This window comes from Anomaloglossus baeobatrachus, chromosome 4 (genome assembly GCF_048569485.1).
Source record: "Anomaloglossus baeobatrachus isolate aAnoBae1 chromosome 4, aAnoBae1.hap1, whole genome shotgun sequence".
Taxonomy (NCBI): domain Eukaryota; kingdom Metazoa; phylum Chordata; class Amphibia; order Anura; family Aromobatidae; genus Anomaloglossus; species Anomaloglossus baeobatrachus.
The window spans coordinates 500,478,882-500,623,060 of NC_134356.1; the positions used below are offsets into that span (position 1 = coordinate 500,478,882).

The window sequence follows — 144,179 nt, forward strand, 5'->3', positions numbered from 1 at the left end:
ACACATGTCATGTGCAGGACCACTGGAATTTGCAATATGCATTTAGTATACTTACTGGGTGGACCAGACTAATCACTGTTATTTATTTTGCAGTGGTTTAATTCCCTGCATGTGATATGTGTATCGCCTGCACCAGTGATCTACATATTTATATTATATTCGTAGTACACTGTCATGTCATTGTGAAATCATTAATCCTGTTGCTATATACAGTCATCCTGATATAGGACGGCTGCAGGTAACCTGCACACAATCCTTTGCCTCGGTGTGTTACTGCAGCTGTAACGGGGGCAGGGGGCGCCTCAGGGGGTGTAGTCGCGGTCTCCCGCCCAGGGGGCAGCAGGCTGACCCCCGGCCCGGCCATCACTGTTAAAGCAGAGGTGTTGTTTGTGGGGCAGAGTGTAGGTGGCAGGAACACTTCCATGTGGGCAATTTGCTTCTCGGTGACACCTTTTTCTCTCAGCTCACAGGCCTCTTCACCACTCCCAGTAAAGAGCCACAGACAGGCAGTTGGTGAACTAAGAAACATTTTATTGAACACAGCTTCCACTCTTCTTTACACCTTTCAGCATCAAGTCACTTTGGTTTACAGGTTAAACTTCTTGCTGACGGTTTCCTCTTTCCCTCGCCTGCAGGGGACATGCGTTAACCCCCTAGTAGCTGCACACTGAACCCTGTTTCACTGTAGGGCAGATCTAGCACACTCTAACGGCTCCGGATAAGTTCTCACCTCTCCACTTCTTTGCCGGGGAACTACTTCACTTGTTTTCTACGGGCGTTCCCATTTACCTTCACTTCTTTGTCAGGGCACTACCCTTCGCCTGCAGGGGCCACTTGTTATCCCCCTGATAGCTGCACTGCACTGTAGTACACACTACCGGCTTTGGGACTAGTCTTGACTCTTCCACTTCTTCTGCCACTGCAGCACTACTTCCACACTCTGCCCCGTCACCTCAGACTTCTTTCTCCAGTCACATCTCACTGCACATTGGACTCTGCATTCAGAACCCTTCCTTCCCCACCTAGGTTGCCCCGCCCCTTCTTCCCTGCCACTGTTACCAGGGGAACCACTGCTCTACACTGGCACCTAGTGGGGAAACAGTTTATGACAGGTAACATTTTACCATCAACATTTACAATTTGCCACCATACTACTGTGGCGTCTTCAGGGGGGGAAAAACCGCTCCTTCACTACCAGGGGTCCGACTACCCCTTACATTCCTCCCCTCTTTAACCTCAGCCTCCTGGCGAGGTTCGTACCTGCAAAACAACACATGTAGGAAAACACAATACTTAAAACACACAGACTGGCACACAAGTTTGGTGCCCGTAGTCCCTCCAGGGAAGCTCCCGGTCTTAGTCGCACATCTGCCTGGAGGCCCTCCTCGGGCGCTCCCGGTCTTAGCTGACCTTCTGCCCGGAGGCTATTTCTAAGCGCTCCCGGTCTTTGGGTGGGCAGAAAACAACAGGACAACAAGATTCCTTCTTAACAGTCACGGAAGGAGTCCACGCACAGTTCTGCATTAAGCTCCTCCCGGGTTCAGTACTTTTAACATTACTGTAACTGGAAACATTCACCGGCTTTCAACAGTACCGGCTTTCAACGGCAAACAAATCACTCTCTTCCGGACGATTACCTCCTCACTGCGGGGCCCGGCCATCATTTCTCTGGCTACCGTCTCAGGCAGGTGTCTCTCCTGCATTGGATCTGCTTCGGGCGGTGGGGACTGTCTTTTTAGTCGGGGGCGCCGGCTTCATGGGTTGCCAGACGAACCCCAACTCATCTACCTCTGGTTCTGGGATATCTTTCCAGTACAGGGCCTTAACTGCTGAAGGGGGCGGAGGGCCTACCTTAACAGACACGGGCGCCTCCGGAATCTGTACAGATGCTCCTGGTGGCCCGCTCCCCAAAGTCAGCCGGGACTTGTAGGTGGCCCGTACTTCCATCGTCGTTTCCCGGGTATCGGCATCCCATGAGATAAACCACGTGACCTTCGCTGGTTTCTCCGAGACTCCAGTCACGGCCGGTATCATGCTTGCTGGCAACGTGATGGTGGGTAACTCTCCCACCGAGCTCTCCATCGGACGTTCTCTTCTGCGTCCTACGGGCACCAGCGCGCCCGCTACGGCTTGCTTGTCTGCCCTGGCCTCCATTCTGTTTAGCGCAGGTAACTGGAACTGTTGCTTCTGCTGCTGGGATTGCAATGGCGCCGGGGAGGGTGGAGGCGGTTCTTCTTTTCCCGCTTTTGCACACACTCCGCCCCCGGCTTCACCCACCAGGTCTGCATAGCGTTGGCGACGCCTTTTCTTTCTTGCGGCGCCGCCCACGTCTCTAGACCTCTGCAGCTTCTTGGGGCAGGTACCTCCCCTCTTTGGGCGGTGCACTCCGGGCTTCTTCCTCCCAGGCCAGCCCAGCGCTTTTCGTTTGGTGCCAACTTTTTGCGCCTCTGCTGAGTCCATGAGGACGGCCGCCATCTTGCCGCCATCTTGTGGCCTGTTCAGCACGTCAGGCACCACTTGATCTTCCTCACAATCTCTGGTCGGGGTTTCTTGCATGCAGGCTTCATCCTGCCGACTACGCCAGTTTGTAACGGGGGCAGGGGGCGCCTCAGGGGGTGTAGTCGCGGTCTCCCGCCCAGGGGGGCAGCAGGCTGACCCCCGGCCCGGCCATCCCTGTTAAAACAGAGGTGTTGCTTGTGGGGCAGAGTGTAGGTGGCAGGGACACTTCCATGTGGGCAATTTGCTTCTCGGTGACACCTTTTTCTCTCAGCTCACAGGCCTCTTCACCACTCCCAGTAAAGAGCCACAGACAGGCAGTTGGTGAACTAAGAAACATTTTATTGAACACCGCTTCCACTCTTCTTTACACCTTTCAGCATCAAGTCACTTTGGTTTACAGGTTAAACTTCTTGCTGACGGTTTCCTCTTTCCCTCGCCTGCAGGGGACATGCGTTAACCCCCTAGTAGCTGCACACTGAACCCTGTTTCACTGTAGGGCAGATCTAGCACACTCTACCGGCTCCGGATAAGTTCTCACCTCTCCACTTCTTTGCCAGGGAACTACTTCACTTGTTTTCTACGGGCGTTCCCATGTACCTTCACTTCTTTGTCTGGGCACTACCCTTCGCCTGCAGGGGTCACTTGTTATCCCCCTGATAGCTGCACTGCACTGTAGTACACACTACCGGCTTTGGGACTAGTCTTGACTCTTCCACTTCTTCTGCCACTGCAGCACCACTTCCACACTCTGCCCCGTCACCTCAGACTTCTTTCTCCAGTCACATCTCACTGCACACTGGACTCTGCATTCAGAACCCTTCCTTCCCCACCTAGGCCGCCCTGCCCCTTCTTCACCTGCCACTGTTACCAGGGGAACCACTGCTCTACACTGGCACCTAGTGGGGAAACAGTTTATGACAGGTAACATTTTACCATCAACATTTACAATTTGCCACCATACTACTGTGGCGTCTTCAGGGGGGGAAAAACTGCTCCTTCACTACCAGGGGTCTGACTACCCCTTACACAGCATTATCTGTAATTTCTATATTCATTCATGCTGGCCAGGTACTCTTATTTATGTGTGAATGTGACGTTCACTTTGCGGATACGCATATGCCCCGTGCAGGAGCAACTGAACCCCTATTGTGCACATAGCATATATATTAGGTGGACTTGATTAACCATTGTGTCTTCCACCTTGTAGAGGTCTTGCTCTTATTGCATGGAATCTATGCGTTGTCTGCATTGGTGACCTACACATTTACACTTTATCATCAGCACGTAGCCTTGTGGAAGTAATTTCTCCATCCATTGTACTATCTGATTGTGTGATTTCCACAACTGTTCGATTCTCTGCACTTCGCACTCCATAAATTGCTTTTAACTGTTTGTGTCTTGCATATATGTTAAATAAAGAATTTTTGATATATTTACAAATGTGGATATATGGCTCCATTTTTGTATTGGTAAACAACTTTGTTTTTAAGTTGCGTTTTTGAGTTTAAAAAAAAAAAAAAAAAAAAAAAAAGGACATGTCAATTCTTTCCTGTGTTTTCCCCCCATGCAATGCATTGCAAAAAACACAGAGATCAAAAACGCAGCAAAACGCGGTAAAAACTCATGCGTTTTTACCAGTGCGTTTTTTGCGTGTTTTTGCCGCAGGTGCGTTTTTAGCGGCCAAAAATGCACAAAACCGCAGCGCCAAAAAAGGCAGCGTGCGCACATAGCCTAAATGGTTGGCTATGCCATGATGCACAAGCGCCTGTACTGAGTCACTTTAACATCTGTGTTTTCATGAGTACCAGTCTTCAATGGGTCTTCTATGGCTTTCTCATATTTCAGGATTGCCTGCTGGGTTCTTGAAGTGATCTTAAAGGGACTCTTTCAGCACTCAATGACTGTTCAAATTAAGTACAGGCGCCTGGTGCCTCATTGCGGGGCTAATCGTTTAAATGCACCTTCTCACCTGGTTGTTTACCAACTATCTTCACCTTCTCTAAGGCTGCTTTCACATCAGAGTCTTTTTTTAACTGCGGCAAGAATGGATTTTTTGCTGCAAAACCGGATCCTTTACAAATGCGTTGTCATTTCAATGCATTTGCAATGGAATTGCGGCAAGATGCGGTCACTTGCGGTTGCGTGCGACATACACTGGATCCGGTGTTTTGCGGTATTTTATCTTTATTCAAAACCGCACAAAATACTGCATGTCACTGGATTCATCATATTGCGGCGCTAGCTGCAATGCATTTCAATGCGTGCCGGATCCTGCTCTACCGGAAGTCACTGAATTCTGATAGGCAGGATCATGTTGTCTGTACTGAGCATGCCTAACAGGTAGTTTTTCCTCCCCCCGTGTTTTCTGATATAGTAGAACTGCATCGGTTGAAGAAGACAGAAGACCAGGATCCTGGAGGGGTTACAGGGAGTAATAAAGATGGAGTCCCTAAGTGTGTCTGTGTATTTATTTCTAATAAAGTATTTTTTCTCTGTGTGATGGTTTTTTTTTTTTAACCCTTTATTGGAGATTCTTAATGGCAGGGTCAAACTTTTTCTGACATTAAGAATCTCGGGCTTTATACCAGCTGGTAATACACAGCTAGTATTAACCCCATATTACCCAGCATGCCACCCGGCACCAGGGCTGCTGGAACAGTTGAATACAGTGCCAGAAGATGGCGCTTCTATGAAAGCTTCATTTTCTGGGGCAGCTGCGGACTACAATTCGCAGCTGGAGGGTGCCCAGAAAGCTTGGGCCACCCTGCGCTGAGGATTCCAATCCCCAGCTGCCTAGTTGTACTTGGCTGGACACAAAAATTCGGCGAAGCCCACGTTGTTTTTTTTTTAATTATTTAATGAAATTCATGAAATAATTAAAGGGGCTTCCCCATATTTTTGGTTCCCAGCCAGGTACAAATAGGCAGCTGGAAGCATACAAAAATATGTCGAAGCATTTTGGGCAAAAAAACTTAAAAAAAAAAAACGTGCTGCTCTGGATTTTTCATTGTAAGTGAAAGTAACATCAAGCAGTGGGGGTTAGCAGCCAGTAGCTGCTTGGGTTACCTTTAGCAATAGAAAATGCAGCCCACACATTTTTTTTTAACCCTAATCCTAGGATTAGGGTTATTTGTTTGGGGTTTTTGTTTTTTATTTTTTAATGAATTTAAAAAAAAAAAAAAAAATCGACATGGGCTTCACCCATCTAGCACCCGAGCATTATACTGCTCACTCATCCCTACTCCTGACCACACAGCCAGCAGAACAAGTAATCAGATCAGCTGTCTCCAGTACCAACCAATTACTTGTTCTGTGTCCCCCGGCATCCATTGTAGCATGTGCGGGCTGTGAGGTCAGCTGAGTTCGTCCGGCACTGGAGTCCGCTGATCTGAACTCAGTTGAACTCCAGTCTGCACACTCTGCGATGGACGCAGCGGGATACAGAACAATTAATCGTCTGACACTGGAGTAAGCTGATCTCATTACTTCTTCTGCTGGCCATGAGGTCAGGAGTTCAGCTGAGTTCAGATCAACTGACTCCAGTGCCAGTCGAACACAGCTGAATTCCATAGCCTGCACACACTGCAATGGATGCAGGGGGACACAGAACAAGTAATAGGCTGACACTGGAGGCAGCTGATCTGAACTCCTGACCTCACAGCCCACACACGGTCACACGTGAACGGCAACAGGCAGTGACGGCTGTTAACCTGCATCCATTGCAGCGTGTGCGAGCTGTGAGATCAGGCGATCAGCTGACTCCAGTGCCAGCTGATTAAATTCTGTGTCCCGCTGCATCCATTGCAGCAGCCATAAAAAGTAGAAGGATGCGGTAAAATAACGTACCGGTGGATTATGGTTGCATGCATTGCACTTTGAATGCACATGATCCAGTTAAATGCAGTTTGTGGGTTTTTTTGACGCAGTTAAAAAACGCTGATGTGAACGTAGCCTGACTGATAACATCCTGCCCAGAACCTTCATACAGAAAGACACCCTGGCCTTAAAGAGGAAGAGGTTGCCTAGTGGAAGCCTGACCTGATCTACTCACAAGTAAAGGTCATATCAAAGAAGTCCATACTCTGGGACGGCATGAGACATGATTTCTGTTAGTTAAGATAGAATTCCTAGACTAGCATCCGATCACTGTTGTTACTAGTTGGACTGTCTCTGTCATCTAATATGTCCTCTATGCCTAGGTTAAGGATTTCTAATGCATTCTGGCTGCAGATGATTTATGGACATTTAATAGAACAGCCTATAAAAGATTATTATTTATTTTTTTTATAACAAAGGTTCTGTGTCCTAGGATACCAAGTATGATGCTTCAAAGGCAAGTCTCAGGGGTGCTCTTCTTCAAGCAGTTTATAGTCAATTTGAAAAATAGACAGTTTGGAAACTCTTAGAATGGGAATGCAGAATGCTGAAAACGCTTCTGCTCAAAGTGGAGACGAGGCAGATTTACTGCTGCTGCAGGTAGAACAAGATGCTTGTAACACTCATGTACTGAAATTGGCTAATCTTAAGTACACTAATAGCGAAAGCACAGTAGGGATTTTCATATATTGCCATACTGAGGGATGAGGATGGGGACGTTATATGAAATTTTGCAGATATTAAAACAATTTAAATTCTTTTATGAATCCCTTTACAAATCTAGACTTGGTAAGACAAAGCCACAAATACAGGAATATATACAAGTGGTTGAGCTTCCTAGAATTTCAGATGAGTATAGGATGCTTTTAGATAGTCCTATTACACTGGAGGATTTGCATGAAGCTGTAGTAGACAAGGCAAATTAAAAATCTCTGGGCCATTTTGACTTTCAATTGAATCATACAAGAAATATGGAGATATTTTACTACCTAACGTCTTAAATGTTTCAGATGGTATGAAGGCCCATTTACTACTAATATCTAATAGTGGTGATAGAGAATTTGTCAGATTTAGCAATGTCCAAACTCATACAGGCCCATCTCTCTTCTAAACTCTGATGTGAAAATTATAGCCAGAGTATTGGTTAATAGATTTAGGCCAGGGCCACACGGGAACTAATGCGATCCTAGCATGAGACTCTGCTCACGCTGGCAGCACAACAGGAGCCGAGTGTCATGTGAGTGTCACTGCGACTGAGGTCCAATCATGCGATCGGACCTCAGCTGCGGGGGACGGGCCGGCTCTGAGGAGGGGCGGGAGGGATTTTTCTCCCTCTCTCCTCCGTAGCCAGCTATTGCCATTCTCGCACCGTACTCGCGGTACAACGGTGTACCGCAATTTTTCTCTCGCCCCATATACTTGAATGGGTGCGAGAGAAAGAGTTTTGCATTACACTCGCACCATGCTGCAACTGTTTTCTTGGTCCGATTGGGGCCGAGAAAATAATCGCTCATGGGTGCAGGCACATAGGCTAATATTGGTCCGAGTGGAATGCGATGTTTTTTCGCATTCCACTCATGCCGTGTTTTAGTCCTTACAAGTCATCTCTTCTATTGTGCATTATAACCAGTCGTGTTATACCAGGAAGATCGATGCCAACCAATGTACACCATTTATTCTTAAATCTACAATTGCCAACTGACTACCAGGGAGATCGAATGTTTTATTGGTTAAACGCAGCGAAAGCCTTTCGACTGTGTGGCATGGAAATTTATTTGGATAGTTCATAAGGAATTTGGGTACAAATTTTATATTGTAATCTTTTAATCAGGATTACGGTGAATGGTTTCTTATCAGTCATTTGAGTTGGAAGAGGTATAAGACAGGGGAGTCTCCTTGTTGCCTTTACTTTTTGCATTGGTAACACAGGTCTGTAAGGGTAAAATTGTTTACAAAATAAGAAGTGATTTTTATACTTCGATCGCTGAACTTAGTAAAAATTTCCACATAGTTTTTTCACAAGCACTAACTCCCAAAGCCCAACGAGCCACAGCTTTTTTTTTTTTTCACAGCTCAAATTAAAAAGAATCTGTCAGCAGTTTTAAAACCTAATCTGAGAGCAGCATAACATGGCGACAGAGACCCTTATTCCAATGGTGTTTCACTGTTTAATCCCTTCACGACCAAGGACATACTTGGTACATCCTTGGCTGGGTTTGTCCCATTACTGCAGACTCCCACTGCGAGCGTGCGGTAATCCCCACTCGTCTGCTGATTCCAACATGTGAGGCTAACAGGCGAGGGTGGGTCACAGATCCACCCGTGCCTTTTAACCCCTTAGATCACTGTCAAATTCTGATAGTGCAATCTAATATGCTCCGGTGAGGATTGCGCCGTTCCCTCCGCCATCGGCGGCCTTGTGGTTTTATCACGGGACGCCATGGTGTTATCCTGACAGCACTGAGTCAAATGATGACCTTTGTTGCTGTTCTGACTCACTTCCTGCGAATGCTAGCAAAGCAGCGGCACTCACAGCTGATCAGCAGAAGCGATTAGACTGTGCAGTGATAAAGTCCCCTTGGGACGCTAGTAAAATCAGTGTAAAAAGTGGAAAAAAAAGCAAAAAAAACCCTAAAAAGTTCAAATCACCCCCCTTTGGCACCATTGGAAATAAGACAATAGTAATAGAAAAATACAAATATTTGGTATCGCCAACTTCAGAAATGACCGATCAAAATCACCAGGGCAAATCGGGAAGAGCCGGGTACAGTCCCAGAACTGTTGCATATAATGTATGCGGCAATTCTGGGCGGCTGCTGACTGATATTGTTAGGCTGGGGGGCTCCCCATAACGTGGAGCTCCCCATCCTGAGAATACCAGCCTTCAGCCGTATGGCTTTATCTGGCTGGTATTAAAATTGGGGGGGACCGCATGCCGGTTTTTTTAATTATTTAATTATTTATTTCACTGCACAGTATAGACCCGCCCACCGGCTGCTGTGATTGGGTGCAGTGAGACACCTGTCACTCAGCGTGGGGGCGTGCCTCACTGCAACCAATCATAGGTGCCTGTGGGCGGGGAAAGTAGGAAATACGAAATTGTTTAATGAGCGGCCGGCTTTTTCAAAATAGTAAAAGCCACCGCAGCAGTGTGAATGCCGTGCAGTGCCGCGCCGGGGATCAGGGATCGGTGAGTATGAGAGAGGAGGGGAAAATGACCGACAGACTGTGAGATAGGGACAGAGAGAGAATAGAGACCGAGAGGGAGAGACCGACTGACAGAGAATAGTGATTGACAGATATTGTGACACATCACTCGTTTCCAGTGTTTTAAATCCCCTTTACACACTGAGACTTTGCTGCACAGCGGGAAACAAAGGACCAAAGAATGGTCCTGAACGATTTGTAGCGATCAGCAACTTCACAGCAGGGGCCAGGTCGCTGATGTGTTTCACACACTGCAATGTCGCTGGGGAGGTCGCTATTACGTCACAAAACCGGTGACGTTACAGCGATGTCGTTTGCGATGTTGCAGTGTGTAAAGCCACCTTTAGTCTGTGTGTCTCTGTCGCTCTGTTTGTCTCTGTCTCTGTGCGTATCTCATTGTGTGTGTCTCTGTGTGTGTCTCTCTGTCTGTCTCTGTGTCCATAATTCTGTCTGTGTGTATCTGTGTGTGTGTGTGTGTCTCCGAGTGTGTGCCACTGTGTATCTCTGTCTGTGCCAGTCTCTGTGTCTGTACGTCTCTATCAATCTCTGTGTGTCTGTCTGTCTCACTCTGTTTCTCTGTGTCTGTCTGTGTCTGTCTCTCTCTGTCTCAGTATGTTTCTGTGTGTGTATGCCTCTGTCTCTGTGGCTGTGTGTGTGGGTCTCTTTCTCTACCGATATCATATTACCGCACACATAAGCTTCTTATACTAAGAATGTCTTTCGTTGACTATAGCAACCAATCACAGCTCCTATTGACCTGTAGCTCCCAGCTCCATTGACTTTAATGTAAGCAGGTTTTTTAGTGAATAACTAAAGCACGGGGTTAAAATTTCCTCTCAAAATGTAATCTACGACGTTCCCCGAGTCAAATTGTGTGGCTGTGCAAAATTTCGTGATTGTAAATGCGACGGTGCGTATTCCTTTAGAGGACATACACACAGTTTTATATATTACCTCACACAAGCTTTGTTATACTGAGAATTTCCTTTGTTGCCTATAATAACCAATCAGAGCTCAGATTAATTAACTGTAGCAAAATAGAAGCTGAGCTGTGATTGGTTGCTATTGGCAGCCTGAAAAATCCCCAGGCAACAGAAAGCCCTCCCCCAGACAGTATATATTAGCTCACACATACACTTAATAGACAGGTCATGTGACTGACAGCTACCGTATTTCCTATATGGTACATTTGTTGTTCTTGTAGTTTGGCTGCTTATTAATCAGATTTTTTACTTTTGAAGGATAATACCAGACTTGTGTGTGTTTTAGGGCGATTATGTGGCGAGGTTGGTGTATGTGTGGTGAAATGTGTGCTGAGGGTGGTATATGTGTTCAAGCACATGGTAGTGTGTGGCGCATTTTATGTGCGTGTGTGTTCATATCCCCTAATGTGGTGAGTATCCCATGTCGGGGCCCCACCTTACCCTGTACGGTATATACTCTTTGACGCCATCGCTCTCATTCTTTACATCCCCCTTGTTCACATCTGGCAGCTGTCAATTTGCCTCCAACACTTTTCGTTTCACTTTTTTCCCCATTATGTAGATAGGGGCAAAATTGATTGGTAAATTGGAACGTGCAGGGTTAAAATTTCGTCTCACAACATAGCCTATGACGCTCTCGGGGTCCAGAAGTGAGTGTGCAAAATTTTGTGGCTGTAGCTCCGACAGTGCAGATGCCAATCACATACATACATACATATTTATATATTAGATTTTTTTTTTTTTTTTTTAAATCAAACTTCTGATTTTTTTTTCTTCATTACTTAAAGGTAAAACTATATAAATGTTTGGTATCCATGAACTCGTACTGGGTAATCATGTCTGGTCAGTTTTTTTTAAAAAAAAAAAACAAAAAAAAAAACTTTCGTGCAATTGCACTTTTTTTTTCAATTTCACCGCACCCATCAGTTTCCCATTTTACAGTACAATATGGAGCTGAATGAATGGAGTCGTTCAAAAGTACAACTCGTCCCGCAAAAAACAAGCTCTAATATGGCTATATTGACAGAAAAATAAAGTTATACTCTTGGTTTTGGAAATTTTGTTGGAAAAATGAGTGCTGATAAACTTTGAAAAATTTCACTGGTGTAAAGCAGATATGTGGGAAATATTTAACTATTTTGTGTGCTAAATTTTCATCAAGCTTATGAATCAATATTTCACAAATAAACGCAAAAAAATATTCTCCTAAATTTACCACTATCATAAAGTCCAATACGTCAAACATAGTCTCAGAATCACCAGGATTCGTTCCAGAGTTGTAACCTGTTCTTTTTGGCACTGTTGTACTTATAAGTTTTTGAAATTTATTTTAATGTTGTTGGTGATTTGTGTTTCAGTAGCTTAATTTTGCTTGCTCTATTAATGTTTACTTTTCCTATTGAGATAGTTACTCGTATAGTCCTGAAAATGTCATTTCTGAATTCTCAGCCTTTCAGATTTTAAATGCACTTTGTTTTTGTCTTATTATACTATTTTACAGTCTAAGGCTGCTTTCACACTACGTTTTTTTAACATGCGTCCTGAACGTTTTTTTAACGCAAAAACGGATACAGTGCAAATGTGTTTTCATTTCAATGCATTTGCAATGGACTCGCGTCAACTTGCGTTTGCATGCGTTATAGTGAGGATCCAGCGACTTGCAGTTTTTTAACATTTTTCAAAAACGCTACTTGTAGCGTTTTTGAGCTGCGTCCAAATACTGCAAATTGCTGGATCCTGACCATACTGCATGCAAACGTATGTGAACACTGGCATGCTGATAGACAGGATCCTGCTTGCTCTACTGAGCATGCCCAGAAACCAGCCTCGCGTGATCAGTCCCTCTCCCCCCTCTCCCTCTCCTCTCTCCCCCTCCCTCTCCTCTCTCTCTCCCCTGCCTGAGAGCTGTGGACACTCGTAACCAACGTAAATATCGGGTAACCAAGCAAAGTGCTTTGCTTACTTACCTGATGTTTACGTTGGTTGCGTGTGCAGACACTCGTAACCAAGGTAAATATCGGGTATCCAAGCAAGTTACCCGATGTTTACCTTGGTTACGAGCCTCCGCAGCTGTCAGATGCCGGCTCCCAGTCTATCACGTTCAGTTCCACTGACTCCCGATCACATGACTCCAGTGCCCGCCCATAAACATCCAGTGACAGGATCCTGCAAAATAACACATGCGTTTGCATGCGTTTTTTTGCTGTAAAAGCAGGATCCACTTTTACAGCAAAAAAAAACGTTCATGACGCATGTTAAAAAAACGTAGTGTGAAAGCAGCCTTATTTATCCATTGTGGTTTCTTTTTCTTCCTGGTCATTTTATTACCAGAGGGTATTTTCTACAGGATTCTCTTAATATCTTCTTAAGCTTGCCCCATTTATGTTCGGTATCCCCAGTAACATGACATGGTCCCAAGCTACACGGTTAAGGACTTCCCTTCATTTGTTAAAATTAGTTTTCTTAAAGTTCCAGGTTATTGCATCTCTCCTTTAAAGTGTCCTACTGAATACTACATTGAAAAGTTACCATATTATGGTTAATACTGCCCACGTGCTAGCAAACATTGGGAGAGAAAAAAAAAAACCTTGAGCGACGCAGCTACAGATGTGTACTAGAGAACCTGTGTGTTAATTATGTGACCTATCACAGGATCTACCGAAGGGGGTCATTTCACATATCATATGATACATCTTAATAGGTTTATTAATCCTTTAGATGATTCACAGGAATTAAAGCAATGTGGAAATAAAAACTATCCACATTTTACTTTTCTCCACAAAAATGTTGCTTTAGCCCGAAATTGTGCATTTTCCCAAAAGGATAATAGGAGAAAATGGACCCCAAACATTTGTTGTTTGACTTGAGTACGCCCCTATGTGGTGAAAAGAAGGGAATTTTGTTACTTACCGTAAATTCCTTTTCTTCTAGCTCTTATTGGGAGACCCAGACGATTGGGGTATAGCTACTGCCCTCCGGAGGCCACACAAAGCACTACACTAAAAAGTGCAAGGCCCCTCCCCTTCTGGCTATACCCCCCCGTGGTATCACGGGTACTCCAGTTTTAGTGCCAAAGCAAGAAGGAGGAAGCCAATAACTGGTTTAAACAAATTAACTCCGAGAAACATCGGAGAACTGAAAAAACCGTTCAACATGAACAACATGTGTACCCGCAAACAACAAAAAAATCCCGAAGGACAACAGGGCGGGTGCTGGGTCTCCCAATAAGAGCTAGAAGAAAAGGAATTTACGGTAAGTAACAAAATTCCCTTCTTCTTCAGCGCTCTATTGGGAGACCCAGACGATTGGGACGTCCAAAAGCTGTCCCTGGGTGGGTAAAGAAATACCTCATGTTAGAGCTGCAAAAAACAGCCCTCCCCTACGGGGATGTCACTGCCGCCTGCAGGACTCTTCTACCTAAGCTGGCATCCGCCGAAGCATAGGTATGCACCTGATAATGCTTGGTGAAAGTGTGCAGACTGGACCAGGTTGCTGCCTGGCACACCTGTTGAGCCGAAGCCTGGTGTCGTAATGCCCAGGACGCACCCACGGCTCTGGTTGAGTGGGCTTTTAGCCCTGAAGGAACCGGAAGCCCCGCAGAGCGGTAGGCCTCTAGAATTGGTTCTTTGATCCATCGAGCCAGGGTGGCTTTAGAAGCCTGCAATCCCTTGCGCGGACCAGCGACAAGGACAAAAAGTGCATCGGAACGGCGTATGGGCGCCGTTCGGGAGATGTAGATTCTGAGTGCTCTCACCAGATCTAGCAAACGTAAGTCCTTTTCATACCGGTGAACCGGATGAGGGTAAAAGGAAGGCAAGGATATATCCTGATTAAGATGAAACGAGGAGACGACCTTAGGGAGAAACTCCGGAATGGGGCGCAGCACTACCTTGTCCTGGTGGAACACCAGGAAAGGAGCCTTGGATGACAAAGCTGCCAGCTCAGACACTCGCCGAAGCGATGTGATCGCGACAAGAAACGCCACTTTCTGTGACAGTCGAGAAAAGGAAACGTCCTTTAGAGGCTCGAAGGGCGGCTTTTGCAGAGCAACAAGTACTCTGTTCAGATCCCATGGATCTAACGGCCGCTTGTACGGGGGCACAATATGACAGACCCCCTGTAGGAACGTGCGCACCTTAGGAAGACGTGCTAGACGCTTCTGAAAAAACACAGACAGTGCCGAGACTTGCCCTTTAAGGGAACTGAGCGACAAGCCCTTTTCCAACCCCGATTGCAGGAAGGAAAGAAAGGTGGGCAATGCAAATGGCCAAGGGGATACTCTCTGTGCAGAGCACCAAGATAAGAAAATCTTCCACGTCCTGTGGTAGATCTTAGCAGACGTTGACTTCCTAGCCTGTCTCATTGTGGCTACGACTCCTTGAGATAATCCTGCAGACGCTAGGATCCAGGACTCAATGGCCACACAGTCAGGTTCAGGGCCGCAGAATTCTGATGGAAAAACGGCCCTTGGGACAGTAAGTCTGGTCGGTCTGGCAGTGACCACGGTCGACCGACCGTGAGATGCCACAGATCCGGATACCACGATCTCCTCGGCCAGTCTGGGGCGACGAGTATGACGCGGCTGCAATCGGATCTGATCTTGCGTAACACTCTGGGCAAGAGTGCCAGAGGTGGGAAGACGTATGGGAGCCGGAACTGCGACCAATCTTGAACTAATGCGTCTGCCGCCAGAGCTCTTTGATCGCGCGACCTCGCCATGAATGCCGGGACCTTGTTGTTGTGCCGGGACGCCATTAGGTCGACGTCCGGCACTCCCCATCGGCGACAGATTTCCTGAAACACGTCCGGGTGAAGGGACCATTCCCCTGCGTCCATGCCCTGGCGACTGAGGAAGTCTGCTTCCCAGTTTTCTACGCCGGGGATGTGAACTGCGGATATGGTGGAGGCCGTGGCTTCCACCCACATCAGAATCCGCCGGACTTCCTGGAAGGCTTGCCGACTGCGTGTCCCCCCTTGGTGGTTGATGTATGCCACCGCTGTGGAGTTGTCCGACTGAATTCGGATCTGCCTTCCTTCCAGCCACTGCTGGAAGGCTAGTAGGGCAAGATACACTGCTCTGATTTCCAGAACATTGATCTGAAGGGTGGACTCCTGCGGAGTCCACGTCCCCTGAGCCCTGTGGTGGAGAAACACTGCTCCCCACCCTGACAGACTCGCATCTGTCGTGACCACTGCCCAGGATGGGGGCAGGAAGGATCTTCCCTGAGACAATGAGGTGGGAAGGAGCCACCATTGTAGAGAGTCCTTGGCCGTCTGGGAAAGAGAGACTTTCCTGTCCAGGGACGTTGACTTCCCGTCCCATTGGCGGAGAATGTCCCATTGAAGTGGGCGCAGATGAAACTGCGCAAAGGGAACTGCTTCCATGGCTGCCACCATCTTCCCGAGGAAGTGCATGAGGCGCCGTAAGGGGTGCGACTGGCCCTGAAGGAGGGATTGCACCCCTGTCTGTAGTGACCGCTGCTTGTTCAGCGGAAGCTTCACTCTCGCTGCTCGAGTATGGAACTCCATGCCAAGATACGTTAGTGACTGTGTCGGAGACAGATTCGACTTTGGAAAGTTGATGATCCATCCAAACGTCTGTAGAGTCTCCAGTGTAGCATGTAGACTGAGTTGGCATGCCTCTTGAGAGGGTGCCTTGACAAGTAGATCGTCTAGGTAAGGGATCACCGAGTGTCCCTGAGAGTGTGAGAGTGTAAGACTGCTACCACTGCCGCCATGACCTTGGTGAAAACCCGTGGGGCTGTCGCCAGACCGAATGGCAGAGCTACGAACTGAAGATGTTCGTTTCCTATCACAAAACGTAGAAAACGTTGATGTTCTGTAGCAATTGGCACGTGAAGATAAGCATCTTTGATGTCTATTGAGGCAAGGAAGTCTCCTTGAGACATTGAGGCCACGACAGAGCGGAGGGTTTCCATCCGGAACCGCCTGGCGTGCACATGTTTGTTGAGCAGCTTTAGATCCAGAACAGGACGGAACGAGCCGTCCTTTTTTGGAACCACAAAGAGATTGGAGTAAAACCCTCGCCCTTGTTCCTGAGGCGGTACAGGAACCACTACTCCTTCCGCTCTTAGGGAGTCCACCGCCTGCAGCAGGGCATCTGCTCGGTCTGGATGTGGGGAGGTTCTGAAGAACCGAGCTGGAGGACGAGAACTGAACTCGATTCTGTACCCGCGCGACAAAATGTCTGTCACCCACCGGTCTTTGACCTGTGACATCCAAATGACGGAAAAGCGGGAGAGCCTGCCCCCGACCGGAGATGCGGAGGGGGGGAGCTGGAAGTCATGAGGTGGCCGCTTTGGAAGCGGTTCCTCCATTTGCTTTCTTGGGGCGCGCGTGAGCCCGCCAGGAATCTGAGCTTCTTTGCGTCCTCTGAGTCCCTTTGGACGAGGAGAATTGTGTCTTGCCCGAACCTCGAAAGGACTGAAACCTCTGCTGCCACTTTTTCTGCTGAGGTTTGCTTGTTCTGGGCTGGGGTAAAGAAGAGTCTTTACCCTTGGACTGTTTAATGATGTCAGCCAATGGTTCGCCAAACAGTCTATCTCTAGATAAAGGCAGGCTGGTTAAACATTTTTTGGAACCAGCATCTGCTTTCCAGTCCTTTAACCACAAGGCTCTGCGCAAAACTACCGAATTGGCGGACGCCATTGAGGTGCGGCTGGTAGATTCTAGGACCGCATTGATAGCGTAAGACGCGAACGCGGACATCTGCGAGGTAAGGGACGCCACTTGCGGCACCGCTGGATGTAAGATAGCATCCACTTTTGCTAAACCAGCTGAAATAGCTTGGAGTGCCCATACGGCTGCGAATGCTGGAGCAAACGACGCGCCGATAGCTTCATAGACAGATTTTAACCAAAGGTCCATCTGTCTGTCATTGGCATCCTTAAGTGAAGCGCCATCCTCCACTGCAACTATGGATCTAGCTGCAAGTTTGGAAATCGGGGGGTCAACTTTTGGACACTGGGTCCAGCGCTTGACCACATCAGGGGCAAAAGGAAAACGTGTATCCTTAGAACGTTTAGAGAAACGCCTTTCTGGATGAGCGTCGTGTTTCTGGATTGACTCTCTGAAGTCAGAGTGATCCAAGAAAGCACTTAATTTACGCTTGGGATAGAGGAAACGAAACTTCTCCTGCTCTGCAGCTGCCTCCTCTGCTGAAGGGGCTGGGGGAGAAATATCTAACAGTCTATTGATGGCTGAGATAATATCGTTTACCATGGCGTCCCCATCCGGGGTATCCAGATTGAGAGGGGTTCCAGGATAAGACTCCTGATCACTCTCATCAGACGCATCACAGGGAGACTGATTGCGCTGAGACCCTGAGCAGTGTGATGACGTTGAGGGTCTTTCCCAGCGAGCTCGCTTAGGGTGGCTGGGGCTATCATCTGAGTCATAATACTCAGCCTGTGAAGCCGGGGACCCCCTTGCAGTCTGGATTAAATCCAACTGAGGGGGATTAGAGGACAGAGACCTCGCCGTGTCCATAGACTGAGCCCCAGGCATGGATTGCAAAGTTTCAAGGATTTTTGCCATAGTCACAGACATATTATCCGCAAAAACTGCAAAGTCTGTCCCTGACACCGGGGCAGGACTTACAGGCGTCTCAGCCTGGGTCACTATCTCTCCTGACTCCGGCTGGCGAAGCAGCACCGGATCTGAGCATTGCACACAATGGGGGTCCTTGGAGCCTGCTGGTAGAGCAGCCCCACATGCAGCACACGCAGTGTACACAGCCCTAGCCTTGGCAGCCTTGCGTTTTGCGGCTGACATGTTGCTGCCTCCTCAGAGCGATCTGGGTATACAGCCAGGAAGCGACCTTACAGTGCAAGCAATAAGGAAATATATATATGTCCAGTGACACAGTACACTAATATACACTGAGGCACTAGAGGGGCCAGCTGAAAAGCCGCTTACCGCCCGCTTAAGAGCGGGTGTGTGATCTCCAAAGCCCCCTAGTCCAGGTCTCCCAGAGCCTTGCGTCCTTCCTCCAGCCAGACATGCATGTAATGGCTGCCGGCGTCCTGAGAGAGGAGGGGGGGCGGGCCCTGGGCGTTCCTGGCTAAGAGCGGGAAGCCTGCTTCCCTCTGTGCCTAGTGAGAGGGCTGGAGCATGTAAATCAGGCTCCAGCCCTCGTCGCTGCCGTGAAACAGCGTCTCTCCCCTACCCTGATTGACAGGGTGGGGGCGGGAACGAATCGGAGCTGCCGGCGTCCTAGGCCGCAAAAGCCGGGGACTAGATTTATAAACGCCACCGCCGTAAAAGCGCGGTCGGCGTGTCCCCGGCGAACTAAAAGTCACAGCAGCGCCGCCGGTCCAGCGGGGGTCGGCGCTGCGTTCCCACACACAGAAAAAAGTCCCCCAGTTAAACTGTAGGAACACTAGCTCTAGCGTTACGGTCCCCGGCGCACTACAACACCCAGCCAGCCCGGAGTGTGTCTGTGCCTGCCGGGGACACAGAGTACCTGTACGATGCAGGGCCATGTCCCTGATGGTACTCCTGCTCGGCATCCACCAGGTTCTATGGGTCTGTGGATGGAGCCCGGCGTCAGAGCTTTGAGGCCGGCAGGATCCCACTTCCACAGAGCCCTACAAGGGGATGTGGAAGGAAAACAGCATGTGGGGCTCCAGCCTCTGTACCAGCAATAGGTACCTCAACCTTACAACACCATCAACGGGTGAGAAGGGAGCATGCTGGGGGCCCTATATGGGCCCTCTTTTCTTCCATCCGACATAGTCAGCAGCTACTGCTGACTAAAATCTGTGGAGCTATGCGTGGATGTCTGACCTCCTTCGCACAAAGCTTGAAAACTGGAGTACCCGTGATACCACGGGGGGGTATAGCCAGAAGGGGAGGGGCCTTGCACTTTTTAGTGTAGTGCTTTGTGTGGCCTCCGGAGGGCAGTAGCTATACCCCAATCGTCTGGGTCTCCCAATAGAGCGCTGAAGAAACTACTGTTTGGGTGCACGGCCCGACTCTGAAAGAAAGGCGTATTTGACTCTTGGAACAGAATATTGGCTAGAATCGATAGACGTCACGTTTGCAGAGCCACTGATGTGCCTAAACAGTGGCAACCACCCACAAGTGACCCCATTTTTTTGAAACCAGACCCCTCATGGAATTTTCTAGATGCGTGTCAAGCACTTCAAGGAATTTAATTTGTGGTGAACACCATGAACCCACAGATGCTTCCCAGATTATAACAAAGCTATTATTAGCTCCCTATTTAAAGGGAACCTGTCACCTGAACTTTCGCTATTAAACTAAAAGAATCCCCTTCTGCAGCTCCTGGGCTGCATCCTATAAAGGTTCATCTTGCTACTGGCCCCCCTTTCAGACCTAAATAAACACTTTATAAAATCTTACCTTTTGGTATGCTAATGAGGTTTTCTGTTGATTGACAGATGACACCGCTGCTTTCCTGTTACTCAGTGCTCCTGAAGTCTCACGCATGCCCAGTGGTATGCTAAAGTGTTTATTTAGGTCTGAAAGGGGGGCCAGTAGCAAGATGAACCTTTCTAGAATGCAGCACAGGAGCAGCAGAAGGGGATTCTTTTAGTTTAATAGCGAAATTTCAGGTGACAGGTTCCCTTTAATTTTCACAAGAGTAACAGGAGAAAATGGACTAGACTATATAATTTGTTGTGAAATGTCTCCCGAGTACGGCAATACCTCATACGTGGTGAAAAACTACTGTTTGGGTGCACGGCTGGACTCCGATGGGAAGAGGCAGCATTTGACTTCTGGAACGCAAAATTGGCTGGAATCTACAGCGGACGCCATATAACGTTTGCAGAGGACCTGATGTGCCTAAACAGTGGAAAGCCCCCACAAGTGACCCCATTTTGGAAACCAGACCTCTCATGGAATCTACAGTCATGGCCAAAAGTTTTGAGAATGACACCAAAATTATATTTTCACATGATCTGTTGCCCTCTGGTTTTTAATTGTGTTTGTCTAATGTTTACATCACATACAGAAATATAATTGCAATCATATTAGGAGTACCAAAAGGTTATATTGACAGTTAAAATGAGTTAATGCAGCAAGTCAATATTTGCAGTGTTGACCCTTCTTCTTCAGGACCTCTGCAATTCTCCCTGGCATGCTCTCAATCAACTTCTGGACCAAATCCTGACTGATAGCTGTCCATTCTTGCATAAGCAATGCTTGCATTTTGCCAGAATTTGTTGTTTTTTGTTTGTCCACCCGTTTCTTGATGATTGCCCACAAGTTCTCAATGGGATTAAGATCTGGGGAGTTTCCAGGCCATGGACCCAAAATCTCTGTTTTGTTCCATGAACCATTTAGTGATCACCTTTGCTTTATGGCAAGGTGCTCCACCTCCATCATGCTGGAAAAGGCATTGTTGGGCGCCAAACTGCTCTTGGACAGTTGGGAGAAGTTGCTCTTGGAGGACATTCTGAGGCTGAGAAGCAACCCCACACATGAATCGTTTCAGGATGCTTAACAGTTGGCATGAGACAAACTGGTGGTAGCGCTCACCTCTTCTCCTAATAAGCTGTTTTCCAGATGTCCCAAACAATCGAAAAGGGAATTCATCTGAGAAACTGACTTTGCCCCAGTCCTCTCCCTGTACCTTTTGCAGAATATCAGTCGGTCCCTGATGTTTTTTCAGGAGAGAAGTGGCTTCTTTGCTGCCCTCCTTGAAACCAGGCCTTGCTCAAGCAATCTCCGCCTCACAGTGCGTGCAGAAGCACTCACACGAGCCTGCTGCCATTGCTGAGCTAGCTCGGCACTGCTGGTAGTCCAATCCCGCAGCTGAAAGAGTTTTAAGATACGGTCCTGGCGTTTGCTGGTCCTTCTTGGGCGCCCAGGAGCCTTTTTGGCAACAATGGAAGCTCTCTCCTTGAAGTTCTTGATGATGCGATAGATTGTTGACTGAGGTGCAATCTTTGTAGCTGCGATACTCTTCCCTGTTAGGCCATTTTTGTGCAGAGCAATGATGGCTGCACGTGTTTCTTTAGAGATAACCATAGTTAAAGGGAAGGTATAGCGTTTTTTTATTTTTGTATTAAAAATAGTGATTATGAAATCAAGTATTTCTAATACAAAATGAAAATTGCAGCTTATTTAGTTTTTATGTAATTCTTATTTTACTGGAGACACTGGGGGCTGCCATGCTGGATTTGCCGTGTGTGTAACGACAGTAACTCCTTCCTTTATGGCAGCCCCTATGCATAGACTCTGATAGTCGGGCTCCGACCCCATGAAGTACGTTACAGTGGGAGTCTGCTGTGACCTGGACGCGCCCCCTGGGCTGTCCAGAACACAACAGAGGGAGGAGACCAGCGCCATTATTGTGGAGCTCACAGCGTGTGCTGTTTGCTCCACTTTACCCCGGTCAACCGCCGGGATGTGTGAGTACGGGCCGCCTCCCCTCCCCTCGTTACTGTCTCAGATGACATCCCATCCCTCCGTTCTCCCCAGTCCCTGCTCTGCCCCAGCTACTGCCACCGCCCCTCCCCCCGCCTTTACCGTCTCCAATGACACCCCCCTCCCTCCGTTCTCCCAAGTCCCCGCTCTGCCCGCTGCCGCAGCTCCTCCAGCTCTGTCCGCTGCTGCTGTGTGTGTGTGTCACTAGGTCCCCATCAGGGGTGATTGTGAGTGTGTGTCGGCACTTGCGATGCTGTGCAGTGAGCTTCCAGGACCTGCGAGAGGATCACATGGGAAGCATGTGATATCTTCGGATGTTGTGTGTGCGCGCGATTGTACAGGTATATGCGATATCGTGAGTGTGTGTGAGTGTATGCGATCGGATGTGTGAGTGTATGCGATCGGATGTGTGAGTGTAAGCGATCGGATGTGTGAAATGTCGGCCGGACGCAGGGGAGGATGGCATGCAGCACATCTGCCTGGAGCGCCCACCGGAGGTCACAGGGAGGAATGATGTGAAAGGTGTGTGTGTGTGTGTGTGTGTAGGTCCCCATCAGGGGTGATTGTGTGTGTGTATGGCACAAGGTCCCCATCAGGGGTGATTGTGTGTGTGTGTGTGTGTGTGTGTGTGGCACAAGGTCCCCATCAGGGGTGATTGTGTGGCACAAGGTCCCCATCAGGGGTGATTGTGTGTGTGTGTGTGTGTGGCACAAGGTCCCCATCAGGGGTGATTGTGTGTGTGTGTATATGCGCGCGCCACTGCATGTGAGTAGCTGTGTGTGTACCGGTGATACTGTCTGTAGGGTTGTGTATCTAATCCTATCCTGTGTGATATTGTCTGCAGAGCCGTGTATCCAATCCTATCGTGTCATACTGTCTGCTGAGCAGTGTATCTAATCCTCTCCTGTCTGATACTGTCTGCTGAGCCGTGTATCCAATCCTATCCTGTGATACTGTCTTCTGAGCTGTGTATCAAATCCTATCCTGTGTGATACTGTCTGCTGAGCCGTGTATCTAATCCTGTCCTGTGTGATACTGTCTGCAGGGCTGTGTATCTAATCCTATCGTGTAATACTGTCTGCTGAGCTATGTATCTAATCCTATCCTGTGTGATACTGTCTGCTGAGCCGTGTATCTAATCCTATCCTCTGTGATGTCTGCAAAGCTGTGTATCTTATCCTCTGCTGTGTGATATGGTCTGCACGGCTGTGTATCTAATCCTATCCTGTGTGATACTGTCTGCAGAGCTGTGTATCCAATCCTATCGTGTCATACTGTCTGCTGAGCCGTGTATCTAACCCTCTCCTGTGTGATACTGTCTGCTGAGCTGTGTATCCAATCCTATCCTGTGATACTGTCTTCTGAGCTGTGTATCAAATCCTATCCTGTGTGATACTGTCTGCAGAGCCATGTATCCAATCCTATCGTGTCATACTGTCTGCTGAGCTGTGTATCTAATCATGTCCGGTGTGATACTGTCTGCTTAGCCGTGTATCTAATACTCCTGTATGATACTATCTGCTGAGCCGTGTATCTAATCCTATCCTGTGATACAGTCTGCACAGCTGTGTATCTAATCCTCTCCTGTGTGATACTGTCTGCACAGCTGTGTATCTAATCCTATCCTGTGATACTGTCTGCACAGCTGTGTATCTAATCCTATCCTGTGTGATACTGTCTGCAGAGCCGTGTATCTAATCCTGTCCTGTGTGATACTGTCTGCTGAGCCGTGTATCTAATCCTCTCCTGTGTGATACTGTCTGCAGGGCTGTCTATCTAATCCTATCCTGTGTGATACTGTCTGCTGAGCTGTGTATCTAATAGTATCCTTTGTGATTCTGTCTACTGAGCCGTGTATCTAATCCTGTCCTGTGTGATGCTGTCTGCTGAGCCATGTATCTAATCCTGTCCTGTGTGATGCTGTCTGCTGAGCCGTGTATCTAATCCTCTCCTGTGTGATACTGTCTGCTGAGCTGTGTATCTAATCCTCTCCTGTGTGATACTGTGTGCTGAGCTGTGTCTCTAATCCTCTCCTGTGTGATACTGTCTGCTGAGCTGTGTATCTAATCCAATCCTGTGTGATACTGTCTGCTGAGCCGTGTATCTAATCCTATCCTGTGTGATACTGTCTGCTGAGCCGTGTATCTAATCCTATCCTGTGTGATACTGTCTGCTGAGCTGTGTATCTAATCCTATCCTGTGTGATACTCCTGCTATCCTTGGTGACACTTTAGACATTTCTGGTTACCAGAAAAATGGCTGTGCATTGTGTCCCTACATGTCATTCTCTGTTATCTGTTGTAAACACTCAGATTAGGAGGGGGGAGGCGAGCCATCACACACAGGAGAGCAGACTCCGCCCACTTTACAGCAGGCTGTAATCTGAGCTTTTTATACAGTGGAAATTTAGTAGGAGTTCAGAAGCTGCTCCCCCTAGTGTTTAACAGTGGAAAATATCAAACTTTTTAATTTTTTTTTATATTTTGCACAATTAAAAAAAAAATATGTAAACAAAACATTTAAACATTATTACTTTACATTTTTTCAGTTATTATTTTTTTTTTGTTTGACGATACCTTCCCTTTAACTGAAGAGAAACAATGATACCAAGCACCAGCCTCCTTTTAAAGTGTCCAGTGGTGTCATTCTTACTTAATCATGACTGATTGTTTGCCCTGTCCTCATCAACACCCACACCTGTGCTAATGGAACAATCACTAAAACAATGTTTGCATTCCTGCCTTAAAAGGAGCAGCTATGATGTTGAAATGTGTTTTGGGGGTTGAAGTTCATTTTCTTAGGAAAATATTGACTTTGCAAGTAATTGCTGTTAAGCTGATCACTCTTTATGACATTCTGGAGTATATGCAAATTGCCATTAGAAAAACTTAAGCAGTAGACTTTGTGAAAATTAATATTTGTAGCATTCTCAAAACTTTTGGCCATGACTGTATATGTATGTCAAGCACCTTGAACCCCTGCTGCTTCACAGAATTTTATAATGTTGATCCATGAAAAGACAGAAAAAAAACCCAAACATTTTTCCACCATATTGTTTTACTTTCACAAGAGTAACCGGACAAAAAAAAAAGAAAAAAAAAAGTTATGCAATTTCTCCTGAGTACGTCAATAGCCAATGTGGTGGAAATAACGGATTTTTGTGTACTCACCGTAAAATCGTTTTCTCTTTTCTTCATTTTGGGGCACAGGACCATGGGTGTTATGCTGCGTATCCATAGGAGGACACTAAGTAGATGCAAAAGCATAGCTCCTCCTCTGCAGTATACACCACCTGGCCGGGCCAGGCAGTCTGTTTTAGTACACAAGCAGTAGGAGAAAAAAGCAGTAAAAAAACTTCTCAACAGAGGAACATAAGAAAAGAAGAGTCAAAACCAAATAAGGTACTGAGAGAACCAAGGCCCCGCAGGGCAACAGGATGGGTGCTGTGTCCCCCAATGATGGCTAAGAGAAAACGATTTTACGGTGAGTACACAAAGAAGGGAATTTTGTTTACTTACCGTAAATTCCTTTTCTTCTAGCTCCAATTGGGAGACCCAGACAATTGGGTGTATAGCTACTGCCTCTGGAGGCCGCACAAAGTACTACACTTAAAAGTGTAAGGCCCCTCCCCTTCTGGCTATACACCCCCCCGTGGGATCACGGGTTCCTCAGTTTTAGTGCAAAAGCAAGAAGGAGGAAAGCCAATAACTGTTTCAAAAACAAATTCAATCCGATAAACAACATCGGAGAACTGAACTTATTAACATGAACAACATGTGCACCCGAAAAACAAAATCCCTAAGAAAAAACAGGGCGGGTGCTGGGTCTCCCAATTGGAGCTAGAAGAAAAGGAATTTACGGTAAGTAAACAAAATTCCCTTCTTCTTTGTCGCTCCTAATTGGGAGACCCAGACAATTGGGACGTCCAAAAGCAGTCCCTGGGTGGGTAAAAGAATACCTCGTGATAGGGCTGTCAAGCAGACCTTTCCTACAGGTGGGCCACCGCCGCCTGAAGGACTTGTCTACCTAGGCCGGCATCCGCCGAAGCGAAGGTATGCACCTGATAATGTTTGGTAAAAGTGTGCAGACTCGACCAGGTAGCCGCCTGGCACACCTGCTGAGCCGTAGCCTGATGCCGTAATGCCCAGGACGCACCCACGGCTCTGGTAGAATGGGCCTTCAGTCCAGATGGAATCGGAAGCCCAGCAGAACGGTAGGTGTGAAGAATTGGTTCCTTGATCCACCGCGCAAGGGTGGATTTGGAAGCTTGCGACCCTTTACGCTGACCAGCGACCAGGATAAAGAGTGCATCCGAGCGGCGCAGGGGCGCCGTGCGGGAAATGTAGATCCTGAGTGCTCTCACCAGGTCCAACAAATGCAAACCCTTTTCGAATTGGTGAACTGGATGCGGACACAAAGACGGTAAAGTGATATCCTGATTGAGATGAAAGGAAGATACCACCTTGGGAAGAAACTCTGGAATTGGACGCAGAACTACCTTGTCCTGGTGAAACACCAGGAAGGGAGATTTGCAAGATAACGCCGCCAGCTCGGACACTCTCCGAAGAGACGTGACCGCCACTAGAAAAGCCACTTTCTGTGAAAGCCGAGAAAAGGAAATCTCCTTCATAGGCTCGAAAGGCGGCTTCTGGAGAGCAATTAGAACCTTGTTCAGATCCCAGGGCTCCAACGGCCGCTTGTAAGGAGGGACGATATGACAGACTCCTTGCAGGAACGTGCGTACCTTAGGAAGTCGCGCTAGGCGTTTCTGAAAAAATACGGATAGCGCGGAGACTTGACCTTTAAGGGAGCTAAGCGACAAACCTTTTTCCAACCCAGACTGCAGGAAGGAAAGAAAAATAGGCAATGCAAATGGCCAGGGAGAAACTCCCTGGGCAGAGCACCAAGATAGGAATATCTTCCACGTCCTGTGGTAGATCTTGGCAGAGGATGGTTTCCTAGCCTGTCTCATGGTGGCAACCACCTCATGAGATAAACCTGAGGCCCCTAGGATCCAGGACTCAATGGCCACACAGTCAGGTTCAGGGCCGCAGAATTCAGATGGAAAAACGGCCCTTGAGACAGCAAGTCTGGACGGTCTGGTAGCGCCCACGGTTGGCCTACCGTGAGGTGCCACAGATCCGGGTACCACGACCTCCTTGGCCAGTCTGGAGCGACGAGAATGGCGCGGCGGCAGTCGGACCTGATCTTTCGGAGCACTCTGGGCAACAGTGCCAGAGGTGGGAACACATAAGGTAGCCGGAACTGTGACCAATCTTGAACTAAGGCGTCTGCCGCCCAAGCTCGGTGATCGTGAGATCGTGCCATGAAAACCGGGACCTTGTTGTTGTGTCGTGACGCCATCAGGTCGACGTCCGGCATCCCCCAGCGGCGACAGATCTCCTGAAACACGTCCGGGTGAAGGGACCATTCCCCTGCGTCCATGCCCTGGCGACTGAGAAAATCTGCTTCCCAGTTTTCCACGCCTGGGATGTGAACTGCGGATATGGTGGATGCTGTGTCTTCCACCCACGACAGAATCCGCCGGACTTCTTGAAAGGCTTGCCGACTGCGTGTTCCCCCTTGGTGGTTGATGTACGCCACCGCCGTGGAATTGTCCGACTGAATTCGGATCTGCTTGCCTTCCAGCCACTGTTGGAAGGCTTGCAGGGCAAGATAGACTGCTCTGATTTCCAGAACATTGATCTGAAGGGTGGACTCTTTCCGAGTCCACGTACCCTGAGCCCTGTGGTGAAGAAACACTGCTCCCCACCCTGATAGGCTCGCATCTGTCGTGACTACCGCCCAGGATGGGGGTAGGAACGACCTTCCTTTTGACAAAGAGGTGGGAAGAAGCCACCACCGGAGAGAATCCTTGGCTGTCTGAGAGAGGGAAACATCCCTGTCGAGGGACGTCGACTTCCCGTCCCATTGGCGGAGAATGTCCCATTGTAGAGGGCGCAGATGAAACTGCGCGAAAGGGACTGCTTCCATTGCTGCCACCATTTTCCCTAGGAAATGCATGAGGCGCCTCAAGGTGTGCGACTGGCCCTGAAGGAGAGATTGCACCCCTGTCTGCAGCGAGCACTGCTTGTCCAGTGGAAGTTTCACTATCGCTGAGAGAGTATGAAACTCCATGCCAAGATATGTTAGTGATTGGGTCGGGGTTAGATTTGACTTTGCAAAGTTGACAATCCACCCGAAACTCTGGAGAGTCTTCAGTGCCACGTTCAAACTGTGTTGGCATGCCTCTTGAGAGGGTGCCTTGATAAGTAGATCGTCCAAATACGGAATCACAGAGTGACCCTGCGAGTGCAGGACTGCTACTACTGCAGCCATGACCTTGGTGAAGACCCGAGGGGCTGTCGCCAGCCCGAAAGGTAGCGCTACGAACTGCAGGTGTTCGCTTCCTATAACGAAGCGTAGAAAACGCTGATGCTCTGGCGCAATCGGCACGTGGAGATAAGCATCCTTGATGTCTATTGATGCTAGGAAATCTCCTTGAGACATTGAGGCGATGACGGAGCGGAGAGATTCCATCCGGAACCTCCTGGTTTTTACGTGTTTGTTGAGCAACTTTAGATCCAGGACGGGACGAAACGACCCGTCCTTCTTTGGCACCACAAACAAATTGGAGTAAAAACCGTGACCTTGTTCCTGAAGAGGAACGGAAGTCACCACTCCTTCCGCCTTTAGAGCGGCCACCGCCTGCAGCAGAGCATCGGCCCGGTCGGGCGGTGGAGAAGTTCTGAAGAAACGAGTTGGAGGACGAGAGCTGAACTCTATCCTGTACCCGTGAGACAGAATGTCTCTCACCCAACGGTCTTTGACCTGTGACAGCCAAATGTCGCCAAAGCGGGAGAGCCTGCCACCGACCGAGGATGCGGAAAGAGCAGACTGAGAGTCATGAGGAAGCCGTCTTGGTGACGGTTCTTCCTGCTGTCTTTTTTGGGCGTGATTGAGTCCGCCAAGAATCTGAGCCTCTCTGATCCTTTTGAGTCCTCTTAGACGAGGAGAATTGGGACCTGCCTGAGCCTCGAAAGGACCGAAAACCAGACTGACCCCTCCTTTGTTGGGGTTTGTTTTGTCTGTGTTGAGGTAAGGATGAATCCTTACCCTTGGAGTGTTTAATGATTTCATCCAAACGCTCACCAAACAATCGGTCACGAGAAAAAGGCAAACTGGTTAAGCACTTCTTGGAAGCAGAATCTGCCTTCCATTCCCTCAACCACAAGGCTCTGCTCAGGAGGAGCTGGCGGAGAAATATCTAACATCTTATTGATGGACGCTATAAGATCATTCACTATGGCGTCACCATCCGGTGTATCCAGATTGAGAGCGGTCCCAGGATCAGAATCCTGATCAGTTACATCCGCCTCATCACCCATAGATTCATCCCGCTGGGATCCTGACCAGTGAGACGAAGTTGAGGGCCCCTCATAGCGAGCCCGCTTAGGCTGTCTGGGACTGTCGTCCGAGTCAGAGTCGTCACCCTGGGGTGCATGTGACACCCCCGGAGCCCGGAAGTGTTCCAGTTGAGGGGGACCAGGGAGCAATGATTCAACAGTGTCCGTGGTCTGAGTTACTGGTCTAGACTGCAATGTTTCAAGAATCTTAGACATTGTCATAGACAATCTATCAGCAAAAGCTGCAAACTCCGTTCCTGTCACCTGGACAGCATTCACAGGTGGTACACCCTGGGTCACGTCTAGCAGAGGCCCCGGCTGAGCAAGTGCTGCAGGGGCCGAGCACTGCACACAATGGGGGTCAGTGGAACCTGCCGGTAGAGTAGCCCCACATGCGGTACAGGCAGCATATAAAGTCTGTGCCTTGGCACCCTTGCGTTTAACGGACGACATGCTGTTGCCTCCTTGCAATCTAGGAGGGTATATAGCCGAGAATCACCAGCGACCGTACAGTGAAAAGTATTTGCAAACACAAAATACCAAGTACACAACGGCACAAGTGGGGGTGAGCCCTTGAGGGCTGCTTACCGCCCGCTGAAAAGCGGGTATGAGGTCGTAGAATCCCGTGTCTGGGTCTCCCAGGCTCCCCTCTCCAGCTCAGCGTGCAGACAGGAATGGCTGCCGGCGTCCTGTGAAGAGGGGCGGACCGTGGGCGTGCCACAAACAAAGTGCGGGAAACTGCGTCCTACTGTGCCTGGTGTGAGGGCTGGAGTATGTAAAACAGACTCCAGCCCTCAGCGCTGATGCTCTGTACGGCGTCCCGCCCTCCTCCTGACTGGCAGGTGCAGAGGCGGGAACGAGACGAACTAGGCCGCAAAAGCCGGGGACTGTAGTAATAAGCGCGGCCGTGATATATGCACGGCCAGCGCGGAAGTCCCCGGCGCACCACAAGTCCCAGCCGCGTCGCAGTGTGACTGACCCCAGCGGCCGGCGCGACCGTTCGCCCTAAGTCTACCCACTCAGCCAAGCTGTAGTGAGGAAATGGCACAAGCGCAGCAGCGCTGATGTCCCCAGCGCACTAACACACCCAGCCATGCTGCGGTGTGCGCGCGGTATGCACGGGGACACAGAGTACCTTGACGGAGCAGGGTCTGTCCCTGACGATACTCAGCTCCATATCCAGCGGCTTCTCCAGGGGCTGCGGATGGAGCACGGTCTCAGTGCCTGGAGACCGGTAAAGTCCCACTTCACCCGGAACCCTAATGGGGATGGGGAAGGAATCAGCATGTGGGCTCCAGCCTCCGTACCCGCAATGGGTACCTCAACCTTAACAAACACCGCCGACAGAAAGTGGGGTGAGAAGGGAGCATGCTGGGGGCCCTGTATGGGCCCTCTTTTCTTCCATCCGACATAGTCAGCAGCTGCTGCTGACTAAACAGTGGAGCTATGCGTGTGCGTCTGACCTCCTTCGCACAAAGCAAAAAACTGAGGAACCCGTGATCCCACGGGGGGGTGTATAGCCAGAAGGGGAGGGGCCTTACACTTTTAAGTGTAGTACTTTGTGCGGCCTCCGGAGGCAGTAGCTATACACCCAATTGTCTGGGTCTCCCAATTAGGAGCGACAAAGAAAATCCGTTTTTCTCTGGCGCCTCATTGGGGGACACAGGACCATGGGACGTCCTAAAGCAGTTCATGGGTGGGAAACATAAAAGAAGACAACACAACCCAAGGACTAGGAACCAGTCCCAGACAGCCTGGAGCGCCTACTGAGAGGTGCTCTACTGCCGTTTGCAGAATTTTCCTACCCAGATTTGCCTCAGTTGAAACCTGGGTATGGACTCTGTTATGCTTTGAAAAAGTATGTAGGCTAGACCAGGTCGCAGCCTTACACACCTGTTCCACTGAAGCCTGATGCCGAATGGCCCACGAAGCGCCAACTGCTCGCGTGGAATGAGCCCGCAGCCCACTAGGAATGGGCTTGAGTTGCAGGCGGTAGACTTCCTGGATCGCAGAGCGAATCCAGCGAGTCAGAGTCGCCTTTGAAGCTCCCTGCCCCTTCTTAGGCCCCTCAGGAATGACGAACAAAAAGTCCGGTTTCCTAAAGGGGGCTGTCCTGGATATGTAATATCTGAGAGCTCTGACGAGGTCTAACTAATGCAGAGACTTTTCCACCCTATGAACTGGGTGTGGACAAAATGAAGGCAGAACAATGTCCTCGTTCAAATGAAACTGGGTAAGAACATTTGGAAGGAAATCCGGAAGGGGGCGCAGAACCACCTTGTCCTGGTGAAAGATCAGGAAAGGCTCGCGGCAAGAGAGTGCTGCTAGCTTTGAAACCCGTCTGATGGACGTAAATGCCACCAGGAATGTTACCTTCCAGGACAGAAGAGCAAGGGAGGATTCCTTGAGGGGTTCAAAGGGAGACCTCTGGAGACCGTCCAGAACGAGGTTGAGGTCCCATGGGTCCAGCGGCCGTTTGTACGGGGGAACTAGATGGGAAACGCCCTGGAGAAAGGTCTTGACTTGCGTTTTTTGAGCCAGGCAGCTTTTTTTTTCACCTTGTTTTTTTTCTAGTCTTGAGGCTGCAATTCACATGCTTGTAATGTTGCATGTTTATTGAACAATTGTCACAGCTCAGTTGTTTTGGTGTTTTTTGTCTGTTATCTTGCTTTAATGCAAGTTGGGGGTGCAGCCCTCCTGATCCTGAGGCTGAACAATTACCTGCTTCTCACTTTTTGCTGTGTATTTAATCTGGGACCCAGCTAACCACTTTACCATCCATATTGAAGTTTTGACATGACACAAGTCAGGTACAGAATATGTTTTTAACTTTAGTAGGTTAGGGACTGTCTCAGATGGGTACACAGTGACGAGGTGAGACAGCTTCTTACCTTTTTGCAAAAATGTATATACTAAGTACCCTGTTTATTAAGCACTTGCAATTTATTTATTTATAGTCAGGGTATTTTTTCTACAATTTTCTCCTTGTTTTTTTTTCTAGCATTGGTAGAAGATTGAGAGCGCTGAGACCTGCCCTTTAAGGGAACTGAGAGCCAACCCCGCTTGCAAGCCAGACTGTAGAAAGTCGAGAATTCTGGGGATGGCCAGAGGCATAGGCTGGACGTTAGTTTCTCGGCACCATGAAAGGAAGATTTTCCACGTACGGTGGTAAATGCGGGATGAAGCAGGCTTTCGGGCGCTGATCATGGTGGAAATAACCGCGGGGGAGAATCCCGCTCTTGTTAATACCCAGGTCTCAATGGCCATGCCGTCAGCTTCAGGGCTCTGGAGTTCTGATGGGAAATGGGCCCTTGGGTCAGCAAGTCTAGGATGTCTGGAAGGCGCCACGGTGCGTCTGTGAGCATTTGTACCAATTCGGCGTACCAGGCGCGCCTGGGCCAGTCCGGTGCTATCAGTATCACCGGGACTCCCTCTGCCTTGATCTTCCTGATCACCCACGGCAGCAGGGGTAGAGGTGGAAATATGTAAGGCAGGCGGAAGTGGTGCCAGGAGCAGACTAGAGCATCCGCGCCGATGGACTGCGGGTTGCGTGACCTGGCTATGAACTCTGGTACCTTTGCATTCAACCCTGAGGCCATTAGGTCCACGTCTGGTGTGCCCCAGCGAGTGCAGATGTGTAGAAACACATCTGGGTGGGGAGACCATTCTCCGGCGGCCAGGCCTTGGCAACTTAGAAAGTCTGTTGCCCAGTTCTCTACCCCCGGTATGTGTACCACTGATATCACTGATCCCGTCGATTCAGCCCAGCTGAGGATCTTGTGGGCCTCGAGATAAGCCACTTTGCTGCGGGTGCCCCCCTGCCGATTGATATAGGCTACAGCTGTCGCATTGTCCGATTGGACTCGAATCTGACGACCCGCTAGCAGAGGGCAGAACGCTCTGAGCGCGAGGAAGACCGCGCGGAGTTCCAGGGTGTTTATGGGTACGGAAGACTCCTGGGGCGTCCAACGTCCTTGAGCAGTGTGGTGCCGGTACACTGCTCCCCAGGCTAGGAGGCTGGCGTCCGTGGTCAGGACCAGCCAGTTCACTGGGAGAAAGGATCTCCCCTTCGATAGGGATGAGGACCGAAGCCACCAGCGGAGTGCGAACCTGACTGAAGGCGTCAGGTGAAGATGTCTGTCCAGGGAGAAGGGGCTCTTGTCCCAGGCCGCTAGAAGGGCTAGCTGCAGTGGGCGAAGGTGCAGTTGAGCAAAGCGTACTGCTTCCATAGCCGCCACCATCCTGCCGAGGACTTTCATGCTGAATCGAATGGAGCGAGACGGAGGACGTAGAAGGCAGCGTACCGCTCGTTGAAGAGCGATCGCCTTGTCCTGAGGGAGAAGGATCAAGCCCCGACGGGTGTCCAGGGACATGCCCAGCAAGGTGATGGATCGTGATGGGACCGGGGATGATTTGTCCAGATTCACTAGCCACCCTAAGCGGGATAGGGTGTCCACAGTGATCTGTACGCTGGTTGAGCAGTCGCGGAAGGAGGGGGCCTTGATGAGGAGGTCGTCCAAGTAAGGGAGAACGACCACTCCCCTGGCGTGAAGGACGCTCATGGCGGCCACCATGACTTTGGTGAAGACCCTTGGTGCAGTGGCAAGGCCGAAGTGTAGAGCTACGAATTGAAAGTGGAAGTCCTGAATTGCAAAGCGGAGGAACTTTTGGTGATCTGGGGCGATGGGTATGTGCAGGTATGCGTCCGTGAGGTCTATGGATGCGAGGAATTCCCCTTCGACCATGGATGTAATAATGGACCTTAGGGACTCCATTCTGAATCTCCGTACATGCACATACTTGTTTAGGTGTTTGAGGTCCAGGATGGGTCGAACTGACCCATCCTTTTTGTGGACCACAAAGAGGTTGGAATAAAACCCCCCGAACTTCTCGTCGTCTGGCAAAGGTATTATCACTCCTGCTGTTAGAATTTCGGACCAGACCCCCGAGTCTGTTCTATGTGGTAACCGGAAGACACAAGGTCTCGCACCCATTTGTCGTCTGAGGCGGCATCCCAGATGTGTTGGAAGAGCCGCAGTCGACCTCCTACAATGAGTATCTTCCGGGGCGCCGAAGGAGTCATGAGGGGGGAAAACGTCGTAGCCGAGTCTCCCTAGTCCTAGACTGTTTCAGTCTAGGCTGCCATGACGAAGTAGGTTTCGGGGAGAGCTGAGGTCGGTCCCTGCGTAGTCCGCGGCTGGTGGCGTGGACAGCACGGGGTGTCGACCAACCAAATAAGTTCCGAAAAGAGCGGAACGAGGACTGTGGACGTCTGGTGAAGGACGTCCTGGACTTCAGCTGGGGGAGGGAGGTACTCTGACAGTTTTTTCCATGGATTTGGACAGAAACTGTGCCCATTCCGGTGGGCTGGGAGCCCTAGGCGCTGGGCTGACGGTTGCGGCGGTGGTGGCAGGGGGGGGGGGTATTGGGGGGCTATAGGGGCACAGGACTCACACAGAGAGAAGAGGTGTGTTTTCGTGGTAGCTCAACATGGCAGGCAGTGCAGGCTGAATAATAGACTGAGCCTTAGCCCTCTTAGTGCCTTTTGAATTCTGCATGTTCCTGATATGAGCATGCTAGGAGGGGGAGCAATTCTCAGCAGAGCTACAGTGAGCAGCACCTTACCAGAATCAGCCGATGGCTGGAGATCTTCCCACGCTTTCCTGGGAGGGGGGGTGGGGCTTAGCGCTAAAAGAGCACAAAGAAGTAGTCAGTGTGCCCCCCCCGCTGTGGGTAGTAAAAACGGCGGGAAAGGAGCTTCTTCTAGTTTTCCTCCCTCTCCCTCTAGTCAGCACACAGTGTGTCACTGGTGGTTATCAGCCAGCTTTTCTGCTAGATCAAGTAAACAGAGCAGATAATAAAACAGCTGAGTCCCTAAGCTCTGTGATTCTCTAACCACCCCCTGCCACCAGGAAATTATCTATGCAGGAGTTTGCAAACAGGAGAGACTTCCCTCCTCCTCCTCCAGCCAGCAAGCTAGGGAAAAGTTAACACTGTGTTCAGGATTCCTGGGGCTCTCTTCCTTGCATTAGTCAGGGACTTTCTCATAATAAATACTGTATATTCAGCCCTGGGAGCCTTTCCTCCACAGCAGGGTTTCTCAACTCCAGTCCTCAAGACCCACCAACAGATCATGAGGACTGGAGTTAAGAAACACTGCTCCACAGCCTTTTCTCCCTTTGTCTGGGAAACCAGTTAGGCGGGATCTCACCTTAAACACTGCTTCAATCCAGGCAGTGACAATAGCAGAGTCAGTTTGCTGTATCCGGTCACAACAGTGCCATATTCAACTCAGAGCCTGCAAAGAGGGGCTGAGGAATTGTGCCTCTGCCCTGGGCTTAGGAAAATCGGTGTCTATGGAACCAGTCGTCCAGCCCAGAATCCAGCATCGCGGGAAGGGGTACGTGTAGGCAACACTTCACGTTCCCGCCCGTTGATGGTAGTGGGAGATCGGTCCCAAAAGGAAACAGTCACCCTCAAAAAATAACAAGCCTTGAAAGAAAGTGCCTCCTACAAACACTAAGCTAAAACTGAGACTGCCTGGCCCGGCCAGGGGGTGTATACTGCAGAGGAGGAGCTATGCTTTTGCATCTACTTAGTGTCCTCCTATGGATAGGCAGCATAACACACCCATGGTCCTGTGTCCCCCAATGAGGCGTCAGAGAAATTACTGTCTGAACATAACTCACCAGGAAAATGTAGCCCCAAGTACTGTACAGATACCATCAGTTCCAGGAATACTGGGGCCTCCTCTTGACTTTAAAATGTTCCTACCTTTATCACTACCTCCTGGAACTGAAGTGTGCACATCGTGACAGCATGCGTTATACATTTGCACCTGTACAATGTGCACAGCCACATTTTTGTACACCTTCGCTTACTGCATGTCACTGTAGTGCTGGAAGGCTTATTCAGAGAGATCAACTCCCCCCTCCCACGTTATTGTACACTAAGACTCAGTCTGGTTTGGGGACCTGTGTAGCGATACCTCAATACAGCAGTGGGAGGGCTGCCATTACCACATATTATGGTCAAGAAAAGGATATCGCTCTGGTTCTTGCACTTCACCAGCATATTGACACTAGATTTGGTTGTTCCCCCCCCCCCTTTTCTGATGTCCCTTTGGGGATTGTATACCTAAGCAAATTTGTTACTGAAGTGATTAAAGAACAAATTCATTTTGAAAAGTCAGTTGTCTGTCAGTTGGGGTCATCTAGGGTTGAACACTGTACATTATTGAAATGAAAAAAAATCTGTGACTGGCCTCAAAGCATTTAGGTCATAGCAGAAAACTGGAGTGTTATATAAAACAGCAACACTCCAAATATTGCTGAACTTATGGCTTCTTCACTATCCTCCTGTCCACAAGGCTCCAAATCTTAATTTCTACTACATCTATAAAAAAGTCCAGTTAGCAAATGATGAAGTGGGGTTTTGGGTCAAATTGTTGTTGGGCATGTAAATTTCTCTCATCCACCATGGGATTAAAAAAAAAACAAACTAAAAAGGTGATTTCTAAGAGGCTAGCAGTGTCAAGTTGGATTCCTGATTGAGGCACAGATTCATGATTTTGTGGACGAATCTTTTGGGAATGAGGTCCTTAGGCAGATCGGTGTCTGGCTCATAGATCTTAACAGCTCATTTACAGATAAAATATGGATTTCTCTGCAGACATTGATCACAGATAAAGGTATCACAGTCCACGTCCTATGACATATGCCAATATATACAGCTTAAAAATGGTTGATCCTAATGATGGATTGCCATTAAGCCACTTTTTTACGGTTTTATTGCACCAGTTTTAGTTTGGCGTACATGAACGTTTAATTTATTGTATTTTTCAACAGAGGTTCCTACTACTAGATGATAAAGTTAATGTCAGTGTATAAGGAAAAACGTAGTCAAAAGTTATATACCCAGTCTGCGTACTTTATTAAAAGCAAATCTAGGTAGAAAACAAAAAAAAATCCTCTAAATATAATCTAGTGTGTAGAATAATATCTAACACTGAACTGAATTACCATGCTTGAAAAGTATGATGGCACAATTTATGCCAAAAGGTGCAACATGTTTAAATATTAAGTAACTGGAGTATACAAGATAAATGTGATCTTATATTGTAGCACAGAACATTGCAGGACAAAGGAAGTCTCACTATGCATATACTTGCTCAGCTGGGGGACAGAACCAAAGAGTCAATTTATGCAAGTGCCCCATTTATTGATAGCTAATGAGTGGTTAGAGATGTATGGAGAACACAAATTTTAATACAACTTATCACCCACTCAAACTATTTAAAATCAGCAATAGTAGAGTTAGAATAGAAACATATTGTATGTGCTTTTCTATTGTGAAAATCCAATCTATATTTTTCTATATGCTTTTCTATAACTAACCTTTCTTTTCTATATGAGAAACAAGATTCTGTAAAGCTTGTGTACAACAAGGTCAGCAGCTGATGTTGTGAGACAAGGGAACAAAATGAAGAACAATGACTGACTATCAGTGCAAGTCCAAATTTATGACCAAGTTATGTGACAGACTTTGCAAGTTATGGAGTCAGAAAACAGGAGGGGCTGGAGAGTAAGTCACAAAAAAACAAAAAAAAAATGGATAAACGTCACAGGCTTTCTGCAAATGCTTTTAATATAGCCAATGGCTTAGGAATTTTACTAAACGTTTAACCCATTATTGCTCTATAAAAATGCTTCTAAAAATATAGCACGTCACATGTGTGCACCTTACTGAGAAAGGAAATTATACCAGCTATGTTGTGTGGTCTGAATTTCTCCACCGGCTCTCAGTGACTTTCAATCTGAGATTACAGCAGACATTCAATGTTAAGAAGGAAATTTCCTGAAAAATCTGGATTTCTCCTTAACAGTAGGATGACTGATAAAAGTATGAAGTTATCTTCTTGAACCAGACAATTTCCAGCTAGTTGGGAGAAGGGCAAAAGGGTATTGTAATTAAAGCAAAGTTACATTTTCCAAAATTCTGGAAGTGATTGACGGTTTAACTAGAACACTAAATTTGAACTGTCCATAAATGGGTGTTGGGGGGTTGAAGGTAATATCGTTCTAGATTTATTTGCTGACAATAAGGGCTCTTCTCCACTTGCGATTTTCATGTGCGAGTGCGATCCGTTAAAAAAAAAAAAAAAAAAAAAAACAAACAACAACAAACCAAAAATCGGGTCGCACTCGCACCAATGTTAAGCTATGAGGCATTGTCCGCTAGCTTAATTTTATACGATACGACTCGTGCTCTTGGTGAAAATCGCAGCATGCTGCGATTTGCACCGAGTCTCAGCTCTCACACCCCCATGCAAGCCTATGGGAGAGAGAAAAAAAATAAATAAAAATAAAGACTACGGGTGGCATGCGCATTTCATACAGATGGCATATGCATGTCACATGGGTCCTTGACACTTGCATACAGCGTCGGACTGGCTACCGGAGGATCTCTAGTAATACCAGTCCTGGCCGCAGTTACATGCACTGAACTCTGGAGCCGTCACCTGAGCTCCAGAGTGCAGCCTGGACTGAACAGTGAGCGCCAAGTGATCGATTCCCCAGCGATTGCTGTTCAGTTCAACACAGCTGCAAAAAGACCGGGCTGAACTCTGGAGCCCAGGTGACAGCTCCAGAGTTCAGTGCAGGTAACCGCAGCCAGGACTGCTATTACTGGAGACTCCTCCAGTAGCCAGTCCGACACTGCTTGCATAAACACTCACACAGCACTCACATGACGCTCGCATGTCATACAGATGCTATGTGTTTTTGTCCCCCCCCCCCCCCCTCAAACAAACACCGTACGCAGACCACACCACTCACATTTGTAGCAGAGTATCGCTGTGTTGTTTTTTTTTTTTTTAACGCAAGTGGAGAAGAGCCCTTACTTTGTTATCTGGAAGAATTATTATTCCCATTATGGTTCGATAGGTTTGGGATGTATCAAATCTGAACATTTCCTTGAAGTGCTAAAGTATCTAGTGGCCATGTTAACTTTGGTGCATCAGTGAAACATTTGTTCCATGCAAATCCATATATACTTCTAAGAAAACCACTGGACATGCCAACATTTACCAGTTCCACTCAATCATTTCAACAAATTTTATTTTGTCAATAAGATCTGGACTGTGCTGGAGAAGACAAAAACAAAATACAGGATTGGAATCCCACAATGTAGACTGTGAGAAATTGGCTTTATTAAAAACAGTACGTCAATTCATATAAACTGAATGACTAGAGACATGGTGTTTAAAAATCAAAATATATAACAAAAAGTACATTTAACACCACACTAGCACAGGCTTGCACTAAAAGTAATTTCTGCTCTAACATTTACTAAAATGTATTTACCAAAAAAGACTGAACAAATGTGGGAATGCCACTGGATAAAATAAGGAATTATGCATTGCGATCAATGCGGACATCAATTTCTCTACCATTGATCTTTATTCCATTCATTAGTCTGCATGCCTTCTCTGCAGTTTCAGGGGAATCATATCTTACAGTTCCGCAGCCTTTGGATTTGCCATTCTCCATTTTTATCTCTGCAAATATAACACGACCTACAAAAAGTAGTTAGGAATTTATTATTACCATGTTTAAAAGAAAGAACCAGATAACTTACAAATAAAAAACCCACAAACTTACCACATTGGTTGAACTTCTCTTTCAGTTTTTGCCAGGTCAAGTCAAATGGGAGCTAAAAATTAAAAGGAAGAACAAAAAAAATGTAAGTAAAAACCATAGCATAAGAGACAGAGCAAATTAATAATCAGCTGGCGACCCCTTACATTTCTAACAAATATTTGACTTCCTTTATTTCCCCGTTCTCTTAAACTTCCTCCTCCTAGAGGTGCGGAGCCAAACCCTCCGAATCCGCGATCCATATCCATGGTTCTGTCCAAGCCACCTCCAATACGATCGAAACTAGAGCTCATCCTGTCCATGCCAAGCCCCATACTCATGCTATTCACTGCACTCATTCCAGAGCCTAAGAAAAAATGAACACAAAAACATTGTTTAAGATGAGCTTCCCCAATATGCACGTATCGGGGCAGTCAGTGTTATGATGTATTAAACCTTTCTTAAACCTGTCAATTTATGTGTCCTCTTCCCCCCCCCCCCCCCTCACACACACCCACCTCCCCCCCCTCACCCACACCTACCCCCCTCTGGTTGGTTCAAGAGCCTTTGTTTTTTTGTTTTTTTAAATAGTCCATCCACATAGTGGAGTCACGAGCACTTTTCTTTTGTGGGAAAAGTTGTAGTTTTAAAATTTGTACTAAATAATGTAATGGGGAAAAACAAAAATTCCAAGTGGTGTCAAATGCCATTATTGTGCAAAATTTGTTTTTGCACAGGTCTCAAACGGAGCTTAGTTTTTTTTAATTGATCGCTTTTTATTGCATTTTTTGGAGCAATAGAAAACTGCAATGGTAGTGTTTACATTTTTTTTCTAGTTAACAGAGAGCAAAAGAGAAGGGTGTTTGATACTGCGCCAAAGGATCACAGGAACAGATGTTTAGATTAATGCATCTTTATTTCATCCAGGTCTACGCGTTTCCGGAGCCACTGCCCCCTTCCTCAGGACCGTCAGGAAAGACAAAACATCAACCAAAATCATAGGTTGGGCTACATTTAAGAATAGGATGGCAGCCATGTCAGCCTTCAGACTGACTCTGGCTGTCACAATAACCCACTGGGGGAGTTTTGTTGCGATGGGAGAGAGTATATACATAATATAGAATCATAGAAATAACATGTTTCAGATAAATAACTTACTCATGCCAGATCCTAAAGGACCAAGGGACGAAGATCCCATCCCACCAAAGCTTCCAACCATAGCACTACCTACAGAGAGAATTAGATCACTCAACCCATCAGAACACCAAGAAAGCCCCTCAATACGTCAAACAGTGTTTATGCACAAAAAGGATAGGATAAAGTGGTTGACTGGAGTAGGTATTAAAAAAAAAAAAAAAAATAGCAAGTGCATATAATTTTTTAGGTCAGTGATTAAAGTGCCAGCCACAGTCAGCATGTGATCGCATTGGATCAGCATATTATTTCCCTGAAGGCCAACAGTAACTTTACTTTTAAACATTTAGTCCTAAATTCATCAAGACCAGCAATGTTCACATTAAGTCTTGATGAAGGGACTTGCTGGAATCAGAAACGCCTGATTCATTAAGTACAAGCATCTTAATGAATAACGAGCATTGGACAAGTTTTGTGCGCCTCGCTTGCCAGAAATCTTACAGACGGACACTGCAGTGAGATTTCTGGTGTAAGGACATCATATTAAATTGTGAATTAGATGAGCTGTGTTGGCATGCCTCCACTTCAACACTTTTGGGAAAGATGTGCAAAACAGACTAGGGCTATGTCCACACGCTGTAGTGTTCACCACAAAAACTGCATCTTCTGGCAAAAAAAAAAAAAAAAAAAAAAAAAAAAAAAACACACGCAAAAAGAATTTACATTGTTGTCACCACAAAACTGCAGCCGAAAAAAAACCCCCAAACTCTCAGACTTGCTGGGGAAGGAGAAGCATGCAGTTTAGTCAACACAAACTGCATCGTGCGCATGGGACCTTGACATTTTGATGCCAGTGTTGACAACTTCACATTGTGCAAACATATTTAACTTTTAAAGCCACTTATGCCAGAATTTATGGTGCTAACCACTTTGATGAGCCGGGCCTATTTCTTGAAGACGACCAGGCAAGAGAAAAATATTCCTAATTGAAGTCTTGCAAATATAACTACAGTTTCCTTCTGCAAGATGATAGTCCGGGAAGGAACCCAAGAAATAGCAAAAATCCCCACATAAAAGACGATGGACCCAATTGCTTGCAACTGTAGAAACCAAGTAGCATACTAACACATTTTTGCATGGAATTCTAACCAAAGTAATAGTGTTTGTATAATTCACAGCTCATTGGCTTTCATCCATTATAGTCATCTGCGTCTTGTGACCCCTTGGCTGTCTTACAGTCTAGTAGAGGTTGTCCTGGGTAGACTGGTCACCAACATACTGTATTTCCCACCATCAGCTGACGTTAGAAGGTTTTATTTATTTTTTTTAATTAGGAATACAATAGTAGAGTTGATAAATTTGCTACAATTCCAAAACTTGCTTGAATCACTGTCCATTCATTTTTTTTGTAAACTGTAGAATATGGCCGCTACTTCTCTCCCCTCCCCGCTGCTTACAAAAGCGGAGAGAATCCCATCACAAGGAGACCAGCTGAAGTCAGGAACGCAGCTCTAGCTCTCAGCCCCATCACTGTGCCCTTAGATAGGTCTTGTACAATGTGACAATCTGCTCGATGCCACTGTAAAAAAACAGGTATAATGACAACTTACTCATTCCTCCAAAAGAATCTCCAAAGCCACGGCTCAATCCAAGATCACTTCGACTGAATTCTCTGTCCATGCTGCTTCCCATGCCTCCTCTGTACATGTCTAAATTAAATGGTTGTTTGATTTATTAACTGAAAACTTTGTACATTCATGTAGTTCTCTGTATATGTGATCTCCTTACCTCCCATGCTGCTTGCCATGCTTCCCATTCCTGCCATGCTACTTGACATGCTGCCACTCATGCCAGATCCTAAACTGCCCCTGAAGTCATCAACAGCGCCCATTCCTAGATCAAATTTAAAAAACAAAATCCAGCAAAAGTAACAAGAAAACACATCTCATTAAAAGGAATCCATCACCAGGTGTCCCCCAAATCTGAGCAAAGACCCTGATTTCAGTGATGTGTCACTAACTGGGCTGCTTGCTATAGATTTGATAAAATCAGGGTTTTATCACTAGAGGACTGAAACCGGCTGCAATGTAGTCTTCCATATTCATGAGCCTTCTATAATCCTGCCGCCGTCATTGATTGACAGCTGAGTACACTAAATGGGCAGAAAGTTATGAGTGATGTGGGCAGGGTTATACAGACCTCAGTATTCAGAGGACTGATACAAATGCAGCAGATAAAATACAGAAATACTCCGTATTTTTCGGACCATAAGACGCACTTTTTTTCCCCCAAATGTTGGGGGAAAGTGGGGGGTGCGTCTTATGGTCTGAATGTGGCTGCGGTGAATGTGGGTGCTGCGGTGGAGCGGGTCATCGGGGGCACGAGCAGGCTGTAGCAGCCTGCCGTGACCACGTGGACCCGCTCATTTAATATGCACGCCCATCGCCCCCCCATCATCCCTCAGCGCTGAAGCCGCGCTGACATGTGGGCGGGATGATGGGCGGGGGATAAACAGCCGGCTCGCATGATCACCCCTGGCAACTACGGCCTGGAGTGATCATGTGCGGCTGTATTCACTGCTCCCTGCGCATCATCATCAGCGCGGGGAGCAGTGAATCAGTGAGTGTACAGTACTCACTGTTCCCTGCAGCATCGCTCGTCCTTTCGTCTGTGTCAGCGGCAGCGCCGCTGATTGGAGCTGTCCCCATTACCCTGCTGGATCGCGATCATCTCCTGTGTTTGTGCCGGCAGCTGAGTGGAGACTAGCGGCCGCACAGCGATGACGTCATCGCTGTGCGCACGTGTCCACACGCAGCGGCCGGGACACTGGCACAGACACAGGAGATCGATCGCGATCCAGCAGGGTAATGGGGACGGCTCCAATCAGCGGCGCTGCCGCTGACACAGACGGAAGGACGAGCGATGCTGCAGGGAGTGAGGTAAAGTGAGGTGAGTATGAACGTTTATTTTTTTTATGTGCCACAGGATGCGGCCATACACCCGGATGGGGGGCATATTATGAGCAGGATGGGGGCATATGTCGAGCAGGATGGGGGCATATGATGAGCCGGATGGGGGCATATGATGAGCCGGATGGGGGCATATGATGAGCCAGATGGGGGCATATGATGAGCCAGATGGGGGCATATGATGAGCCAGATGGGGGCATATGATGAGCCAGATGGGCGCATATGATGAGCCGGATGGGGGCATATTATGAGCCGGATGGGGGCATATTATGAGCCGGATGGGGGCATATTATGAGCCGGATGGGGGCATATTATGAGCAGGATGGGGGGCATATTATGAGCAGGATGGGGGCATATTATGAGCAGGATGGGGGCATATTATGAGCAGGATGGGGGCATATTATGAGCAGGATGGGGGCATATTATGAGCCGGATGGGGCCATATGCCATGATGGGTTATATAGCAGGATGCGGCCACATGCCAGTATATAGCAGGATGCGGCCATATGGGCAGGATTACGGTGTATAGCGGATGAGGGATATATACTGTATATACCAGGCAGGGAGGATCATTACCAGGATGCGGCACCTTAGTAGAGAATTTGGGGACATTACCCCCATAACAGTGTGAGCAGCAGATCCTCGCCCCATCACTGTGTCATGACCACATTTTTTGCTTAAAATTTTATTTTCCTATTTTCCTCCTCTAAAACCAGGGTGCGTCTTATAGTCCGAAAAATACGGTAACAAAATTGCAGGAAGCAGCCCAGTAAGTGATACATTGCTGGAATCAGTCTTCACCATTGTCATGCAGATCAAGTTGGTTTACTATATTCCTGACGGCAAGTTACATTTAACTAGAGGCAGCTGCAGGTTTAAAAAAAGGAAACCCGTCAGCAGGTTTAGACCCTACACCAACGTATTTATAAATCAAGCTTTATGGCATCTTTAGAGAAATATTATTCATTCAAATAGATCTTACCTGTGAATTGAGCTATTTTAGTACAGATTTCCCCCCCCCCAAATGTAAGATATATGACTAGTTTATGCTCAGACCTCTCCAGTCAAAGCAGGATAATGTCACTCTGCCTCTAGCTCGTCCTCTTAAAAAGGGATTTTCCCTTGAACAAAGTTATTTTCAATCAATAGATCTTGGAATAACAATTTACACAATAGACAATAGGATGCATTTTAAAAAAAAAAAAAAAAACAAAAAAAAAAAAAAAAACACCCTGACTGCACATGGACCATCCTAGTGACTTTAGTTTTTTGGATACAATCTTATCATGAAGCAGAGAACATTGCAAATGATCATGTAAATCACTAATAGCTGCTGAGAAGAAAAAAAAAAAAAAAAAAAAAACAAAAAAAAAAAACAAAAAAACAGATTGCCGACGGATAAGTGAGGAAAAAAAATAAATAAAAATCGCCCTACTCTCCTGGAGGAGTGGGACAGTTTTTCATCCGTTCGCGCGAGTACAGCCTAAAGCACAGAATCACAGGATTATTTCTGTTAAGTAAAACATTTCCCTGCCCATTTTTTTTTATCTCACAGAATGAATAATTAAGGATCCCATGCTGTAATGTCTGTATGCTTTCTTTTGCGTCCTCCCTGGCCCAGGAGATGTGGTTTAATCAGACCATGTCCTGTACGGCCAGACACAGCCATTACACAGTACATAACAGGGGCACAAAAGATTCTCAGTACAGGAACATTTTTTAAATACATTTTATTTTGTTCGTGGGAAAACACTTAAATCTCAAAAGAATCTTTAGGCACCAACTGTGCTCTCTCATCTCAGAAATAGGAGGGGGAAATGGTCTTCAGTGGAGTCATTCATGCAATGTAAAAGCAGCAAAAACTTCTTAGATAAGACATTTTAAAGTTTCTTATTTTCTACTATTGATTTATTGCATATGAAAAAGGTTACTTCAACTATAGTGGTGGTTTTAGGTTGATTTCATGATTCAAAGAAACTGGTTGCAAAAAAGTGAAAATACAAGCTTTCAGTTCAGTTTAGAATGTTTCCCCAATGTTTTAAAGAAATGTACAGTGGAACTTCGGTTTACGAGTAACTGTGTGAGCATTTCGCTATACGAGCAAAGTTTGCTGTAAATTTGTAACTCCGTTTACGAGCAAAAACTGCACACACTTCCAGTACCGTACTTTCACCGCGCTCCGACCCGCTCTTGCAACACACACACACACACACCTTACCTTCCGTTCCATCGTCAGCCTCATGGTTCTTGTAGTTTGCCAATACAGGATGTGTATCAGGTAACCATCGCGACCGATGGAGGAACTTCTGCTGTCAGCTGCTTCTCAAAGGCAGCGCGCCGGCCAGAGGCAAGCAGCTCCTGCCTTTGACGTCAGCGCGCTGGCAGCAGAAAAAAAAAAAAAAAAAAAAAGATGCCAGCGAGGGAATGGAGGGTAAGATGGAGACTTCCAAGATATGTAGAACAAGCTCAAGATGGATCCAGCAAGGCAGAATGACTCCAAAGGGCAACAAAAGTTTTTTTTGTTTGGTTTTTTTTTTCTGACTATATTATCTAAGAATAAAAAATTCCAGAGCTCTTGACAAGTTGTTAAGCGCAAGGTATATGCAGTATGGAGTACGCGTTTTGGCGGACGCAGCCGCCTTCTTCACAGTCCCAAGACAAAACAGTTTTGTCTTGGGACCGTGAAGAAGGCGGCTTCGTCCGCCGAAACGCGTAGTCCATACTGCATATACCTTGCGCTTAACTTGTCAAGAGCTCTGGAATTTTTTATTCTTAGAAAATATAGTCAGAAAAAAAAAAACAAAAAAAAAAAAACTTTTGTTGCCCTTTGGAGTCAGTCATTCTGCCTTGCTGGATCCATCTTCAGCTTGTTATACACACACACATATACACACACATACAATAGGGGACCAGGCTGGGTCATTGAACAAGTTGTGGAAGGAAGTGCCTGAGCTTGTATTTCCTATGGGATATCTAGCTTTGCTAGACGAGTAACTTTGTTTACTCCCAGAACGGATTTTTCTCGTAAACCAAGGTTCCACTGTAAGTGGACATAAGCAGAGCTCATTATGCTGCTTGTGCCTACCTTGATGATTTTTTTTTTTTTCCTCCTTCTAAAAAGGAAATCAGTCAGCTGCCCTAGAGTTCCTGCAGTCTAACAAGTTCCCTTTTGCTGCTTAGCGCTTGCTGAATCAAATATAAAATACAGTGGAACCTTGCTTAACGAGAACAATCCGTTTTGGGACTGTGCTTGTTAACCAAGTTACTCGTTCAGCAAAGCAAGATTTCCCATAGGAAATCATTGCAATGCAGAAGATTTGTTCCACAACGTGTTAAATGTCCAATCCTGGTCCCCTATTCTGTCATTTTTGATGATTTGATTTGAACTTTTAGTTTTGTATTTTTTTAAAACTAACTTTATTGAATTTTACTAGGTCCCCCTAAGGGACTATAAGGATCAGCAGTCTGATTGCTCTTACATTTCTCCAGATCACAGCTGAGATCTGCAGAAAAGCTGCTTTACTCTCACATGGCGCTCTGCCGGCAGTGAGAGAAAGTGACTCATGATAGCTACAAGAGTCATCACATGACCCTGTGCTACCATCGGACGTCACATGATCACGTCACATGACTTCTGACGGCGCTAGGCAAGTTAATTCTTACCGTGGCGAAATTACACCTCGCCAGATTTTGACAGCGAGATGTAAGGGGTTAATAGGCATGGGGTAACGCTATGCCACTCGCGCCTGGCAAGCACATATGTCAGCTGTTGAAATCAGCTGCCATGTGTGGGGATTATAGTTACACGATCCATGACGTACCCAGTACGTCAAGTGTCGTGAAGAGGTTAAAGTACCACTGCAGCGGTGCTTTAAGAAGGGAATTTTGTTTACTTACCGTAAATTCCTTTTCTTCTAGCTCCTATTGGGAGACCCAGACAATTGGGTGTATAGCTTCTGCCTCCGGAGGCCACACAAAGTATTACACTTTAAAAAGTGTAACCCCTCCCCTCTGCCTATACACCCTCCCGTGCATCACGGGCCCATCAGTTTTGGTGCCAAAGCAGGAAGGAGGAAACTTATAAATTGGTCTAAGGTAAATTCAATCCGAAGGATGTTCGGAGAACTGAAACCATGAACCAAAAGAACAATTCAACATGAACAACATGTGTACACAAAAGAACAACAGCCCGAAGGGAACAGGGGCGGGTGCTGGGTCTCCCAATAGGAGCTAGAAGAAAAGGAATTTACGGTAAGTAAAACAAAATTCCCTTCTTTGTCGCTCCATAGGGAGACCTAGACAATTGGGATGTCCAAAAGCAGTCCCTGGGTGGGTAAAAGAATACCTCGATAAAAAGAGCCGAAAAACGGCCCCCTCTTACAGGTGGGCAATCACCGCCTGAAGGACTCTCCTACCTAGGCTGGCATCTGCCGAAGCATAGGCATGCACCTGATAGTGTTTCGTGAACGTGTGCAGACTCGACCAGGTAGCCGCCTGACACACCTGCTGAGCCGTAGCCTGGTGCCGCAATGCCCAGGATGCACCTACGGCTCTGGTAGAATGGGCTTTCAGCCCTGAAGGAATCGGAAGCCCAGAAGAACGGTAGGCTTCAAGAATCGGTTCCTTGATCCACCGAGCCAAGGTTGACTTGGAAGCCTGCAACCCCTTACGCTGGCCAGCGACAAGGACAAAGAGCGCATCAGAACGGCGCAGGGGCGCCGTGCGAGAAATGTAGAGCCTGAGTGCTCTCACGAGAGCTAACAAGTGCAAATCCTTTTCACATTGGTGAACTGGATGAGGGCAAAAAGAAGGTAAGGAGATATCCTGATTGAGATGAAAAGGGGGTACCACCTTATGGAGAAATTCCGGGACCGGACGCAGAACCACCTTATCCTGGTGAAACACCAGGAAGGGGGCTTTGCATGACAGCGCTGCTAGCTCAGACACTCTCCGAAGTGATGTGACTGCCACTAGGAAGGCCACCTTCTGCGAAAGGCGTGATAGAGATAACCCTGAGGACGCTAGGAGCCAGGACTCAATGGCCACACAGTCAGGTTGAGGGCCGCAGAATTCAGATGGAAAAATGGCCCTTGAGACAGCAAGTCTGGTCGGTCTGGGAGTGCCCACGGTTGACCCACCGTGAGGTGCCACAGAGCCGGGTACCACGACCTCCTCGGCCAGTCTGGAGCGACGAGGATGGCACGGCGGCAGTCGGACCTGATCTTGCGTAACACTCTGGGCAGCAGTGCCAGAGGAGGAAATACATAAGGCAGTCGAAACTGCGACCAGTCTTGAACTAATGCGTCCGCCGCCAGAGCTCTGTGATCTTGAGACCGTGCCATGAATGCCGGGACCTTGTTGTTGTGCAGAGACGCCATTAGGTCGACGTCCGGCGTTCCCCAGCGGCAACAGATCTCTTGAAACACGTCCGGGTGAAGAGACCATTCCCCTGCGTCCATGCCCTGGCGGCTGAGAAAATCTGCTTCCCAGTTTTCTACGCCCGGGATGTGAACTGCGGAGATGGTGGAGGCTGTGGCTTCCGCCCACAGCAGAATCCTCCGAACTTCTTGGAAGGCTTGACGACTGCGTGTGCCGCCCTGGTGGTTGATGTACGCGACCGCCGTGGCGTTGTCCGACTGTATGCGGATCTGCCTGCCCTCCAGCCACCGATGGAACGCCTTTAGGGCTAGATACACTGCCCTTATCTCCAGAACATTGATCTGAAGGGAGGACTCTGTCGGAGTCCAGGTTCCCTGAGCCCTGTGGTGGAGAAAGACCGCTCCCCACCCTGACAGACTCGCGTCCGTCGTGACCACAGCCCAGGATGGGGGCAGGAAGGATTTTCCCTTCGACAAAGAAGTGGGAAGAAGCCACCACTGAAGAGAGGTTTTGGCTGCTAGTGAAAGAGAGACGTTCCTGTCTAGGGACGTCGGCCTCCTGTCCCATTTGTGGAGAATGTCCCATTGAAGTGGACGCAGATGAAACTGCGCAAAGGGAACTGCCTCCATTGCTGCCACCATCTTCCCTAGGAAGTGCATGAGGCGCCCTCAAGGGGTGTGACTGGGCCCGAAGGAGAGAGTGCACCCCTGTCTGTAGCGACCGCTGTTTGTCCAGCGGAAGCTTCACTATCGCTGAGAGAGTATGAAACTCCATCCCGAGGTACGTCAGTGATTGGGTCGGTGTCAATTTTGACTTTGGGAAATTGATGATCCACCCGAACCTCTGGAGAGTCTCCAGAGCAATGGTCAAGCTGTGTTGACATGCCACCCGGGAGGGTGCCTTGACTAGGAGATCGTCTAAGTAAGGGATCACCGAGTGGCCCTGAGAGTGTAGGACCGCCACCACTGCTGCCATGACCTTGGTGAAGACCCGTGGGGCTGTCGCCAGGCCAAAGGGCAGTGCCACGAACTGAAGGTGTTCGTCCCCGATGGCGAAACGCAGGAAACGTTGATGCTCTGGTGCAATCGGCACATGGAGATAAGCATCCCTGATGTCGATTGATGCTAGGAGTCTCCTTGGGACATCGAGGCGATGACAGAGCGGAGAGATTCCATCCGGATCCGTCTGGTTCTCACGTGTCTGTTGAGCAGTTTGAGGTCCAGAACAGGACGGAATGATCCGTCCTTTTTTGGCATCACGAACAAGTTGGAGTAAAAACCGCGATCAGGTTCTTGAAGGGGAACGGGGATCACAACTCCTTCTGCCTTCAGAGTGTTCACCACCTGAAAAAGTGCATCGGCTCGCTCGGGGGGCGGAGATGTTCTGAAGAAACGAGTCGGAGGACGAGAACTGAGCTCTATCCTGTAACCGTGAGACAGAATGTCTCTCACCCATCGGTCTTGGACATGTGGCCACCAGGCGTCGCAAAAGCGGGAGAGCCTGCCACCGACCGAGGATGCGGTTTGGGGAGGCCGAAAGTCATGAGGAGGCCGCCTTGGAGGCGGTTCCTCCGGCGGTCTTTTTAGGACGTGACTTAGACCGCCATGCAGAAGAGTTCCTCTGACCCTTCTCTGACCTTGTTGGACGTGGAGGACTGGGACCTTGCTGAGGGCCGAAAGGACCGAAACCTCGGTTGTATCTTTCGTTGCTGAGGTCGGTTTGGTTTGGACTGGGGTAAGGAGGAGTCCTTTCCCTTGGATTGTTTAATAATTTCGTCCAATTGCTCGCCAAACAAACGGTCGCCAGAAAATGGCAAACCGGTTAAGAACTTCTTGGAAGCAGAGTCTGCCTTCCATTCGCGTAGCCACATGGCCCTGCGGACTGCCACCGAATTGGCTGATGCTACCGCTGTACGGCTCACAGAGTCCAGGACGGCGTTCATGGCGTAGGACGAAAAGGCCGACGCCTGAGAAGTCAAAGACACAACCTGCGGAGCAGAGGTACGTGTGACCGCATTAATCTCAGACACACAAGCTGAGATAGCTTGGAGTGCCCACACGGCTGTGAAGGCCGGAGCAAAAGACGTTAATGCAAGTTGGGGGTGCAGCCCTCCTGATACTGAGGCTGAACAATTACCTGCGTCTCACTTTTTGCTGTGTATTTAATCTGGGACCCAGCTGACCACTTTACCATTCATATTGAAGTTTTGGACATGACACAAGTCAGGTACAGAATATGTTTTTAACTTTAGTAGGTTAGGGACTGTCTCAGATGGGTACACCGTGACGAGGTGAGACAGCTTCTTACCTTTTTGCAAAAATGTATATACTAAGTACCCTGTTATTAAGCACTTGCAATTTATTTATTTATAGTCAGGGTATTTTTCCTACAATTTTTCTCCTTGGTTTTTTCTTTTTTCGGAGCAAAAGACGCGCCTATGGCTTCATAGATGGATTTCATCATGAGCTCTATTTGCCTGTCAGTGGCATCCTTGAGCGATGAACCATCTGCCACTGATACTACGGATCTAGCCGCCAGTCTGGAGACTGGAGGATCCACCTTAGGACACTGAGCCCAACCCTTAACTACGTCAGGGGGGAAAGGGTAACGTGTGTCATTAAGACGCTTAGTAAAGCGCTTGTCCGGAAATGCTCTGTGCTTCTGGACAGCATCTCTGAAGTTAGAGTGATCGAAAAACGCACTCAGTGTACGTTTGGGAAACCTAAACTGGTGTTTCTCCTGCTGCGAAGCCGACTCCTCTATAGGTGGAGTTGGGGGAGAAAGGTCTAGCACCTGGTTGATGGACGTTATAAGGTCATTTACTATGGCGTCCCCTTCAGGTGTATCAAGATTGAGAGCAACGTCAGGATCAGAGCCCTGAGCTGCGACCTCCGCTTCATCCTCCAGAGAGTCCTCATGCTGAGACCCCGAACAGCGTGATGAAGTCGGGGAAGGTTCCCAGCGAGCCCGCTTAGCCGGTCTGGGGCTGCGGTCCGTGTCGGAGTCCTCACCGTGGGACCTGGGTGCCACCCCAGGAGCACTTTGCTGTGCCGACCGAGAGGGGCCTGGGGGCGATGAACTCACAGTGCCCTGGCCCTGTGTTACCGGTCTGGACTGCAAAGCTTCTAGTATCTTAGCAGACCATCTGTCCATAGACTGAGCCATGGAATGTGAAAGCGACTCAGTTTCTCAGCCAAAATTGCAAACTCTGTCCCTGCCATCTGGACAGTGGAAGTCGGCGGTTCTACCTGAGCCGAGGGTCCCACCAGTGCCGGAGGCTCCGGCTGAGTGAGTGCCACAGGGGCCGAGCTTTGCACACAATGAGGGTAGGTGGAACCTGCAGGTAACATAGCCGCACAAGAGGTACAGGTTGCAAAATAAGCCTGTGCCTTGGCACCCTTGCTCTTTGCGGACGACATGCTGTTGTCTCCTCTTAGAGTGATCAGTGAGGGTATATAGCCAAAAGCAAATAATGCTGCCGAACAGAGAAAATGTATACAACATATACATATACACACACTTCGGCACCCAAGGGGGGCCAGCACCTGGTAACCGGTGTGGCTTACCGACCGCCCAAAGCGGTTATGTGTCCACCAGATTCCCTGCCTGGGCCTCCCAGAGCTGCAGAGCTCGTTCTGAAATCCTCCACCGGCAGAAGTGATTATAACAATGGCTGCCAGCGTTCTGAGGGGAGGAGGGAGCTGTGGGCGTGCCTAATGCGGGAATCTGGTGCCCCACAGTGCTCAGTGAGGGGGGAGGAGGATACCAAAGTATGCTCCAGCCCTCACTGCCGACGTCCAGTCGGCCGTCCCGCCCTTACCCCTGACTGGCAGGCCCGGGGGCGGGAGTATATAGTACTAGGCCGCAAAAGCCGGGGACTAAAGTTAATAACGCGGCCGGCGCGGTAGTCCCGGTCTCACAAACCACACAGCAGCCGCTGCAGCGTCTGTAACACAGGCGCTGCATGCACCGTCCCCAAGGGGACACAGAGTACCTTATAGATGCAGGGCCCTGTCCCTGATACCCAGTCTCCTGTCCGTCAGATTCCCCCAGGGGCTGCGGATGGAGCCCGGTCCCAGTGAATGGCGACCGGTTAGGATCCCACTTCTCCCAGAGCCTCTAAGGGATGGGGAAGGAAAACGGCATGTGGGCTCCAGCCTTTGTACCCGCAATGGGTACCTCAACCTTAACAGCACCGCCGACTCAGTGGGGTGAGAAGGGAGCATGCCGGGGGCCCTGTGGGGGGCCCTCTTTTCTTCCATCCGATACAATCAGCAGCTGCTGCTGACTAAAATGTGGAGCTTGCGTGAATGTGTGCCTCCTTCAACACAAAGCATAAAAACGGATGGGCCCGTGATGCACGGGAGGGTGTATAGGCAGAGGGGAGGGGTTACACTTTTTAAAGTGTAATACTTTGTGTGGCCTCCGGAGGCAGAAGCTATACACCCAATTGTCTGGGTCTCCCAATGGAGCGACAAAAGAAATCAAGTTTAAAGTCCCCCATCAGTGCCGCTCTCGTCAACCTCCTGTGATTTGTGATCGGTCGGCTGCTCCAGTGTTTCATGGAGCACACCGGAGATCACAAATCAATACATCTCTACGGGCGCTCATACTGGCTCTAAGACTTGCATTGAGTGCTTGTTACACAACTGCTGACTTCTGGATAGTCAGAAGTTAAATCTAAGACGACCAAAACTGTGCTAAAAAAAAAGAATGAAAATGCCAGGAGTGTATGAGACAAGGGCATTTTCTATTTAAAAGCTCAAAGCGCTGAAGGGGAAAAACAAAAAAACAAAAGAAAAAAAAACCACCACTGGGTGTTGAAGAAACAGGACTTTACTTAAAATCTGTAATTTTTCTTTGGCAAAATAGTTTCTCTGACTCATGAAATCAAAAAAAGAATTTTGTTACTTACCGTAAATGCTTTTTCTTATAGTTCCGTATTGGGAGACCCAGACCATGGGTGTTTAGCTTCTGCCTCCGGAGGACACACAAAGTACTACACTAAAAAGTGTAGCTCCTCCCTCTGAGCTTATACACCCCCTGGTAGCCAGTCCTAGCCAGTTTAGTGCAAAAGCTGAAGGAGAATAGCCACCCACAAGTAGAACCGAGTAAGAACCGGAACAACCGGAGACTATCCACGACAACAGCCGGTGATAACACACGGAACAAGAAAATTGCCAACAGGCAACAGGGAGGGAGCTGGGTCTCCCAATACGGAACTATAAGAAAAAGAATTTACGGTAAGTAACAAAAGTCTTTTTCTTTATCGTTCCTTTGGGAGACCCAGACCATGGGACGTTCCAAAGCTGTCCCTGGGTGGGAATAAACAGAAAAAACTAAGAAGTAGGCGGAGCCCAACTTCACAAGTGGGCGACAGCCGCCTGAAGGATGCGTCTGCCCAAGCTCACATCTGCCGAAGCATGAGCATGCACTTGGTAGGGCTTCGAAAAGGTATGCAGGCTAGTCCAAGTGGCAGCCTGACAGACTTGTTGAGCCGTAGCCTGGTGCCTAAAAGCCCAAGAGGCACCGACAGCTCTGGTCGAGTGTGCTTTGATCCCCGGCGGGGGAGGCACCTGAGTACTCTGGTAGGCGGCCGAAATGGTCGATCTAATCCAACGGGCCAAGGTCGGCTTAGAAGCAGAGAGACCCTTGCGCCGCCCTGTGGTTAGCACAAAAAGAGAGGTGCACCGCCTAAGTGCAGCGGTGCGAGACACATAAATCCGGAGAGCACGCACCAGATCTAGAGTATGCAGCACTTTCTCAAAGCGATGAACAGGGGCCGGACAGAAGGAAGGCAAGGAAATATCCTGGTTAAGGTGGAAGGGAGAGACCACCTTAGGAAGAAAGTCCGGGGTCGGACGGAGAACTACCTTGTCTTGGTGAAAAACCAAAAAAGGTGACTCCGAGGAGAGCGCAGCCAAATCAGAGACTCTCCTGAGAAGTTATGGCAACTAGAAAGGCCACCTTTTGAGAAAGACGATACAAAGAAACCTCCCTAAGGGGCTCGAAAGGGGGTTTCTGCAATACCGTGAGGACCAAGTTAAGGTCCCAGGGATCCAAGGGCCGCCGATAAGGCGGAATGATGTGAGACGCACCTTGCATGAAGGTGCGGACCTGAGCCAGCCGGGCGAGACGCCGCTGGAACAGCACTGATAGAGCTGAGACTTGTCCCTTGAGAGAGTTGAGGGACAGTCCTAGCTGCAGACCGGACTGTAAAAAAGACAGAAGGGTCGGCAACGAGAATGGCCAAGGAGAATGGCCGGAAGAGCGACACCAGGACAGGAAAATTTTCCAAGCCCTGTGATAGATCTTGACGGAGGAAGACTTACGGGCCCGAGTCATAGTGGAGAGGACTTCAGGAGGAATACCAGAAGCCGTCAAAATCCAGGACTCAAGAGCCACACCGTCAATTTGAGTGCCACAGAATTCGGGCGGAAAAACGGACCTTGCGAGAGCAGGTCTGGACAGTCCGGAAGATGCCACGGCATCTCCACGGACAGTTGGAGCAGGTCCGGATACCAAGCTCACCTGGGCCAGTCCGGTGAAATGAGGATGACTCGACGGCCCTCCATTCTGATCTTGCGCAGGACTCTGGGCAAGAGAGCTAGAGGGGGAAACACGTAGGACAGACGAAACTGGGACCAGAGCGTCCGCGGCGAAGGCCTGAGGATCGTGGGAGCGAGCCACGTAAACCGGAACCTTGTTGTTGTGACGGGATGCCATTAAGTCCACGTCCGGAGTGCCCCACTTGCGGCAGATTGACTGAAACACTGCCAGGTGCAGGGACCATTCGCCACCGTCCACGGATTGACGGCTGAGATAATCTGCCTCCCAGTTTTCTACGCCAGGGATGTGGACTGCGGATATGGTGGACTTGGAGTCCTCCGCCCATTGAAGAATGAGTTGGACCTCCAACATTGCCAGGCGGCTGCGTGTCCCGCCTTGGTGATTGATGTAGGCAACCGCTGTCGCGTTGTCTGACTGGACTCGAATGTGCTTGCCCGCCAACAGGTGGTGAAAGGCTAGGAGAGCTAGAAGCACAGCTCTGGTTTCCAGCATTGATTGAAAGGGCTGACTCGGACGGAGTCCAAGTGCCCTGTGCTCTGTGGTGGAGATGTACTGCTCCCCAGCCGGATAGGCTGGCATCCGTGCTGAGAATCACCCAGGGCGGAGTCAGGAAGGAGCGCCCTTGGGACAGGGAGAGGGGTCGAAGCCACCACTGAAGAGAGCTCCTGGTCCGTGGCCACTAACCTCTGTAAGGAGGAAGGCCGCTTGTCCCAACAGCAGAGAATGTCCAGCTGCAGAGGACGCAGATGGAACTGGGCAAAGGGAACCGCCTCCATGGAGGCCACCATTTGACCCAGCACCTGCATCAGGCGCCTGAGGGAATAACGGCGGGGCCTCAGGAGAGAGTGCACCGCTAGCCGGAGAGACTGCTGTTTGATTAAGGGCAACTTCACAAGTGCCGGCAAAGTCTCGAACTGCATCCCTAGGTACGTGAGACTCTGGGTCGGAGTCAGAGTGGATCTGGGAAGATTGACAATCCACCCGAATTGGGCTAGGGTGGCGACAGTGAGCGAAACACTCCGCTGACAGTCTGCGCTGGATGGACTCTTGACCAGAAGGTCGTCCAGATAAGGAAGCACTGCTAACCCCTGGAGGTGCAGGACCGCAATCACTGCCATGACCTTGGTGAATACCCGAGGGGCCGTGGCTAACCCGAAGGGGAGAGCCACGAATTGGAAATTATCCTCTCCTATCGCAAAACGTAACCAACGCTGAAGTGACACTGCGATTGGCACATGTAGATAGGCATCTCTGATGTCGATGGACGCCAGGAACTCCCCTTGGGTCATAGAGGCAATGACTGATCGCAGAGACTCCATGCGAAAATGCCGCACCCGGACATGCTTGTTGAGAAGCTTGAGATCCAGGATGGGCCGGAAGGTACCGTCCTTTTTTGGAACTAGGAAGAGATTTGAGTAAAAACCTCTGAACCGTTCCTGAGCGGAAACTGGGACAATCACTCCGTTTGCCTGCAATGACGCCACGGCCTGCGAGAAGGCGGCGGCCTTGGAGCAGGGGGGAGTTGAGAGAAAAAAATCTGTTTGGAGGGCTGGAAGAGAATTCTATCCTGTAGCCGTGAGATATGATGTCTCTCACCCACTGATCGGAGACTTGCTTTAACCAAGCGTCGCCAAAGTGGGAGAGCCTGCCACCGACTAAGGACGTGGCTGGAGCGGGCCGAGAGTCATGAGGAAGCTGCCTTAGTGGCAGAACCTCCTGCGGACGCGCTTTTGGGCGCCAGTTGGATTTCTGATCCTTGGCTGAGTTAGCGGACGAGGCGGAAGGCTTAAGAGGATGACCAGTTGGAGGAACGAAAGCTCGATTGATTCCTACCCTGGGCGGGTTTCCTGGTCTTGGTTTGTGGCATGGAAGTACTCTTCCCGCCAGTAGCTTCTTTAATGATTTCATCCAGCTGTTCACCAAACAGCCATGAACCAGGAAAAGGGAGCCCAGCAAGAAACTTCTTGGAAGAAGCATCTGCCTTCCACTCTCGAAGCCACAAAATCCTGCGGATAACAAGAGAATTAGCTGAAGCCACCGCAGTGCGGTGAGCAGCCTCTAGCATGGCAGACATGGCACAAGATGAAAAAGCTGAAGCCTGAGAAGTTAAGGTAACCATCTCAGGCATAGATTCCTTGGTGAGGGAATGCATCTCCTCTAGAGAAGCAGAGATGGCTTTGAGAGCCCACACTGCTGCAAAAGTCGGGGAAAACGCGGCCCCCGCAGCTTTATACAGATTTGGCCAGAAGGTCAATCTGACGGTCAGTGGAATCCTTAAGTGAGGTGCCGTCAGCCACCGACACAACGGTCCAGGCTGAGAGCCTAGACACCGGAGGGTCTACCTTTGGGGAGTGAGACCACTCCTTGACCACCTCAGGTGGAAATGGAAACCGGTCATCAGAACCACGCTTTGGAAAGCGTTTGTCAGGGCAGGTCCTGGGTTTGGTCACAGCTGTCTGAAAACTGGAGTGGTTAAAGAACACACTCTTCACTCTCTTAGGCGAGGTAAACTGATGTTTTTCTGCCAAAGAGTTGCTCCTCTGACACTGGCGGATTGAGATCCAGCACAGAATTAATAGAAGCAATCAAATCACTAAGATCTGAGTCACCCTCAGAGAAATCGAAGGGATACATAGCCTCCGAGCCCCCAGTGAGGGCATCCTCCTCATCTTGAGAGTCAGCTCTTGAGACAGAGCCGTGGGACGGGGAGGGGGATGAAACCCTGCGCCTTCTCTTAGAAGGACGGGGTCTGGGATCAGATGATGAATCCTCCGTGAGCTCCGATGGACGGAGGCCAGAGGATAGGAATCCTCTGTCAAGAGTATTAGAGGCACCCTGTGAGGGGGGCTGATGCATATTCATCAAAGTCCTGGACAAAAGTCCCATGGACTCAGCAAATGACTGGGATATGGACCTAGAAAAGGACTCTACCCAGGCTGGGGGTTCAGTCACAGGTGCAGCAGCAGCCTGAGAGACCACTGGGGGTGAGACTCCAGGCTATGTAACCGCCAAGTTAAAGCAACCATCAGACTGTGGATAGGTGCTCGGCTCAGGCAGCAGGAGCTTACATGCAGTGCATGCAGAATAAAGCTTTGGAGCCTTGCTCCTTGTGTGAGACATACTGCTGGAGTGGGGGCTTTGCAGAGAATGAACCTCAGGGAGAATATACAGAGGTCCACAACCGGAGACCGGCTGTGGCTTACCAGACCGCTGAACGCGGTGTTGTGTGCCCTCCATATCCCGAAGCCCGGTCCCCCAGTCGCAGCACCTCAGCAGAGATGCAGAATGCAGGATGTCCCAGAGCAGAGTGAACTCTGCCTGAGAAATGGCTGCCGGAGCGAAGAGAGGGGGCGGGACTAGGGGGCGTTCCTATAAAAGAGCGGGAACTGGAGGGCTATAGAGACCTGCAGGGAAGGAGGGACGCCCCAGCAGTGGGGAGTGTCCCTCCCCTGTGTAGAACGGCCGCCGGGAGGAGCCGAACCTGTCCCCCTGCATGAGTGACATGCGAGGGCAGGAAAATGAAACTAGACCTCCGGCGAAGCCGGGGCCTAAATTTAAGCGGCGAGGCCGACAAGCAGGCACCATCGGCGCGGTTCTCAGGCAAAAGCTAGAGAACCCGCCGGAAAAGTTAAAACAATCACATACAGCATACTCTCCCCTTACAATAAAGAACCGGGACCCCCAACATAAACGTCTCAGGTACTTAGCTGCCGAGACGCAGGGCCATGTCCCTGGGGATGAGTGCTCCGGTCCAACAGAATCTTCAAGGGGCTGTGGATGGAGACCGGACTCCTGCCAGGCATGGAGACCGTGCTGGCTCCCACTTCAAGCCAGAGCCCAGAAGGGATGGTGAAGGAGCGCGGCATGTAAGGCTGCAGCCTTGTAAATCAACCTTAACAACACCGTCGACACAGTGGGGTGAGAAGGGACATGCCGGGAGTCCAGACATGGACCCGCTTTTCTTCAAACTCTTTCCAAAAGTCAAACAAATCAGATGAGAATGCATGTGTGGATGTATGCCTCCTGACACAAAGCGATAAACTGGCTAGGACTGGCTACCAGGGGGTGTATAAGCTCAGAGGGAGGAGCTACACTTAAGTGTAGTACTTTGTGTGTCCTCCGGAGGCAGAAGCTAAACACCCATGGTCTCATGGTCTGGGTCTCCCAAAGGAACGATAAAGAAAGAAACTATAGTTAAAGGGAATCACCAGGTTTTTGCTACCTCATCTGAGAGCAGCATAGTGTAGAGAGCTTAATTCCAGCGATGTGTCAGTTACTGAGGTGTTTGCTGTCATTTTGATAAAATCAATGTTTTTTTTTTTCTTTGCTGCAGATCTAGCCGTTATACAGAGCTCATGAATATGCTGGACTACCTGGCAGCACAACAAATAGTCCTCTAATGATAAAATTACTGCTTAATCAGAAGAGGATCAAAAGTACACTGAGAATCCAAGTAAGTGACATCGCTGGCATCAGGTTTCTGCCCCTACATTATGTAGCAAAAAGCGGGTGACTGATCCCCTTTAAAACCAACCATTGGTTTAATTTGTATTTCATGAATAAGTAATACAGGAGAGGACAGTTTGTCTAACAATAGTAAGTAATGAGTGTAAAATGAAACCTGGTATTTCCACAATACAGCTGTGCCATATTACATCTACTTAAAAAAAGGGCTTATCAAGAGCTTCTTCATTATTTTAATTTTTAGGCCCATAATAAGTTAAAAACAGGCAGGTGGTTACTACCTTCCTACTCTACCCAGCTCAAAGCGGTCACCAACGACTCCTACTGGCAATGCAGCTGCTCCGTGTATTTATAAAAAAAAAAAAAACAAAAAAAAACAAACAGCACTTACTCTTCCGCTCTGTTGACAAGGCGTGACTGCCGAAATAGACTGCGTGAGGTCTGCAGTCAAACTGGGGAGCCGTCTGTCCTTTAACATGACATCGGCAGCCAGTCTCCGTCAGTAGAATGTAGGAAGCTGTCATCACTGAGACATCAGCAGAAGCCGCTGAATTGTTGGCAGCAGTGTTCTATGTCCGCTCTGTGCCGGCAGATATCGGCAACGGGCATAACAGGCAGATGGTTAGCAACTACCAACTTGTCAGTTCTTAAGCACATAGTTAAAGGGAACCGGTCAGGTAATTTGTGTTCTAACCTAGTAGGGTGATGTGTGGCCTAATAACCCCTTCCTACCCATGCCTGTGTTGTAATAGTGTGTAATGTACAAAAATATCTTTTATTACATGTGTACCCTATGTAAATGAGCAGGGTCTCTAGCCCCATGGGCGTCAAATCGTCCCTTGGGCGTTTGCATGTTTTCCATGGTATCACGCCCCTGTGGATGTGATACCATGGATTTACATGAGCGTCGTACAGTCGCTCCATGAGATCCCGCGCATGCGCACTTATTCCCACAGCCTTCTTGGTCAGCCAGTGTTTGCTTCTAGTCTTCAGACGCGCACTGCGCATGACCGCAACTGCAGGAGTCTTCTGAGCATGCACAGGGTGCACCTAAAGACGAGAAAGCAAGCACCCGGCTAAGAAGGCTGTGGGAATGGTAAGTGCGCACGCGCGGGAACTCAAGGAGCGACAGGATATCGCTCATGTAAATCCATGGTAACACGCCAACAGAAATCATGGAAACGCCCACAGTGCAATTTGACGCCCAGGGGACTAGAGCCCCATATCATTTACATAGGGTACACAAGTAATAAAAGATTTTTATACATGCACATTACACACCATTACAACACAGGGAGGGGTAGGAAGGGGTTACTAGGCCACACATCACACATCCTTTATAAATTTTTTTTTTTTTTTATTGTCCCGGACTACCACTTTAATAAAATCTATAGGCATGAGAAACTACAAGCCTTAAGGGTCAAGCTGTATTCATACCACTTTTTTCTTCAGAGCATAAAACTGCAGACACAGCATATGGCATCTGATGTGAAAGCAATGGATGCGATATGCTAATGACCCCCGGCTCAGGCTCTGCTGCCAGCGTGAGCCGAGTGTCATGTGACTGACCCGATCATGCAAATCGAGTCACAGCTGTGAAGCTGCGGGCGCTGCGAAGGAGAGGGAGGGGTTAAATCACCCCATCTCCTCCATCCATCGTCAGCCTGTGCGTATATCGCACTGCACCAACATCCGAGAGCAGGCCGATGTTTCTCTAGCACCCATTCACTTGAATGGGCGCGAGTGATATGGCTCACAGAAATTTCCTCAATCCGTTTAGAAAATAAGAAAAAAAAAAAAAAAATAGCTGATCTGAGCTGCAGCATTGTCTAACATGGGGCCGAGTGCAATGCAAGATTTTCTGTCTGATTTATACGCTCGTGTGAGGGTTCCCTAAAAAGGAACAAACTGTATAGACCACATACCTGTCATTCGGTTCACTCCACTAAATCCTGACATGTTACTCATGCCATCCATGCCGCCAAATCCACTAGCACCTGTAAGTGTGGATTAAAAAAAACAAATACCCCATCACCCACACATGACACTACTGAAAAATGTGAAATAGATTTTGAAGTAGCCAACACTTACCTCCCATTCTGTTCATTCCACCAAAACCAGGGCCGTCCATGCCTTAAATAAAAACCAGTGTTAAATAATGCATCCTAATTTGTAAACCCTTTGGATATGTGTTGTACATAGTGCTGTACACTTACCTGATGGACCCATGTTTCCCATTCCACCACCCATTCCAATTTGTGTTGCACTTATTGGCTGTCCACCAGGTCCAAGTCCCATTCCTATACCTCCTAGGCCACCTAGAGGAAAGAAGAAAAAACAAAATTATGCAAAAATACATGCAACATGAGAGATACTCAATATGTGATATTACACGAGTACCACAAATTATAGACGAGGTTTTACGTGGTGGAGTGGACTTTGAGCGGCGCTGTGGGAGGGGCCGGAAGGGTGTGATGACTAAACAGGGAGAGAGAGGCAGACTGGTATGGAAATATGATGTGGAGCGACACGGCTGATGGAGGAGACCTTTCTATTAGACTGAGGTATTATTGCATAATTTAACTTTTGTTTATCTGTGGAGCCATGTTTGTAGGCTCATTTTATATAATTGTGATCCAAGAATCCTTTTTTTCTTATACAGAGGAAGAACCTGATTTATAGACAACATGTTTCTTTATCGCTTCATTGGGGGACACAGAGACCATGGGTTGTATGCTGCTGCCACTAGGAGGCGACACTAAGCAAAAAACAAGAAAACTCCTCCTATGCAGTATACACCCACCAACTGGCAATTGTACCTCAGTTTAAGCTTAGTGTCCATAGGAGGTGGACACACTTGGGGCTGCTCCCAGCCCCTCAGGTTTGTATTTTTAATCTTTTCCCTTTTTCGTTTCAGACACAGCTCGTCGGGCGACAGGGTGTAATTGCTCACCCTGCTCTCCCCCCTAGAGGCCGGTCGCACAGAAGTGGGGTCCGTCCGCCACTTCCGTTGACTTCCGTGCCTGTCTGGCAGGACCCTACCCCCCTAACACTCTCGACTGTTTGGGGGGCATCCGCACAGAGGGACAGGCGGATGGTCCTTGCCCCCCTCCCCCTGCACGCCCGCCCTCCACAGACGGCCTGATCAGGGAGGGGAGACGAAAAATCATTGGAAGATCCGTCTCCCTATGTCCTTCCCACAGGATCAAGCCAAAGAGGACTATCAGCCACCGGGACAGGTACCCATCCCTTGTCCCGGGTCATGGGGGGGGCTCAGTTTTATAAAAAAAAAAAAAAAAAAGTCTCTTTAAATGATTATCTTTCAAGCTTAGCTCCCTTACCCCAGGTCCCCTCCAGGCAGTAAGCTCGGCTCCCCCACAAGGGGGGGGGGGGGGGGGGACGGACCCCGACCCCGTCCTCGGCCCCCCCTGCGGCCTCACCTCAAAATTTAGTCCCCGGCGTCCCTCCGGCCTAGCTCCCGTCCGGCCACGCCCCCTCCCGGCCAGCCTATCGCGTGAGCCCTCACTTCTAGCAGGCCCGCCCGCTCCAGCAGCCAGTCAGGGGAGGCCTCTGCGCGCCCTTTCCCAGCCAACCACGGGCCTCCTCTCTCTCTCTCAGCCGATACCTGCAATCTGTGCGCCGTTTTTTCGCGCTCTTTTTCTGCTCCTCCTCCGGCCTGGGCTCTCAGCAGCAATCTCTGCCCTGCGATCTCCCGTGCGGCAGACACGCTCCACGTGCAGCCACCGGCTTCACGTCCCTGCAACTCCTCGGAGCCCCCACCTCTGCTCCCTCAGCCTGCATAGCTGAACAGGACACAGCGCCTGCATACAGACAGCTCAAACACAGGACGCCAGAATCTGGATAAGCTCTGCCACTGGGAGGCAGCTCCTTCCCAGTACCTCATCCACCTGGCATCCTCCTGTCTCTCTTCCCTTGCCTCATTTCCTCTCTTCTGTCCCATGTCCAGCACAAGAGCGACCCGCTCTCAACCACAGGCCATAGTGCTTCACTTCGCCTGCTCCTCTTGCCTAAAGAAGTTTCTCTCAGGGCAGTCGTCCCCCATCTGCGTAGCCTGTAGCACCCCTAACATGACTACTACGGAGCCCCCCACCGCCCGTAACGAGGACTCGGCCCCCATGCCTGGGTGGGCCTCAGCTCTCTCCCAGTCTGGACAAGCTAACTGACATGTCTCAATCCTTAGCCTCGGCCATAAACAGTCTGTCCGCCTCCTCCTCTGGAGTCCCCCCGGCAACCCAGAGCGAGTCTGAGCCCGCAGCGCCTCCAGCCCGGCAAGGCAGAACCCACAGGAGGTCTAGGAAGCGGTCCCTCTCTGGGTCTTCCTCCAGCTCCCCTAGCCCTGCTATGGCCGCCAGAGCATCACGCACGCTGTCTCCTGTCTCTTCTGCGGCAGCTCCAGATTTGGACCAGGACTCTGCTTCTGACTCCGATCTGGACTCTGAACATATATCCAAGCTGACCGGTATGATGGACAGTCTGGTCATTGCTGTCAATCAGACCCTAGAGGTACAGGATATTGATCCGGCACCTACCTGTCAATCAGTCCCTTTCAAAAGAGCCAAGAAGCTGCCAAAAAGCTTTGGCAACCACAGGGAATTTGAGGATATTTTTTCCAGACAGTGGGAACATCCCGACAAGCGTTTCCAGAAGCGCAAGCGGGCTCAGGTCCTTTATCCCTTCCCGCCGGAACTTCTTCAGAAGTGGTCAGTGGCCCCTGCAGTGGATCCTCCGATCTCCCGACTCTCGTCAAGCACCACCCTGCCGCTGTCCGATGGAGCCTCCCTGAAGGATCCCTCGGACAGGACCATAGAATCCTTTGCCAGGTCGGCCTTTGAGGCCTCCGGCTCGGCCATCACTCCAGCCTTTGCGACCACCTGGGTTTCCAAGGCTGTCTCCGCCTGGGCAAAGCTCCTTCGCCGTGGTATCCTGGCTGACGCTCCCAGACCAGAGCTGGCAGATCTGGCAGATCAGATCACTCATGCCGGAAAATATCTAGTCGCTGCGTCCCTCGACTCTGCTGCTTCCGCTGCCCTGGCAGCCGGCAACATTACTGCAATCCGCAGAGCCCTGTGGCTTAAGGCGTGGAACGCGGACTCCGCATCCAAAAAGTCTCTCACTAGCCTCCCCTTTGTCGGTGCCAGACTCTTCGGAGAAAAGCTGGACAAGATCATCTCTGAGGCTACGGGAGGCAAGAGTACCTTCCTCCCCCAACAGAGGACCCCTCGTGCTCCTCCAAAGCGGCGGCTTTTTCCCTTTCGTCAATTCTCCACCAACACCAACTCACGTCGGGAGTGGTCCCCGGCGCGTCAGGAGAGACGGAAGCCCTCCTTTAAGGCAGCACCCCACTGGCGTTCCCGTAGCCAGCAGTCCAAGTCCTCCAGGTCCAGATCCCACAGATTTTCCTCCGCATGACTGGGCTCCCGTCACCGGGTCCCCATCCAGGGTCGGCGGTAGTCTCCGCAGGTTCAGAAGCACGTGGCTTTCCGTGATAGACGACGCCTGGGTTCGAGACGTCGTCTCTCACGGCTACAAGATAGTTTTCTTCGCTCACGCTTCGTCCAGTCCAAGCCCCCCAAGGATCCCTCCCTCACAAAGGGCTTCTTCGCAGCCATTCAAGCCATGCGAGACTCTGGGGTCATCATCTCCGTACCCCCTCAAGACAGATTCCGGGGTTTTTAATTCAAACCTCTTCGTGGTACCGAAGAAGAATGGCACAGTCCGCCCCATCCTGGATCTCAAGTGCCTCAACAGGCGGGTCCGCCTCCGGCAATTCCGCATGGAGTCTCTGCGCTCAGTGATAGCGTCCATGGAACCAGGGGAGTTCCTTTGCTCGGTGGACATCCAAGACGCCTATCTCCACATCCCGATCTTTCCAGCTCATCAGAGATTCCTACGCTTCATGGTTCAGGGGCAACACTTCCAGTTCACTGCCCTCCCATTCGGGCTCTCGACAGCTCCCAGAGTCTTCACCAAGGTGATGGCTACTGTCATGGCTATTCTTCGGACCCGGGGAATTCTAGCCATCCCGTATCTGGACGACATTTTGATCAAGGCTCCCTCGGCGGCGGAGTGCAGCGACAGTCTCAACATCACTCTGGATAACCTATCCCGTCTCGGCTGGTTGATCAACAGACCAAAGTCATCTCTGATCCCGACTCAACGCATCTCATTCCTCGGCATGATCTTAGATACCACGCAAGCGAAGGTTCTTCTGCCCAAGGACAAACTCACAGCTATCCTCAGGGGGATTTGGAAGCTCCAACGCGCACCTCGCTGCTCCCTTCGATACTGCATGAGCATTCTCGGGAAGATGGTGGCGTCAATGGAAGCGGTGCCCTACAGTCAATTCCACACTCGCCCCCTTCAAGGTCTCCTCCTCGCAGCATGGGACAAGTCCCCTCACTCCCTGGATCGACCAATTGCGATCCCTCCTCGAGTCAGAGAGTCATTGGAATGGTGGAGATGCTCTCCCCTCACCCTCCAAGGGAGATCATTTCTTCCCCTTCGATGGAGGGTCGTCACGACAGACGCCAGCCTGATAGGATGGGGGGCCACTTTCCAGGACCTCACAGTTCAGGGTCGCTGGACCGAGCCGGAAACCAAACTTCCCATCAACATCTTGGAACTCAGATCAGTTCGCCTAGCTCTCTTTCATTGGGAGGCTCTGCTTCGCGGACACCCAGTTCGGGTGCAGTCCGACAATGCAACCACTGTAGCCTACATAAACCATCAAGGCGGAACACGCAGCCGAGCGGCAATGAGAGTGGTATCTCAAATCCTCGACTGGGCCGAACAGAACATCCCAGCGATTTCGGCGGTCCACATCCCGGGCATGGACAATTGGGCCGTCGACTTCCTCAGCCGAGAGGGCCTCGACGCCGGAGAGTGGTCCCTCAATCCCAGAATCTTCCAGCAGATCTGTTCCAGGTGGGGGACCCCCGACGTGGATCTCCTGGCCCCCAGGTGGAATCACAAGGTTCCCCAGTTCGTATCCAGGGCAAGAGACCCACTAGCGCTCGCAACGGACGCCCTAGCGATCCCCTGGTCGCAGTTCTCTCTGCCGTTCCTCTTCCCTCCACTTCCGCTTATACCCAAGCTAGTCAAGAAGATCAAGGCGGAGGGAGTTCCGGTGATTCTCGTGGCCCCAGATTGGCCTCGTCGCCCGTGGTACGCAGAGCTCGTGCACCTTCTCGCCGACGTTCCGTGGAGACTTCCAGACGTCCAGGACCTTCTCACTCAAGGGCCTTTTCTTCACCAGAATCACAGTCGCTCAATTTAACGGCATGGCTGTTGAAGCCGCAGTACTAACTCCCGCGGGATTCTCAGAAGAGGTCGTCCAGACAATGATCAAAGCTCGGAAGCCTTCCTCTTCCCGCATTTACCACCGGATGTGGAAGGCCTATTTCCGCTGGTGTGAAGCTAACCAGGTCACAGCCATGACCTTCTCCTTGCCAGTTCTGTTGTCATTCCTACAATCTGGTCTGGATACTGGATTAGCACTCAGCTCCCTCAAGGGTCAAGTGTCTGCTCTCTCCATTCTCTTTCAAAGGAGGATTGCCTCTCGATCACAGGTTCGCACATTCATTCAGGGGGCCGCGCATGCGGCGCCCCCCCGTTACACCTCCGGTGGAGCCCTGGGACCTTAACCTGGTTCTGTCTGTTCTCCAGCATTCCCCCTTCGAACCTATGCAGGAGACGTCCCTCACGTTCCTCTCTTGGAAGGTCGCCTTCTTAGTTGCCATCACGTCAATCAGGCGGTTATCTGAATTAGCGGCGCTTTCCTGCCGCTCTCCATATCTTGTCTTCCACCAGGATAAGGTAGTCCTCCGTCCGGTTCCTTCCTTTCTGCCCATTGTGGTTTCCTCTTTCCATCTTAACGAGGACATTGTTCTCCCCTCCTTTTGTCCGAATCCTTCGCACCCTCGTGAGATTCTTCTCCACAAGCTGGACTTGGTCAGAGCTCTCCGTTTGTACATTTCCAGGACCTCTCAATTCAGACGGTCGGATTCCCTTTTTGTACTTCCGTCTGGCCCGCACAGAGGTCTACCTGCCTCCAAGTCCTCCATTTCGCGATGGATTCGCTCTGCCGTACTGGAAGCCTACCGGGTAAGAGGGAGAACGCGCCCACTCAGGATTACGGCCCATTCCACCAGGGCGGTGGGAGCCTCGTGGGCGGTCCGTCACCACGCTCCAGCGTCGCAGCTTTGCAAAGCGGCCACCTGGTCTTCGCTCCACACTTTCACTAAGTTCTACAGGGTCCACACTTTCGCATCCTCCGATGCGAGCCTTGGTAGACGAGTTCTGCAGGCTGCAGTGGACCGAGGTCAGCCCTGAGAGTAACATTAGACCCACCCGCGGGACTGCTTTAGGACGTCCCATGGTCTCTGTGTCCCCCAATGAAGCGATAAAGAAAAGTAGATTTTGGGTACTCACCGTAAAATCTTTCTTGGAGCCTTCATTGGGGGACACAGCACCCGCCCTTGTGTTGGACATATGTTACTGTTCAATGTTTCTGTTGACTGTTGAGTTTAATGTCCACTTCTGTACGATTGTGCGTTTTGTTCTACTATTGTCTCCTATTGCTTTCTCACTAACTGAGGTACAATTGCCAGTTGGTGGGTGTATACTGCATAGGAGGAGTTTCCTTGTTTTTTGCTTAGTGTCGCCTCCTAGTGGCAGCAGCATACAACCCATGGTCTTTGTGTCCCCCAATGAAGGCTCCAAGAAATAGATTTTACGGTGAGTACCCAAAATCTACTTTTTTTCAATGTAAGCCTTTGTTATATAAGATGCAATATATTTTCTCTGTATTGACTACTAGTTGTTTAATAAAAAATGATCTGATTTAAACAAATTATAGACAAGGAATATTAAACAGTGCCACATCTACATTGAAGACACCTGCCTTGTGACCAATCCTCTAGATAGATCCTTTTCTCGCCATGTAGAGTTGGAACTTACAGTCACAATGCACCAAACTTAAGTAGATCAGCCAATGTAAGAAATGAAAAGCAATTTGCTAGTCACTACTTCTAAAAGACATTAGTAAAACTTACAAGCTGCAGATTATTGCAAATCAGCAGAAACAAGTCAGTCAGCAGATGAACATCACTGTACATCTCCTAGAGAAAGATCCTAACCTCCTGACCTCAGCAGGCCAGTGTCCAGCCCTGCATGATTATAGCACATCTTTGCCTCGACCTTTACATAGGGATTTAATGTCCCGTTTTACAGTACGTCCTCATGAAAGCAGGAATGCCCATTTCTACTTACGAGGTAACTGAGGTGCTTTTTCCATAGCGTGGAAGTCATCTGGAGGAAAAGATTTGTCGTCCTAATCAAAAACAAAGCATTATCACTATATAGCTGACTAGGTGACTATAAAAGAAGAAATACTGTACATTCGGTTTTAACATACCATTTTAACGTGCATAGGACGATCAAACAAGAACTGTCCATTGAACATAGCTGTGAGAAACCAGTTAAGGGATAGCTACAACACAATGACTAATGGTTTAATTGCCCCTGTACAACACATTCAGGAGCTGGCCTGTACCAGTTTATCTAAATTTCCAAGCTTGCAATTTACTGTATGATCTGGGGAAAAGAAATGTTGAAATAAAGTAGTAAATCTTCCAACAACATAATCCGACTACTTGAATATAACTATAAAAACTGGGGTACACCCAAGATTTCAGCAGGAATCATTACAACTATTGCTTGTGTTGTGATATTGGGGTAACGTACTTGTAATGGCAGCCCCTGGTGTTCGATTAGCTCATGTGCCTAGTGTCCGTGGTCACACATGATGGGCATTTTAGGTTGTATTCCAATCAATGTGAATCCATGCACTAGTAGCCGGTTTTCACAAGAGCACAGGACACTTTACATTTGTCCAGGAAGAGATTAAAAAGTATCAGTGGATATAAAAAAAAAAAAAAAAAAAAAAAAAAAAAGTCTGATTTTAACAATTGTCAAGTAATATCTGGACACACACTTTAAATTATCCCTAAGGCTGCTTTCACACATCCGTTTTTTTTGCAGTGCGGCTCAAAAACCTATGCAACGGATGCGGCGAAAAAAACCCGGATCCGTTGCATAAGCTTTTCCATGCGGCCCGTCCGTTTTGATGGATGCGGCTTGATACTGAGCATGCGCAGTTCAAAAAACGCATCCGGCGGCCGGATGCGGTTTTTGCCGCAGGATGCCGCATCCATAGGCTTGCATTGTAAATCGTGCTGCATTGCGCCGGATCCGGCGCGATGCGTTTTCGCCGCCCAAAATAACGTACCAGGCAACATGCCATCCGGCCGGCAAAAACCGGACGCAACGCAAGGCCATGCGGCACAATACGGTGCTAATGCAAGTCTATGCGGAAAAACCGCATCCGGCGGCAAAAAAAAACAAAAAAACCTTGCGTTTTTTCTGCAAAGTGCCGTATTGTGCCGCTCAGCAAAAACCGGGTGTGTGAAAGCAGCCTAAGATTCGCAAAAACGAAGGAGCACCCAACACCACTGCCCAGGTATAACACAAACATACATAAAAGGATACAGATAGCTTGCACTGCTTCAATCGCTTGCTCAAAGGTAACTGTTCCCATTCCTCTGCTTTTGCCATCCTTATCCTCCTTAATATCCGCCCTCTTCACATTTCCAGCAATGCTGAAAACTTCTTTTAATTTCTTCCAACCAACTTTAAAATCAAGCTGTGAAAAATAGAGAGAAACCTAAAGTAAGCTTGTTTGAATCCGCAAACTGAAGAGTTCATCAATCACTAATTACATAAAGAAGTTTACATCCAGGATTACCCCATGTCACTGGTTAGATGTCCCATGATGTACATTTTCGTTACAGGGAATTATAGTGTGAAGTCAGGTCTCGTGCAAAGATGGCTTCATACAGGCATATGCGGTGTTATATGGCCGGCATCTGCAGAGACTGAAGCTCGAACCAATCTCGCTAGTTTAACCAGACCTCTGACAGCACATTTATGTGTCCTCCACGATCTGATGGCTGAGCCATGTTATACCTGCAGTGATTCTCAGCCACAGGCTGTGCTTCATAGGAGAACTGTAATTTTGCTATGTAATGCTGTGGTTTGCAGTATATAGTATAGTACAACAAATCATAACTTCAAGTGTCCTACGGGGACAAAACTATACATTTTTACTGTTTAAATCCCCTCTCCCTTCTATTCAGCTCTTGGGGGTGGGGCAGGACTCTTTCTAGTAACATGTCCAAAAAAATTATTAAAATTATAAGATTAACTGTATATTTAAACAAGAAAAAACAAAACATCAGAATTGCCGTTCTTTGGTCCAAATACCTCGATACACTTTAGTGAAACTACAAGGCAAACCTAAGGCAGAAGCCGCAGAATACTAGCATGTATGCGGAGTTCTGTATATTACGCATATCCCCAGAGCACATCAGCATTTCACTATGTACTGAAAACAGTGACACGAGCTAGAAACACCAATTGTATAGATTAATAGCAGCCAGGTAACATACATTTGCAACAAAAACCGTTGGGCCGAGTCTTCCAGCTCTTAATGCACTGATTATTTCTGGTGGGATGTTAGGGTTGTTAACAATTGAAGGCGGTAGGTTCATCATGCCAGGACCCATGTCAGCGTTATGTACCCCAGGAAACGGACCTCCACCACGCTGCAGAACCCTGCGTGCATGTTCTCCATCTGGATCCTACAAACAGAATTTTATAAGTTTAATACAACACTGTCTCAACTCAGAAAAGTTTGGTAATTGTAACTGGTCGTCCTAAGCATAGACAAAAAGTAACCTTTCTAGGCAATTTCAAGTCTCAGTTAAGAGGATTATTCCCACCTTGAATATTCGGTGGATATGTCAAATGCCGACAGGACAATCCCTTTAAAAGGGAACCTGTCAACAGGTTTTCCCCCTTATAAACTGGCACCAGCAGTGACCTTAGACCCCTCTATAACACGTAAAAAACCCTTTCATAATACTCACCTAGGGAGCGGTCTGATCCGATGGATGTCGCTGCTCTCAGGTCCAGCGCCTCCTCTATCTTGTGTGATCATGCTCACCCTTTCTAGCCACGTCTGCATTTCGCACCCTCAGTCTTTCACACAGGCCTCCATTGCACGCCTGCGCACTTTGATCTGCCCTACTGGGGGCAGATCAAAGTACTGTAATGTGTAGGCACGAGGAAAGGTCAAAGATCACCAGCGCATGTGCACTACAGTATTTTGATCTGCCCTCAGCCGGGCAGATCAAACTGTGTATGCACAGGAACCCAATGGAGGCCTCTGTGTGAATGACGCAGGACGCGTCATGCACACGATGCTGGAAAGGAGGAACTCTGATCGCACAAGATAGAGGAGGCGCTGGACCGGAGAGCAGCACCACCAATCAGACCGGACCGCCCCCTAGGCGAGTATTATAAAAAGGTGGGGGTTTTTTACATTCTACAGAGCAGCCTGGCCTCTTATGTACAGTATTCTGGAATGCTGTATATAAGAGCTCACTGGTGGTGGCCGCAGCTTATAAGGCAATAACCTGATGACACACTCCCTTTAAGATGGACACACACTGAGCCCCGTACTGTAATCTGTCTCCTTTCACGGAAGGCAGAAGAGTCTTAATGGAGATAAACCATTATGAAACATTTTTAGGCTCAAGTATACAGGACATTGTATATAAACAGTTATATGCCAAAGCATCCAAATCCAAGAAAAAAAACAAAAAAAAAACAAAAAAAAAAAACAAAAAACAGAAAACAACATCTTACTGCTTTGATATTAAGGGGTCGTCCATTCAGATCGTGTTTATTCATGACTTCAATGGCCTTCGTTACAAATTCCATGTCCTTGAACTCAACCACACTAAAAGGAGAGAAAACAACAAGTTTGAAGCTCATAAAACATAATACAAAAATTAACTGCACAAAGTGGAAAAAAAAGCAGAAACTTACCCACAGCCCTAAATCCAAAACGTCACATGAAAAAAAAATAAAATAAAAAAAACAAAGAGGACAATTAGTAAATCAGAAGTACATGAGCGACTGTCAAGCAATGAACAGTTGCAGGTCACTAGAAATGAACTTTGCTGCATATTTGGGGGTAGGGTAATTAAAATGGGCCTTTTGTCATTTACAAAAATATGAGACATTTTGTCTTAAATAAATTTAAACTTTAAACAATTGTTGCATGAAAATTCAATTTACATAATCAAAATGTGAACAACTTTTAGCAGTAATGTGTAAAATTTTGAAATTCCAAAACTAAAAGTGATCCCGGGATACAGAGCAGTCTCCTACACCCTCCATACCCAACGTGCCTCCTCAGAAATGGAGGCCTTGACCAGTTTATTCAGTTTCCATTTAAGAGTCTAGCTGAATGACTCGAAACGTTTACAGCGCTGACAGTTGCGCAGCCCCACAAGCCACAACAGGCCTTTCATATAATTCTAGACCAGCTCAGTACAATCCCGATAACGGTCAGATTTGCCAGTTGATTTTTAGCAAAGAACAAAGTTTAAAGGACCAGTATACAGAACCGTCCATACGTCTGCATTGAGCTTTTGGCAGCAAACCAGAATTGTGCAAGAAAATGCTTGGAAACAATGGAAATGCAACCTCATGTAATTTGGATGGAGGCTGTGAGCCTTGGAACATTCATACTGCAATACAGTATTGGAAAATGAAACTTACTTTCCAAATAAAAACTTGAACAGTGAAAACTGATGAGGGACTTTCCACCTCAAACAGCTTGGTTGCCCACGGCACTTACCCTTGATTTTCCTTCAGCATCCTTAAAGAGCTCCACGTATGTAACCTCACCAACTACATAAGACATACAAAGGAAAAATACCAAGAAACAAAGCATTTAACACCAGTATCTTTCTTTACTGTGCCCTGTGCACAGCTCTACAGAACAGATAACCTATTATTCACCAACACTCAGACACAGAACCAACATACCAATGGCTATTGTCATTTAGCTACTTGTCAGGATTGCAAAGCAGCCACATTGTCGAGAGCAATCCAATCTACCAGATTTTACACCACATTACTAGATGTAGGGTTATTTGGTATGATATAGTTGGTGAACAAGTTCAAATATGAATAGGCCCTATACAACTTGTTAACATAAATGGTAAAATGTTGAAGTTTTTCTTCCGACTCACAACAACTGTTTTAAGGTGACTTTCTACCTGAATGTCTTCAATGGTAAAGATTGTCTTAAGATCCAAATTAAACAAAATCAATGTGTTTCACAGCAAGCTACAAGCAAAGAAATACAGTGAATAAAACCAATCAAATAGTCATGTCACCTTACAACAGACACCAGAGACAATTACAAATATTACAAGGTTGAACACGCTGCCGTGAAACCAGGGGTTACATTTTGGCTTTTAGCCATTTCCATTAAGAAAAGAATCTGGTATGTCAATTAATTCCCACCCAACCCAAATTTGGCAGAAATTAAGTCAATTTCACAACTGCAACAGGCACTGAACAAGAACTGCACAACGACAGCCTTGCCTTAGAAACCATGTCACCAAAATTGCCCCTTACGATAGGTCACTACATGACACACAGCAATCACTGCTTTTACGTTTAGCAGAACATTTTACAATAGTGGCCTGTTCCCTCATAGTAAATGCCGGACATTAAGTGCCAACGTCATGTAAGCCAACGCTTCAGTTAGCAGGTAACTTGATTACTGTATAAAGTTACTTTACCTGGGTTACCTGCTGAATCAAGACTTAGGGAACAGTTAAAAATACAGTTATGGCTGGGAATGCGCAGTCATTTCAGACCCAACGTTTACCTTTATCCCTCATGAGATCCTTGATAGCTTGCCACTTCATGTCATAGGGAATATTGCTGATGAAAACCCGATTCCGACTAATACCCTTCTTGTCACCACCGCCTGTTCTCTCTTTTCCATATGGGTGGAACCGGTTTCCCTTTCTATTCCCAGATTTTTCCTTTAGTGGCTTATCTTCTTTATTGAGGTCTTCATCCCTAGTTTATAGGAAACAGGCAGATTAACATAATCGATAGTCAGCGCATATGACAAGATATATTGCTATATACTCTAAAAGAATACGGAGAAAAGAAAGGAGGAGCTTGAGGCAGAGCTCCGCCCCTCCGCCCTCTATAGATTCTCATCAGTAACAGCCATCTCCTATCTCAGTAATGGGAAAGTCCCTCACTGATTACAGATTTTATCCCAGAATTGAGAATTTTGATAATGACTGATCAATTCTACCAGAGAAAGAAGCAAATCTGTGTAATAAGATATTACAAATCCATTTATGAACTAAAAATTAACAACGGTTACACTTTAACCCCTTCACCCCAGAGCGATTTTTTGTTGTTTCCTCCCTTGCTTCCAAGGGCCATAACTTTATTATTCTGTTAATATAGCCATACGAGAGCTTGTTTTTTTACAGAACAAGTTGTACTTTTGAACGACCCCATTCATTCTGCTGCATATTGTATAGACAGCGGGAAGAGAAAAAAAAAAACCCGCACAATTGTTTTTTTGGGGGGGTTTTGTTACTGTGTTCACAATTTTGTAAGACTGACTGGCAATATAATTCACCAGGTCAGTACGAGTTCCTAGATAGATAAAAATAAAACTACATGTTTGCTAAGTGGTGGAAAAAAAAAAAAAAAAAAAAAAAAAAAAACTTTAGTCATCATTTTTCCAAGACCCTTAGGCTATCTGCGCACGCTGCGTTTTTGCAAGTTTTTCGGGTGCGTTTTTGGTCTTAAAACTGCATGAATCTCCTTCCCCAGCAAAGTCTATGAGTTTTCATTTTTGCTGTCCGCACTGTGCAGTTTTGTTTTAGGTGCGTTTTTGTGGTGACCACAAAGATGCAACATGTCAATTCTTTCTGCGTTTATGCCAGAGTTTTTCACCCATGCAATACATTGGAACATAAGCAACAAAAACGCCTGCGCATTTTTAGATTTTTTTTACCGTGGGTGCATTTTTTCGGTTGAAATTGCACAAAGATGTTGCATCTTTGTGGTCACAAAAAAGGCAACATGCACACAGCCTTAGCGGTCGTACTTTTTTTATTATGGTTTTAATTTCAATGGGGCAAAAACTGGGCGACTGGAAATTTTACGGTTTCATGCCCCCCATAATTAAACAAACTTCTTCATTCTACTAGTCCTCCTAAGGAACTTTATTTCAACACACCGACTGCTTCTCCTGATCAGAGCAATGCTTCAGAAATGCTGTTCTGCTGCAAGTGCTGGCGCTCTGTCGGCATTCACAGGAACCACATGGCAGTGATGGGTCATTATCAAACCCCATGCTGTCATTGTAACCCATTAATGCCGAGTGATGTGATGATATCACAGGGCCGCTGATGGCAGCAGGTTACAGTGCGATCCAAAAGTGAGTGTTTGACGTTATCTAAGGGGTTAACAGGCACAGGTGGACCTCTGATCTACCCACGCCTGTTACCTGCACGTCTGTTGATTGGCTCAGTAGACATATGAGGGGAATAATGCAGGCTTGCAGCGCAAGCCCTCATTAAAAAGGGACAGACAGTCAAGGATGTTAGGTCCCCTATGCCCTCTAACCTGGCAGCAGGCACATTTGTGGGCCAAAATTCCCTGCCTAAATCAGCAATGTACAATGCTATTGTCAAAGATTTATTTTTTTGGAGGTGTTTAGCACAGAACAGGCAGACCTCCACATATTTGCATGACCAGTCTGACATGCCTTATCTTGCAGAGCTGTAATCACAATGCAGGCTTTACAATCCTATATATTATAGAGCTTGCTGCTATATACATAGTGGGTGAAGTAATCAGACTGCAAAGTAATCATTGTACCACCTTATAGGAACACTTATAAATTGCCTTACATTGACAACGCTCTCCCTGTGACTGCAAAAGGCTGAATAAAGAGGTACAGCGAGAGTATCAATATTAATCAGTATTACAGCAATATTTAAAGGGAACCTGTCAGCAGAAATTTCCCCTAAAACCTAAAAGATTCCCCCTTTGCAGCTCCTGGGCTGCATTCTAGAAAGGTCCTTGTTATTATTGTGCCCCCTTTCTGACCAAAATACAGAGTTTATAAAGTGGTACCTTTTTGGATTTGGGTTCTGTAAATGTGACACGGGGGCGGGCTGCCTGGCGTCCGTTAGTCTGCCTCCTGCCGCATTAGGCCGTCCCCCATCACTCCTTTCCATAGCTGTGGATGCCGCCCAGTGCTCCACAGGTCCCCGCACATGCCCAGTGCTCATCTCTCGTGGATGAGCACTGTGCCCAGTGTCACCGCTGGTGACGTGCGCGCAGGTTTTAGATTATGGGCGGTGCTGTGATGTTTATTACCTAGCAACCGCCCATAATCGCGGGACTGCGCTTTCCCCCTCTGCGTCCTTCGTTCTGCGCAAGCGCGGTGCTGCTGACCCCACGTCACCTCCTTCCCATCTATTTCCTGCCTCAGGGCAAGATGGGAAGGAGGTGACGTGGGGTCAGCAGCACCGCGCTTGCGCAGAACGAAGGACGCCGAGGGTGAAAGCACGGTCCCGCGATTATGGGCGGTTGCTTGGTAATAAACATCACAGCACCGCCCATAATCTAAAGCCTGCGCGCACGTCACCAGCGGTGACACTGGGCACAGTGCTCATCCACGAGAGATGAGCACTGGGCATGCGCGGGGACCTGTGGAGCACTGGGCGGCATCCACAGCTATGGAAAGGAGTGATGGGGGACGGCCTAAAGCGGCAGGAGGCAGAATAACGGGCGCCAGGCAGCCCGCCCCCGTGTCACATTTACAGAATCCAAATCTAAAAAAGGTACCACTTTATAAACTCTGTATTTTGGTCAGAAAGGGGGCACAGTAATAACAAGGACCTTTCTAGAATGCAGCCCAGGAGCTGCAGAGGGGGAATCTTTTAGGTTTTAGGGGAAATTTCTGCTGACAGGTTCCCTTTAACCACTTCACCCCTGATCCTGTTTTTTACCTTCATGACCAAGTTATTTTTCTCCAGTTCTGACCAGTGTCATTGTATGCTTCAATGGATCCCAGTGTTGGAGACTTTTTTCATGACATTGTATTTCGTAATAGTGGTAAATTTAGGATATTTTTTGCGTTTGTGATTCAAATGTTTATGGATGACAGAACTGTTATTCAAGTGTAAAAAGAACTGATCCCTGTATGAAAATTGTGTTTATTTGTGAAAATTTGGAAAATTTAGTGAAAATTCCTCATATTTTTAAACTTTGACTTTGTATGCCTTTAAACCAGATGCATGTCACACAAAATAGTTAATAAATAACATTTCCCATGTCTGCTTTACGTCAGCACAATTGTCGAAACTTTTTTTTGGTAGGAAGTTAAAAGGGTTCAAAGTTCATCAGCAATATCTCATTTTTCCAACAAATTTACTAAACCATTTTTTTTTTCTTTATATGAACAGCTCCACATTTGAAGTGACAGAGGCCTAAGTGTCAGAAAATCCCCAAAAGAAGGGAATTTTGTTTACTTACCGTAAATTCCTTTTCTTCTAGCTCCAATTGGGAGACCCAGACAATTGGGTGTATAGCTATTGCCTCCGGAGGCCACACAAAGTATTACACTTAAAAGTGTAAGGCCCCTCCCCTTCTGGCTATACACCCCCAGTGGGATCACTGGCTCACCAGTTTTAGTGCCAAAGCAAGAAGGAGGAAAGCCAATAACTGGTTTAAAGACCAATTCAATCCGAGGAAACATCGGAGAACTGAACCATACCACATGAACAACATGTGTACCCGAAAAAACAGAAAAAACCCCGAGAAAACAGGGCGGGTGCTGGGTCTCCCAATTGGAGCTAGAAGAAAAGGAATTTACGGTAAGTAAACAAAATTCCCTTCTTCTTTTTCGCTCCTAATTGGGAGACCCAGACAATTGGGACGTCCAAAAGCAGTCCCTGGGTGGGTAAAAGAATACCTCGTGATAGGGCCGTCAAACAGCCCTTCCCTACAGGTGGGCAATCGCCGCCTGAAGGACTTATCTACCTAGGCTGGCGTCTGCCGAAGCGTAGGTATGCACCTGAAAATGCTTGGTAAGAGTATGCAGATTCAATCAGGTAGGTGCCTGACACACCTGCTGAGCCGCAGCCTGGTGCCGTAATGCCCAGGATGCACCCACGGCTCTGGTAGAATGGGCCTTCAGCCTTGAGAGAACCAGAAGCCCAGTAGAACTGTAGGTTTCAAGAATTGGTTCCTCGATCCCCCGAGCCAGGGTGGATTCAGAAGCTTGCGACTGTTTACGCCGACTAGCAACAAGGACAAAGAGTGCATCCGGGTGGCGCAGGAGCGCCATGCGGGAAGTAGAACCTGAGTGCTCTCACCAGAACCAACAGATGCAAATCCTTCTGAAATTGATGGACTGGACGAGGACACAAAGAAGGTGAGGTGATATCCTGATTGATATGAAAGTGGGATACCACCTTAGGGAGAAATTCCGGAATCGGACGCAGAACTACCCTGTCCTGGTGAAGGACCAGGAAGGGAGATTTGTATGAGAGCGTTGCTAGCTCGGAAAGTCTCCTAAGAGACGAGACCGTTACTAGAAGGCCACTTCCCGAGAAAAGCGGGAAGGGAGACCTCTTTCAAGGCTCGAAAGGCGGCATCTGGAGAGCAATTAGAACCTTGTTCAGATCCCAGGGCTCTAACGGCCGCCTGTACGGAGTGCTGAGAAGACAAACTCCCCGTAGGAACGTGCGTACCTGAGGAAGTCGTTTCTGAAAAAATACAGATAGCGCTGAGACTTGTCCCTAAAGGGAACTGAGCGACAACCCTCTTTCCAACCTAGATTGCAGGAAGGAAGGAAACATAGACGATGCAACCGGCCAGGGAGAAACACCCTGCGCCGAGCACCGAGATAAGAATATCCTCCACGTCCTGTGGTGAATCTTGGCGGACGTTGGTATGCTAGCCTGTCTCATGGTGGCAACCACGTCCTGAGGTAATCCTGACGACACTAGGTTCCAGGACTCAAAGCCACACCATCAGGTTGAGGGCCGTAGAATTCAAATGGAAGAATGGCCCTTGAGACAGCCAGTCTGATTGGTCTGGTAGTGCCCCCGGTTAGCCTACCGTGAGGCACCACAGAACCGGGAACCACAACATCCTCGGCCAATCTGTAGCGACGAGGATGGCGCGGCCGCAGTCGGACCTGATCTAACGCAGCACTCTGGGCAACAATGCCAGAGGTGGCACATAAGGTAGCTGGAACTGCGACCAATGCTGAACTAAGGCGTCTGCCGCCAGAGCTCGATGATTGTGAAACTGTGCCATGAAGCTGGCACATTGTTGTTGTGCCGTGACGCCATTAGATCGACGTCCGGCCTCTGTCAGCGGCGCCAGATCTCCTGAAACCCGTCCGGGTGAAGAGACCATACCCTTTCGGCCACACCCCGGCGACTTAGGAAGTCAGCTTCCTAGTTTTCCACGCCTGGGATGTGAACTGTGGATACGGTGGATGCCGTGTCTTCCACCCACATCAGAACTTGCCGGACTTCCTGGAAGGCTTGCCGGTTGCGCGTTCTTCCTTGGTGGTTGATGTATGCCACCGCTGTGGAGCTGTCCGACTGAAGTCGGAATTGCTTGCTGTCCAGCTGGTGTTGGAAGGCTTGTAGGGCAAGATACACTGCTCTGTGTTCAAGAACATTGATCTGAAGGGTGGACTCTTGCTGAGTCCACGTACCCTGAGCGCTGTGGTGGAGAAAAACTGCTCCCCACTCTGATAGACTCGCGTCTGTCGTAACTATCGCCCAGGATGGGGATAGGAAGGACCTTCTTTTTTAACCATAAGGTGGGAAGAAGCCACCACCGTAGAGATTCTTGGCCGCCTGAGAAAGAAAGACGACTCTGTTGAGGGAGGTCGACTCCCCGTCCCATTGGCGGAGAATGTCACATTGTAGTGGACGCAGATGAAACTGCGCGAAAAGAACTGCCTCCATTGCTACCATCTTACGTAGGAAGTGCATGAGGCGTCTCAATGTATGCGACTGGTTCTTAAAGAAGAGATTGCAGCCCGTAGTGAATGCTGTTTGTCTAGCGGAAGCTTCACTATCGCTGAGAGAGTATGAAACTCCATGCCTAGATATGTTAGTGATAGGGTCGGGGTCGGATCTGACTTCAAAAAGTTGATGATCCACCCAAAACTCTAGAGAGTCTCCAGCGCAACGTTCGGGCAGTGTCGGCATGTTTCCTAAGAGAGTGCCTTGACAAGTAGATCGTCTAAATATGGGATCACAGAGTGACCCTGAGAGTGCAGGACTGTGACTACTGCTGCCCTGACCCTGGCGAAGACCAGTGGGACTGTCGCTAGCCGGAAGGTAGAGCTACGAACAGAAGGTGTTCGTCTCCTATAACGAAGCGTAGAAACGCTAGTGCTCTGGATCAATCGGCACGTGTGGACAAGCATCCTAGATGCCTAATGATGCTAGGAAATCTCCTTGGGACATTGAGGCGATGACATGGCGGAGGGATTCCATCCGGAACCGCCTGGTGTCCACGAGCTTGCTGAGCAGTTTAAGATCCAGAAGGGACGGAACGGCCTGTTCTTAAAGGCCCCGCAAATAATTTGGGGTAAAAACCGTGACCTTGTTCCTGAAGAGGAACGGGGGTCATCACTCTTTCTGCCTATAGAGTGTACCCTGTTTGCAGAAGAGCAGCGGCTCGGCCGGGAGGTGGAGAAGTTCTGAAGAATCGAGTTGGAGGACGAGAAGTGAGCTCTATCCTGTACCCGTGAGACAGAATGTCTCACACCCAACGGTCATTGACCTATGGCAGCTAAATATCGCCAAGGCGGGTGAGCCTGCTACCGACCGAGGATGCGGAGAGAGGAGGCCGCAAGTCATGAGGAAGCCGCCTTGGAAGCGGGTTTTCAGACTGTCTCTTTTTTGGGCGCGACTGAGCCCGCCAAGAATCTGAGCTCCTCTGATCCTGCTGAGACCACATTGGACGAGGAAAAAAGGGACCTGCCCGAGCCTCGAAAAGACCGAAACCACGACTGCCTCCTGCTCTGTTGAGGTTTGTTGTGTCCGGGCTGAGGAAAGGAAGAATCCTTACCCCTGGACTGTTTTATGGTTACATCCAAACGCTCACCAAACAGTCGGTCAGCAGAAAAAGGCCACTGGTTAAGCAACCTTTTTTGGAAGCAGAATCTGCCTTCCATTCACTTAACGAGCAGACCAGGCTCTGATTAAAAACACGGAGTAGCGGAGGCTACTGCCGTACGGTTCGCAGAGTCTAGGGCAACCTGAATCGCGTAAGAAACAAATGCAGACATTTGAGAGGTTAAGGATGCCACCTGCGGCACAGATGTACGTGTAACCGTGTCAATCTGTGTAAGACAAGCTGAAATAGCTTGGAGTGCCCCAAGGGTGAGAATGCTGGAGCCAACGTGCGCCGACAGTCTCATAGATGGATTTAGACCAGAGATCCATCTGTCTGTCAGTGGCATCTTTAAGTGCAGCTCTATCTCCCGCTGCAACTATGGATCTAGCTACAAGCCTGGAGATTGGAGGATGCCGCTTGGGACACTGGGTCCAGTCCTTGACCACGTCAGGGGGCAGGGATAACGTGTATCCTAAGCCGTTTGGAGAAGCGCATATCTGGATAAGTGTGGTGTTCCTGGACTGCCTCACTAAAGGCAGAGTGGTCCAGAAAAATACGTGAAGCTGACTCCTCCACTGGAGGGGCTGTGAGACATAACCAACATTCTATTGATGGACGCTATAAGATTATTCACTATGGCGTCACCATTAGGTGTATCCAGATTGAGAGCGGTCTCAGGATCAGAATCCTGAGCCGCTACTGCCGCCACATTACACAGAGAGTCCTTCTGCTAGGACCCTGATGAAACCGAGGGCCGCTCATAGTGAGCCCGCTTAGGCCGTCTGGGACTGACGTCTGTGCAGAGCCGTGACTCTGGGATGCGTGTGACATTCCTGGAGCTGTTAGATGTTCACACTGAGGGGGGCCATGGATCAATGATTCACCAGTGCCCATGTTGTGAGAGACATGTCCGGACTGCTAGGCTTCTAGTATCATAGCCATAGTCCTAGAAAATCTGTCAGTAAATACTGCAGACACAGTCCTCATCCTCTGGCCATTAGCAGAGACTCCGGCTGAGTTGGATATAATGGGGGTCTATGTAACCTGCCGGCCGTATAGCCGTACATGCTGTACCGGCTGCATAGAAAAAACATGTGGTTCTGCACCTTTGTTTTACACAGAGAATATGCTGATAACTCCTCCGCACAATCCAGGAGGGTATATACAACGTGCGACCAAACAGTGCAATGTATATAGTACAAGCATCTCTATAAGTGCACTTCTGCACTAGTGGGGTTAGCACCCCAGGTGCTGCTTAACGCCTGTTGCAGCGATTGTGTGACTATCAGAATGCCAGGGTCTTCCACACTTGTCTCTGTATCGTACAGAAACTGACACTAATGGCTGCCGGCGTCCTTGTAGAGAAGGAAGCCGTGGGCGTGCCTGAGAAAGTGCGGGAATCCGGTTTCACAGTGCACACAGTGAGAGGGGTGGAGTATGCAAAACATACTCCAGCTCTCAGCGCTGCTGTGCTATGCAGCGTCACGCCCCTACCCTGACTGTCAGGCCTGTGGGCGGTAACGAAGGGAGACTAGGCCCAGAAGCCGGGGACTCGAGTTAATAAGCGCGGCCGGCATATCAGTGCTAGCCGGCGCGGAAGTCCCCGGCACACCACAAATCCCAGCGGCGCCTTAAATAAAAGTGGCAGCGGCGGTTAGCGCAGTAGTCTCCCAATACACTAACACACCCAGCAACGCTGTGGTGTGCGATGGCACTAGTGCGGACAGCGCCGCTGTCCCTGGCGCACTAACACACCCAGCAGTGCTGCCGTGTGTCTGCGCGGTCCCCACAGGGACACCGAGTACCTCCATGTAGCAGGGCCATGTCCCTGAAGATACTCCGCTCCATGTCCAGCAGATACCAGGGGCTGTGGATGGAGCACGGTCTCAGTGCCTGGAGACCGATAGAATCCCACTTCACCCAGAGCCCTGTAAAAAGGGATGGGGAAGGAAGCAGCATGTGGGCTCCAGCCTCCGTACCCGCAATGGGTACCTCAACCTTAACAAACACCTCCGACATGAAGTGGGGTGAGAAGGGAGCATGCTGGGAGCCCGTATGGGCTCACTTTTCTTCCATCCGACATAGTCAGCAGCTGCTGCTGACTAAACAGTGGAGCTATGCGTGGATGTGTTGCCTCCTTCGCACAAAGCACAAAACTGGTGAGCCAGTGATCCCACTGGGGGTGTATAGCCAGAAGGGGAGGGGCCTTACACTTTTAAGTGTAATACTTTGTGTGGCCTCCGGAGGCAATAGCTATACACCCAATTGTCTGGGTCTCCCAATTAGGAGCGAAAAAGAAAGTGACATTCTAAACTGCATCCCTCACACCTCACACTGCTCAAAATCACACCCAAGACCGGTAAATCTTTTCTTATTTTTATATAGCGCTAACATATTCCGCAGCGCATTACATACATTGGCAACACTGTCCCCATTGGTGCTCACAATCTAAATTCCCTATCTGTATGTCTTTGGAGTGTGGGAGAAAACAAGAGTACCTGGAGGAAACCCACGCAAACACGGGGAGAACATACAAACTCCTTGCAGATGGTGTCCTTGGTGGGATTCGAACCTAGGACCCCACTGAGCCACAGAGATGCCCATTATTACATTACAGGTATTAACCTTGTAGGTGCTTCACATGAACTAAAGCAATGTGGAAGGAAAAAAAAAAATGAAAAATTCTTTTCCCCAAAAAATTACTACTTTAGCCCTAAATTTTGCATCTTCACTAGGGTAATGAGAAAATCCACCATACAATTTATCCTGAGTACATTGATAACCCACATGTGGGCAAAAACTACTTTTGAGGCACAGTGCAAAATGAAAGGGAAGGAGTGCCAAATTTGAGACCAGATTTAGTTGGCATGGTTTGTGGGTGCCATGTCACATTGGCAGAGCCCCTTAAAAGGGAACCAAACATAAGTATTTTGGTATATAAAAGGTAGTGACAGTATAGCACTGGCTTTATCAGGCACATTGTGTACATACCATTAGTGGGCAGCTCGGATGTTTAGGCTGTAAAATCCAAGTTTATAAAGTTTGAAAATGCATGCACTTTTTGATTGACTTGTGCACTTCTCCAGATAATATCCGGGCGGGTTATGCACATGATTCCCGCCCCCCGCCTGTTCCTCCCTCTCTCTGGCTGTATGCAAATTTCTTTATTCAGTTACACGGCGTCGGAGTTGGCACCTGCGCATAGCGCTTATCTCCGGCGCCGTGTTTCTGAAGCCCGCATTACCCAGTTTTGTGTCTGAGAGGGCGGCGCATGCGCCCTCGCTTCTTCAGATCTCATTGGGAGCGCGTGCGGTCACAACAGGACTGGAGAACAGCTGATCTTACCCCGATTAGCTGCAGCAGACGTCTGCTACGATATCGTCTGCTGCAGCTAATCGGTAAGATTAAAGCTTAAACTTTTTCACGCTGATTGAGCTGTATGGCAGCTTGTTTTTTTGCAAGACGATGATGTTTTTAGCGGTACCAATTTTAGTATTATATGGCTATCACCAATTAGTCTACTTTTTTGTCAGCTGTATGATGAAAAGCCAGATATTGCTGAGATTTTATTTATTTATTTTTTTTACTATGATCACTGACAGGGTTACCTAGTGTGATCAGGTTGTCACGGACACATCAATACCAAATGTTTACTTTTGTTGCTCATTTTTCTTTAAATAATTTAATGGAATATTTTTTGTTCTTTAGTGTTTTTTTTCTTACTTAGGCTACTTTCACACATCCGGATTTTTGCTCTGCGGCACAATACGGCGTTCTGCAGAAAAACCGCAACCGGCTTTTGTAACGCCGGTTGCGGGTTTTTTTGCATAGACTTACATTAGTGCCGTATTGTGCCGTAGGGGCTTGCGTTCGGTCCGGTTTTTGCCGCATGCGGCAGATTTAGCCGATGCCGCGGCCGGATCGAACGTTCCCTGCAACGTTTTTTGCTCCGGCAAAAGAAGGGAATTTTGTTACTTACCGTAAATTCCTTTTCTTCTAGCTCTTATTGGGAGACCCAGACGATTGGGTGTATAGCACTGCCTCCGGAGGCCACACAAAGCAATTACACTAAAAAGTGTAAGGCCCCTCCCCTTCTGGCTATACACCCCCAGTGGGATCACTGGCTCACCAGTTTTAGTGCAAAAGCAAGAAGGAGGAAAGCCAATAACTGGTTTAAACAAATTCTCTCCGAGTAACATCGGAGAACTGAAAACCGTTCAACATGAACAACATGTGTACCCGCAAACAAACCAACAATCCCGAAGGACAACAGGGCGGGTGCTGGGTCTCCCAATAAGAGCTAGAAGAAAAGGAATTTACGGTAAGTAACAAAATTCCCTTCTTCAGCGCTCTATTGGGAGACCCAGACGATTGGGACGTCCAAAAGCTGTCCCTGGGTGGGTAAAGAAATACCTCATGTTAGAGCTGCAAGACAGCCCTCCCCTACGGGGAGGCAACTGCCGCCTGCAGGACTCTTCTACCTAGGCTGGCGTCCGCCGAAGCATAGGTATGCACCTGATAATGTTTGGTGAAAGTGTGCAGACTCGACCAGGTAGCTGCCTGGCACACCTGTTGAGCCGTAGCCTGGTGTCGTAATGCCCAGGATGCACCCACGGCTCTGGTAGAATGGGCCTTCAGCCCTGATGGAACCGGAAGCCCAGCAGAACGGTAGGCTTCAAGAATTGGTTCTTTGATCCATCGAGCCAGGGTAGCCTTAGAAGCCTGCGACCCTTTGCGCTTACCAGCGACAAGGACAAAGAGTGCATCCGAACGGCGCAAGGGCGCCGTGCGGGAAATGTAGATTCTGAGTGCTCACCAGATCTAACAAATGTAAATCCTTCTCATACCGATGAACTGCATGAGGACAAAACGAAGGCAAAGAGATATCCTGATTAAGATGAAAAGAGGATACCACCTTCGGGAGAAACTCCTGAATAGGGCGCAGCACAACCTTGTCCTGGTGGAAGACCAGGAAGGGAGCCTTGGATGATAGTGCTGCCAGCTCAGACACTCTCCGAAGAGACGTGGCCGCTACCAGAAAAGCCACTTTCTGTGATAGTCTAGAAAGTGAAACCTCCTTCAGAGGCTCGAAGGGCGGCTTCTGGAGGGCAACTAGTACCCTGTTCAGATCCCATGGATCTAACGGCCGCTTGTACGGGGGTACGATATGGCAAACCCCCTGTAGGAACGTGCGCACCTTAGGAAGGCGTGCCAAACGCCTCTGAAAAAAGACGGATAGCGCCGAGACCTGACCTTTAAGGGAGCCGAGCGACAAACCTTTTTCTAACCCAGATTGCAGGAAAGAAAGAAAGGTAGGCAATGCAAATGGCCAGGGAGACACTCCCTGAGCAGAGCACCAGGATAAAAATATCCTCCACGTTCTGTGGTAGATCTTAGCGGACGTGGGCTTCCTAGCCTGTCTCATGGTGGCAACGACCCCTTGGGACAATCCTGAAGACGTTAGGATCCAGGACTCAATGGCCACACAGTCAGGTTCAGGGCCGCAGAATTCCGATGGAAAAACGGCCCTTGGGACAGTAAGTCTGGTCGGTCTGGGAGTGACCACGGTTGGCCGACCGTGAGCTGCCACAGATCCGGATACCACGCCCTCCTCGGCCAGTCTGGGGCGACAAGTATGACGCGGCTGCAATCGGATCTGATCTTGCGTAGCACTCTGGGCAAGAGTGCCAGAGGTGGAAACACATAAGGGAGCCGGAACTGCGACCAATCTTGCACTAGGGCGTCTGCCGCCAGCGCTCTTTGATCGCGAGACCGTGCCATGAAGGTTGGGACCTTGTTGTTGTGCCGTGACGCCATTAGGTCGACGTCCGGCACCCCCCAGCGGCGACAGATTTCCTGAAACACGTCTGGGTGAAGGGACCATTCCCCTGCGTCCATGCCCTGGCGACTGAGGAAGTCTGCTTCCCAGTTTTCTACGCCGGGGATGTGAACTGCGGATATGGTGGAGGCTGTGGCTTCCACCCACATCAGAATCCGCCGGACTTCCTGGAAGGCTTGCCGACTGCGTGTCCCCCCTTGGTGGTTGATGTATGCCACCGCTGTGGAGTTGTCCGACTGAATTCGGATCTGCCTTCCTTCCAGCCACTGCTGGAAGGCTAGAAGGGCAAGATACACTGCTCTGATTTCCAGAACATTGATCTGAAGGGTGGACTCCTGCTGAGACCACGTACCCTGAGCCCTGTGGTGGAGAAAGACTGCTCCCCACCCTGACAGACTCGCGTCTGTCGTGACCACCGCCCAAGACGGTGGTAGGAAGGATCTTCCCTGTGATAATGAGGTGGGAAGAAGCCACCACTGCAGAGAGTCTTTGGCCGTCTGGGAAAGGGAGACTTTCCTGTCCAGGGATGTTGACTTCCCGTCCCATTGGCGGAGAATGTCCCATTGAAGTGGACGCAGATGAAACTGCGCAAACGGAACCGCCTCTATTGCCGCCACCATCTTCCCGAGGAAGTGCATGAGGCGTCTTAAGGAGTGCGGCTGACCTTGAAGGAGAGCCTGCACCCCAGTCTGTAGAGACCTCTGCTTGTCCAGCGGAAGCTTCACTATCGCTGAGAGAGTATGAAACTCCATGCCAAGATACGTTAGTGATTGGGTCGGTGACAGATTTGACTTTGGGAAGTTGATGATCCACCCGAACGCCTGGAGAGTCTCCAGTGCAACATTCAGGCTGAGTTGGCATGCCTCTTGAGAGGGTGCCTTGACCAGTAGATCGTCCAAGTAAGGGATCACAGAGTGTCCGTGAGAGTGCAAGACTGCTACCACTGCCGCCATGATCTTGGTGAACACCCGAGGGGCTGTCGCCAGACCAAATGGCAGAGCTACGAACTGAAGATGGTCGTCTCCTATCACGAAGCGTAGAAAGCGTTGGTGCTCTGTAGCAATCGGCACGTGGAGATAAGCATCTTTGATGTCTATTGATGCTAGGAAATCTCCTTGAGACATTGAGGCAATGACTGAGCGGAGGGATTCCATCCGGAACCGCCTGGCGTTCACATGCTTGTTGAGCAGTTTTAGGTCCAGAACAGGACGGAAGGAGCCGTCCTTTTTTGGAACCACAAAGAGATTGGAGTAAAATCCTCGCCCCCGTTCCTGAGGGGGGACAGGGATCACGACTCCTTCTGCTCTTAGAGAGTCCACCGCCTGCAGCAGGGCATCTGCTCGGTTGGGGTGTGAGGAGGTTCTGAAGAACCGAAGTGGAGGCCGAGAACTGAACTCGATTCTGTACCCGCGAGACAGAGTGTCTGTTACCCACCGGTCTTTGACCTGTGACAGCCAAATGTCGCAAAAGCGGGAGAGCCTGCCACCGACCGAGGATGCGGAGGGAGGAGGCCGAAAGTCATGAGGTAGCCGCTTTGGAAGCGGTTCCTCCATTTGCTTTCCTGGGGCGTGAGTGAGCCCGCCAGGAATCTGAGCTCCCTTGTTCTTTGAGTCCTTTTGGACGAGGAGAATTGGGCCTTGCCCGAGCCTCGAAAGGACCGAAACCTCGACTGCCACTTTTTCTGTTGAGGTTTACTTGCTCTGGGCTGTGGTAAGGAAGAGTCCTTACCCTTGGACTGTTTTATGATTTCAGCCAATGGCTCACCAAACAGTCTGTCTCTAGATAATGGCAAGCTGGTTAAGCATTTTTTGGAACCAGCATCTGCTTTCCAGTCCTTTAACCACAAGGCTCTGCGCAAAACCACAGAATTGGCGGACGCCATAGCGGTACGGCTCGTAGATTCTAGGACAGCATTGATAGCATAGGTCGCAAACGCAGACATTTGCGAAGTTAGGGACGCCACTTGCGGCACTGCTGGATGTATGAAAGCATCCACCTGTGCTAAACCAGCTGAAATAGCTTGGAGTGCCCACACGGCCGCGAATGCTGGAGCAAACGACGCGCCGATAGATTCATAGACAGATTTCAACCAAAGGTCCATCTGTCTGTCGTTGGCATCTTTAAGTGAAGCGCCATCCTCTACTGCGACTATGGATCTAGCCGCAAGCTTGGAAATTGGGGGATCCACCTTTGGACACTGGGTCCAGCGTTTGGCCACCTCAGAGGGAAAGAAGGGAATTTTGTTACTTACCGTAAATTCCTTTTCTTCTAGCTCTTATTGGGAGACCCAGACGATTGGGGTATAGCTACTGCCCTCCGGAGGCCACACAAAGCACTACACTAAAAAGTGCAAGGCCCCTCCCCTTCTGGCTATACCCCCCCGTGGTATCACGGGTTCTCCAGTTTTAGTGCCAAAGCAAGAAGGAGGAAGCCAATAACTGGTTTAAACAAATTAACTCCGAATAACGTCGGAGAACTGAAAAACCGTTCAACATGAACAACATGTGTACCCGCAAACAACAAAAAAATCCCGAAGGACAACAGGGCGGGTGCTGGGTCTCCCAATAAGAGCTAGAAGAAAAGGAATTTACGGTAAGTAACAAAATTCCCTTCTTCTTCAGCGCTCTATTGGGAGACCCAGACGATTGGGACGTCCAAAAGCTGTCCCTGGGTGGGTAAAGAGATACCTCATGTTAGAGCTGCAAAACAGCCCTCCCCTACGGGGATGTCACTGCCGCCTGCAGGACTCTTCTACCTAAGCTGGCATCCGACGAAGCATAGGTATGCACCTGATAATGTTTGGTGAAAGTGTGCAGACTCGACCAGGTAGCTGCCTGGCACACCTGTTGAGCCGAAGCCTGGTGTCGTAATGCCCAGGACGCACCCACGGCTCTGGTTGAGTGGGCTTTTAGCCCTGAAGGAACCGGAAGCCCCGCAGAACGGTAGGCCTCTAGAATTGGTTCTTTGATCCATCGAGCCAGGGTGGCTTTAGAAGCCTGCAACCCCTTGCGCGGACCAGCGACAAGGACAAAAAGTGCATCGGAACGGCGCATGGGCGCCGTGCGGGAAATGTAGATTCTGAGTGCTCTCACCAGATCCAGCAAACGTAAGTCCTTTTCATACCGGTGAACCGGATGAGGACAAAAGGAAGGCAAGGATATATCCTGATTAAGATGAAACGAGGAGACGACCTTAGGGAGAAACTCCGGAATGGGGCACAGCACTACCTTGTCCTGGTGGAACACCAGGAAGGGAGCCTTGGATGACAGAGCTGCCAGCTCCGACACTCGCCGAAGCGATGTGATCGCAACAAGAAACGCCACTTTCTGTGACAGGCGAGAAAAGGAAACTTCCTTCAGAGGCTCGAAAGGCGGCTTCTGGAGAGCAACTAGTACCCTGTTCAGATCCCATGGATCTAACGGCCGCTTGTACGGGGGCACAATATGACAGACCCCCTGCAGGAACGTGCGCACCTTAGGAAGACGTGCTAGACGCTTCTGAAAAAACACGGATAGTGCCGATACTTGCCCTTTAAGGGAGCTGAGCGACAAGCCCTTTTCTAACCCCGATTGCAGGAAAGAAAGAAAAGTGGGCAATGCAAATGGCCAGGGAGACACTCCCTGAGCGGAACACCAGGATAAGAAAATCTTCCACGTTCTGTGGTAGATCTTAGCAGAAGTCGACTTTCTAGCCTGTCTCATTGTGGCTACAACTCCTTGGGATAATCCTGCAGACGCTAGGATCCAGGACTCAATGGCCACACAGTCAGGTTCAGGGCCGCAGAATTCTGATGGAAAAACGGCCCTTGGGACAGTAAGTCTGGTCGGTCTGGCAGTGACCACGGTCGACCGACCGTGAGATGCCACAGATCCGGATACCACAATCTCCTCGGCCAGTCTGGGGCGACGAGTATGACGCGGCTGCAATCGGATCTGATCTTGCGTAACACTCTGGGCAAGAGTGCCAGAGGTGGGAAGACGTATGGGAGCCGGAACTGCGACCAATCTTGAACTAATGCGTCTGCCGCCAGAGCTCTTTGATCTCGCGACCTCGCCATGAATGCCGGGACCTTGTTGTTGTGCCGGGACGCCATTAGGTCGACGTCCGGCACTCCCCATCGGCGACAGATTTCCTGAAACACGTCCGGGTGAAGGGACCACTCCCCTGCGTCCATGCCCTGGCGACTGAGGAAGTCTGCTTCCCAATTTTCTACGCCTGGGATGTGAACCGCGGATATGGTGGATGCTGTGTCCTCCACCCACATTAGAATGCGCCGGACTTCTTGGAATGCTTGCCGACTGCGCGTCCCTCCTTGGTGGTTGATGTATGCCACCGCTGTGGAGTTGTCCGACTGGATTCGGATCTGCTTTCCTTCCAGCCACTGTTGGAAGGCCAGTAGGGCAAGATACACTGCCCTGATTTCCAGAACATTGATCTGAAGGGTGGACTCCTGCGGAGTCCACGTCCCCTGGGCCCTGTGGTGGAGAAACACTGCTCCCCACCCTGACAGACTCGCATCTGTCGTGACCACTGCCCAGGATGGGGGCAGGAAGGATCTTCCCTGAGACAATGAGGTGGGAAGGAGCCACCATTGTAGAGAGTCCTTGGCCGTCTGGGAAAGAGAGACTTTCCTGTCCAGGGACGTTGACTTCCCGTCCCATTGGCGGAGAATGTCCCATTGAAGTGGGCGCAGATGAAACTGCGCAAAGGGAACTGCTTCCATGGCTGCCACCATCTTCCCGAGGAAGTGCATGAGGCGCCGTAAGGGGTGCGACTGGCCTTGCAGGAGGGATTGCACCCCTGTCTGTAGGGACCGCTGCTTGTTCAGCGGAAGCTTCACTCTCGCTGCTCGAGTATGAAACTCCATGCCAAGATACGTTAGCGACTGTGACGGTGACAGATTCGACTTTGGAAAGTTGATGATCCATCCGAACGTCTGTAGAGTCTCCAGCGTAGCATGTAGACTGAGTTGGCATGCCTCTTGAGAGGGTGCCTTGACAAGTAGATCGTCTAGGTAAGGGATCACCGAGTGCCCCTGAGAGTGCAAGACTGCTACCACCGCCGCCATGACCTTGGTGAAGACCCGGGGGGCTGTCGCCAGACCGAATGGCAGAGCTACGAACTGAAGATGGTCGTTTCCTATCACAAAACGTAGAAAACGTTGATGTTCTGTAGCAATTGGCACGTGGAGATAAGCATCTTTGATGTCTATTGAGGCAAGGAAGTCTCCTTGAGACATTGAGGCAACGACAGAGCGGAGGGTTTCCATCCGGAACCGTCTGGCGTGCACATGTTTGTTGAGCAGCTTTAGATCCAGAACAGGACGGAACGAGCCGTCCTTTTTTGGAACCACAAAGAGATTGGAGTAAAACCCTCGCCCTTGTTCCTGAGGCGGTACAGGAACCACTACTCCTTCCGCTCTTAGGGAGTCCACCGCCTGCAGCAGGGCATCTGCTCGGTCTGGATGTGGGGAGGTTCTGAAGAACCGAGCTGGAGGACGAGAACTGAACTCGATTCTGTACCCGCGAGACAAAATGTTTGTCACCCACCGGTCTTTGACCTGTGACATCCAAATGTCGGAAAAGCGGGAGAGCCTGCCCCCGACCGGAGATGCGGAGGGGGGGGGGGGCTGGAAGTCAAGAGGTAGCCGCTTTGGAAGCGGTTCCTCCATTTGCTTTCTTGGGGCGTGCGTGAGCCCGCCAGGAATCTGAGACTCTTTGCGTCCTCTGAGTCCCTTTGGACGAGGAGAATTGTGTCTTGCCCGAACCTCGAAAGGACTGAAACCTCTGCTGCCATTTTTTCTGCTGAGGTTTGCTTGAACTGGGCTGGGGTAAGGAAGAGTCTTTACCCTTGGACTGTTTAATGATGTCAGCCAATGGCTCGCCAAACAGTCTGTCTCTAGATAAAGGCAAGCTGGTTAAACATTTTTTGGAACCAGCATCTGCTTTCCAGTCCTTTAACCACAAGGCTCTGCGCAAAACTACCGAATTGGCGGACGCCATTGAGGTGCGGCTGGTAGATTCTAGGACCGCATTGATAGCGTAAGACGCAAACGCAGACATCTGCGAGGTAAGGGACGCCACTTGCGGCACCGCTGGATGTATGATAGCATCCACTTTTGCTAACCCAGCTGAAATAGCTTGGAGTGCCCATACGGCTGCGAATGCTGGAGCAAACGACGCGCCGATAGCTTCATAGACAGATTTTAACCAAAGGTCCATCTGTCTGTCATTGGCATCCTTAAGTGAAGCGCCATCCTCCACTGCAACTATGGATCTAGCTGCAAGTTTGGAAATCGGGGGGTCTACTTTTGGACACTGGGTCCAGCGCTTGACCACATCAGGGGGGAAAGGAAAACGTGTATCCTTAGAACGTTTAGAGAAACGCCTTTCTGGATGAGCGTCGTGTTTCTGGATTGACTCTCTGAAGTCAGAGTGATCCAAGAAAGCACTCAATTTACGCTTGGGATAGAGGAAACGAAACTTCTCCTGCTCTGCAGCTGCCTCCTCTGCAGAAGGAGCTGGGGGAGAAATATCCAACAGTCTATTGATGGCTGAGATAAGCTCGTTTACCATGGCGTCCCCATCCGGGGTATCCAGATTGAGAGGGGTTCCAGGATAAGACTCCTGATCACTCTCTTCAGACGCATCACAGGGCGACTGATTGCGCTGAGACCCTGAGCAGTGTGATGACGTTGAGGGTCTTTCCCAGCGAGCTCGCTTAGGGTGGCTGGGGCTATCATCTGAGTCATAATACTCAGCCTGGGAAGCCGGGGACCCCCTTGCAGTCTGGATTAATTCCAACTGAGGGGGATTAGAGGACAGAGACCTCGCCGTGTCCATAGACTGAGCCCCAGTCATGGATTGCAAAGTTTCAAGGATTTTTGCCATAGTCACAGACATTCCATCAGCAAAAACTGCAAAGTCTGTCCCTGACACCGGGGCAGGACTTACAAGCGTCTCAGCCTGGGTCACTACCCCTCCGGACTCCGGCTGGCGAAGCAGCACCGGATCTGAGCATTGCACACAATGGGGGTCTTTGGAACCTGCTGGTAGAGCAGCCCCACATGCAGCACACGCAGTGTACACAGCCCTAGCCTTGGCAGCCTTGCGTTTTGTGGATGACATGTTGCTGCTTCCTCAGAGCGATCTGGGTATCCAGCCAGGAAGCGACCTCACAGTGCAAGAAATAAATAAATATATATATCTGGTGACACAGTACACCAATACACACTGAGGCACTAGAGGGGCCAGCTGAAATGCCGCTTACCGCCCGCTTAAGAGCGGGTGTGTGGTCGCCAAAAGCCCCCTAGTCCAGGTCTCCCAGAGCCTTGCGTCCTTCCTCCAGCCAGACTGCATGTAATGGCTGCCGGCGTCCTGGGAGAGGAGGGGGGGCGGGCCCTGGGCGTTCCTGACTAAGAGCGGGAAGCCTGCTTCCCTCTGTGCCTAGTGAGAGGGCTGGAGCATGTAAATCAGGCTCCAGCCCTCGTCGCTGCTGCGAAACAGCGTCTCTCCCCTACCCTGATTGACAGGGTGGGGGCGGGAACGAAGCGGAGCTAGGCCGCAAAAGCCGGGGACTGGATTTATAAACGCCGCCGCCGTAAAAGCGCGGTCGGCGTGTCCCCGGCGCACTACAAGTCACAGCAGCGCCGCCGGTCCAGTGGGGGTCGGCGCTGCGTTCCCACAACACAAAGTCCCCCAGTAAACTGTAGGAACACTAACTCCAACGTTACGGTCCCCGGCGCACTACAACACCCAGCCAGCCCGGAGTGTGTCTGTGCCTGCCGGGGACACAGAGTACCTGTATGATGCAGGGCCATGTCCCTGATTGTACTCCTGCTCCATATCCATCAGGTTCAACTGGGTCTGTGGATGGAGCCCGGCGTCAGAGCTTAGAGGCCGGCAGGATCCCACTTCCACAGAGCCCTACAAGGGGATGTGGAAGGAAAACAGCATGTGGGGCTCCAGCCCCTGTACCAGCAATAGGTACCTCAACCTTACAACACCATCCACGGGTGAGAAGGGAGCATGCTGGGGGCCCTATATGGGCCCTCTTTTCTTCCATCCGAAATAGTCAGCAGCTACTGCTGACTAAAATCTGTGGAGCTATGCGTGGATGTCTGACCTCCTTCGCACAAAGCTTGAAAACTGGAGAACCCGTGATACCACGGGGGGGTATAGCCAGAAGGGGAGGGGCCTTGCACTTTTTAGTGTAGTGCTTTGTGTGGCCTCCGGAGGGCAGTAGCTATACCCCAATCGTCTGGGTCTCCCAATAGAGCGCTGAAGAAAGGATAACGGGTATCCTTAGAACGTTTAGAGAAACGCTTGTCTGGATGAGCGTCGTGTTTCTGGATCGATTCTCTGAAGTCAGAGTGGTCCAAAAAAGCACTTAATTTACGCTTGGGATACAGGAAATGGAACTTCTCCTGCTGTGCAGCTGCCTCCTCTGCAGAAGGGGCTGGGGGAGAAATATCCAACAGCCTATTAATTGCCGATATAAGGTCATTAACCATGGCGTCACCATCAGGGGCATCCAGATTGAGAGGGGCCTCAGGATTAGAATCCTGGTCACCGTCCTCAGTCTCATCACAGAGAGACTCTTGTCGCTGAGACCCTGAACAGTGTGAAGACGTGGAGGGTCTTTCCCAGCGAGCTCGCTTAGGCTGCCTGGGACTGTCATCTGAGTCAGAGACTTCAGCCTGTGATGCTTGAGACCCCCCTGAAGTACGGATTAGTTCCAACTGAGGGGGACCGGAGAGCATAGACACAGCAGTGTCCATGGTCTGAGCAACTGGCCTGGCCTGCAAGGTTTCCAGGATTTTTGCCATAGTCACAGACATTTTATCAGCAAAAACTGCAAAGTCTGTCCCCGTCACCGGGGCAGGGTTCACAGGCGCCTCTGCCTGGGCTACCACCACAATAGGCTCTGGCTGACGAAGTGCCACTGGGACTGAACATTGCACACAATGAGAGTCGTTGGAGCCTGCTGGTAGATTAGCCCCACATGCAGTACAAACAGTGTACACAGCCTGTGCCTTGGCACCCTTGCGTTTTGCGGATGACATGTTGCTGCCTCCTCAGAGCACTACAGGGTGTCCAGCCAAGAAGCGACCTTACAGTGCACTATATAAATATATATATATATATATATATATATATATATATATATATATATATATATATATATATATATATATATATATATATATATATATATATATATATATATATATATATATATATATATATATATATATATATATATATATATATGGTACCAAGAAAAAAGTACACTAATATAACACTGAGGCACTAGAGGGGCCAGCACTACTGTGCTGCTTACCGCCCGCTTAGGAGCGGTGTGTGGACGCCAGAAATCCCTCTAGTCTGGGTCTCCCAGAGCCTGCTGCCTTTCCCCAGCCAGACCGCATGTGTAATGGCTGCCGGCGTCCTTGTGGAGAGGGGGGGCGGGCCCTGGGCGTACACCGACGAAGAGCGGGAAGTCTGCTTCCCCCTGTGCCTAGTGAGAGGGCTGGAGCATGTAAATAAAGCTCCAGCCCTCGGCGCTGTTAATTGAGCAGCGTCTCTCCCCTACCCTGATTGACAGGGTGGGGGCGGGAACGAAGCGGCACTAGGCCGCAGAAGCCGGGGGCTAAAGTTAGAAGCGCCGCCGCCGTAAAAGCGCGGTCGGCGCAAAGTCCCCGGCGCACTACAAGTCGCAGCTGCGCCGCCGCTCCAGGAGCGGTCGGCGCAGTAGTTCCCAACATGAAACGTCACTCAGCAAAGCTGCAGTGACCTAACCCCGGCGCACAGCGCTACTGTCCCCGGCGCACTATAACGCTCAGCAAGCCTGAGAGTGTCCGTGCCTGCCGGGGACACAGAGTACCTGAAAGTTGCAGGGCCTTGTCCCTGAACGGCACTCCCGCTCCAAATCCAGCAGGTTCTATGGGTCTGTGGATGGAGCCCGGCCCCAGGGCTTGGGGGCCGGCAAGATCCCACTTCCACAGAGCCCTCCAGGGGATGTGGAAGGAAAACAGCATGTGGGCTCCAGCCTCTGTACCAGCAATAGGTACCTCAACCTTACAAGCACCACCGCGGGTGAGAAGGGAGCATGCTGGGGGCCCCATATGGGCCCTCTTTTCTTCCATCCGATATAGCCAGCAGCTACTGCTGACTACAAACAGTGGAGCTATGCGTGGATGTCTGACCTCCTTCGCACAAAGCAGAAAACTGGTGAGCCAGTGATCCCACTGGGGGTGTATAGCCAGAAGGGGAGGGGCCTTACACTTTTTAGTGTAATTGCTTTGTGTGGCCTCCGGAGGCAGTGCTATACACCCAATCGTCTGGGTCTCCCAATAGAGCGCTGAAGAAAACACCGCATCGCGCCGCATCCGGCCGCTGCGGCGCATTTTTCAATGCATACCTATGGAGGCCGGATGCGGCGAGATGTGGAAAAAACCGCATCCGGTCACCGCATGCGGTTTTTTCCACTGCGCATGCTTAGTAGCATGCCGCAACCGGAAAAAACGGACGGGCCGCATGTAAAAACGTATGCAACGGATGCGGTGTTTTCGCCGCATCCGTTGCATAGTTTTCACAGCCGGATTGAGCCGCAGTGCTCAAACCGGATGTGTGAAAGTAGCCTTAGTCTTTATATGGGACATTACCTGTTGCTGCTGACACAGCAATACTGTACTGCAATGACCAATCTATGCAATACAGTACAGCTGTCAGCGCAGTACTGACAGAAGCATGTATGAGCATGCTTCTGGTATGATCCCAGGCGTATTCTGGTAGCTTGGCGCGATCCCTTTTCCAATCTCCTAAATAGCGTGAGCTAGCGACATTCCCTGGCTGTGACAGCTGGGGCTTTGCAATCAAACAAGCTGCGCTCCCAGCAACGATCGCAGGGGCACAGCTCCGATGCCCCTGCAATCGCCAGGACGTACTAACTACCCCCTTGCCCAGCAATGCACTGCCTATCAGGAAGTAACTAGTAGGACAAATGTTGGGAAAGAGAAGAAAAAAAAAAAAAAAGAACCCGGTCAGCACCATTTAGTAATAATCTTACATAGTATGAATTACCAGTCATTTTGCTTTGCATCTGTCTGAACAAGGCTCCAGGATAGTTTTCTATCAATTTCTCATATATACAGTGTTAGTAAACAGTTCCAGATGAATGTCAGTGAAAACGGCGAATGTGAAAATGTAACTGAACTTAAATGGAGGAAAAAAGAACCCAAAAGAGAATAGAGCAAACTGTTGTATTTGCATGAACTTTGGACGGAATTCCTTCACTCACCTCCCTGACCAACTCAGTACTGATTGCCAAATCGATTACCAGGACTCTGGCCCATCAGCAAGTAATCTGACTGACCAACAGAGCCATGAGCATCGATGCCCCCATCTCTACTGCCAAAAGAAAGCATGCTGCCCCCCCCCGTGTCCCCTGCGCGCCGTACACCGACACCCCCCCCTTGTGTCCCCTGCGCGCCGTACACCGACACCCCCCCTTGTGTCCCCTGCGCGCCGTACACCGACACCCCCCCCTTGTGTCCCCTGCTCGCCGTACACCGACACCCCCCCCTTGTGTCCCCTGCGCGCCGTACACCGACACCCCCCCCTTGTGTCCCCTGCGCGCCGTACACCGACACCCCCCCCTTGTGTCCCCTGCGCGCCGTACACAGATACCCCCCCTTGTGTCCAGGGCTGTGGAGTCGGTAAGCCAAACCTCCGACTCCGACATATATTGCTTATAGTTAGGTGAAAAATTTATTGTAGTACATGAATATGTGTATGTGAACATCAGACATTTAATAATTTTTATGATACAATAATCAAGATATTTGGATAGAACATAAAATATATTTATTGGAATACAACTTTAGAACACAAAAAACTGTAATAAATTGTAAATATATAATACACTATGTAATATACAGTAGATTACATATATATCTTGTGTGTGTATATACACTGAAATATATATATATATATATATATATATATATATATATATATATATATATATATTACATATTTACAATGTATTAGTTTGTGTTCTAAAGTTGTATTCCAATAAATATATTTTGTTCTATCCAAATATCTTGATTATTGTATCATAAAAACAATTAAATGTCTGATGTTCACATTGTACTACAATAAATTTTTCACTTAAATATAAGCATTATACTAAATGTCATTTAGTAAAATATTCAGCACATTCTGCATTGCACTACTGTCCCCAATTTATTATATATTTTAGGAGTCGGAGTCGGTGCATTTTATACCGACTCCACCAAAATGAGCTCCAACTCAGACTCCACAGCCCTGCTTGTGTCCCCTGCGCGCCGTACACCGACACCCCCGCTTGTGTCCCCTGCGCGCCGTACACCGACACCCCCCCCTTGTGTCCCCTGCACGCCGTACACCGACACCCCCCCTTGTGTCCCCTGCGCGCCGTACACCGACACCCCCCCCCTTGTGTCCCCTGCGCGCCGTACACCGAAAACCCCCTTGTGTCCCCTGCGCGCCGTACACCGACCCCCCCCCTCCCGTGTCCCCTGCGCGCCATACACTAACACCCCCTCCCTCCGGGGTCCCCTGCGCGCTGTACATCGACCCCTGTCCCTCCCAGTGACCCTTGCGCACCGTAAACCGACCACCTTCGTCTTGCCTTCTGTATACCAGGGGTCTCAAACTCAGCTGGGTGTATGGGCGCACAGAGGAAAAAAAAATTTGAGGGGGGCCGCATTCCTTGTAGGACAAAGTGACATTTTTTGGTTTTTTGCTTATTTATTATGACAAACCTGCAATTTTTTGGTTAAGAAAAATAAAATTATAATATATATATAAAAATATATATATAAAAATTTTAATTAAAAAAAATTCATGCTTTATTTTGATTTTTTTATATTTTATCACCTTGTAATGTTGTTTTACAATTACCATCATATAGCATTGTGCCCATCCTTGCAGCATTGTGCCCATCCGTGTGCCCTGCAGTATTGTGCCCATCCTTGCAGCATTGTGCCCATCCGTGTGCCCTGCAGTATTGTGCCCATCCTTGCAGCATTGTGCCCATCCTTTAGTAATACAAAAAATAAAAATTCTCACCTTTCCTCCGTTCTTTGTGTGCCCATGATCAGTGTTTACAGAGTTCTGGAGGCAGCATGTTTCAGCAGAGTCCAAAATGTTGCAATGTGCAGCACAAGCAGAGTGGATGGGATTTCTAGAAATCCCATGCCTCTGTGCGTGTGCGACTCGCAGCAAACACTGACTTGCGGTGCGGCTTTCAGAGGTCGCAGCAAGTGAGTTGTTTGCTGTGGAGTCGCAAGCGTCCTCTGCAGGGAGAGCACAGCAAGGAGACTGCAGCGCGCCGAACCCTGATCATGGGCCACTGCAGTCTCCAGTGATCTCCTGCAGGAGACTTGCGGCCCCGCAGTTCAGGACCCGCTGCGTCCAGGATGCAGCGGGTCCTGATTGTGAGCATGTATCTTAACTGCTTGTTGCAGACCCTGTGAAGATTGCGGCCCTATGCCAGGGATCGGCGCCAGCAAGGCCATACTACAGTTGAACCATTTGCAGTGCCGCGCAGCGGAGCTTTCTGCATTATACCAATGGCTGCTCTCAGCCAATCAGATGCAAGGTGGTGACTTCATAAAGCAACTTCACCTCCTTGCATCTGATTGGCGGGCGACAGCCATTGGTATAATGCAGAAAGCTCCGCTGTGAGGCACCGCAAATGATTCAACTGTGCTCTGCTGATGACGACCCCCAGCATAGGGCCACGATCGTCAGGGGGTCTGTGGGCTGCAACAAGCAGCAGCCTCGGAGGCCGCATGTTTGAGACGTCTGCTCTATACCGTCCCCCCCCTTACAAACCGTATACAGCCGCCACACACACACACACACATTCCCTGTGGACGGTACAGCGCTGTATAGTCACACACACACACACATTCCCTGTGGACGGTACAGCGCTGTATAGTCACACACACACACACACATTCCCTGTGGACGGTACAGCGCTGTATAGTCACACACACACACACACACATTCCCTGTGGACGGTACAGCGCTGTATAGTCACACACACACACACACACATTCCCTGTGGACGGTACAGCGCTGTATAGTCACACACACACACACACACACATTCCCTGTGGACGGTACAGCGCTGTATAGTCACACACACACACACACATTCCCTGTGGACGGTACAGTGCTGTATAGTCACACACACACACATTCCCTGTGGACGGTACAGTGCTGTATAGTCACACACACACACATTCCCTGTGGACGGTACAGCGCTGTATAGTCACACACACACATTCCCTGTGGACGGTACAGCGCTGTATAGTCTCACACACACACACATTCCCTGTGGACGGTACAGCGCTGTATAGTCTCACACACACACACATTCCCTGTGGACGGTACAGCGCTGTATAGTCTCACACACACACACATTCCCTGTGGACGGTACAGCGCTGTATAGTCTCACACACACACACATTCCCTGTGGACGGTACAGCGCTGTATAGTCTCACACACACACACACACACACACACACACACATTCCCTGTGGACGGTACAGCGCTGTATAGTCTCACACACACACACACACACACACACACACATTCCCTGTGGACGGTACAGCGCTGTATAGTCTCACACACACACACATTCCCTGTGGACGGTACAGCGCTGTATAGTCTCACACACACACACATTCCCTGTGGACGGTACAGCGCTGTATAGTCTCTCACACACACACACACACACACACACACACACACACACATTCCCTGTGGACGGTAAAGCTGTATAGTCTCACACACACACACACATTCCCTGTGGACGGTACAGCGCTGTATAGTCTCACACACATTCCCTGTGGACGGTACAGCGCTGTATAGTCACACACACACATTCCCTGTGGACGGTACAGCGCTGTATAGTCACACACACACATTCCCTGTGGACGGTACAGCGCTGTATAGTCACACACACACATTCCCTGTGGACGGTACAGCGCTGTATAGTCTCACACACACATTCCCTGTGGACGGTACAGCGCTGTATAGTCTCACACACACATTCCCTGTGGACGGTACAGCGCTGTATAGTCTCACACACACATTCCCTGTGGACGGTACAGCGCTGTATAGTCTCACACACACATTCCCTGTGGACGGTACAGCGCTGTATAGTCACACACACACACACATTCCCTGTGGACGGTACAGCGCTGTATAGTCACACACACACACATTCCCTGTGGACGATGCAGCGCCGTAGTAACAGGAGCGGAGTCTATAGCGATGTCACCCCAGACTGGCACAAAAGTGTTCGGCCTAAACCTGAGGTAAAGCCCCGCCATTACTGACTACAGGACACAAAGCTCTGCACAGCGTCACGCGGGAGCAGTATACGGACACACATGGCGGCCGCTTCCACCATCCTCCTCTAACGGCGGCCATTTCCTACACAGATGGCGGCACCTACTTCTTCATCCCATTGGAAGGGCTCTCCTCCGCCATGCTCGCGTCACACTGATCATCGCACAAACTGTTGTTGTCGCTGCCGTTGTTCAACGCGTCCTGGGAGTCATGCTGGTCGAGTTCCGCCATTTTTCAATGCTACAGGCCTTCCTCTCGATGCGACAGTCGACGAAGAAAGATTCAAAAGGCCGCAACGCCTCTTCTTCACCAAGTGCGCAATCAATGCGAGTTCTCGCGAGAACGTACTCCCCGCCCACGGTATGTTCCTCTCGCGCAACTTTATTGTCCACGAACAGTAGTAGAACAATAGGTGGAAATAGAGCCGTGAGCGGGCGTTGTCCTGGCGAGCAGCGCGGCGTGTCGTGAGGCGATTGGGGCACAAGAATGTGTAAATCACGACATTCACTGGCTGCCAGTCTACAGTGCGGAGCCGCACAGCCTCCAGGAGGGCTCTATATGCGCCCAGAGTGCTGTGTAGTGATGGCCATCTGTTCTCACAGTACAGGAGCACTAGTAGCCCCCACTCACAGCATGTAGCCAGTGTGACACCCCCCTCCCCGCATGTTGGCCATTGTATCATTCTAAATCCTATATAGACATACCAATTGCCCCCTTCATTATGTAGTAATGTTCCCTATCTTGATCCTGGGCAACTTCGTGGTAAATATGTCCCCATCCTGGGCAACTTTCTGGTATATACGTCCCAATCCTGGTATATATGTAACTATGTCCCCATCCTGGGTCCATCTTGTTATATATGTCCGCATCCTCGACACATGCTGGTATATATCCCAATCCTAGCATGTATGTCCCCTTCTTGGTATGTATGTCCCCATCCTGATATATATATGTGTATATACAGGGCTGTATTTTGCCTTCATGCTGCCCTAGGCACTTTAAGTGGTCGCGCCCCTTAGTGACAACGTAACACTGAGTTTTCGAAGGGCACTAACCCCCCCCAATGGGGATCACCACAGGCACATCAAAACATAGCATAAGTATAAAATATTCCCACCACAGCGTCCCCACTTATATACTGTGACTGTGACACTGCCCCTAATATACTACACACTGCCCTCCCTTATAAATTATACCCACCACACCTTCCTCAATTATGAAATATGATCTGTACACTGTCCTCACATCATGCTGCCCCCTCCTCACAATGTCCCATGCATGCTGCCCCCTCCTCACAATGTCCCATGCATGCTGCTCCCTCCTCACAGTGTCCCATGCATGCTGCCCCCTTCTCACAATGTCCCATGAATGCTGCTCCCTCCTCACAATGTCCCATGCATGCTGCTCCCTCCTCACAATGTCCCATGCATGCTGCCCCCTCCTCACAATGTCCCATGCATGCTGCCCCCTCCTCACAATGTCCCATGCATGCTGCCCCCTCCTCACAATGTCCCATGCATGCTGCCCCCTCCTCACAATGTCCCATGCATGCTGCCCCCTCCTCACAGTGTCCCATGCATGCTGCCTCCTCCTCATAATGTCCCATGCATGCTGCTCCCTCCTCACAATGTCCCATGCATGCTGCCCCTCCTCACAATGTCCCATGCATGCTGCCCCCTCCTCACAATGTCCCATGCATGCTGCCCCCTCCTCACAATGTCCCATGCATGCTGCCCCCTCCTCACAATGTCCCATGCATGCTGCCCCCTCCTCACAATGTCCTATGCATGCTGCCCCCTCCTCACAATGTCCCATGCATGCTGCCCCCTCCTCACAATGTCCCATGCATGCTGCCCCCTCCTCACAATGTCCCATGCATGCTGCCCACTCCTCACAATGTCCTATGCATGCTGCCCCCTCCTCACAATGTCCCATGCATGCTGCCCCCTCCTCACAGTGTCCCATGCATGCTGCTCCCTTCTCACAATGTCCCATGAATGCTGCTCCCTCCTCACAATGTCCCATGCATGCTGCCCCCTCCTCACAATGTCCCATGCATGCTGCCCCCTCCTCACAGTGTCCCATGCATGCTGCCCCCTCCTCACAGTGTCCCATGCATGCTGCCCCCTCCTCACAGTGTCCCATGCATGCTGCCCCCTCCACACAATGTCCCATGCATGCTGCCCTCCCCTCACAGTGTCCCATGCATGCTGCCCCCTCCTCACAGTGTCCCATGCATGCTGCCCCCTCCTCACAATGTCCCATGCATGCTGCCCCCTCCTCACAATGTCCCATGCATGCTGCCCCCTCCTCACAATGTCCCATGCATGCTACCCCTCTCCATGAGCTCCTAATGCTGCCTTCCTCTTTTCCATAATGACACCTCCATGCTGCCCATTCATCATACTAAGACCACCACACTAACGCTTATGCTGAGACACCACCCCACACACACACACACTACCCCACTCTTAATATTGACTCCCCTACATTGCTCCACTCCATACTGAGCCCACACATCCCTTCTCCATAATGAGCTCCCAATGCTGCCCCCCTCTCATTCTGAGTCCTTACACTCCCCCCATCGATTTTGTCATTGCGCTATCCCTCAACCCTTGTCCTCTGTCTCTAGCATTGGCCCCTCTCTCCCATTCCCCCACCAGCAGCCTCTCTCCCCCGCCTACAGCAGCAGCTTCTCCCCCAGCATCAGCCTCTCTTCCCCAGCCCCCCCAGCATCAACCTCTCTCCCCCAGCGTCCCCCAGCATCAGCCTCTCTCCCCCCAGCCTCCCCCAGTTTCAACCTCTCTCCCCCAGCTTTCCCCAGCATCAGCCTGTCTCCCCCAGCTTCCCCCAGCATCAGCCTCTCTGCCCCAGCTTCCCCCAGCATCAGCCTCTGCCCCCAGCATCAGACTCTCTTCTCCCAGCCTCCCCCAGCATCAGCCTCCCCCAGCATCAGCCTCCCCCCTCCCAGTCTCCCCCAGCATCAGCCTCACTCAGCATCAGCCTCCCTCCTCCAAGCCTCCCGCAGCATCAGCCTCTCCCAGCATCAGCCTCCCTCAGCATCAGCCTCTTTCCTCCCAGCCTCCCCCAGCATCAGCCTCTCTCCTTTCAGCCTCTCCCAGCATCAGCCTCCCTCCTCCCAGCCTCTCCCAGCATCAGCCTCTCTCCTCCCAGCCTCAGCCTCCCTCCGCCCAGCCTCCCCCAGCATCAGCCTCTCTCCTCCCAGCCTCCCCCAGCATCAGCCTCTTTCCTCCCAGCCTCCCCCAGCATCAGCCTCTCTCCTCCCAGCCTCCTCCAGTATCAGCCTCTCTCCTCCCAGCTTCTCCCAGCATCAGCTTCCCCCAGCATCAGCCTCTCTCCTCCCAGCCTCCCCCAGCATCAGCCTCTCTCCTCCCAGCCTCTCTCCTCCCAGCCTCCCCCAGCATCAGCCTCTCTCCCCCAGCTTCTCCCAGCATCAGCCTCTCTGCCCCCAGCATCAGCCTCTCTTCTCCCAGCCTCCCCCAGCATCAGCCTCTCTCCTCCCAGCCTCCTCCCTCCCAGCCTCCCCCCTCCCAGCCTCTCCCAGCATCAGCCTCCCCCAGCATCAGCCTCTGTCCTCCCAGCCTCCCCCAGCATCAGCCTCCCCCAGCATCAGCCTCTCTTCTCCCAGCCTCCCTCAGCATCAGCCTCTCTCCTCCCAGCCTCCCTCAGCATCAGCTTCTCCCCCCCAGCCTCCCCCAGCATCAGACTCCCCCAGCATCAGCCTCTCTCCTCCCAGCCTCCCCCCTCCCAGCCTCCCCCAGCATCAGCCTCCCCCAGCATCAGCCTCACTCAGCATCAGCCTCTCTCCTCCAAGGCTCCCGCAGCATCAGCCTCTCCCAGCATCAGCCTCCCTCAGCATCAGCCTCTTTCCTCCCAGCCTCCCCCAGCATCAGCCTCTCTCCTTTCAGCCTCTCCCAGCATCAGCCTCCCTCCTCCCAGCCTCTCCCAGCATCAGCCTCTCTCCTCCCAGCCTCAGCCTCCCTCCTCCCAGCCTCCCCCAGCATCAGCCTCTCTCCTCCCAGCCTCCCCCAGCATCAGCCTCTTTCCTCCCAGCCTCCCCCAGCATCAGCCTCTCTCCTCCCAGCCTCCCCCAGTATCAGCCTCTCTCCTCCCAGCTTCTCCCAGCATCAGATTCCCCCAGCATCAGCCTCTCTCCTCCCAGCCTCCCCCAGCATCAGCCTCTCTCCTCCCAGCCTCTCTCCTCCCAGCCTCCCCCAGCATCAGCCTCTCTCCCCCAGCTTCTCCCAGCATCAGCCTCTCTGCCCCCAGCATCAGCCTCTCTTCTCCCAGCCTCCCCCAGCATCAGCCTCTCTCCTCCCAGCCTCCTCCCTCCCAGCCTCCCCCCTCCCAGCCTCTCCCAGCATCAGCCTCCCCCAGCATCAGCCTCTGTCCTCCCAGCCTCCCCCAGCATCAGCCTCCCCCAGCATCAGCCTCTCTTCTCCCAGCCTCCCTCAGCATCAGCCTCTCTCCTCCCAGCCTCCCTCAGCATCAGCTTCTCCCTCCCAGCCTCCCCCAGCATCAGACTCCCCCAGCATCAGCCTCTCTCCTCCCAGCCTCCCCCAGCATCAGCCTCCCTCAGCATCAGCCTCCCTCCTCCCAGCCTCCCCCAGCATCAGCCTCCCTCCTCCCAGCCTCCCCCAGCATCAGCCTCCCCCCTCCTAGCCTCCCCCAGCATCAGCCTCTCTCCTCCCAGCCTCCCCCAGCATCAGCCTCCCTCAGCATCAGCCTCTCTCCTCCGAGCCTCCCGCAGCATCAGCCTCTCCCAGCATCAGCCTCCCTCAGCATCAGCCTCTTTCCTTCCAGCCTCCCCCAGCATCAGCCTCTCTCCTCCCAGCCTCCCTCAGCATCAGCCTCTCTCCTCCCAGCCTCCCTCAGCATCAGCTTCTCCCTCCCATCCTCCCCCAGCATCAGACTCCCCCAGCATCAGCCTCTCTCCTCCCAGCCTCCCCCAGCATCAGCCTCCCTCAGCATCAGCCTCCCTCCTCCCAGCCTCCCCCAGCATCAGCCTCCCTCCTCCCAGCCTCCCCCAGCATCAGCCTCCCCCCTCCTAGCCTCCCCCAGCATCAGCCTCTCTCCTCCCAGCCTCCCCCAGCATCAGCCTCCCTCAGCATCAGCCTCTCTCCTCCGAGCCTCCCGCAGCATCAGCCTCTCCCAGCATCAGCCTCCCTCAGCATCAGCCTCTTTCCTTCCAGCCTCCCCCAGCATCAGCCTCTCTCCTCCCAGCCTCTCCCAGCATCAGCCTCTCACCTCCCAGCCTCTCCCAGCATCAGCCTCTCTCCTCCCAGACTCCCCCAGCATCAGCCTCCCTCAGCATCAGCCTCCCTCCTCCCAGCCTCCCCCAGCATCAGCCTCCCTCAGCATTCAGCCTCTCTCCTCCAAGTCTCCCGCAGCATCAGCCTCTCGCAGCATCAGCCTCCCTCAGCATCAGCCTCATTCCTCCCAGCCTCCCCCAGCATCAGCCTCTCTGCTCCCAGCCTCTCCCAGCATCAGCCTCTCACCTCCCAGCCTCTCCCAGCATCAGCCTCTCTCCTCCCAGCCTCCCCCAGCATCAGCCTCCCTCTGCATCAGCCTCCCTCCTCCCAGCCTCCCCCAGCATTAGCTTCTCTCCTCCCAGCCTCCCCCAGCATCAGCCTCTTTCCTCCCAGCCTCCCCCAGCATCAGCCTCTCTCCTCCCAGCCTCCCCCAGTATCAGCCTCTCTCCTCCCAGCTTCTCCCAGCATCAGCTTCCCCCAGCATCAGCCTCTCTCCTCCCAGCCTCCCCCAGCATCAGCCTCTCTCCTCCCAGCCTCCCCCAGCATCAGCCTCTCTCCTCCCAGCCTCCCCCAGCATCAGCCTCCCTTCTCCCAGCCTCCCCCAGCATCAGCCTCCCTCCTCCCAGCCTCCCCCAGCATTAGCCTCCCTCCTCCCAGCCTCCCCCAGCATCAGCCTCCCTCGTCCCAGCCTCCCCCAGCATCAGCCTCCCCCAGCATCAGCCTCTCTCCTCCCAGCCTCCCCCAGCATCAGCCTCCCTCCTCCCAGCCTCCCCCAGCATCAGCCTCCCCCCTCCCAGCCTCCCCCAGCATCAGCCTCCCCCAGTATCAGCCTCCCTCCTCCCAGCCTCCCCCAGCATCAGCCTCCCTCCTCCCAGCCTCCCCCAGCATCAGCCTCCCCCAGCATCAGCCTCTCTCCTCCCAGCCTCCCCCAGCATCAGCCTCCCCCAGTATCAGCCTCTCTCCTCCCAGCTTCTCCCAGCATCAGCTTCCCCCAGCATCAGCCTCTCTCCTCCCAGCCTCTCTCCTCCCAGCCTCCCCCAGCATCAGCCTCTCTCCTCCCAGCCTCCCCCAGCATCAGCCTCTCTCCTCCCAGCCTCCCCCAGCATCAGCCTCCCTGAGCATCAGCCTCCCTCCTCCCAGCCTCCCCCAGCATTAGCCTCCCTCCTCCCAGCCTCCCCCAGCATCAGCCTCCCTCCTCCCAGCCTCCCCCAGCATCAGCCTCCCTCGTCCCAGCCTCCCCCAGCATCAGCCTCTTTCCTTCCAGCCTCCCCCAGCATCAGCCTTCCTCAGCATCAGCCTCCCTCCTGCCAGCCTCCCCCAGCATCAGAATCCCCCCTCCCAGCCTCCCCCAGCATCAGCCTCCCCCAGCATCAGCCTCCCTCCTCCCAGCCTCCCCCAGCATCAGTCTCAGCCTCCCTCCTCCCAGCCTCCCCCAGCGTCAGCCTCCCCCAGCATACGCCTCCCCCAGCATCAGCCTCCCCCCTCCTAGCCTCCCCTAGCATCAGCCTCCCCCAGCATCAGACTCTCTCCTCCCAGCCTCCCCCAGTATCAGCTTCTCTTCCCCCAAGTCTCCCCCAATATCAGCCTCTCTCCCCCCACCACATGCGCAGATCTCCAGTCTGCATTAGAGACACCCCCACGCTCCTTATGAATCTTCAGCTCTGCGAGCACTTACCTGCTCCATGGCCCGCTGTCATCTTCCTGGCTCACGTGAGTATCCTCTTCTGACACCGGCTTCCATCGCGGCGTCCTGCTGTGAGCTCTGCATGTGAAATCCACACAGCATTGGACGCAGCACAGAGGAAGGAGCTCATTGGCGCGCCTGTAACCCCGGAAGTGCAGGCGCCGGCAGTTCCGGGGTCAATCAGCTCTCTGTGCCCGGCCGCCGCAGTTTGTCTGCATTTGCGTCTTAATTGATGCGGATACAAATAAATGGAGGTGCGCCTCTCCCCCCTCCGAAAATACAGCGGATTTAATGGATATGTAAAAAAAAAATAATTTTTTTTTTTCTGCTAGAAGGTGCCGCCCCCCCACATCCTGCCGCCCCAGGCACGGGTGCCTAATGGTAAATACGGCCCTGTGTATATATATATATGTATATGTCTATATATATATATATATATGTCCTCATCCTGGGTCCTATCTTGGTATGTCCCCACTCTGGTATATATGTCCTCATCTGTCTTGGGTGTGCTTCTCTCCATGGTGATCTCTGGCAAGTCTGGGACCAGAATGTATTGTGTACAGGTCTTTCCTTTGGTGCAGTAGGAGTTAAGGACTTGTTCCAATCTGGATATCCTTTGGAGCCTTAATACCAGGTGCAGCTCTTTGTGATCACTCCCCTTCACTATAAATAGTCATGTGTCGTAACATCTGATGTTGGTTATAGACTCTCATATCTAAGCTTTCCACTGTGGAAGGAGCCAGTCTCTGGAAGAAGCTGAAGGGTTTTTTTTTTTTTTTTTTTTTTTTTACAATTGCAGCTGTGATGTTAGCTGCATTGGAGTGTTTTCATTTTGTGTCTATTTTCTCCTATCTGTCTTCTTACCTTTACGTCTTTATTGCAGAGGTGAGAATAGTGCTCTCACCGTTCTCACTTGCCAGGGTGAGTTCAGAGCAAATGAGTACCTAAGCATATGATCGGCAGCAGGGTGAAGGAGCCCATATAGGGGCGTCAGTGCAGGGATTAGCCTCAGGTGAGTGCAGGAGATGACCCCACTCCCCTCTCCATAGCGCTGGGGCCCACTCTTTTATTATGTTCACTGTGTACCCTGTTTGTTGTGGCGATTGCTGGGGGTTCCTCTATTCCTGGCGGAACCCCAGAAGTCACAGCATGATATTATAACCGACCCACTTTTTTTTTCCGGACCATAAATAGATCCTTGCAGAATGAGTGCAGAGCCTGTCCCTTGGTCTGGCAGACCTGTGATACAGAATTATGTAGCCAGAGCAGGGGGCCACGGGTTTGGCAGCGAGCAATGCTATACCTAAATCCAAGGTGGCACTCCCGGATACATTTTCTAGAGGACGGGATAAGATTTTTGTTATGTGAAACCTGCAAGCTTTATTTTAAGCTCCGCCCACACTCTTCCGGGAGAGAAGAACAATGGGGGTGGGTTATTGTAGTCACTCTTCTCCTGCGAGAGCCTCAATCTTGGGCCTGTTCTCTTCCAACCTGCAGTCGTGGGCTTTATCTGTGCTGGCATCAGAATATGGAGGACCCTGCGCCGATTGTTTTATTTATTTTTAAACCACCATACTGACCCACAGAAACTTGTACTGCTTTCCCGCCCACCGGCCATCCTGGCGTCTGTGATAGGTTACTGTCAGCTGACACGCTGCCACTCAGGGTGGGGGCGTGTGTAACTGCAACCAATTACACGTGTCGGCGGGCAAAGCAGTGAATATTCAATGAGAGTTAATTGTCAACTCCGAAAGGGAAAGCGTGACCTGTAAGGAGTGTGCCGCCATGACACAGCCTCGGTGAGTACACCACTCGCTCCTGTCCCTTCCACCAACATTTTTAATCTCTGGATGCTAGTCCCCATAGACTTTTATATGGGTACCGGATTCCGGAGTGAATCCGGGTTGTTTTTTTTTTTTTTTTTTTATTTAGCAGGGTTTGCGAGTTCGACCAGCTCTAGTTTTTACCTATGTTCACTGGTTCTGTCGGGGCATCCGTCCGAACTCCCCTTTCCCCACTCAAAACGGGTTTCGGACGCATACGCCGATGGGGGCCATTGACTATAAAGGAGCAGACGGACTCAGCATGTGCTCTGTCTTGCACCATTTCCGGGCATATATGTTTTCTGCAGGCGGACACCCAAACGTTTGTTTGCCTGCAGAAAACATATGTGCCCGACAGAGCACACTCTGACTCCGTCTTCTCCATTATTGTCAATGGCCTCGTCGGTGTATGCGTCCAATAACCCTTTTGCGGGGGGAGTTCGGATGGATGCCCCCACGGGACCAATGATTGTGTGAAGAAAAAAAAAAGAAATGTGAAAGTGGCCTTACTCATATGTTTGCAACAGGTACACACTGTATGGCCACACTTATATGAGCCTTTAGTGCTCAGCCAGGATTTTTCCCCTTTTTTTTTTTTTCAGCATATTGCTGGAGAAAAGGCTAGGAGAAAGGATGTCATTTAAACTAGGCGCTTTTCTAGCATAATAACGACTTTCGACTAACATCCACACTAATTCGAACCTCCCACTCCCGAATCCAAGACTTCTTCCGAGCTGCACCAACCCTCTGGAACGCTCTACCCCAAGAAGTTAGGACGAATCACAACTTACTCAGCTTCAGACGCACCCTAAAGACGCATCTTTTTAGGGCGGCCTATCACACTCCCTAATCAGATTCGATTCACATAGTCCCTCTACAACTTCTCACAACATAACTCCACATCAAACTCCATGGCACCCAAATGCATCTCAAGGCTCTGGCCAACTGGTCCACGAAGCAATTATCTATCCCCCATTTCTGTGAGATGGCTGGATTGTCACTGTAAATAAGCACTTGTACCTTGCCCCTCCCCCCCCCATATCTCATTTTAGATTGTAAGCTCTCACGAACAGGGTTGTCTCTTTTTTTTACCTCTAAATATTGTATTTTCTATAACTGTTACTTGTTTGTATATGATCCTCCTGAATTGTAAAGCGCTGCGGAATATGTTGGCACTATAGAAATAAAGATTATTAATAATAATAATAATAATAATAATATTATAAAAAGGATTGGCTTGGACAGGATGGTTTCTAATTTCTTGTCCTGGCTGATATTACTGACCTCCTTGAATTGTGGACTATAAGTGGTTGTAAAGGTGACCATATCATTACTGGATCTGTTGCATTTTTTTTGGTCAGTAAACATTGTATCACGGTCAATGTTGCGGACGATTTTATCTGCTCTCTCCAGCATCCATTTAGAGTAGCCGTGTTTAGAGAGACGATTTCTCATAATTTCTTTATTATCATTATACAATTGATTTGCTGTGAAATTTCTTTCTGCTCTCTATAGCTCTCCCACTGGGATATTTTTAATTACATGATGGGGGTGGCAGGATCCAGCATGGAGGATGGAATTTGTGGTGGTGGTTTTTCTATGGGGAGATATGCTGATCACTGAATCAGAATTTATATTTAGTGTTACATCTAAGAAATTGGTGACTTTGCCTCCGATATAATGGGTGAAATTTGAGATTCATGTTATCACTGAGATATTCCATGAATTCCAACGCCAATTCCATAGGTCCATCCCATATCAGTAGCAGATCATCCATGTAACGACCCAGACCCAGCCATCTGATATGGGAAGAGAAGGGATTGGCGTAGGAAAATATATACGAATTTTCCCACGCCGTCATATACAGAATGGCGATTGAAGGGGAGAAGCCCGCCCCCATTGGGGCTTCGCAAATCTGAAAAAAAAAATTCTATGTTGAAGGAAAAATAACGTGTTTTAAAAAAAAAAAAATCAGCCGACAACCAAAAATTCTTTTATTGGAATTGTGTAATTGCTGAAGTCCGAAAGATGTTTAGATAAGATGAAAATCGTCAAATCATGCATCAGTGATGGATACAGTGCCTCCATGTCACAGGTGATGAAAATACAATCACTGTACCATGTAGTCTTGTCGAGATGATATGAGGTGCTTGGTATCTGATGTATCCGGGTAAGTTGGAGACCAGGGGCTGCAGCTACAGGTCGCCCATGAGCTTAGTTTCTCACCCATACTCCCTATTCCTGCCACTATGGGTCTAAAAGTAGGCGGAAAGGTCTCTTTATATATCTTTGGCAGGGAGTGAAAAATCGGAATTATTGGGTGGTGAACAAAAAGATGTTCTGATAGCTGCTCATCTATGGCTCCCAGGGCCAAACCTTCTGACAACAGCTTCTTCATTTTTCTCTGGAAGGTGGTAGTTGGATCCTGATGTAATTTTTTTAAAGGTTTTGCTGTTTTCCAATATTATCATGTTCTGTTTTTCATATATGTGCCGCCCCAGCAGCAGTCGACCTGCTCGGATCCGGGGTTGCTGTGGCTCGAGGGTCTCTGGACCCAGGGGCTTGCGGCTGCTTCAAATCTAAGTGGATATTTACAAGGGATGAATGTTCGTGACGCCACATGCGGGTTTGCGTTAAAGGGGAGTGCTGCCGATGGGAGTACCGGGGCAGATGGTGTAGGGCAGCCAGGTGTCAGTCCCTCCGCAGGTGGGGAAGGCCCCGGATAGTGGGGGTTTGGTGAACGAGTGGCTTGGCCTTGGGAAGCAAGGTGCAGGGGATTGACTAGTCACTGCGGTAGTTGTGCTGGATCAGGTGGATTAAGCAGACACTCACACAGATGGTAAACCAAAGTCTTTAGGCACCGCATTCTCTACGGGGAAGCCCGTCCAGGTCCCGCACCAGTGTCACTTGATAAGTCCGGAGCCCTGCCTTCGTGCACAATTCGTTTTACAGTTGTGGCCCCTTGTCTTGAAGCTTTCGGGGCCCCGCTACCCATGTGTATGGCAGCTGTGCTCTTGGTGGCTGGCACTTGGGATTTCAGTGGGTTGTGTATTTTGGAAAACCCTATCCCCCACGTTGTGCTGATGCCTCCAATCTCTGAGCTCTTGGGGAAAGTTCATAAAGAGACTATTCTCCACAGGTTAATTATCAGGTTGCTTGAAGCTACTCCCCGATCTAGGGTCCTGTACCCCGCTGTGCTCGGTACCAGGTAAGGTGGCTGGGCTTTCTGATACCAACAGTCCTCCTAGACTGCGTCTGTTACTCTCCTGTCCAGTGTTCCTAATACCGGTCCCCGACTCCTGTGGTCCCGGACCACCGTTTGCGACCCAACCTGTCGCCTCCCTGGGAGCTCCAACTCCCCTCACCATCACTCTCTGAGGGTTAACTGTCAACTCCACCTCACTTTGAGAGCTGACTCCAAACTGACTTCCTCCCTCGCACCAGTCTGCCTGACCCCTAGGTGGGCGGCCGTGCTCCAACTTGACCAACCTACTGGTGTGTCTGTCCAGCCCTGGTGTGAGGTGGGGTTGGGATTTGTAGTGCGGATGTCAGTGACACTGTTGATGGGAACCTGGAACCATGGGGGGGTAGGCCCTGCATCCTGCGGTACAGGATGCAGTTCCCTGTAGCCCCCTGATACAGTCAGGGGCGCTACATATAGTCCCGCATTTAGTAGAACGACTGCACACCCCCCCCCCCTTGTCTGGCCTTCTTATAATAAGATCTGAGTTCTTCTTTAGCTCATCCAGGGCAGTTCTCTCTTGTTTGTACAGGTTAGATTGAGTGCTGAGCTCATGGGAATTTTTCTTTAGTTTTATCAGATCTTCTTCTATTACCTCCTGAAAAGAGTCCAGAATGTCTGGTCTACAGCTGACTGGATAAAAGTAAGGTTTTTTTGGTTGAGCTGTGGATTGTAGTGTTGTCGTTTATCGTATGATGAGTCAGATGTGTAAGTATCTGAATTGTCATAAAAAAAAATGTTTGTTTCAGAGAACCTGACTTTCTTCTGGTTATGCAAAGTTTGGGGATTCCTGGTTTTTCCTCTGAGAATTGAGTTGAGGGCTCTTTGCGATGCTGGTTGTGCCAGTTATATACGTCATTGCGCATGTAATCTTAATAGTCTCTATCGAAATTAGCTTTTTTGTATGGGTAATCTGTTCGTCCAACTTGTCTAAATTCGATTTAATAGATTTTGTTCAGCTATCAAATTGTTTTAATGAGGAATAGCCTTTGAGAGAATTTTTAGTTTGTTCAATCTGTTTTAATTGAACACAATATGACCTCTTCCTCTTTCACAATAAGTTTCATGACTCATGAGGCGAATCTAGCAATCAAGAATGTCGTACCAGGATTTTTTTTAAAATTCTAAAAAAATGGTGGTGACTTTTTTTTATAAAGCCCCTTGGAATCATATGTTTATTGATATAAAAATTTAAGGTAGTAATATCCCACCAGGTTTTTAATTTTTTGGTTTGCAACTTTTCCATAGACTTCATTAAATCATCTAATTCACAAGATTCTTGAGTGATCCGGTATATTCATAGAGAAGATCTCCAGTGCCTTAGTGCCTTGAAGTTGTTACAGAAAATGAAATATTTCCCTCAGAAAATTAATAATACAGCCCTACGCCACCCCCCTTCACAATACACCCTCTACATCGCCCCTCTCCATAATATCTCTCCCACACACAGTGGTCCTCTGTATAATTCCCCCCCACACACAGTGGTCCTCTGTATAATTCCCCCCCACACACAGTGGTCCTCTGTATAATTCCCCCCACACACAGTGGTCCTCTGTATAATATCCCCCCACACACACTGGTCCTCTGTATAATATCCCCCCACACACACTGGTCCTCTGTATAATAGCCCCCCACACACACTGGTCCTCTGTATAATATCCCCCCACACACACTGGTCCTCTGTATAATATCCCCCCCACACACAGTGGTCCTCTGTATAATATCTCCCACACACAGTGCTCCTCTGTATAATATCCCCCCACACACTGCTTCTCTGTGTAATATCCCCCCACACATACTGGACCTCTGTATAATATCAAAAAATTATACGCAAGTACAAACAAGCTAGGAATGTCTAGCCATCATACCGCTCAGGAAGGAGACAGGTTCTGTATACTAGAGATGAACCTGCTTTGATCAGACATGTACATATCAACCCAAGAACAAAAGCAAAAGGCATTGCGAAGATGCTTGTGGAAGTTGGTAAGATTGTGTCATTATCCACTGTGAAACGTGTACTGTATCAACATGGGCTGAAAGGCCACACTGCCAGGAAAAAGTCATTATTCCAAAAGAAATATAAAAAAAGCCAGATTAATGTTTGCGACTGCACACAGGAACAAAGACCTTCATTTTTGGAGACATGTCCTGTGGTCTAATGGTCTGACAAAACTAAAATTGAACTGTTTGGCCATAATGGCCATTGTTACGTTTGTAGGAAAAAGGGAAAAGCTTTGAAGTCTAAGAACACCATCCCAAATGTGAAACACAGGGGCGACAGCATCATGTTGTGGGATTTTTTTGCTGAACGAGGGACTGGTGCATTTCACAAAATAGGTGGAATCCTGAGGAAACCATGCCCTTATTCAATAAATTATGGTTTTATTATTGGTACACCATCTTGCCTACTATTACACTTACTCACAAATTTTGCCTACTGTAACATACTTCCACCACCACTGTGGTAAAGCTTCTATCACAAATTCAAACACACAAAAATCTGTTGTAGATATACAGATTTTTAAGAAAGCTCAAGGAAGTCAGAAATAAAATACTTTTTCTTTATTGAAATATCTTCTCTATTAAAAAATACATAAATACAAAACTCCACTGTATAATACCCATGGACTGGACAAAACAGGTCAAAAATTAAATAATGATCCCACATTAACATATGGATTCAAGGATTCATGATGCCCTATAATTGAATTAAACATATATAAGGCTCTAACCCCACTGAACCACCACAGAGACAACTAATGTCCGTTACCTATTGGGAGACCTGGAATTCCACGTCCTGCGACCCCAACACGTGTTTCGCCTTTTCTTCACGCTCCCTGAAGAAGAAAAGGCAAAACACGTGTTGGGGTCGCAGGACGTGGAATTCCAGGTCTCCCAATAGGTAACGGACATTAGTTGTCTCTGTGGTGGTTCAGTGGGGTCACTACTCTCATTGAAAGCTGGGTGGCGTATTATGGTGCAACCCTAATAGTAATACGTGCCGTTTGCATATCCACAAAATTGGGAATGCATTAAATAGATTGAGAATCCTATAGTGGCATAGGGAATTGTTATATGGTATTTTGCACTTAATTATCACTTACCACATGAGATGTAGCTATGTCTATTGTTTACTAAGTAATCCTGCATTTGGAAAAAAGGAAGTTTGAATTTTCATTAGAGCCTTATATATGTTTAATTCAATTATAGGGCATCATGAATCCTTGAATCCATATGTTAATGCGGGATCATTATTTAATTTTTGACCTGTTTTGTCCAGTCCATGGGTATTATACAGTGGAGTTTTGTATTTATGTATTTTTTAATAGAGAAGATATTTCAATAAAGAAAAAGTATTTTATTTCTGACTTCCTTGAGCTTTCTTAAAAATCTGTATATCTACAACAGATTTTTGTGTGTTTGTACTATTACACTTAGCCTTTTATGTACTGGTACTTAATTAACACTGTGTGATTACATATGGTATTATAGGCAACTGTGCCTACCTAGGATGCGTTCTAGAATATATGTGTGACGCCCTGGGCAAGCCAGGGGTCACAGGTCATAACACCACACGCACCCCACATTCCCTGCAGGAACACCAAGGTCAGAACACAAATCCTTGTTGCCTTCCTCCAGGGGCTGATGTCCACACCAGGGGGTGGGCCAGGCGGTTGGCTCCACCCACCGAGGAGTTCACAGCCCTGGAGGCGGGAAAACCAGGCAGATTAAGTGGAGAGTTCAAAGTGAGAGGAAGGAGAAGGAAGACAGTGAGAGTAGTGACAGAGAAAGTGACAGTTGAAAAGCCTGAAGTTGGTCCGGGTGTGTGCCCCGGACTGAGACAGCAAGGTTGGCAGACGGCGGTGACCGTCTGCAGGAGAGGCTACTTGGAGGTTGCCGAAAGGACCGTGGACGGGTGGTGGCCCGGCGGTACCGGAGCAGTATACAAAGAGAAGCCAGCACCAGTGGCAGGGGCCTTTCGGATCCCGGCAAGGCTAGGAGTCGCCATAATTTGCCAAATCCGTCAGTGAAGGGGACCTCCGGGTCTCCCAGCAGCAAAGTCCCGATTGAAGGCAACAGTCCGACCGTGAAGGGGAGACACCGCCACCGCCAAGGCACCAGTTTCCCAGGGCCAGCGCCTGCGGGCAAGAGAGGGGCTCCTCCGGCTCATATCCAAGCTGGGGAGCGGGTTACTGGTGGGAATCCATCGCTACCAAAGAACCGTACTTAGGTGCAGGGAAGTGACCGTCACCGCTAACTGCAGGGAACATCAGCACCGTAGCCGTCCGAGGGACCCGTCCAACCAGCCGTTTGTTTACCGTGAACTGTGTCATCATCCTTGGGCTGAGTGAGTACCTCCGTGCCGTGCGGCACAGCGCTGCCCCTGCGTCCCTGCACCTCCACAGGCCCCATAACCCGCCTGTCCACCATCCTGACCTCCCCATCATCGGGCCCCGGGACTACCAAAACCCCTACCCATGGAGGGGCAAACCAACATCTAGCTGCTCCATACCACCACTCCCGGGATCCCACAGAGCAACGGTGGTGTCCACACAATCACCACAACCGTGGGTGGCGTCACGGACATTAATCAAATCCCCCACCAACAAATCAACCCCTTTCACTCACGGGCGAGGAGCGCCGTTCGAGTCCCTGGGATCCGTCCCATCGCTCGAGCCACCGAGCGGCAGCAGTAGCCGCAGAGCAGCGGCGGCCGGACCCGAGCAGTGGGAGAGCGCAGCGTTGACACCCTCCTCCCCGCCCGCGACAACTTGGCGTCACGAACAGGATCTTACCGCTCTGCCGTTGGGTAGAGGTGCGCCTTGTGACCGCCGGAGGTGTCCAGCCAGAAAATTTCAGAAGCCGCCATCTTTGGCACGAAGAGTTCCCGCTCGAGCGTCTTCTCGAGTAGCAGAGGCGCGAAGGCCAAAACCCCGCCCCGATAGAGGAGGGGCCGGAAAGAGGCTAAGGGGGACGGAAACAAGATGTCTGCGCCCGACGGAGCCGCTGGAGGAGCGGTGGTCGCAGCCGCAGTGGCACCCGTGGATGGGAATGGGCCTGCCCAAGTCCCGGCCGTGCTGGCGGGAGGTGCCGTGGCCCCCGCTCTCGCTCAGGTGATGCCGTTCTCCTTGCCCTATGCGCCCGGAGCTACCTGGCTACCGCAGTATGACGGGAAACCTGATGCTTTACAGGTCTTCCGGAAAAAACTTAATCCGCTTTTGGAATTGTACCCCCTGACTGATAAGCAACGTGCAGCGGTAGTGCTGGGCCAGCTAACCGGCGCGGCTGAGCAGGAAGCGGAGACCTGGGCCGAGGGGGACCGGCTCTCTGTAGCCACCATCTTTGAGAAGCTACAGACTGCCTTTGAGACCCGTACCGAAGCTGAGCTGAGGATGCAGTTTTACCAGTGCCGGCAACGGCCTGTGGATAGCATTCGGGACTACGCTTTACGCCTGCAAACCGCTCTTCGCACCCTAAAGCGGGTAGACACTATCAATGAGGCGGACAGCAACAAGATGTTAGTAGAGCAATTTGTGCAGGGGATGAGGTCCTCTGAGGATCGCAAACAGCTCCGGCTGTGGGCCCTGGAACACCCTGATGTGGACTTTGCTGTGTTAAAGGAACGGGCCATTAAAGCACTGCAACCCCCAGCTTTAGAAATCTCGGAGCCAGCCCCGTGGCCAATTGAGACAGCCCCCGTTGTGGTGGCCCCTGCTCCACCAGCTTCTCCAATGCCTACAGCTCCCAGCAGCACAATGGAAGAACTGGCAGCCCAGGTCCGCCGCATGGACGGAGACCTCGCCAAGATTCTCGCTGCACTCCAACCTTTGACCAGATCCCAGCCTCCAACCAGGATACAGCTCGCTGACAGCCCTGAGGATGTTCCCTGGATGCAGCGGAGAAGTGCTAACAACTCACGGAGCAGACCTCCAACCTGCTACAAGTGCAACAAGCCTGGCCATTACTTCCGACAGTGCCCGTTAAACGAGCAACCCCTGGGGCCACGGGCCAATCCTCAGGAGTAGAACCCCGTGGCCCCCCAGACTGGCGGGACCAGTATATCGGTGCCCTCATCCCCGTGGCTGTGGACGGCATACCGGTGATGGCTCTCTTGGACACTGGATCACAGGTAACCACCATACCATACACATTATACCAGCGGTATTGGGGGACAGACGAGCTGGCACCCCCAGATACTAGTATAACACTGATTGCTGCTGATGGACTCCCATTGACCCAAGTGGGGTATAAACAAGTGGCTATGACCGTGGAGCGAGCTGAACTGCAACACCAGGGTATGATTGTGATCATGAATGAACCCAGTGACCATAACCCGAAGATAGTGCTAGAAACCAATGTGATGGAGCACTGTATGGGTGATGTGTTGGCCCTACTGCAGCAGCTGGCCGCCACGGCGGCGGGGAGCCGACAGAGAGTTGTGCAGCGTGAGATCCGAGCCTTGATGTACCGCCAGCATGTAAACTCAACAGGAGGAGAGATTGGTGGAGTGAGAGTGATGGATGCTGCTCCATTGATTGTACCCCCTAGGAGTGAGATGATGATTTGGTGTAGAGCGGCAGTAGGGCCTCAGGGGCGTGACTACCCTGCCATGATAGAGCCCATGCCCTCCGAACACTGGCCCACCGTAATGGCCGCCCGAGGGGTGGTAGATGTAAAGAAGGGGAGAGTGCCCGTGAGGGTGCTGAACTGTGGGGAGGAAGAAGTCAGGCTTCCCCGGTATGCTACCCTTGCCAAGCTGCTCACCCTAGATCCCCACACGATCCACGAGGCAGCTCCCCCAGTCTCCCCACCTACTACCAGCACTCACCCACCCCAAGGGGAGTTAAATGAGTGGCACCAACAGCTACACGTGGGCACTGACGATACCCCTACACATCATAAAGAAGGGGTGTACAGGGTGGTGCGGGAGTATGAGCAAGTTTTCAGCAAACATCCATTAGACTTTGGGCAGATTAAAGGGGTCCAACACCACATCCCCACAGGAGAGCACCCCCCTATCAAAGAGAGGCACAGGCCTATTCCCCCTGCGCATTACCAATGCGCCAAAGATATGTTGAGGAACATGAAGGAGGCAGGGGTTATTCGGGACAGCTGTAGTCCCTGGGCTGCCCCGTTGGTGCTGGTCAAGAAGAAGGATGGCACCATGCGGATGTGTGTGGACTACCGGAAGATTAACCAGATAACGCATAAAGATGCTTATCCACTGCCCCGTATCGAAGAGTCTTTGGCCGCATTGAGAACTGCAAATTACTTCTCTACCCTCGACCTCACCAGTGGATACTGGCAAGTGGCAGTGGCACCGGAGGAGTGGGAGAAAACCACCTTCACCACCCCAATGGGGCTCTGTGAATTCAATAGTATGCCGTTCGGGCTGTGCAATGCCCCTGGAACCTTCCAACGGCTGATGGAGTGCTGTCTGGGACATCTAAACTTCGAGACCGTCCTGTTATACTTGGATGATGTGATTGTGTACTCCCAGACGTATGAAGCCCATCTGGAGCACCTGGCCGAGGTGTTCGCGTCCCTTGCTAAATACGGGATGAAGTTGAAGCCCTCCAAGTGTCACCTGCTGACACCCAGAGTGCAGTACCTGGGACATGTGGTGAGTGCAGAAGGTGTCGCCCCCGACCCTGAGAAGATCACTGCCATCCAAGGCTGGCCGAGACCAACCACAGTGAGGGAAGTAAGGCAGTTTCTGGGTCTGGTGGGATACTACCGGCGCTTTATCAAGGGGTACACGAAGATGGCTGCCCCCATGCAAGATCTCCTCGTGGGACAGACCAAAGGTGGTAGACCCATCGGAGCCCCACTGGTGTGGGAAGAAAGGCATGAGGAATCCTTCTGCCAGCTGAAAGCGGCCTTGACCGGAGAAGAGGTCCTAGCGTACCCTGACTATGGTTGCCCATTCATCCTCTACACAGACGCCAGCAATGTGGGATTGGGGGCAGTCCTGTCCCAGGTCCAGGATGGGAAGGAAAAAGTGATTGCTTATGCTAGCCGAAAGCTCCGGCCAACTGAAAGGAACCCGGAGAACTACAGCTCCTTCAAACTAGAGCTCCTGGCACTGGTATGGGCTATCACCGAGCCGTTCCGCCACTACTTGGCCGCAGCAAAATTCACCGCTTTCACGGATAACAATCCGTTGACTCACCTGGACACGGCCAAGTTGGGCGCGTTGGAGCAGCGGTGGGTGGCCAGGCTAGCCAACTATGACTTCACAATCAAATACAGGGCTGGTCGTGTCAACATTAATGCTGATGCACTCTCTCGGATGCCCCACTTGTCAGAAGAAGGGTGCGAGGATGACGACCTCGAAGAGATCGAGTTGCCTGCATTTCACCAGTCACCAACTGAGAAGGTACATGTCCACCAACAACGGGTGAACCTGGATCCACTGCCCAGTCAGGAGTGGCAGGAAGCTCAAAACCAGGCGCCTGCTGTCCGCCTCGTCAAGACCCTGGTGGAACAAGGCGCTGTTGGAATGGACCCTGCCGCCCCAGCTGAAGCCCAACGCTTGTGGAAAGAACGGAACCGGCTGTATCTACATCAAGGGAAGCTGTACCGTGAGCTGATCAACCCGAAGACTCATGAGAAAATCCGCCAGTTGGTTATTCCCCAAGCTGATGTGCCCACTGTTTTGCAGGCATACCATGATGGTGCCGGACACTTCGGATGGAAGAAGCTGGAGATGCTGTTGAGAGAGCGGTTCTATTGGAGTGGGATGCAGGAGTCTGTAGAGGCCTGGTGCCGAGAGTGCGGTCCTTGCACGCTGAGGAGGAAGGACGAGGTCAGCCAGAGGGCGCCCCTACACCCGATCATTACACATCAGCCGCTGGAGCTGGTCGCCCTGGACCATGTCAAGCTCACCCCCAGCCGAAGTGGGTACGCCTACGCGTTGACCATAGTAGACCACTATTCAAGGTTCATGGTGGTTGTCCCAGTCAAGGACCTAACTGGTCGTACTGCCGCTAGAGCGTTCCAGGCTTATTTCTGCCGACCACATGGATACCCAGAAAAGGTGCTTACTGACCAAGGCCCGGCTTTTGAAGCAGAGGTGTTCCATGAGTTCTGCCAGTTGTATGGCTGTAAGAAGATCCGGACCACCCCTTACCATGCCCAGACCAACGGCATGTGTGAGAAAATGAACCACTTGGTCCTGGGACTCCTCAAGACGTTACCGCTGGAAGAGCGGAACCTGTGGCCAGAGAAGCTACCCGACTTGGTCGATATGTACAACAACATCCCGTCCAGCTCAACGAAGTGCACCCCAGCATATCTGATAAGGGCTCGCCCCGGCCGACTGCCGGTGGACCTGGAAATGGGATTGGAGACCCCAGAAGCACTCCCTTCGACAGCTGAATGGGAAACTCGGCGGAGGGTACAATACCGGCAGATTCAGGAATATGTTGAGAAGAACTTGAGTCGGAGTCGGGAACTGCAGGAGCAGCGCTTCAATCAAAAGGCGTCTGCTGGGCCTTTTCAGCCCGGAGATGTCGTACTGAAGCGAAAGAGAAGAACCCACAAGCTGGATGATCAATGGGAACAAACCCCGTACGTCATACAGCCCACAGGATGGGAAGATGGGAAGGCCTACCAAATCAGTCGTGACCAAGGGGGCACTTTGGCCACGGTTTCCCGGGACCATCTGAAAAGGTGCCCACCAGCCTTAAGAGCGGCGGCTGAAGTACCGGTTCCCCTACCAGCAGAGAAGGCAAAAGAGGTGATCCACACTGCGATGGGAGACTTCCCAGTGGACTGGCCTACACAGAACGGCGCAGTGATTCTTCCAGTGATACTGTTCCCACAACCCGTGGATGAAGAACTGATGGAAGCGGTCAACTGTGAGTCAGTGCCAGTGCCCAGGGATGAACCTGTACCCAGCTCCCCTATGCCTCCGCCTGCCCCACACGATAGCAGGGAGGAGGAACGGATTGTTCCCTCTACCCCACTGCCTAGCCCTACTTACACCAGACCCCGGAGGTCCACCCATCCCAACCTAGGTAGACCCCCACTTAGGTACAGGGAAACCGTCCTTTAAAAGGGGGGGAGGAAGTCTGTGTGTGTTTTGAAAGTTTTAAAGTTTGCAAATGAAAGTTGAAAGATGATAAGTAAAATGGAACCGAGGACTTACCTGATTCAACCGTGATTTGGAAAACTGGCCATTGCCGACATTGTTGTCCCCGTGGGGACCATCCACAAAAAGTTGTTTGCATAGAGAACTTTCTATGGACAAGCCCGTGAACTTGCAGGGCAACCACAGACGTTAAGTGGCTTGTAAATAAAAATGTTTCCGTTGCAGCACCATTACCGCCTCCGGAGAGGCAGGTTGGAGGGAGGGCCCGCAGTAGAGCAGGCTGGGGCCCAGCCACCACAGGAACCGGTGGCTACCCTCTGGAGGGGAAGGACAGATCCCGCTCGGGTAACTTGGTTCAGGACTGGGGTCAAGGGGTGCTGTCTGTTCTTAGAGGCAGCATCAGGGCCAGGTTACTTGGGTGGGAGAGAGCGGCAGCCACAACCATTTGTTACCGTAACGTTTAAGTATCGTACCTCCCGTTGTGGGATGATGTTATTCTACATGTATTGTGTTTTTATCTCTTTCAGAAAAAAAAAAAGGAAAATAAAACCGGTGTTGGATGGGCAGCCCGAGGACGGTCTGCGTTTTGCTAAGGGGGAATGTGACGCCCTGGGCAAGCCAGGAGTCACAGGTCATAACACCACACGCACCCCACATTCCCTGCAGGAACACCAAGGTCAGAACACAAATCCTTGTTGCCTTCCTCCAGGGGCTGATGTCCACACCAGGGGGTGGGCCAGGCAGTTGGCTCCGCCCACTGAGGAGTTCACAGCCCTGGAGGCGGGAAAACCAGGCAGATTAAGTGGAGAGTTCAAAGTGAGAGGAAGGAGAAGGAAGACAGTGAGAGTAGTGACAGAGAAAGTGACAGTTGAAAAGCCTGAAGTTGGTCCGAGTGTGTGCCCCGGACTGAGACAGCAAGGTTGGCAGACGGCGGTGACCGTCTGCAGGAGAGGCTACTTGGAGGTTGCCGAAAGGACCGTGGACGGGTGGTGGCCCGGCGGTACCGGAGCGGTATACAAAGAGAAGCCAGCACCAGTGGCAGGGGCCTTTCGGATCCCGCCAAGGCTAGGAGTCGCCATAATTTGCCAAATCCGTCAGTGAAGGGGACCTCCGGGTCTCCCAGCAGCAAAGTCCCGATTGAAGGCAACAGTCCGACCGTGAAGGGGAGACACCGCCACCGCCAAGGCACCAGTTTCCCAGGGCCAGCGCCTGCGGGCAAGAGAGGGGCTCCTCCGGCTCATATCCAAGCTGGGGAGCGGGTTACCGGTGGGAATCCATCGCTACCAAAGAACTGTACTTAGGTGCAGGGAAGTGACCGTCACCGCTAACTGCAGGGAACATAAGCACCGTAGCCGTCTGAGGGACCCGTCCAACCAGCCGTTTGTTTACCGTGAACTGTGTCATCATCCTTGGGCTGAGTGAGTACCTCCGTGCCGTGCGGCACAGCGCTGCCCCTGCGTCCCTGCACCTCCACAGGCCCCATAACCCGCCTGTTCACCATCCTGACCTCCCCATCATCGGGCCCCGGGACTACCAAAACCCCTACCCACGGAGGGGCAAACCAACATCTAGCTGCTCCATACCACCACTCCCGGGATCCCACAGAGCAGCGTTGGAGTCCACACAATCACCACAACCGTGGGTGGCGTCACGGACATTAATCAAATCCCCCACCAACAAATCAACCCCTTTCACTCACGGGCGAGGAGCGCCGCTCGAGTCCCCGGGATCCGGCCCATCGCTCGAGCCACCGAGCGGCAGCAGTAGCCACAGAGCAGCGGCGGCTGGACCCGAGCAGTGGGAGAGCGCAGCGTTGACACCCTCCTCCCCGCCCGCGACATATGCCTGCTCTCTACATCGGGGCGTCACACACGTGCGTTCTATTTGGGACGCAGGTGTGTACATAATGTGGTACGACTCCTTCTGTGAAGGTATAGAGCCTTTGCGCACGCGCGCTATGATTTGATCGCGCGTGCGCACTTCTATAAGGTAATGCTGTCCCACATCTGTAGAATAGATCTGAGTGGGACCATACGCATGCGCGTTTTTTCCGAGACGCGCGTGCGCAGTGTGCAGGAACGTTCTGCCACATGGAACTATGTACAACAGTCGTCTGCCTCGGGACTTCTTTAACTGCTGCAATGCCCGGAAATGATGTTGGGGGAGTGGCTGTTTAGCCGTTTTGGCGCGAAATTCAATGTATATAAGCTGGCTGGGTTTGCTAGTGTATAAGCAGACACCCGCACTGGATACATATCGTTACCCAGGATACACTGATTGATCAGGTATGTCTTTGTTTATTTGCTTCCATATGGTTACCAGTCCTGCCTCGTGGTGATATATTTGGTATGTGATATGAGATGACTTAGGGTACCTTCACACTTAGCGATGCAGCAGCGATCCGACCAGCGATCTGACCTGGTCAGGATCGCTGCTGCATCGCTACATGGTCGCTGGTGAGCTGTCAAACAGGCAGATCTCACCAGCGACCACTGAACAGCCCCCAGCCAGCAGCGACGTGCAAGCGACGCTGCGCTTGCACGGAGCCGCCGACTGGAAGCTGCGGAGACTGGTAACTAAGGTAAACATCGGGTATGGTTACCCGATGTTTACATTAGTTACCAGCGCTGTGTGCAGAGAGCAGGGAGCCGCGCACACTGAGCGCTGGCTCCTTGCTCTCCTAGCTGCTGTACACATTGGGTTAATTAACCCGATGTGTAATGCAGCTACATGTGCAGAGAGCAAGGAGCCGCGCACACTGCTTAGCACTGGCTCCTTGCTCTCCTAGCTGCTATACACATCGGGTTAATTAACCCGATGTGTACAGCAGCTACATGTGCAGAGAGCCGGAGCCGGCAGCACAGGCAGCGTGAGAGCTGCGGAGGTTGGTAACTAAGGTAAATATCGGGTAACCACCTTGGTTACCCGATGTTTATCTTGGTTACAAGCTTACCTCAGCTGTCAGACGCCGGCTCCTGCTCCCTGCTCGCTTCATTTGTCGCTCTCTCGCTGTCACACACAGCGATGTGTGTGTCACAGCGGGAGAGCGGCTTTGAAGAAAACGAACCAGGGCTGTGTGTAATGAGCAGCGATCTCGCAGCAGGGGCCAGATCGCTGCTCAGTGTCACACACAGCGAGATTGCTAATGAGGTCACTGCTGCGTCACAAAAAGCGTGACTCAGCAGCGATCTCGGCAGCGAGCTCGCTGTGTGTGAAGCACCCCTAAGTCTGAATATGATTTTGGCATTTCAGAGGTGTTTGTCTCATTAATAACTGGCCTTACGGGATCTGGATTTACCATAGGTATGTGTGGGACTGATGGGACATCTTGTCTGGATTCTGACAGTATAAAAGGCTGTTATATTTCTTCTTGACTGGCAGTGGCATTTACATACTGGTAAAACGTATTTATCTTTTAAGGGGGTATTGTCTCCTGTGGATGGACTTTATTTACATACACATGAATGAGCCTGGACTAGTGGATAAGTCCTCAGACGTGTTGATATATATCCCTAATCACCTGTATGAGGTAAATATATATATATGTGTGTGTCGACCTTTCTATCTAAGGGATAAATATGCACGTATATTGTTTACACATATTCTGATTGTCTTTTTGTCAGATACACATGTGAATGAGCCTGGACCATTGGATAAGTCCTCAGATGTGTTGATTTATACCTATATTCATCTGTATCAGGTATGTATATGCGTGCTGACTCCTTAATCCAAGAATGAATATGCACGTATGTAGTGTACATATTTCCTGATTTCTTATTTGTCAGATGCACATGTGAATGAGCTTGGACCTTTGGATAAGTCCTCAGACGTACTGATATATGCCACTGATTATCAGGTATATATATGCGTGCTGGCTCTATTTAATCTAAGGGATAAATATGTACGTAATTTGCTTATATTTACCATTATTGCCTAGTTGTCAGATACAATTGATGTCCTGGCCCTGATCCCGGAGGAGGAACTTTTCAACAATTTAAGTTCCTTGGTATCTTCTTAATATTAATGGTCAGTACTGTTCTCTATCATCAGCATTATGATGTAATTACAGATCTCCAGTTGTGGTAACAGTGGTCTTTATTTTATATTATGTTTGTGTTCCAGGTTGTAGCTGTGACATAAATGTCAAGGATCTATGACGCTATACCCCTGATGAGCCCTATTGATTTGATAAGAGGGCGAAACGCGTAGGGTGCATCCTGGACAAAATGCAGCAATAGTCTTTTATTGTTTTTTCTGATTGACAGTCGACTGAGTCAGAACCCGCCCCATAGACACTCTATGACATCTACTGACAGAAATCAAGTGTCTTTATTATTTGGTGTCACACACTATTCCTGTGGGTCTTATCTTGGGTGTTTCACCTTACCCACTTCTATTTAGACACATGGTATATCTTGGAGTGTGAGTGGAGGGTCAGTATAGGACTCGAGTCGACGAGGAACGGGGGCGTCAATAAACTTTAGGACGCCGACCCCTGTATGACAGGAAGGGTGAGGATTAGAGGATATTGATTCCCACCTTTCTTTTCATCACTATTTTTAATGTGTGAACTCTGTTTGTGGCATATATGTGAATAAAATGGTTTTTTAGGTAATTTAGTTTCTTTGGTTTATGAAACCATGTTATGTGGCAATACTAAAGCAATGCCTCAAGACTAATGATGGGCGATCCCCCGATGATCTGGAGCCTCGCCTGGTTGTTTTGTACAGATCGGGATCGAGAGAACGCGAACTCGGGCTTTACAGTTATGGGATGGGGCGAGGGGGGGCTGTAAAATAAAAAATATAGTTAATAATAAACATTGTCATTATACTTACAGGTCCTGCGACTCGTCGTGCAGACTCTGTCTCCCAAACGCTTCTGCTTCCGCGTCCAATCATTGCTGTGCCCTCCTGGTAACCATCACTGCCTAAAGGACCTTCCATGACATCATAGCCATGTGACCAGTCAGTTGTGAATGTTGTATTACCTCGTTGGTTACAGACTAGTCACATGACTATGATGTCATCAAAGGTCCTGTTAACTGAACTTTGATTGTCACTGTGCAAGTGTCACATTGCTTCACGGTGCACAATCTCCTGACAGGAGTGGTCAGCTGCATGTATTTCCATGCAGCTGAAGCGCTCCTGTCCACAGAGCGTCAGGCTTTGCGGGGTGATGCAATGCAAAACGCAAGTGCAATCATACCCTCACTGTCAGCCTGCTTCTCGCTCTGTACAGAGCGATGTAGTATAGCTGACATTGCTCTGTCTGCTTCTCACTTTGTATAGACCAGTGATGGCGAACCTATGGCATGCGTGCCAGCCAGGGCACGCAAAGCCCTTTCTGCCGGCACGCGCGCTGTTGCCTAATGTTGCCGTTTTGCACTGTTAGCGTGGTCGCGCCGGCAGATCGAAGTTGTGTTGGAGCGGAGGAGACATTTCTCCTCGCTCTGACACTCTTCCTCTCCTAGGCCACAGATCTGTTACCAAGGAGACGGAGGAGCGTCAGGAAGTGGCGCCAGTAAGCGTCGCCATTGTAATGACGTCTGCTGGCCGCTCGGGAACTGAGGACCCAGCGGCGCGCAGCAGTGGAGCGAGTGCTGGAAGGTGAGTTGTGTGGGGTTCTTTTTGTTTTTTTTTCTTGTTTTTTAACTTGTGTGCGGCTGTGCCAAGGGGTGGGGGGCTGTGCCAGGATGGGGGAAACATACATGCCAGGATGGGGGAAACATGCATGCCAGGATGGGGGAAACATGCCAGGATGAGGGAAACATACATTCCAGCACGGGAAACCATGAATGTCAGGATGGGGGAAACCACGCATGTCAGGATGGGAGAAACCACGCATGTCAGGATGGGGGAAACCACGCATGCCAGGATGGGGGAAACATGCATGACAGGACGGGGAAAACATGCCAGGATGGGGGAACGTGTTGGGATGGGGAACATTTACCAGGATAACATACATGCCGGGATGGGAGAATATTTACCAGGATGAGGAATATTTACCAGGATGGGGAATATGCTGGGATGGGGTACATTTATCAGGATGGGGCCATGATGGGGACAAATATACCAGAATATAGGAAATATATATCAGGATGGGGGACATGTTTACCGAGAAGTGGCCCAGGAAGGGGGACATAACTACACAATGAAAGGTGAGGGTAGCAACTCGTACGTCTTTATGGGATTTTAAGATTTTTCGACTTAGAAATGTAGATGTGGATTACAGGGTGAAATCTGATTGCATGCCATGCTAAAATCTCTGTCCAATATGCTGCAATTTTTTCCAGAAAGATCAATCCAACTGCTGGATCTGGAAAGGGCAACGGCTGAGCTTCAATGTGTGGTAAGCATGCATGAGCGTGATGCCCCCTGCTGAGGAGAAGAGAAGACTGCAAAGGTAAGGCTAAAATCAATTATTTACACAATAGGATTGGTTGGCACTTCGGAAAAAAAAATTGGGTTTAGGGCTACGGTTTGGGCACTCGGCCTGTGAAAGGTTCGCCATGACTGGTATAGACTGTGTCTGTACAGAGTGAGGATGCTGACATTGCTGTCCCTGTGGATTATGTCAAACTATGGATTTTTTTTTATAATAAAGATGGAGTCACTGTCACGAACTGGGGTACATGGGTTCTTCGTTTTGCTTTCTGGAGCAGTTCCTCCCTGTACCCGAAGTTGCTCGGTCCGGTCTTCTGAGCCACGGATGCTGACCAGGCATTCTGACACTGTCAAAAAGAGCCTACTGAGAATGTGCGGGATTCCTAGGAGTCTTTTGCCACTATCTGAGCATGTCAGTGATGTGGCACGTTTTTATTGGCCACAGTGACATTATCGGTGATGTGGTACGTTCAGATTGGCCGCCGGGACATCATCAGTGATGTACATATCCCCATTGGCCACCGTGACATCATCGGTGATGTGGCACATTCCTATTGGCCGGTGACGTTATCAGTGATGTGGCATGTTCTTATTGGCCACCGTGACATAATCAGTGATGGGTAGGACTCTCATTGGCCAAAGGGGCTGGGTACACGTGGTTCCTCCATCTTGTGGGCGGTACAGAAGTGATAAATAGCCCTGACGCCCACATGGAGGCGCGCACTCGTCTTTGTGCATACTGCTGTACACATCTTACATAGGGTTAAAATTGTCTCTCCAGTAAAGGAGACAAACTCTAGCACAGCGCCACCTATTGGAAGTAGCGATCCTAAAAGTCACAAGTGGATTTTCAACAATCCTTTGAAATATGACTCAGGATATATAAGCCAGATCAGAATCCCAATTTGCAGACACGGTGTTTCGGGGTGCTTGCCCCTCGTCAGTGCAAAGTATGGGGGTGTCTGATCTGGCTCATGAGAAAGCTATGTGGGGACCACGGGGGAACACTATTCTCCTTAAGGAGACTTTGCAAGCCAGTCTGGCTGCCAGGTAAGGGGACTTATAGCTGCAATGCCCCTCTGGGAAATATTCAAATTGTCTCTCCAGTAAAGGAGACAAACTCTAGCACAGCGCCACCTATTGGAAGTAGCGATCCTAAAAGTCACAAGTGGATTTTCAACAATCCTTTGAAATATGACTCAGGATATATAAGCCAGATCAGAATCCCAATTTGCAGACACGGTGTTTCGGGGTGCTTGCCCCTCGTCAGTGCAAAGTATGGGGGTGTCTGATCTGGCTCATGAGAAAGCTATGTGGGGACCACGGGGGAACACTATTCTCCTTAAGGAGACTTTGCAAGCCAGTCTGGCTGCCAGGTAAGGGGACTTATAGCTGCAATGCCCCTCTGGGAAATATTCAAATTGTCTCTCCAGTAAAGGAGACAAACTCTAGCACAGCGCCACCTATTGGAAGTAGCGATCCTAAAAGTCACAAGTGGATTTTCAACAATCCTTTGAAATATGACTCAGGATATATAAGCCAGATCAGAATCCCAATTTGCAGACACGGTGTTTCGGGGTGCTTGCCCCTCGTCAGTGCAAAGTATGGGGGTGTCTGATCCACCTTGTCAGCCCGAATGGACGACAAGGCCACTGCTTCTGGGTACCGGGTGGCATAGTCCACTACCGTCAGTATGAAGCGTTTCCCGGAGCTGCTGGGGATGGCCAGCGGGCCGACCAGATCCACAGCCACCCTCCTGAAAGGCTCATCGATGATTGGCAGAGATACCAGTGGGGCTTTGGGGCGTGGCCCCGCCTTCCCCACTCTCTGACAGGTTTCACACGAACGGCAGTAGGCAGCCACATCGGCCCCCATGCCTACATAGGGTTAGGCAGCTATGTCCCACCGGACTGATTGAGGGTCAGGAGGCAGGTTAGGGTGAGGCATTGCGGTCATATCCGTTGACCGAGTTAGTGGCAGTAGCTGGCGAAGCTAGGCTCCAGTGTTATCTGGCTTGGGCAGCTTTGGCACCGGTGGCTAACCGCCTGTGAAATATAGCAAGCCAATATAGGAGCAGACCCTGTACACTCACCACTGCATATACCCTGAGCCTCTGCTAGCAGGATACGGCTAGTGTTCTGCTTGTCCGCTCCTATACATACCGTGTATGCTACATATATATTACCTTCTGTGAAGGAACAGAAGTGTAATGCGCCATATAGACTGTGAGTTAAGAGAGTTCTGTTTATTTACTATAATATTATTTCCTTATCTGACTCTGTCATTTAATAGAGTAAATTATACATACTGCAGTATCGTGTGGCTTAGAACACGGTTACTGCATACACAGGTCCTCTGTGACGGGTTACTGTTGGGTTTTAGTAGGGCTTTGTGACACCAGCTGCAGTTCTGCCATTACTGCACGGTGGACCCTGACCACTGGTAGTAGTATATCTTCACCTACTCCTATACCAGGAGGTCCCCCCGTAACAGTCACTAATTGTTTTTTTTGTTGTTTTTTTTTGTTTTGTTTCTAATAGAATTTTTTTTTTTTGTGGGTTTTTTTGTTTATTACTGTTTACTAGAAATTTATGGTGGCCATGTCAAATTTGGCATGATAACATGAATTTCAGGCTTAGTACCATCTGAGAATACAAAGCTGGCATTAACCCCTTTACCAGGGCCGTATTTACCATTAGGCACCCGTGGTCCGGTGCCTAGGGCGGCAGATTGTGAGGGGCGGCACCTTCTGGCAGCAAAAAAAAAAAAAAAAAAAAATTTTTTTTTTTTTTACATTTTTTTTTTGTGGCCGCCGAGCACAGGGAGCTGATTGACCCCGGAACTGCCGGCGCCTGCACTTCCAGGGTCACAGGCGTGCGCCAATCAGCTCCTTCCTCTGTGCTGCGTCCACTGCTGTGTGGACGTCACATGCAGAGCTCACAGCAGGACGCCGCGGAGGACGTGATGGAAGCCGGTGTCAGAAGAGGATACTCACGTGAGCCAAGAAGATGGCGGCGGGCACTGGAGCAGGTAAGTGGATTCATAAGGAGCGTGGGAGTGTCTCTAATGCAGACCGGAGATCTGCGCATGCGGGGGGGGGAGGCGGCAAAGGCAGATACTGGAGGGAGGCAGAGGTTGAGACTGGGGGGAGGCTGGAGGGAGGCAGAGGCTGAGACTGGGGGGAGGCTGGAGGGAGGCAGAGGCTGAGACTGGGGGGAGGCTGGAGGGAGGCAGAGGCTGAGACTGGGGGGAGGCTGGAGGGAGGCAGAGGCTGAGACTGGAGGGAGGCAGTGGCTGAGACTGGGGGGAGGCTGGAGGGAGGCAGAGGCTGAGACTGGAGAGAGGCAGAGGCTGAGACTGGGGGGAGGCTGGAGGGAGGCAGAGGCTGAGACTGGAGGGAGGCAGAGGCTGAGACTGTGGGGAGGCTGGAGGGAGGCAGAGGCTAAGACTGGGGGAGGCTGGATGGAGGCAGAGGCAGAGACTGGGGGGAGGCTTGAGGGAGGCAGAGACTGGGGGGAGGCTGGAGGGAGGCAGAGGCTGAAACTGGGGGGAGGCTGGAGAGAGGCAGAGGCTGAGACTGGGGGGAGGCTGGAGGGAGGCAGAGGCAGAGACTGGGGGGAGGCTGGAGGGAGGCAGAGGCTGAGACTGGGGGGAGACTGGAGGGAGGCAGAGGCTGAGACTGTGGGGAGGCTGGAGGGAGGCAGAGGCAGAGACTGGGGGGAGGCTGGAGGGAGGCAGAGACTGGCGGGAGGCTGGAGGGAGGCAGAGGCTGAGACTGGGGGGAGGCTGGAGGGAGGCAGAGGCAGAGACTGGGGGGGAGGCTGGAGGGAGGCAGAGGCAGAGACTGGAGGGAGGCAGAGGCTGAGACTGGAGGGAGGCAGAGGCTGAGACTGGGGGGAGACTGGAGGGAGGCAGAGGCTGAGACTGTGGGGAGGCTGGAGGGAGGCAGAGGCTGAGACTGGGGGAGGCTGGAGGGAGGCAGAGGCAGAGACTGGGGGGAGGCTGGAGGGAGGCAGAGGCAGAGACTGGGGGGAGGCTGGAGGGAGGCAGAGGCTGAGACTGGGGGGAGGCTGGAGAGAGGCAGAGGCTGAGACTGGGGGGAGGCTGGAGGGAGGCAGAGGCAGAGACTGGGGGGAGGCTGGAGGGAGGCAGAGGCTGAGACTGGGGGGAGGCTGGAGGGAGGCAAAGGCAGAGACTGGGGGGAGGCTGGAGGGAGGCAGAGTCTGAGACTGGAGGGAGACAGAGGCTGAGACTGGAGGGAGGCAGAGGCTGAGACTGGGGAGAGACTGGAGGGAGGCAGAGGCAGAGACTGGGGGGAGGCTGGAGGGAGGCAGAGGCTGAGACTGGGGGGAGGTTGGAGGGAGGCAGAGGCTGAGACTGGAGGGAGGCAGAGGCTTAGACTGTGGGGAGGCTGGAGGGAGGCAGAGGCTGAGACTGGGGGAGGCTGGAGGGAGGCTGAGGCTGAGACTGGAGGGAGGCTGAGGCTGAGACTGGGGGGAGGCTGGAGGGAGGCAGAGGCAGAGACTGGGGTGAGGCTGGAGGGAGGCAGAGGCAGATACTGGGGGGAGGCTGGAGGGAGGCTGAGGCTGAGACTGGAGGGAGGCTGAGGCTGAGACTGGAGGGAGGCTGAGGCTGAGACTGGAGGGAGGCTGAGGCTGAGACTTGAGGGAGGCTGAGGCTGAGACTGGAGGGAGGCTGGAGGGAGGCTGAGGCGGAGACTGGGGTAGGCTGAGGCTGGGGGGAGGCAAAGGCTGAGACTGGGGAAGAGAGGCTGATGCTGAGGGAAGATAGAGGCTGATGCTGGGGGAGAGAGGCTGATGTTGGGGGAGTGGGAGAGAGGGGCTAATGCTAGAGACAGAGGACAAGGGATGAGGGATAGTGCAATGACAAAATCGATTGGGTGGGGGGAGTGTAAGGACTCAGAATAAGAGGGGGCAGCATTGGGAGCTCATTGTGAAGAAGCATGTGTGGGATCAGTATGGAGTGGAGCAATGTAGGGGAGTCAATATCAAGAGTGAGGTAGTGTGTGTGGGGGGGGGGTCTCAGCATAAGCGTTAGTGTGGTGGTCTTAGCATGAGTGGGGCAACATGAAGGTCTCATTATGGAAAAGAGGAAGGCAGCATTAGGAGCTCATGGAGAGGGACAGCATGCATGGGACATTGTGAGAAGGGGGCAGCATGCATGGGACACTGAGGAGGGGGCAGCATGCATGAGACATTGTGAGGAGGGGGCAGCATTCATGGGACATTGTGAGGAGGGAGCAGCATGCATGGGACATTGTGAGGAGGGGCAGCATGCATGGGACATTGTGAGGAGGGAGCAGCATGCATGGGACATTGTGAAGAGGGGGCAGCATGCATGGGACATTGTGAGGAGAGAGAAGCATGCATGGGACATTGTGAGGAGGGGGCAGCATGCATGGGACATTGTGAGGAGGGGGCAGCATGCATGGGACATTGTGAGGAGGGGGCAGCATGCATAGGACATTGTGAGGAGGGGGCAGCATGCAAGGGACATTGTGAGGAGGGGGCAGCATGCAAGGGACATTGTGAGGAGGGAGCAGCATGCATGGGACATTGTGAGGAGGGGGCAGCATGCATGGGACATTGTGAGGAGGGGGCAGCATTCATGGGACATTGTGAGGAGGGGGCAGCATTCATGGGACATTGTGAGGAGGGGGCAGCATGCATGGGACATTGTGAGGAGGGGGCAGCAAGCATGGGACATTGTGAGGAGGGAGCAGCATGCATGGGACATTGTGACGAGGGAGCAGCATGCATGGGACATTGTGAGGAGGGGGCAGCATGCATGGGACATTGTGAGGAGGGGGCAGCATGCATGGGACATTGTGAGGAGGGGGCAGCATGCATGGGACATTGTCCTCACATCATGCTGCTCCCTCCTCACAATGTACAGATCATATTTCATAATCGAGGAAGGTGTGGTGCATATACAGTAGTTTATAAGGGAGGGCAGTGTGGTGTTTATTAGGGGCAGTGTCACAGTCACAGTATATAAGTGGGGACGGTGTGGTGGGAATATTTTATACTCATGCTATGTTTTGATGTGCCTGTGGTGATTCCCATTGGGGGGGGGGGGTTCGTTTCTTATTGATACTTTTTAAAGTGTGCTACAGAGTAGATCTGCCTTAAACAGATGTCGTGTGCGAAAACTCAGTTTTACGTTGTCACTAAGGGGCGCGACCACTTAAAGTGCCTAGGGCAGCATGAAGGCAAAATACAGCCCTGCCCTTTACTATCCAGCATACTATCACCACCAGGGCCACTGCACGAGCTGGGTAAAGCGCCTGGAAATGGCACTAACGCTATGTGCCAACGTAGCGTTTTTACATGCGTTTCCGCAGCGGTTTCACCTGCAGCGTTTTAATGCCAAAATGCATGCGTTGTGATTTCCAAGCAAAGTCTATGAGAAATAGGGATTTGTTGTGCACACTATGCTGTTCTAAACGCTGCCTAAATTTGCATATTTTTGGGCAAAAACTCAGCATTTAAAGAAGCAACATGTCAATTGTTTTTGCCATTTGAGCTGCGTTTTGATAACACAGAAGTCAATGAGAATTTGGGAAAACTCAAGAACATTACAAATATATGCGTTTATATTGCTTTTTTATGCTTTTTCTATGCGTTTTTTGAAGTCAAAACCGCATCTATGCACGCATGGAAGTGACCTCACCAATGTTACCAATTACATCACATCCCTTTTAAAATAAAAAGGAAAGATGTGGCTTGGTGATCCTGACAATTTTAGGAAAAAACACATTCTTCCTGCATCACAATATCCTAGATAAATATGGCTTGGTATAAGACTGAAGCTAGATGTCCTCAAAATGATAAGTCTGGTATGTATACAGATTATTTTATGCATGCTTAAAAAAAATTGAACATTATTGCTTAAAATAAATTGTGTGTGGTCCTCATGTATGTATTAATTTAAGTAATACCTTATAATTTATCATGTGTTGTTAAAAGAGATGCCTAATGTTAGTATTCTTATAATTACTATGTTAAAAAAATATATTTTGGTTGTAACAAACTATATGTTGCATAACCTAAATTACTAACCTTAAATTTTCAGTTTTTAAAACATCTTTTTTATTAAAATTTTTACACATAACAAAAAAATTAAACAGTCAATTCCATAGTCAAATAGTAAACATCAGTAAACATGAGTATACACGAGATTGATTTGTTCGTCAATGCAACTGTAAACCTTGCAAAGGAAGAAAAAATAAAAGGTAGTATCACAAACAAAGAATAAGAATGTGAGTGTGAACCCTTCCACAATAATGTTCTTGCTATGGTGTCGACTACCATCTCCATATGGTACATGCTAAGTGTCTAATGATGGTCCCAAAACCCCCAACATCCCTCCCAGGTCTTCCAGACAATACCATTCTGTATGGCGGAAAGGGCTAATTATTTTCAGGATTTCCTGAGGACTATAATGAAAACCAATGAATTTTTTTCCACAGCGGAAAAACTTTTCCTGCTGACTTTCCTTTACTCCTTTCTGCTTCTATCAAATTTTCATTTTTAAATAAAGTCCGACAATTTTCTTAGTAATATGTTATGTGGATTGTCAAATAAAATCTTTAAATAAACACAACTATGAACACTGAAATGTTCACAGTATATTACAAATAATCGTAGTATAGAAATCTTGAATTTTTTTTTGTCCCATTATGATAACTTATTATTACATAAATACAATAAATACATGACATTCTTGATATATATATATATATATATGTATATCTATATATATATATATATATATATATATATATATATATCTATGTTAGCAAACCTTATAATGATATTAAATATCGAATTAACATATATTAACAATCTGGATAAAGAATAAATGTAAAATTTAACATCTTTTATCTATTTTTATGTAAATTGACATATTTGCAAAATAGTAGAAAATGTATATAATATACAGATCTATGTTTTAATATTTTTTTTTTAATAAATGTAATAGGTTATACATAAGCGTATATAAATATTCATTTTGAAAAGTGTAGAATAATTTAAAATATATATAAAATAATTATATTCGTTTCCCTTTTTAAATTACATAATGTTCAAATTTGAATGAACCACTTTAAACTTACAAGTAGCATGTTAAATAATGTATTTTTTTTTTAAGTTTTCTTTTGTTTTAATTTAAAGTTATTGAATGTATGTAGATGCATAGAATTGTTCCATCAAATTATTAATTTTACACATACCATAGAGGTGGAATCTATGCCCTGTCTTTGGGACCCTACCTGTCCTGAATATTTACAAAAAATACAAAGATCTGATAGTTGGCTCATCATTTGTAAAGAGTTGTATCCTCAGTGGCATGAGGCCGATCAAGCACTTCAGAATAAGATTGGTAATATTATATGAATTTATATTTGTAAAAATGATTTAAATGTCCGTTATTTAATTTTTTTTTTAATGTAATATAATAATGTAATGACTGCATATTTCATTATATTAATTACATTTTATATAAACATTAGAGCAAGATGTTAAGAACCGATGGCGCTCCGTGAAGGATAGATTCCATAAAATTCGCATGGAGGCATCAAAAAGTGGCTCATCTCCTGTGCGACCGAACTTTATATATTATGAGGTTCTGAAATTCCTATGCACAGGCCGTGTATTGCGTCCGTAAGTTGTTGTTTTTTTTCTGATTTAATTTGTAATATAAAATTCTTCTCCTTCATTTGATATAAAAAAAAATAAAAATAATTTTGTAACATAATGCATTCAAATTATATTATACATAATGCATTTATGATAGTTATCTGTTAAATGTAATTACAAACAAAAACAATCAAAATTTATTTTCAATTGCACGACACAGGGGAATATCACTCCACAACCTAACGTTTTAAATGAAAATCAAGAACAAACTAATGATCCAAATCCAGATGTGACTGATGACCAATCTAATCGCAACAGCCAGGTGAATGTTGATCAAGCTGCTGACCAAGTACAAGTCACCTGTGAAGCAGGTTAATCCACAAGTGAACATCAAGTCCAAAAGAAAAAAACTTATCAAAAACCAAAAAATAAAAAAAAATTTAATCCCAATAAATTTTGACTCTGAGTTAACTACCCAAACATTAGAAATTATCAAATCATTCACTGAATATGATCAGTATGATAATTTTGGAAGTAGGATAGGTTTGAGGATTCGAAAATTGCAAGATGCCAAAAAAAATCCACTTGCATGACTGCAATTTGTACCTTGGTTGCTTGTTTTGAGGATGAGGGAAAAAGCCCTTCTGGAGGCGAGTTGGTTAACTTAATAGAAAAACCATTTGAGAATAAATATAATCCACAAGAGCAAATCCCCCAACAAACGTCTGTAACACATAATATTGCTAGAGGACACCCATATCCAGAGTATCCATCCTCATATGCTCCACAAACAAAATTTTTTATATGCAACCCAAAAGAAATCAATTTGAACAACAAAGTAATGTAAATTATCAACCAAATGTAAATATTTCAGGGCGCACAAATGAGCCTATTAGGGGGTACTACACCCAAAAGCTCTATTCGCAGCCATGATGTGAATACTATTTGTGTTACCCCAAAATTCTTTTTTAATTAATAATGGTGATAATGTTATAATTTCATATATTTGGCATTAATGTTGGCATTTTTCATTGCATATCCAGACAGACCAATGCAGATGTTTGTGAGAAATTCTTTTTGTTATTTTTTTTCAAAATTAGGATTATAAAACAAAAATTAAGTCAGATTTGAAATGTTCATAGGTTTGTCGGCATGAGATTCATTGTTATATTTTGATGTATATAATCATGTAATGTACATGAAATGCTGGAATTTAACTTATTTTTGGTGTAAATAAATGTTTTTTTTGAAAAACATTAAACGTGGTACATTATTTATTATGTCAATTAGTTAAGGATTTTTTATTTTTCTTTGGAAGATAAATCTTAAGCTAGATAAAAAAATTACAACATTTAAATTATATGATAGCAATTGGGAACTCTGTGTGTTTTTATTTCTGAGACATGTTTTAATATAATTTCTGCTGTAATTCATATTTGTTTTCAGAAATCATGTGTTTCCGGCTAGGAGGAAATGACATCAGTAGAATTCTATTGTTTTCTTTTTTTTTTGCCCCATGTTGTAGCTTTATTTACCCCTTATATTCTATGATAAACGCAAACACAAAGAAGCATCTAAAACGCTTGTTTAAGCCATTGATTCCGCTAATGAAACGCCATGGAAACGCATTAAAAAAGGGCTAAAATCGGATGCGTTTTTCTGATATTTCTAACAAAAAGACTAAAGTAGACAAAAACAAATTATGTAAAAGGGTGCGTTTAGAAATGCAACGACCTCGATGCAACATGGGCACATAGCCTTAGAAACATTGCGGGCTGCTGAGAATCCCAGCCCCCAGCTGCCTGGCTTTACCTTACTAGCAATCATGCTTTGTTTTTTCTTGTTTTTTTTTAATTTTATTCTTTTTAAATAATTAAAAAAAAAAATATAATGGGCTTCCCTGTATTTTGATTGCCAGGCAGAGGGGGCGGCAGCCTGTAGCCGTCCGCTTTATCTGCACTGAGAATCAAAAATACCGCGGAGCGCTACGTCATTTTTATATATATCTCTATCCTGAAATTCATGGTGTCATGACAAATTAGAAATGGCCACCATGAATTTCTAGTAAACAATAAATTAAAAAAAAAAACAGCAAAGAGAATTTTTTTTTATTAGAAATAAAACAAAAAAAAACATTGAGACTTAATCTTTATTATAAAAATGTTTTAGTCCAACGTAATCCACAGAGACAGCTGTTGTGAATATCATCAGAGATAGTGCTGTTCCCAGGAGTGTTTCTGGGCTCCCTCTGGTGGCTAGTGCTGGTAGTGAGTCTGATTCTGCATCTGTCACTCAGACAGGTGTGGGGGATGATTGCTGTTTGAGGAAGCCTATGGAGTCCAGCCTGGAGGATAAAGGAAGGCAGTCTCTGTGTAACCTTTGCCGGGGATAATTGTTTCTGCTCCATGTGAAGATGCCCTGAAGTTTGTCCTCCAGCCTTTAGGCTTTTTGCCTTTCCCTGTAGGTTCTGTTTTTGCTTATTTCTGCTCATTTTTGGATTCTCCAGGAATGATTTCTACAGCGTTTTTTTTTTTTTTTGTTCCTTTGCATCGGTTTTGTTTCCATGTCATCCTGAGTCTGCAGGTATGCCTGATAAGTATTTTTGTTTTTTCTTCCTGAGATTTAATTAGTTCTCATGCATATTTCTGTCGTTTTGTTTGCAGTTTATGGGAACTGTGCAATCTCAGTGATTTTTACTTGTGAGGGTTTTTTCTTCGACTGGGCTTGGTTAAAGGCTGAATTTGCACTGAAGGGCGTTTCTGCTTTAATCTAAGTCTTTTTTTCTAAATCTGTGTTTGAGAGTATTCCCTTTTGTTTCTTGCATGTGAATAAAAGCTCTTCTTCCACTATTTTTAGAGGACTATTTATTCCCAGCAAGAAAGGGAATTTTTGATTATCAGGTCTTGGTATTTTTCAGGGTTTTTACTGGCTGCAACCAGCAATCTATCCTATACTTGTATCTAGCTAGCAGTGCCTCACTTTGCTTAATTCTATATCTACCATCTGTGTATTGTTTTTTTCTTACATCACTGTCATATGTTGGGGGCTTTTGACTCTCCTTTGGGGCTGCTCTGAGGAA

General features: G+C 49.4%; 1 protein-coding gene across 1 annotated transcript; it reads right to left on the reverse strand.

The window, feature by feature from the left end:
* Positions 1-39,490: 39,490 nt before the first annotated feature.
* MYEF2 (myelin expression factor 2) lies at positions 39,491-104,284 on the reverse strand. The gene is made up of 18 exons (XM_075345800.1): positions 104,044-104,284; positions 75,376-75,572; positions 74,332-74,384; positions 73,515-73,522; positions 73,332-73,425; positions 72,071-72,262; positions 71,112-71,265; positions 69,979-70,028; positions 69,834-69,894; positions 62,759-62,860; positions 62,634-62,675; positions 62,468-62,539; positions 42,949-43,053; positions 42,771-42,869; positions 41,185-41,253; positions 40,194-40,393; positions 40,051-40,102; positions 39,491-39,965 (listed from the first exon to the last, which is right to left on the reverse strand). The coding sequence occupies exons 1-18, from the start codon at positions 104,166-104,168 to the stop codon at positions 39,802-39,804; spliced, it is 1,839 nt and encodes a 612-aa protein (XP_075201915.1). The 5' UTR covers positions 104,169-104,284; the 3' UTR covers positions 39,491-39,801.
* Between the last annotated feature and the right edge of the window lie 39,895 nt (positions 104,285-144,179).

Excerpts from the sequence above, each read along its gene's own strand:
- MYEF2 (XM_075345800.1), bottom strand. The coding sequence starts at position 104,168 with ATGGCGGAACTCGACCAGCATGACTCCCAGGACGCGTTGAACAACGGC. Across the intron at positions 42,870-42,948 it reads CATGGCAAGCAGCATGGGAG|ACATGTACAGAGGAGGCATG; the intron begins GTAAGGAGATCA and ends CATTTAATTTAG. Across the intron at positions 40,103-40,193 it reads GTCAAATATTTGTTAGAAAT|CTCCCATTTGACTTGACCTG; the intron begins GTAAGGGGTCGC and ends TTTAATTTTTAG.